Below are 144,179 nucleotides of genomic sequence, written 5' to 3' on the forward strand. Positions count from 1 at the left end.
TAATAGTAATGTATGCCCGTAGATATCATCATAATCCCAATATTACCGACAATTCTCAGGATGAAAAGTGGGAGGTGGGCTTCCCCCCTTCTGGAAAGAAACTGGTATTAGTACACAAAATGCTAATATATTCTACACACTGAGGTACCCTTTGGGTTAAATTGCAACACCGCGAGTTAACAATAGGAACTTTATTTATTAATTAACATGAAAAGAATTCGTATGTTAGTTTCACAATCATTAATTAACGCTGAAAAAAGGCCATATGTTAATAACAACTACTTACATTTCACTCGTGTTTGTATAATCAATTACATCGACACTGCTCAAAACTTTCTGGAAGTACACCGATCTGTGACAGACAACACTTTAATGACACTCAAAGGATGGCGGTGTACCTTTGATTCAATCTTTCCCGACTTTATGCATCTCTTACAGATATGGATGCGTAATAAAATAGTAAACATCAGCCGGAGTTCAAAATGAACATATCATAAGACTTTTGTTTTTAAATGAGACGTTGGTTACATAAACAACGAATTTTACTGAGATATCATCTACTTTGATAAGAGCTAAATCATATGATATCATGCGTCACGTGACCTTGACCTAATTACGCCTTTGCGCTACATACAAGCCAATGAATGAGAAATCAATACTCTTTACAGACAATATGAATAGATTACCTATGTTGTTCATAAATGTTTATTATGACTAGTCAACGATATTCTTTCACGTAGGTATTCTTAGAATCCTTTGTTACCGACCACGTTTTGCGGTATTGCGTTAACGCGAATATGTTATGGCCATAACCCGTTGCACACGAATGCTAGCATAATGCAGAATGCGATGATTGGCGGTTTTCTCAATTATCCTTACATCAGCATCTGGTAGTCACTTAAATATATAAAGAATTTTCGTACTTACATAGTCACTGTGCATATCAACCATCAATTCCTGTAAGCCGAAAAGAAATTCACTTATCCTTCGTAATAACGTCCATCGGCTTCATATTTTCATCAAATCGTCAAACATCAACTTTCGTGCTCAAATCTTTCTATTTAGATCAACTCGTACGTTCATGATTGAGCGGATATCCCTCGATTTCCATCATCATGTCCAATTTACTCGTCCATTATTTTTCCTTCTCCTTCCAGAAACCGTTTTCGTTCCGTCCTTTTCTTCCGGGTTTTCCAAACACTCCGATCCTGCCGTACTCTCTACCTCAGATCTTATGCACATTCATTCTTCCCAAGATGAATGCATAAATCCCAGATGATATCGTATTAATAGTACAATTTGCATAATGCCATTACTTAATTAAATTATAATTCACAGAAGTATTTTTATAACAAGCGACTAAAAAAAAAGTAAGAAAGAATACTATTTCTTTACAAAGTGTCAACCGAGGATATCTATTGAGTACCATTGGTATTACAAAAGAACTTCAAATGTATTACCGCCTACTGCTGCCATCTCACGTGCAAACAATAAATTAGGTAACTTGTTACGCTAAATAAGCAATTTGAGGTTGGCAGTCCTGAATCAAATATCTTACCAATACTCACTTGAGTATATAGCAAATTAATTCACAGCGGAATGTCGCTTATGACAGATTTGTCATAAATGGCGCCCAACAAGGGCTGAACCCATTACACTAACATCTCTTCTTGATATTCAACACCTTACAAACATCTCACTTCAAAGTACACACATAGACATTAGACATACTGCACAAGATTTACATAATAGCTAATTATGAATTATAATATACATTATTTACATGAATCTGATCTTGCTACAAGATAAAGTTGCATGCCTTCTACCAAAGAGTAAGAAGCCCAAGCTCGCGCTTGTCACCCTTTCCTGAAGTACCTCAATATAGATACTGACTCCTGAATACCCCCTGCAGTCATATGTTGACCTGCCGTGAGATTATGCCCACTTGACAAGACTGTCCGCCGCTGGCATAAACTCATGTGGCCGTCGCAATCACGAACCTTCCTTCGCCACTAACCCTTACCACTGAACTACATCTTTATTAGAATGATCAGTTTTGCATAAGTCTAAAAGATTAGGCTTAATATCTGTAATAATATCCAATCCCATAGCCATAACCTTCTGCAACCAATATCTTAATTTCTCCTCAGTGCAACTCCACACTTTACAATTTTCAATGGAATGATTTTCCAATATTTCTCCAGTTAAACAATCTACCAAATTTAACGTAGAATCATGGGTATTTTTTATACATAAGTACGGTCCTAAGTAAAGTTCACAATACTTTTTGATAATTTTGTCACTTAAGTTGCCAAGTTGATGGTTTTTAACAAAGACTAAATCCCCCATTTTAATAGCTGGTCTGTTGAATCTTCTCTCATTGATTTGATTCAGCTTATTTCGTCTTTTAGAAGAACTCGACCAACTTGCCATCAGCAATTTTGAATCCCAAGTGCCATTCCCAACATCGTTAAGTATAGAATGAAAGTCTACAAGTTTTCTACTCACATTCAGTCTCAGTTCAGCAGGAGTGAAACCTGTTTGTGACGATACTGAATTATTCAAAAGGAAGAGAGCTTGCTCAATCCTCTCAGGCCATTTCGCATGATTATCGAAACATAAGACCCTCATAAGCCTATTTAGTTCACTATGGTAACGTTCTACCATATTTGAGGAAGGATGATATGTTGGAGTATATGCAACCTTTACTCCCCGCTTCTCCATCGCCTCCTGAAACAACTTTGACCTAAATTGCGGTCCGTTATCCGTAAATACCTGCATAGGTATGCTAAGATGAACAAAATAAATTTTTATCAATTTCGCGATGACAGTTTGAGCATTACTATTTACAACTGGATAAGCTACTAAGTATCTGGATGCGGCATCCAAAACTGTGAACAAGAATCTTTCCTTTTTAGGCCCCGACGCGAACGGTCCTTGTAAGTCCAAAAACAAAGTATGGCCTGGTCTATCAATTATATGAGACCTTGAAACAAATTTTGACGGATGCTTATTGGGTTTCGTTCTTTCGCAAACATCACAGTCCCTGACAAAATCTTTGATGTCATTCTTCATGTTCTTCCAATGAAAACTTTTGAAAATCAGAGCGAGAGTTTTAGCTACGCCGAAATGTCCCGAGTTATCATGACAATGTATTAAGATCCTACCGATCAACTTTATTGGTACACAAATCCTCAATTTACTCGGATCATGAAAATCCTTGATATATAAAATTTCGTCCTCTACAACATAAGTTTGGCCCCAAGACCTTGAGCGAGACACACTGGACTGTACCTCTCCCAATACGTGACAGATAATTTCTTTCAGGTAGGGATCTTCCCTTTGCGCCGAAACCAATTCCTCCTTGGTTAAGTTTAAGCTACCTAAGGACTGAGCACCTGAACAATTAACGTTAAACTCTGAGAGGGTCACACCAGGAAAACTACGACTAAGAGTATCAGCCACAACGTTTTCTGATCCCTTACAGTACTGCACCACAAAAGAATATTCTTGTATCTGTATAAACCATCGGGTGAGTCTGGCGTTCCAGGTATGAGCGGTCTCGAGCCAGGTAAGTGCCTTGTGGTCAGTGATTACTATAAACTGCCTTCCTTTGAGAAAGGAGGAGAATTTTGATATCGTAAAGAGTATGGCCAAAACTTCTATCTCAGTCGAAGTATAAGATTTTTCGTACGATTTCAGCAACCTGCTTACAAACCCCAGGGGTCTGATATGTTCATCTACCATCTGATAGCAGAAACCGCCTATGCCCACCAAAGACGCATCGGTCTGAATGTAAATTTTTTTCTCGAAGTCCGGATAAAACAAAGTAACCTCCCTTTTGACTACCTCTTTTAAGTCTTTAAAAGCAACATCTGCTTCAACACTCCATTTCCACTTACTTTTCTGTTTGAGAAGTTCATAAAGGGGGTGAGCCAACATTGAATAGTTACGAATGTACTTGCTCAACCAATTGAAGCAACCCAGAACCCTCTGTAGTTGTTTTAGGTTCTCCGGCTTTGGTAATTGTTCTATGCTTACGACATAGGCTGGATCTTTATGATAGCCCTGAGTGGATATGACATGGCCAAGAAACTTTAACTCTTGCACCACAAATTTGCACTTTTCCACTTTCAATGTAAATCCTGCACGTTTCAATCTGGACAGCACTAACCTTACATGTTCAAGATGGGACTCAAAATCTTGGGATTTAATGATTATGTCATCGACATATACAACAGTGAAGTCGCTAAAGGATCCAAGAACACGGTTCATCACATCGACAAACACTGAAGTACCATTAACTGACCCAAATACCACTCTCTTGAACTGGTATAATATCCCATCCAACGAAAAGGCCGTAAATTTTCTACTGTCTGGATCGAGAGGAACCTGCCAATAGGCATTTCCCAAATCAAGGGATGTGAAGTATTTGCACCCCTGGAATGATGTCAGTAACTCATTAATCTTCAGCGGTGCAAGTTGCTTGAGTTTGACATGCTGATTGATCTTTTTTAGATCAACACATAACCTGATAGCACCATCGGGTTTTGGAACAACCAGCAAAGGTGAATGGTATTCTGAATCAGAAAGTTCTATTACGTTCCATTCAAGCATCTGATTCAGCTGTTCCTTTACCTTTGCACGATACGCATATGGAATGGGATAGTTTTTTCGTACAATGGGTTCGTTCGTGTCTAGCTCCATCCTATGCACATATTCCTTGCATAAACCCGGTACTTCGGTAAACATGTCTTGAAACTCTTGTAACATTGCAACTAATTGCGAAGAACGAGATTCGTCTAAAAATAAGGATCGTTTTATCTGGTCACCGAATTCAGAAAAACATTTGTTCGAGGAGCCTTGTGAACAAAAAACTTCTCCTATACTTAAATCTTGACTTGGATCGACCTGTTCTAGTGGAGTAAACCTCAGGAAAACCTTACCATTGGGTATATTATAAAAAAAAGCATTTAAATCAAAATTTAGCTCACCGTGAATTTTGTAGATAACATCTAAACCCAACAACAAAGGTACACTTAAACTCCTTACCACCACTAATTGAACAAATACGTCATGCCCACCTAAACTAATCATTAACTTAGTGATTCCATCTACTGCTTTTGATTTAGTTCCAGTATAATCAAACAGCCTGATGTGTGAAGCAGGCTCCAATCTTGGCCTAGAAATAATGGAAGACAATTCTTTCCACGCATCATAGGACAGCAAGCTCAGTTCAGCCCCACTATCACAAAGCGCGTTAAATTCCCTATCAAGAATTTTTACTTTTATCAGGGCAGAACCTTTATTATGAAAATCTACATTAATCGGTATTTTAGAACTAATCTGATCACAAAAATCTGAATCAGAATCACTATTGTACATATTTACAAATCGAATGGCAGGAATGGTTACTGTACTCCCGCCCCCTGCGCATGGACGAAAGTTCCCCTGACGTTTTCCGAACCTCTACTAACAACTGACTCCCGGGATTGCACACCCTCATGCTGGACCCCTGACTCCACTACGCGTTGAGCTTCACGATTAGGTTGACTCCTACCTAAATTCTGTAAGACCCCTACTTGTCTCAAATACTCCAGCGCTTGTAACATGCCATATCGGTTCCAGTGCACTTTATCTATTCTCCTATGAGAAGGATTGCCTAAGAAACTTTCAAACAGCTCCTCACGAATATTAGCATTATCTATCAGAAACAACGGACTCAGGTCATGTACCTTGACAATATCACCCTCCTTAAGAGAGCGAATGAACTCGTTAATTTCGTGCCATTTCCGCCAGACAATACTATCTTTGGATTTCATAACTTTCGGAATGGGTGGAAGACAAAGCAGTGTAATATCCTTAACTCTTTCCTTTAAAAGATCAACAATCTCCTTCAAATTTCTTTTAATTTCATCACCAGGCCTACATTTTAAAATATCATTTGTGCCTACCATGACCACAACAGAATCAGCCAATCTAGGAGCAGACCTTATACGTGCTTTTAATTGTTCTGAGGTTTGACCACTTACTGACAAACCGATTCGACGGTTACCGTCCTCATCAATACTGACTTGATGGTCACCAAACTTTTGTGCTAATCTGACAAACATGCTGTCACCAATGAACTGTTTGTCTTCCAACATGGGTCCAGACAAGTCAATCCCAGAACCCCTCGCACCCCTATTTACGGACGAGCTGGTATTTACAGGAGGATTACTTTTATGATCACCCACATCACCCCCTACGATGTGAGATCTGCTTCGTTTCCCTGCCACGAGTTCTCAGGAATGAAGGTGGTACTAGATCGAAACATTTTTGACTTTGGACTAGTCCGCCCATCTTTCCTGACCGCCAACGGTGACCTTTTCTGAATTTGAGATTCACACTTAAGAGAAGCATCAGCATCCTGAGAATTTATAGACACCTTATTTACCCCTACCTTGTTGCTCTTTGGCTTGGAGAAAGGATTCGGCTCCCTTTTCAAATTTACCTCTTTTAAGGATTCGAAATTCTCGATTGCATGGATCGCATCAGAGAATGAAGAAAGGTCAGCCATTACAAAGTGTTCTCTCAATTTGTACGGTAACAACGTACTGAGCTGAGCAATGATTTGTGTCTCCTCTGCATTAGGTTGGATTGATCTAAGTAATTTATAGTTCTTAGAGAAGAATTGCAAGACACTCTCCTCTGAAGAACGAACATAAGGGAATTCAAGATCTTAGCTAAGCAAGAGCTACGCCATCTCGAACTTTCATAATGGCCAATAAACTCCTCCTTAAAGTGCTTGTATGAAAGAAGGTCAGCCTTTCTTCCATTGTACCATACTTTAGCACTATCTAGCAATAATTTTGGGACATAATTAAGATACTCATTTTCGTCTAAATTATACAAACTCAAAAGTTCCTCGACCTTTTCTAAGAACTCGGTTGGAGTGACATCTGTGATAATACCATTGAATTTAGGAAACTTCAGTAAGTCTTGCGGTTTAACCTGAACTACATTCCTGGGTGACGAACGACGAACCTCTCGAACACCTGAATTATCCTGATCACCACCCTCTCCTAGGTCTACCTTATCCTTATGCTTCAAAGATTTTCTGTAGCGGGATTTCATGGATCTCCTTTTACTACTAGAAGAAGCCCCTTCCCCTATTTCCACGTTACTACCCGAAGAATCTCTACTTGTTGCCCCCCTCACTTGGTGAGAGCCAAGTTTGAACATGATATGGTTAACCTCAGCATCCGAATCCTCCGTCGAAGTTGCCTTATCAACCCCACGTTTTCGGGAGATCAAACCCCCTTTCAAAAGATGCCTTTCATTTTCCACTGTATCATGATTCGTCCCCAAAGAACGTCTATCTTCTAAACAAGTGATCATGTGATTGAATTTTCCCATCGACATATCTAATGATTTGAGGGTAGAAAGTATTTCTGTTGACACCATGTCACCACCCAGATTACTTTTCACCCCACACTGGGTTGCAGCTTCCTGAACAAGCAATTGAGATGAAGATTCAACCTTCTCAGACTTCACGCGATCTACTAGCCTTTCAACCTCTTCCCGCGTTCGCAGTGCCACCTGTACCATTTCCCCTTTACTATCCTGTACTCTATCTCTGAACTTCTCATCTATCTGACCCTTCAAGATCTCAAACTGTTCCATCTGCCCTACTTTCATTCGATCCAAAACTTCATGAACACCCTGTACCTCATCATCTAGTCTGCTAGATAATGCATCATATTTTTTCTCTACCGTCTCTGCCCTGGTCATACACTCCACGCGATACTGGGATACGCAACGCCGAAGTTCTTCAGTTTCAGATTTCAGCTTTGAAATATGATCCGCGGTGTCTCTTTGCATTTGTGCCAGGTCAGATCTGAGTAGCTCTGTAGTCTTTTCATGACTCGCTTGTAACTCAGACCTGAGCAATTCGTTTGATTTTTCAAAGTTCTCTTGAGTCTCTTTCTTGCTCTGCATAACTAGAGCAAAGAGGGCTTCAAGAGTTACTGGTTCCTTCTCAGTACCCATTTTACTAGTCAAAGAAAATTATATAAAAAATCAAAATTCAATTTTTTTTTTTTTTTTGTAAAGTTACAACTGTAGCCACTCAGCCACTGAGTCTCATAATCTTATATGAGACGTATTCGCCAGTGGAGGGGTCTTCCCTACATTCCACCGCGTGACAAGAACCACCAACTAATATTTCAACCTTGCCCGAAACTCCCAACTAAATTCCTAAACCATTCAATGTGTTCTCGTACGTCTCGCCAGTAGCGCTAGAAGCTATGACTGGAGGGCCACAAGTTAAACTTATGTTCGTATAATGAGATTCCAAATAAATTTAATAAACCTCCCACGGAAACCACCTTTCGTTGTCGAATAAACGCTCGCTATAGGTAATGTGGAGCCTAACTTCCACAATAAATCACAAAGTCTTTTATTTATTTATTAACAAACTATACCTTTCCTTTAGGTACACCCTGTACGTTACGTTAAGCCAAACCTGATTAAGTCTTCAAGTTGTTAGTTATCAAATTTCATAACACTATCCGACTTTCTCATTTAACTAAAATGTACCCCCTTTTTAGGCACACCCTATATGCTGAATTAGACCAAACTCAAATAATCCTTCTGATTATTCATACGAATCTCGTGCTTTGAAATTTCATTTCTCAAAGTGACAGGTTATACTAAACTGGCATGTCACCTGGGATCAAAACCACTGACAATTCCCGCGAGAGATGAAACTAGAACTTTACTTAAGGCCTATGCCACCATACAAAATTCCCTTGAAATTACCATGGAACTATCATTCCGATGATTGTAAATATAAATTCAAGCTAAAACCGGTTAACTTGATAATAGTAATGTATGCCCGTAGATATCATCATAATCCCAATATTACCGACAATTCTCAGGACGAAAAGTGGGAGGTGGGCTTCCCCCCTTCTGGAAAGAAACTGGTATTAGTACACAAAATGCTAATATATTCTACACACTGAGGTACCCTTTGGGTTAAATTGCAACACCGCGAGTTAACAATAGGAACTTTATTTATTAATTAACATGAAAAGAATTCGTATGTTAGTTTCACAATCATTAATTAACGCTGAAAAAAGGCCATATGTTAATAACAACTACTTACATTTCACTCGTGTTTGTATAATCAATTACATCGACACTGCTCAAAACTTTCTGGAAGTACACCGATCTGTGACAGACAACACTTTAATGACACTCAAAGGATGGCGGTGTACCTTTGATTCAATCTTTCCCGACTTTATGCATCTCTTACAGATATGGATGCGTAATAAAATAGTAAACATCAGCCGGAGTTCAAAATGAACATATCATAAGACTTTTGTTTTTAAATGAGACGTTGGTTACATAAACAACGAATTTTACTGAGATATCAACATCTACTTTGATAAGAGCTAAATCATATGATATCATGCGTCACGTGACCTTGACCTAATTACGCCTTTGCGCTACATACAAGCCAATGAATGAGAAATCAATACTCTTTACAGACAATATGAATAGATTACCTATGTTGTTCATAAATGTTTATTATGACTAGTCAACGATATTCTTTCACGTAGGTATTCTTAGAATCCTTTGTTACCGACCACGTTTTGCGGTATTGCGTTAACGCGAATATGTTATGGCCATAACCCGTTGCACACGAATGCTAGCATAATGCAGAATGCGATGATTGGCGGTTTTCTCAATTATCCTTACATCAGCATCTGGTAGTCACTTAAATATATAAAGAATTTTCGTACTTACATAGTCACTGTGCATATCAACCATCAATTCCTGTAAGCCGAAAAGAAATTCACTTATCCTTCGTAATAACGTCCATCGGCTTCATATTTTCATCAAATCGTCAAACATCAACTTTCGTGCTCAAATCTTTCTATTTAGATCAACTCGTACGTTCATGATTGAGCGGATATCCCTCGATTTCCATCATCATGTCCAATTTACTCGTCCATTATTTTTCCTTCTCCTTCCAGAAACCGTTTTCGTTCCGTCCTTTTCTTCCGGGTTTTCCAAACACTCCGATCCTGCCGTACTCTCTACCTCAGATCTTATGCACATTCATTCTTCCCAAGATGAATGCATAAATCCCAGATGATATCGTATTAATAGTACAATTTGCATAATGCCATTACTTAATTAAATTATAATTCACAGAAGTATTTTTATAACAAGCGACTAAAAAAAAAGTAAGAAAGAATACTATTTCTTTACAAAGTGTCAACCGAGGACATCTATTGAGTACCATTGGTATTACAAAAGAACTTCAAATGTATTACCGCCTACTGCTGCCATCTCACGTGCAAACAATAAATTAGGTAACTTGTTACGCTAAATAAGCAATTTGAGGTTGGCAGTCCTGAATCAAATATCTTACCAATACTCACTTGAGTATATAGCAAAATAATTCACAGCGGAATGTCGCTTATGACAGATTTGTCATAATATCTTGCCAAAGTATCTACTATATTATTCCCTTCTATTAAAGAATGTCCAGGTGTCCAAATAAAGTTGATATCATATCCCAATCTCGTTAATTTCAGTGTGAGTATTCTTATGTTAACAATGTACCATTCCGTATGACATGACCATGATGCAAACTGTAAAGAATTTAGCACAGAGGCTGAATCGGTTGCAATTAGAACTGAATTTAACTTCTTCTTTTGTACATAAAGCAATGCCTGTCGTATTGCAAAAGCTTCTGCAGTGTATATTGACAGATACGATGGCAAAGGAAAAATTTTGAATTCTGCAGAATTATCACAGTAAAATGCTGCTCCTGTTTTTCCAGACGTTGATTTTGAAGCATCTGTATATATGTGATATTCACATTGTAATTTTGAATGTATGTAGTCTTGATATATATTATTTGAAATTGTAGGGATTGTCTTCCTGAAAACTCTACTTGGGTAGGCAGGAAAATGAATCCTCATGGGAGATATCATATTAAAGTAGTCTGTCATGAAGCATGGTGCATTAGGTAAACGAATAATATTAGCTTGAAATTTATTAATGTCCTTATAAGCATAATATAGTATAGGTAATCTGGATTTATATTTTGCTGTACGTCTGTTGAGCATCAAAGAGTCTAACAATTGAAGTTTTGGTATGATCGGAGATGTCGTGTTGGCAATTTTCTTAAGTAAAAATTTGCTCGCAAGATATTTAACTCTAAGTTTGTATGGTGGATCTCCCACTTCTACGAAAGTTGCTTGTTTTGGAGTTCCTTTCCAAAGGCCATAAATCCTGGATAAACTGCTATATTGGATAGAAGATAGCGTGTTAAAAGCCCAACTTAGATTATCATTGTACATAAAGGAACCATACTCTAGTCTTGAGTTTAGCATCTGTTTATGGATCTGATGTAATAATTTAGGATCAGCACCCCACTTTTTCTTAACTGTCAACATTTTTATTATGTTAAACACTTGAGATCCCTTACATTGTGCCAGTTCTACTTGTGACTTCCATTTAAGTTTTTCATCTAATATAAGTCCCAAAAATTTATGACTTCTTTGTTGAGTAATAGTTTTTCCGTTTATATTTATTGATATGCATGAATGAGATCTCTTCTTATTAAAAACTACCACCGATGACTTATCTGGATTTACTTCAATTCCATTGATATCACACCATGATGATAATTCATCCAGAGATTTTTGAATTTTTTGAGCCCCTTCTTGAATATTGTTACTACTAGTGTATATAACAATGTCATCTGCATATTGTAATAGACGACTGTGTTGAAGAATTTTTGAGCCTAAATCTGCCGTGTACATATTAAATGGCATGGGACTCAGCACTGCGCCTTGTGGTAAACCTTTATGTGTATAACGTGCGGTGGATAACTGTCTTCCATATCGAATGTACAACTTACGTGCCAATAATAATCCAAGAATACTTTTTATAAAATTACGTGGAACGTTCATTTTCCCAATTTTTGTAACAGTATATTTGGAAGGACAGAATCATAGGCGCTACTTAGATCGAGAAAAACTACGATACAAAATTCTCGCCGTATGAAAGATAGCCATATATCTAAAATTAGTGTCGCTAATACATCTACTGTTCCAGTTCCTTTCCTAAATCCCATCTGATGTTTCGGTAATTTCTGATTATAATCGACCCACCATGTGAGTCTGTTCAGTATTAAATGTTCATATAATTTAGCAAGGCATGATGACATTGCAATAGGTCTATAGTTCGTATGTATTCCTGATTGTTTACCTGGTTTTAATATGGGTATTATCACCACTTCTTTCCACTGTGATGGAATTTCTCCACTATTCCATATTGAATTGTATGTATTTAGTAAAATTTCATATCCATTCAAAGGCCAGTGTTGAATACATTCGTATGTAATACCATCTAAACCCGGAGACGTTTTCTTTCGTTTAAGAACAACATATTCTAATTCATCCATAGTGAATAGCGATTCTAACGTGGATGTTTCTGGATATTTCATAGAGTTTAACAATCGACAAAGATTAGTTTCAACCGTATCTGGTGTCAACTTGCGGTGAAATTCTTTTATCCAGGCTGAATTGATATCTCCTCCAAAATAATGACAAGTATTATTATTGGACATACATCTTATTATTTTCCAAGTCACTGAAATAGAAGAATCTTTAGTTAATGTAGAGCAAAATGACTTCCAAAAGTATGATTTTGATTTCTTTAGGAACCTCTGAGTTTTTGCTGCAATTTCTTTATATCTAATAAAATGATTGATGGTAGGATTCTCCTTATAATTTATGTATGCTTTTTGTCGTTCGTTTACCCATTTCTGGCAATCCGTTGTCCACCACGGAGTCACTTTTCTTCTAGATCCAAAATTAGATACTGTTGCATTTATTTGTTCTTGTCGAATGAGAGACACCAATGTGTCATACGATACTTCTTGTTTCAACAATTCATTCTTTATTGCATTGTTTACATTTCCGGAGAATTTCTGCCATTCAACCCTTCTTGACTTATATTGACTATTGTTTTGTTCAGAGCGCATAGTAAACCACGTTATATTATTATTATGTTGAAAGGTTATCATAATTGGCATGTGATTACTGTTGTAACACTTCTCTAATACACTCCAATGGATTTTTGAAGCTATATCATTTGAGGTAATAGTTATGTCTGGAGCACTCGGCTGTTCATTAGGTCTTGAGATTATTGTAGGTGTTCCGTCGTTGAGTAATACAGCTGAGGAATCTTGCAAATAATTATACAAATCTTTACCTGATCGATCAGTTAGAGAACAGCCCCACATAGGGTGGTGTGCATTAATGTCCCCTGCCAGCACAAATGAAGTGTTTGGTGGAAGCTGCCCAACGATATTCTGCCACACTGTAACAGGGAGGTGCACTGTGGGAGGGCAGTAAATTGATACATAAGACGTATCAACAATCCGAACACCTGTAATCTGAATTTGACTGTTTATATTTTGAAACAAAATAATGTCATACTGTATACTTCTTTTAACACCTATAGCTGAACCACCGTATCCATCTAAACGATCATCTCTTATCCAATTGTAACCTTTAAACTTCAATGTTGAGTCAGTTTTCAACCACGTTTCTTGTATAAGAAGGACATCTGCAGAAAAATAAGATAAAATATGTTGTAAATTATGTCTATTAGGAATTAAACTTCGTATATTCCATTGTAATATTTTCAAGACTTTGTCTGGCATGCTGGTTGTTGAAATAAGTATTGCAAAATACTTGTAGCAATGCAAGTCCAGTCCTGGTTAACGTTCAATGTCGAAGTCCCTGCTAGGCTACATAATTGTTCTATAAATAATGAAAAATTATTTAGGAATTTTGTAGAATTTTGTTCTTGTGCCCGATTTGGCTAAATAGCTTGAGCCGCCTCTGCAAGAACAAATAAATTATTTTGTTGGCATGTTGTCGACAAATCTGGAGCATTGTCTTTTTGAGATCCTGACAAAGAATAATCAGGGCTTGTCAATCTCTTTTTATATTCATTTTGTCCAAATGGTTTCAATGTTTGAGAAGATTTCTGGCGTTTTCCTTGAGAAGACTCAGTCTCTTCCAAATATTTTCCAGCTTTCTTTGAACTGTACAATAGCCTTTTATTAGATACACTGTATTGATCTTGTATTATATTATTATGATATGAGGTGCTACTCGAATTGTTAGATATCGAAGCATATGTAAATGGCATTACTGTCTTTTCTATTTCCTGAACATGGCCAGTAGATATCTGTTCATATCCATACATATAATTAATTTTTGGGACTTTCTTCATAGCTTCGTTAAACGTAACATTCTGAACTGTCATAATTTTGATTATTTCCTTTTGGCGTTGTTTTTCAGGACAGTTTTTGTCAATTGCAGTGTGCTCCTGATTACAATGGAAACACTTGATCTTATTTGTGCAAGAGGACGATTCGTGATTCTCACCACAGCGTTTGCATTTTAGTTTACTTTTGCAATTAGCCCTGAAGTGCCCATAATAAAAACAATTAGTGCGCTGTTTAATCAAGGGAATGTACCTATCAATATCAAACTTTTTGTAAAACAGTGTGACATATTGTGGTAAGGATTGCGAGTCGAATGTTACAATTACCGTTCGAGTTGGAACAGCAACGCGAGTACCCTCCTCGTACTTATACTTCACAATGCGTTTTACCTTTATTACTTTGGCTGTTGATGAATTTATATTTTGCAAAATTTCATCTTCACTTATTGACTGATGTACATCTTTCATAATTCCCATTCTTCGTACTTGGTGTGATGGAACAAAACCTTCCCAATTATTCTGTAACAGTAATGGATTCGAAAAGAAATCATTTGCATAATTAGATGTCGTAAATGTAAGTCTAGCTAGATTTTTCCCAAGGCTATCTATCTCTTTCAAACCTCTAATATTTTCTTTGCTGACTATTTGGCCTAATTTTAAAATGTGAAGTTGACCAATATTTCCTTTGCCATTTCCACCTGAGGCATCCTGATGTTTAGATTTCACAAATATTTCATACGGACCTAAATGATTACTTCTGTACTTCAATACCTGTTGCTCATAAACTTTTTTGGAACTTGATTTACTAATTTGTTGGGTGTAATCTATATTATTACACTGAGAATTCAACTTATTAACTTCTTCTACAGAAGTTATGATTTCCACGTTGCTGGAAAGTTCCATGGCACTAATGTCCGTGTCCATGTTGGATACAGCTGGTTTTGTACCAGCAAATTTGGCTTTACGGCCTTTAGATTTTTTCATGAATTAATGTTCACATTGTCGCACATATATTTAGAACAACACTAATATTCAAACAGTAAACTATAAAGTCTCAAATTCTAACTTAGAACACAAAATTATCTTTGCAACAAATCACTTACACAATCACATCTGTAACCACAGACTCAATCTACAATATTTTAAATAAAAATAACTTTTCAAATGTTACTTAACACATTAGTATATTAACCAATTTCTACAGTCACTATAGTAACGAATAACATCAACATTGAATAGAGTAACACAACAGAATTTTCTTCATTCTTTTCAGATTATGCACAAAACTAAATAACAAAATATAATTGCAAAAAATGTCTTTGAATTAAAGAACTGTTGCAAAAGGAAATAAGCATTCATTTAATTGATGATACGAAAATACTGACATTCGTTTTACAACATATTTTGTAATGAATTTCTCATTACATCAGTTCCCTTTTTGATCAGGTTTTAAATTCAAATACTTCACATTTGGATAATATAATACAGGCAAGATTTCCCTTTCAGCAACAAACACCTATACTCTATCTTGGGAATCTCTGGAGCAATCCCGCGCATAACGGAAAAGAAGGTGAGAAATCGAGCAAAGCAGTACACGCTGATGCAAACAGCTGGTAACTACAGTCTCTTTTACCCGTCCACGTAATCCCGTTTCATGGCAAAATTTCATTGTTCGAGCCTCACTTGCACAGAGTCTTACTTTCGTTCGCTTGCTCCTTAGATTCCCGGGACAGAGTATAATATTCTGTGATTGGTTGTAATGGTCTCGAGCGTGAAAAGCCCACCGCAGATTGAACAAAGTTTTGATGTATAAAAGAAGTTTATTTCATGAAGGCTCATTGCCAGGTGAACAATGTAAAGTTCTCTCTCAATTTAAGCTGTTTCACCGAGAGTTTTGGGCTTTTTTAGTTCCTTGCATGTACTAGTCTTCCAAATTGAGATATCTTGAGTCAGGTTCTGTGTTACAATTAACAAGGTATACATCTTTATGCAGTTTGAAGAGTACACACGATGTAGTCTGATGGACATGTGCTGTTTTCCTGACATGTCAAGCTTTACTAAATGAATCCCTTGTACCCAAATCCCAAAATTCCTTCTTATTAGAAGGAATTTTGGTTTGCTCCAGAGTTTATATCTAGGCTCCTCCAGTAAGAACACCACCATGCATTTGAAGGCAGTCATTTCAAGGTGGAGCCTCCCAACATGATAACTCTTTCATCGTCTTCATATAGTTGTGGCTAGCCGGGAACCATCGATATTTTAATGCATGTATATGTGCGGTACGTATATTCAATATCAATATGCGAAAGTTATAACTGTAGTGTTTTCAGAAGAGTTACTGTTTTTTGAGTGACGTCAAACCCATGTCACATCATTGCGATTTATTTAGTCATTAAGAAACAAAAACAGCAGTGCTGTTACATCACGTGAATGGGTTGAAGTTTGGGTATCCACTCATTGCTATCAACTCATCTAGTTCATACCATGTCAGCAACAGGTGGTTTCTTTACTTGCAAGTTCTTAATTTATCAGATCTTGAAGGCTGAAAGGTACTTCGCTTAAGTAGCTCACTCACTATCTAGCATTTCTAAACCCGAAGGTTTATGGCTACAGCAACACAAGCCTTCCATCTGTCCCTATCCTGGGCAAAATCAATCCAATCTTTTCCATCCTTACTGATTTCCTTTAGGTCCATCTCAACGTTATCCCTCCATCCTCGTCGTGGTCTTTCTACAGGTCTGTTACCATTCGGTTTCCCAACAAGAATCCTGTAAACTCTTATTTCCTCTCCAATTCGTGCCACGTGAACTGCCCGCGTAAGTCTTCTTGATTTAATTATTCTAATAATACGTATCTGGACATGAATACAAATTATACAATTCTAAATTATGTAACCATCTCCACTCACCTGTCGCCTCATCCCTCTTAGGTCCAAATATTTTTCTAATTCTAAGGATTTGATGTTCAAATACTCTTCATTTATGTTCCTCTTTTAATGCAATGTTTCACATCCATAAAATACTACAGGCAAAATTGCTGTTTTTATTTTTTTTGTTAATTTTAACTTTGTTTCATATATATTATGTGAGACGATAGGAGTTTACGAAGAGAAATGTGTTTTGAACTTAAGGCCATCCAGAAATGTGTAGTTATTGGAAAATATCCCAATTGTTTTTACTCGTTATGGCATGGTTAGAATGGGATATTGTGATCCACTTTTGTCAACATGCGGATGTTAGAATAATAAAATTTCTGCATCATGAAAGAACCTCCAGCACTTATAGCCATAGGGTTGATATCTTTATAATTGCCTTTGTTGTCAACGATACTCTGCTTATTTCTGATGGAGGTGTACAGAGCGACAGAGGTCGTTGGATATGTCAATGGCTGACAAATTGTCAGTGACAATGTATGTAGACATTTGCTGGTGATAACTAGAGAGAAACCATCAAGTAAACAGTACACTGGACGTTACAAGTGTTGAATGGAAAATCTTGCCTCCACTACATTATTCTAATTTGAAGGATACAATTTTGAGATTGGCCAAAGAAGGGAAACGAACTTTTGAAAAATTCATAACGAAATATTTTCTAAATAATTTTCACTATTTTCGTATCATCAGTTACAATGAAAATCTGTTTTTGTTTCATTCATATTTTCAGAAATCAAATTGGGTTATATATATCTTGTATTTATCTTAAAAATGTTATTTGAGGTGAAATTAAAAATACAAAAAAATAGTATTTTAAGGGCTTAGTTCGTCTAAAGTCTTCTAACAAACATTTCGTAACGTTACCAAATATACAATACTATTGTATGGTTCGAGAATTATTAAGACTTTTAAGTCGGAGTTATTCACATAAAGTATGACACGGTCGTGCCAGGTTCAACTATAGCATATTAATATCCATAAGAATAGATTTATCTCAATACAAATTGAGAATGAGTAACATGAGACTGTATATCGGTATACACGTGATACCTCCCAGGGCACGGGAAAACATTAAGATTTGCAGTAAATTAACAAACTCAGGACTTACGTGTTAACATCTAGGTTCAGAATATATTTATCTTGATTATGCAATTAAGAACAACATTTTACATCATAACGAAATGCACTAAAAATCATAGTAACAGCAGCACAAAAATTATCACATGAACTTCCACTAATCTCGTAACTTCTATTCCAAGATTCATATCTATCAGGCGGGATGGTGTACTTCAGAAGACTGTTCATATGTCCGGGAAGGACATGTCAAGTATTATAGTGAGTCTTCCTACAATACCACTATTTTTTTTCAAAAATAGATTTATTGATATATTATGAAAGTTTACACTATTTGGAGCATTTCTGAAAAATCCTGAAGTTGAAAGGTGCCACCGTTCCCGAATTATATCAAATCAAAAATATCCAAGATGGCGGACTCTTTTCAAGATGGCGGCCATCAGCACGCAGATGGCGATTGGCTACTCGACTGAACATGTCGAGTATATAACAATTGATTCTACCACGTCTCATGCTTTTATTGAATAGTCAATTATGCCGGACTTAACCGCCAGACACACTTAAATTTATAGAAATTTAAAGATACACTTTTTTTTTGGTGCTGTCCTCCATTTGGAAACACATTTCGTGGCGCATCTTTCATTAAAATATATTAAAACTGATATCGTTTTAAAGCTACTAAATTAGGCTACAACTTTTATTCCAAACAATTTCTTGTCATTTAATTTGTTGAAGGGTTACAAGGCAAGAACTTCAGAAAGTACTAGAAGAAATTCACTTTTTGAAGATTATTGTTTGAATTACGGCAAAACCACCAACATTATCGAAACGGCATATTTTTTATAGCCTATCTAATAACAATTAAGACTAAAAAAAGAATTCCTGTCTATGACCATTGGTTAGGGAGATATATGTCAATAACTGAGAATCTGCGAAATTGATGTTTGGGGGAGCGCTGGGGGTAAGCACCGCGAGGAGGGGCGGGGACTTTTGGGATTTGCACTACTAGTAGTGTTCTAACAACTGATCAAATTCAGCTTTTACGGAATTAGCCCCGACATTGACCTTTTTTGTCCTTCATTGACTGGGCTAGGGCTGGCTCCGTATCCAAAAGTTCCGGATCTGGATCCGGATCCGAAAGTTCCGGATCCGAAAGTTCAGGATCCGAATATTCCGGATCCGGATCCGGGTCCGAAAGTTCCGGATCCGAGAGTTTCGTATCTCAATCCCATTATAATATTACCACACCATAAAAGGTATGATGATCTTCGATTAAAAAGAATTATTTCATTAGTTAGTCCTACAAGATTTTTTTTCAAGTGTTGTTCCTAAAATACTTTGCTACGCATCGGCTAACACACTCGTGCACAAAAATAATCTTACTTGTTTAACATAAAATATCAGAGGTGATTTTGTAAATGCAATTGAAACGAATATGTATTCATTCGAATGTATTGGAAATGGAAACAAACATAAATGTGAGACATTCCATTCCAGGATGAAACCTTTAACACATATAACAAGATAGAAATGTTATACAAAAATTATACAATTGTTCTACAGTTACAGTTTTACAAATTAAAATAAAACATTATAATATATGCAGTGTTATATAATTACAAAGTGTAAGACTAACAAGGGAGGTTATCTAAGTGTCCCCCTCCGATTTCCATGAAACTTGGCAGGTGTATAGTGGGGCCCAATGGAAGAAATACGTGTTCTTTTGTTTCAGCTAAAAACGGTTTTAGGAGGGCAAAACCCCATCAAATGTCAAGATGAGGACAAATTGAAGTGAGGATCTGACCCCTGTGTTCCCCTCCGATTTCCATGAAACTTGGCAGGTGTGTGTATAAACGGGCCCAAATGAAGAAATACGTGTTTTTTTGTTTCGACTAAAAACTGTTTTAGGGGGCTACCCCCTTCAAATGTCAAGATGAGGAGAAATTTAAGTGTGCATTTGACTCCTGTGTCCCTCTCCGAATTCCATGAAACTTGGCAGATATATAGAGGGGCCCAAAGGAAGAAATACGTGTTTTTTTTGTTTCGGCTAAAAATCTGTTCTAAGGGGCAACCCCCCCCCCTCAAATGTCAAGATGAGGACAAATTGAAGTGAGGATCTGACCCCTGTGTCCCTCCGATTTCCATAAAATTTGGCAGGTGTATATAGGGGGCCAAAGGAAGATATACGTGTTTGTTTGTTTCGGCTAAAAAACTGTTTTAGGGGGCAAAACCCGCCTCAAATGTCAAGATGAGGACAAATTCACTTGGAGCTCATCTGACCCCTGTGTCCCCCTCCGATTTCCATTAAATTTGGCAGGTGTATAGAATGGCCCTGTTTCTTCCTATGCCATATTTACGTGGTTTCGGGGTCAGATCCCCACTTCAATTTTTCCTCATCTCGACATTTGAGGGGGGTTGCCCCTAAAACAGTTTTTCAGCTGAAACACAAAAACACGTACTTCTTCCTTTGGGCCCCTCTATACACCTGCCAAGTTTCATGGAAATCGGAGGGGGAGACTTAGACCTCCCTTGGAAGTGTATTAATTAATTACAAATCGCGCACGCGCGCACACACACTATATATATATGTGTATGTATGTATATTATATATATATATATATATATATATATATATGTATATTAGCAGGTAACAGTATGTTATAAACACATTCTTACTTTCCAAAGAAGCGCATCTGGGATGGCAAAACGGATCCGGATCCGAAAGTTCTGGATTCGTATGCGAAAGTTCCGGATCCTAATCCGAAAACTTTTAGGATCCGGATCTGGCCATCCATAGGCTAAATACTCAGTAATGTTGTCGCCTTGAAATCAAGAGTTCGATACCCAATATAGGCACATTGCACAGTGGTTCTTATCACAATTTAAACTGTAGATTTAGTCTCGATTAGCTTATCTGTGCATAATGTCAACTAATCATAAATATTTCCACCTCTCAAGGAATATCGCGACGACAATGATGTTGAAAGATAAATTGGCGAAGTAGATCAAACCGAATGAAACAATCTTGCTTTTAGCCAAGTTTCTAGCCTAGGACATCTGGCATATGGATCTTTACCGTAACAACTCTGGTACGGACGTTAGCTAAGCACATGCACCGCAGTACTTACCGTTCTAATGAGATTTTATGATTAAGGGATAAGGTATAAGAGAACACTTCTTAGTCAAGACGAGGGCAAGTCAAATAAAAGTCTCACATTTTTATTTCAATTGATCTTTATTATTTAGATGTTTTGTTTTAACTTAGTACATCAACTCGTTGTAAAGAGATGGGGAGAGACCAGAAATGGATGTTAAAATTTATGGAATTGAAATCGGGAATAAATACTTTCGGGAAAGAATAATACATTTCTTTTGCGATTATGAAAGGAAACAAACAATTGAATTAACATCATGAGAAGAACAATGGAATATAAATATTTACGCGCAGAGGGGTGGGTCACTTTTCCATTTAATACTTTGTTTTTTCCCTAGAATTTTAAATTTCACGAGGCACTCAGAAGCTCTTCAGAAAAAGCAGACTTATTACAGTTAAAGCGTTTCTCACGGATAGTGAGAAACACCACTAAATTAAGGAAAACAAGACTTTTTCCAACAAGTTTTCTCAATATATATAATTATATTTATATATATGTACATATATGTAGCACCCATTTAACATTCGGACGAAACTTGAACTAGTTATCACAATACCATTTCAAGTAAACATCCTTTCTCTCTCTTTAAGTAAATATAGAACGTTTTTCTTGCTCATTTTTATCATGCATACATTATTTTTACATTTTTCAAAACTTTATACAGTACAGCATTTAGGATCTGAAAAGCATCAACAGATTAATATCAACAAAAATAGTTAGTTCTGTTGTTATAGCATTATTCAAAAGACTAAAGTATTTCTTGCCTATTGTCAGGTACTAACTATAAATAACTACCGGGTTTGGAATAAGTAGTTATGCGATTGTGGTTACAATCCACCACGCCAGTCATGCGAGACGGGAGCTCATTCGTTTATTCATTCCATCACGCCAGTGCGCCGGGTGACGGGACCAAAGCTCTGCTTTAGACGAAATCAGTTTCCTTGGCATTTTTCTTAACATTTATGGAATGAGCAAAATGCTGTGTAAAATGAAAAATCTTGTGCCTCTATTTCCTTAGCATTTTTAGTAGCATAACCAATCAGAAGCGACCTCTAGGTCACGATTGCAGTTGTAATGGCGACCGCGTGAGATGTAAACAATGTATCACTTCACATTTTTAAAAGCCGATAACTATTCAACCAAAAGGAATAAGGTTTCCTATTAAATGGTTTTATGTACAAATCAATGGCGCTGCTTAAATACATGCTTTATAGTGTTTACTGTACACGTATGGAAGAATATTTCAGTTGTTTTAATTGTAAACAACGTGAACTCAACATAGATGGTGTAACTCGACGTTCCTTTCGTGCTGTATATACCTATTATACATAGCAATTGCAAATGCTTACCAAAATTTTACATGAAATGCTTGTGTTGCGTGTAAAGTACTATCTGCTGTAAGATTTTTGGAAGCATTTACGTAGCATTTATGCTATCAAAAATGTTAAAGGAAATGCTTTCGTCAAAAGCGAGCCCAATTCATTCCACCAGGCCAGTAATGCGAAACTGGATTCAATCTTAACAGTCACAATTGGATCTTGCGCCCTGTGAAGATGGCGACTGGCCTCTTGTCAGTACATCGAGTACGCTGTATTCTGCAACAAATAATTATTATGTCGAAGTGAAACAGCGAATTCGAGATTCGGAACGGCAGGATCGTCGTTTGTGACGAGATGTAGGATAACCTGGACCGGAAGTTTGACGCTACAGGGACTATCCAGGATGCCAATATAGCAGGAAGGAAAGGGACAGTGTGTTTATCGAAGTCAACAATTTGCAAATTCAAGCTTGCATTGAGCAGAGGCGGATGAAGTTGATTACCGCATGAAGAACAGAGATTGACTTTACTGTGTTTCAATACCACATTAGCAATTTCATTTAATTACTTTTAGTGTCCATTAACCATTAACCTATGTCTATGCTTATTTACAAAATAAAGTTACTGGTTTCTTCTAACAATCGCGTAACTACTTATGTCACACCCGGTACATCACTGCTTTTAAAATATGTTTCTTAATTACTTAGAATCATTCACTCTTTCCTAGTTTATCTTATAATAACTATGTACTCTATATTTCCACATTAACTGTGGATCGCATGATTGCTTCCCAATGGAAAGTATAATAAGTGGTCTGTATATATATGATGTGTGTATATAAATATGTATAGTATATATTCTGTATATTAGGTACTGTACATAGTCTTTTGTATGATAGCGCTCAGATTTTTCTTCTAAATCCTGTGCGAATTAATTTGTAATGTATTAAGAAATAGGCATTTCTTCCATGTTCGGCCATTGTATTTTTTAATATTGGCGTAACTATTACAAACTAGGTCTACTTTAATAGTACTAAAAGGTGTATGGTGATATATGAAGTTTATTATGAAGTGCTACTTATGTTTAACAATTGCATTTCTTTACGAAATTGGATATTTTTATATATATGGAATGCTTCATGAATTCTTCTATTTTACGTTTCGATATATGTAATTGATAACTTATCGAACCAAATCTCTACTGGTGTATTGGGTTGAGAATTATATGCAAAATAAACTTTGTCAGTGTCGTAAAATTATTACATGTTTTACAGTCTTACAAGAATGTAATGAAAATAAGTTAAAACCTTTCTGTTCTTTCTTATGTAAGGTTCATGTAAACTGTTTTCAGTGCTTCTCATTTAATCATCAGTAATTTGTAAAGAGTTTTTAATAAGTTTTAGGATCAGAATGTACGTAACTTTAATGCCATGTCATCGAACTTACTCTCATCTTAAGTTAACTTTTATTGTAGAAATTTAAAGTATATATATTGTGTATTAATTTCTAGAACTGCAACCAACCTGTTATCTCACAATTTACAGAAACACACTCAGTGTTGTTAATAAACCAGATATGCATTTATGACAGCACATGTATAGTGAAAATATTGTTATTAGTTCTGCGTGCTCAAATTGCTAATTAGATTACAAATTGTTATTCAGTTTATGATATACATATAACCTTTCCGTATATCACATATATTGGATTACAAAAAAAATATAATCACTTACACATTTTTTCCATACATAGGATGACCCTTATCCGACAAGGGGAGAAATGTGTACCATACTTTACTTATATGAAGAATCAATTATGTTCTGTTTTTGTATGCACGTCTTGAATTGTTAGCGACATTATAAAATTAACCTTCATTGACTGATAAGAAATCAAAATATAGAGCTTAGAATTATGTATAATCATGGGCGTGGTCCGATATTTTTGCAAGACCCTTGTCATTAAGTTGAATTTCAGAGATTATAATAATATAAAAATAATTGTATTCAATGTATTCTACTATTATTTCCTATAATGTTCCTGGGGGAGATTCCCTCTCGTTCCACCAGATGAGTAATAATCCAGAAGAACTGTTTTTTTTCTAAATTTGGTCATATAAGTTTACGTTGTGTGTCCTCTGTCCTAAATATCTCATTTTGGAATGCAAATCATGAATATATTTAATTTAGATCATTAAAACTGGAAGTTCTGACTTGGTGCCTGCATTTTAACTCGAGTCTCGATCTAATTCACGTTTTACTTTGCTGTATGAATACTAACTCACTGAACTTTATTTCTATTATCAATTCTAAATAAAATAATACAAATGTTGTGTATTGCTTTACACTTAGTCGCTGCCCAACTTCAGGCGCTTGTGGTACCGTCGGACCATCTTTCGCAAACCCTCGTCAAAAACATCGTCGTTGTCAGTTTTTGACTTCATCAATGACCTCTTTCTTGGGTTCGAAGTGGTGGATAGCCAACTCGTTCTTCATCTATCTGAATATATGGCAATAGCTTGATGCCAAGTCTAGACTGTAAAGGGGGTGGCCAAATTGAACTACTCGAGCAAATCCTTGGTGCCAACACACATCTCACGTTTTGGTTTAACGTTATCGTCGATCCTCTCCCCTTCGTCGTTCACATCGATGCTCCCATCCCTGAATTCTCTGCACCAATGCCTTCCAGGATGGCTACTAGCGACGTTTTTCATCATACATGTGACGCAATCGACGGTAATATTCGGTGGCTTATCCATCAGAGTGCAAGTGGGTTCTACTAACTGTAAAACAGTCTAAGCCTAATTTGCGTAACCTGGCTGGGACATTTATACAAAAAAGAAAGCGAAAGGAAAAGGAAGAGACGAGAGCAGCTAAAGATTTAGATAGAAGGAATTGTGGGAAAGAAAACAGAAAAAGAGAGAAAAAGAAGTAACAACAAGAGGAGAGAAAAGATAATAAATGAATCATAAATAAAAATAGAATAAAGGAGAGAATAGAAGAAAATAACGGAAGTTAGAAAGAAAGAGAGAGAGAAAGAAAAGTGAATCAGAGGGGAAAAAAGGAGAAATTCGTGACAGAAAGAATGGGAATAAAAAAGATAAAGAGAAATGTGCAGGGAGTAGATTTACCTTTTATCTCCTTTTTGTACAAGTTAATATTTTATTTTAATTAATAAGGGCACTGATGTTGTATATACTGTATGTTGCTTATCTTAGCAAATTTGCATGTTTCATTAAACCATTTCTTATACTTTTACATTTACCTCTACCCCAAATCTCTCTCTCTCAGTAATTTCAGTTTTCGTTCCAAATTGCTTTTAATTAAAATAAATTAATAAATAAAATAAAATAAATAAATAAATAAAGATACAACTTTACACATTTTATGTATGATTTAGCCTATGATGGATAACTCTTACTGATGATATTGGAATTTTATTTAATTTATTTTGTTTACAAAGCAATACAATATATTTATTGAACTTTTATGATAGTGATAAGAGATCAAGTTTCATAAGAAAGGCAAATATTCAAGTCGAGAGACTACATAACGAATTGATAAAATACGTAACAAATGTTACTTTTGAAATTAACAATTGAGTTGTTATTTAATTGCACTCAGTGTAGCTATATTTAAATGGAAATTTATGGTACTTTCACAGCGATGTAAAAACTTGCTTAGCATTGTGTTAATCGATTGCAAGTTTTGTACAAATTGAACGTATGTGTCATCTATTGTAATATTTACTGAACATTTAGAATCTTTCCTGTTAATTATGTCGATTTTTTTATGTGGAAATTACGTGTGAAGGTTTCGAACTTGCGGTCCATGGAACAACATAAGTCTTGTTTGTTCCATATCTTAGAATGCATGCAAGTCACTAAAATTATGTGACAGATTATGGTGACGGCATCAAGGGAGGAGAGGAGGGGCTAGGTGGCCACCAACTATTCCGGCGTCGCCCCTGAGGTTAATGCATTTCCTTTTATTCCTAAAATATTCAATAAATATTAAAGCTTGTCATTAAAAGCTGTTACTAGTTATATATTTTACCTCAGAGAATTGCCTGTCATTACAATTGTAAAGCACTTTCATCCTCCGTAGCGAGGTGGTTAGGATACTAAACCAGGGTTCCTAGGTTCGAATCCTGGGCAAGGTGTTGCACGTGTTTGTCCCATCATCTATTTAATCAATTCGTCTCTATTATTAATATATTCTGTTATATCAATTAGTTTATATTGCACATTTGAGAAAAAATATTATTCTTGAATAACATTGTGTGGATCATCAAGTCCAGTATTTGAAATTTTAACTATATAAAGAATTACGTATGCTTTAATACATAAATATTAAATTTATGACATAATAGCTGTAATAGCTAAAAGAGCTGATTTTACTGCTTAGCTGCGATATGCTCAAAGTTTACTAGTTATTCCCTCAAATATTGCTAGTTATAAAAAAATGATAACTTGTAAAATAATTAAACTGAATTTCATAAGTATTTCAGTACAGTAAACTTGATTTTTAAATCTTAATTAATTTCAGAGTAGTTAGAAACCGAACAGTTCGATTTTGTTGACATGTTCCGGGTTCGAATCCCGAGTTCGGAACTTGCAATTCCGCGCGTCGATTCATTTCCCGCCTAAAATAGTTACGCAAAATTTGTATTTAGTTTACTTCAGTCAGAAAGGCGCTTGATCTATTTGCAGCCTATTTCTTTGGATAAAACGTTAAGTTAGTAGTAAGTTCTTATCCCATTCTTCATCTATTTGTTTTAAGTAACATCAAAGTTCTGTTCACATTATTTAGTTCAAGTTTCTGACTTGCATTTACATGAATTGATATTGAATTGAAAATATTGAGATTGGATTTTGTTTCACAGAACTGTTTGATAGAGGCGTTGTATATTTTAAAAATTATCAAATTTATGTAGCTTTTCTCACAGTTTTGGTTATCTCGACAAATAGGATGAATGATGATGAAATGACAAGTAACACTCATTCGTTACAGGCTGGGAGTGGAATGTAGAGAACCTTCGATCGCGAATTCGTGAGTCGACCACTGACTCTATCAGAGTTAAGAGTATCAACATACGCATCGAAATACATGTGTCATTTGGACTCCACTTCTAAATTCACTCCGACAACGCTTTCATCTGTGTATTCCTTACACAGAGAAAAGTTCAAGCAAAAATGTGCATAAAGCTCAAGCAACAGTCTGAATGCATCAGATATTGAATACACATGAAAATGCATCTGTTTTTTATAAATAGTATTGATATTATGTTAGTCCGCTCATTAAAATGTTTAGAATATGTTATAAATTTACGTCCAAGAGAACAAAGTTGTTTAGAATTCTTATCCTGATATTAGAATAATATTTCATTTTTGCAATGTATTAAATAAAGTTATATATTCATAACGTACGTATTAAATGTTAATAATTTTTAACTTGCTGTTTCAGTTAACGTTTCCCTAGATAGAGCAACAAGATAAAATAACATAAATAAGAATAATAGAAAAATTCATAGAAAGTAAACTGATCATGCGAACTAAGGGTGAAATGAAAAACAAATGTAACAAAATGCATTAAATTCAGGTACAAAAAATCATTTCTTGATTCATTCTAATGTTTCATTTTCTCTTGATGCATTAAACATTTCAGAAATTGAACGATGAAAGGAGACATCAATCAACCTACACTTATGGTTATATCAAACGTTGTATTTTAAATGCATAAATTGTATTTCATGCATTTGATTTTCTTCGTGCCGTTCTGGGCCATTTTTGTCGGACCCCCATGTAAAGCATTCGCTCATCTCCTTTTCTAATTAACTATATATTTGCATAATAGCAATTATTAAAATCAAAGAACCAAAATTTCAGTACAATCGTCGAGGTATTAAGATGTTACTAAAGTCACACAAACGTGTAGATTCAAATTCTATGACAGAAACATACCACTAATATAGATTTCATGAGGAAGAAATTTTGGGATGTAAAAAAACTGATTTATTTACAACACTGTAATATACTAATAATACTTTTAAGACTGAAAGTATTAAAGTAAATAAGGAGAAATAGAACGTTTGCTTCATGTTTAAAATACTGCGTAGAGAGGCCCTGTAAGGGTACTCTTTGTTAAAAGCGTAGTGTATTTGTGCTTTTTGTTTAGTATGTAGGATTGTGTTGTGGAATGTTGCCTCAAGAACCTCAAGAAAAACAGAAACCATTCCTATAGAAGCTACAAAGTAATACATTTTGAAGTGATGTATACGTCTACTGTAGATTTTAGCAATCGTTAAAATTTTCATAAAGGTTCAAGTCCTTGTTCAGGCAAAAATGTTCTTTAGTACATCCTTAATTAGTGGGAAAACACGTTGGTTGCTTTATTCTTTAAAAATATTGTAAATTTTAGCATTTTTGATTCAAGATCAGTACTAGCTGTTACTTGAATAATGACGAATTTGTTCATGAAGATTGCGGTTCTGGTATTACAAAAGCAAATTTTGTAGAATATTTATTGTGTGATTAAAAAGCTTTCATGTATAACAAATTGATATTAACTAGAATTTTATAATTGCAGTTGCATTCCATTATGTCTAATGTTACAGTATTATTTGGTGTACATCTATTATTTTTTCAAAAATGTTATTCTAAATATTAGGTGTGTTTTACTTCAATTTTGTTACGCCAATAATATTTTAAATTTCCAACATTATATATATATATATATATGTATAAATTACTGAAAGGTTGAAAAAAATACTACAACGTAAGGTATGTACTTATCTACCCTGTTTTGTATTTTTGTTACTTGTGTACATTCTACATTGAAGAAAGAAACAGAGTATTTAGTAATAAATTCATGACACGCCAGATGCAAAAATTCCTTTCTGACATATGGCAGCTTATCTTTATGTGGTGCGTTATGCGGCTTGTATTGTGATGCATATAGAAAAAAATAAATTTCGAACCCTAAAAAAAATGTTTTTTTCAACTTTCACTCCTGTTATAACATTTCATCTTCTCTTTCCAGCATGACATTACGTAACAAGTAGTACCTCTTCACATAACAAAAACTTTTTAAAACTAACGTATATATAACACTGTACATGGACGACAGAATTTCTCGGTTTACACTCAGTACAGTTTCTGCGATATTTAAACTCTACATTTTTTTTTGGTGTCATTTCTTGATCTCTGTTTTAGAATGCGCTCATCTTTATGTCTGTGAGCGAATACATAATGTGTTCATTTATTCATCGCCCATTCACTCGAAATATGAAGGATGGTGACTGGAACATAAGATTTTTTATCCGAAAATAGTACCAAAATGTTTTTTCTTTATGTAAAATAACCACAGTTATGAACAGATAAACGAGAACAAATAGTTGTCAGTTCTGCAAATGTGTGATGTTTTATGTTTCTTGAACAACCCTACCGTCAAGTGTGACGTCTTATATACAGAAGTAGATGATCATGACGCTACTCAACCTATTCGTTGCTCCATTCTCTCATGTATCACTCATCCTGAAGCGTCTTTTTCACTTAAATGCAGTGTAAGTTTTCACAAAATTTGATTAGAACTTGTATTCACTGAATCACCCTGTACACATACACACGCACATTGTGCTTACACGGTTTTTAGTATTCCCTTCCCTTGGTCGTTGCAGAAACTATTTAACTGTACCTGGCGGCCGCAATGCTTACCTCACTTTGTGACAAGTCCTTTTCTACGAAAAATAGCTTTATTTCTAGGAAACTGCCAGCACAAGGAAGGAGAAAGAGATCTCGAAGATACACAGGGTGACCCTAAAGGCACTTTACAACTTTGATGTCATACATCACAACTTGTAATTGACATAAAGAAATATACCATGTCCCATTTGATTTACCGACGACCTCTGGTGGCGCCTACAACATCTAATCGAAATTCCAAATCTGTCCATACCCTCTCTAGCTGTCAACTTTGGCAATGGCAGCTCTTATTGTGGCCTTCAAATCATCAAGATCAATGACAGGAGTGCTGAACACTCTGTCATTGACATAGCCCCACAAAAGGAAGTCCAGAGGTGTAATATCAGGGGATCTAGAAGGCCAGACAATTGGACCATCTCTTCCAATCCAACATGCTGGAAATGTCCTGTCCAGGACATCTTTCGCGTCTGAGACCCAGTGTGGTGGTGGGTCATATCATTCAATACCAGAAAAAAAACTTTAGGCGTTCGTGAATCACCTACAACAAAGTGTATTAATCTATGTCAATTACAAGTTGTGCTGTGTGACATCAAAGTTATAAAGTACCTTTGAGGCCACGGTGTATATTTTGGACAAAGTGTTGTCGTTTTGGTTTTTGATTCCCGTAAGAAAGCCAGATGCACTATTCGGAAGCATGTTGAAGTCCCGTCACATTCAACAATTGGATAACAATGACATGTATCACAAAGATGCCGGGAGAGAAGGTGATCTTTGATATGGACACAGGAAGATAGCTGTTCAGTCCCCGTCGCTGGCGCCAGACGCACCGGAGGGAGATCGTATAGTGGGCGGGGTGGAGGGGGAAGATGCTGCAAAGAGACAGGCCGCCAGCCACTGCTGTAGTCAGATTTGAGTCTGTCGGGCTATATGTTTGAGTTCTTGAAGTTCGTGGATCTCGTTATTGTTACCGTTGGAGCCCGGTTTGTCAATGATCAGGGCACAATTGCTGTTGGTATCAGAGTCCGTGCCGTCGTTTAGGTGGTTCAGCTTCGCGTGGTGGAGCGGCGTGTTCTGGAGGCTGTCTGGGACCATCGTGGTCACGGAGGGTTTCGCGTGGTGGTCCGCGTGCGGCGTAGGGGGAGAGTTCATCCCTCCCAGTCCAAGAGCCTGGGCAAGCTCCGGGAACGGCTGCCCCGTCTCTCCCTGTAGCACTTTGATCTTCTGAATCATCTCCCGGATCTCGTACCGGAGGATCCCGAGGAAACACAACTTGAGGAAGGCTATGACGCAGTAACCGATCACCAGGAGAACGTCCGCGTTCTGGCGCAACCAGTGTAAGAGTTTCTCTTCGCACCCCGTAGCGTACGTCTCGCTGCTCGGCCAGAAGCAGGTACCTGAATGAAACACCTTCACGCTGGAGTCGGCGTGGTGACCAGTCTTGGAGTCAGGTTCGATGATGTGACTCAAGGATTCGTTCACCTGCGGGGAACTCCTCGGAGCCGCGATCTTGAACGTTTTCCTCGACGGCTTGCAGCAGGACTCGGGAACCACCAACCCCGGCAACGTCACCCCTTGCAGAGCCTTCAACTGCATATCGTACCAGTCCGTGGTGTTGAAGTCGGCCGGACCTTCCACACCGCAACACAGACTGTCACTTTGCAGCGAATCCCAGAGATCCGTGAACGCACTGTCTATCCCGTACTCCCCCACCAACCTCTGTTTGAGGCTGGGCCTCAGTTCGGAACAGATTCTGTCGAACCTGAAGATCCACACCAACCCTATTATTGCATCGCCACAGAGAAGTCCCAACAGGAGGAGCCAGTAGATATTGAGAAGTCGTTCGTTTAGTCTCAGTGCCCCCACGCACCCGATCACCTGCAGTATGCTGCTCTGCGTTGCCAGGGCGAGGTAAGCGTATATGAACGTCGGGTGGTAGAGCTTTATGCCCGGGATGAGGCTCCTCCTATTGTCGCTGAGCACATGTCCCGCCACGCACATGAATCCAATGACGCTGACGAGAAGCACAACATTGCAGGTGTAGATCCACAGGCGATAGTAGCGCATTGCCTTTATAAGGAGCATCACAGCAATGGCGTTGCAGGGAAAAGGCGGAAATATGGACAGATTTTTCAAGCAACAGAAAAGGAAGTATGGCTTCTTGTTCTAGGAAGCTCTTAGCTTTGTTGAACCGGCGACATGCTGTTCAACATGGAAGATACGCACTTATGCTCTCTGCACTCACGTGATAGAGGATGAGTAGAAGTAGAACACAAAGAAACCTTTAGGGTCATCGTCGTCGCTCATTGTCGTCACCAGTCCTTCCCAGAATTCCGTTGAATTCCACGACAAAAGGCACGAACGAAGTTCACAAAGTCCACGAGGGGGATAGGACCACTATCACATCGATCGAACACGAGAGGCCGCCTCGGAACTAACACACTTTGTCGGTAAGCGATATTGTAACGGTGTTGTTTGGCGCGTTGTTTTGGATACTCACGTCCACTTTGGTTGGAAGCGAGGTCTTTGTGGGTGGAAGCTGGCAATGACGCTAAGGTCTTCTGGTCCCCTGCCAAAAGGCTCGTCGGCGGCTGCCAAAGACTCTCCTCTTATCTAACAGCCGCTGAAACGGGGGGAGCGTGGAAGGTCAGGATGTGAGGTATATGAATATGCCATTCCTTAGCACCTGATTGCTTCTGTTTCTCTCGTTCGCCGCCAGAGGATGCCTCCGTCTGCTGCAGTTCTCTTATTGGTTTTTGCTGCTTCGCGTCACTTCCGTTCTCTGCCAAGGTAAATCTGCAACGAAAGAAAAGTAAAACTCACTGTAGATGTCTCTCTGGTCGTGCAAAAACAACATAGTGGATTAATATTGAACATGTATTTCTGCTACGCGAAATCTAATTTCACCAGCAAGTTTTTAATACATTCATTAAAAGTTATCAGGAAAACATGAGATTCAACAGACTAAACTAAGTTATTTTTTATAATTCTCTGAATGTTAGTGATAATGGTTCTACATTTGCGTACAATATTAGTTGGACATTAACAATAGTCTAGTTCTATAAATTAACGTAGAGAGAATCTTTCCTCTCGGTTTCAAGTGAACATTCATTTTGCCGGTAATCGAACTTGCGATAGACTCACTAGCGTACGCAGAGGGGCGCACCCTCCGAAATTTTGAGAAAATCAACATTTTCAACTAAAATTAGCGAAAAATTCCCCAAAAAACGAGAGTTGTAAACGCCTTGAAATAACCCGCAATTGCTATTTTAGAGAGTGAAAAGTTCTAAAGATATGAAAAATTTTATTGTCCATTCCGCCCCCTAAAAATCAGATATGTACTATCCAAAGTTCCAGCCCCTCCCAAAGAAAATCCTGCGTACGCCAGTGGAGAGACTCATGATTTTACTACATATCTGGTGTGTGCGGTGTGGAGCAGGTGGTCAGGGCACTAAATCACAAGTGTGTCGTAGGTTTCATTACCGGCAAAAATAAATTTGTTCCCCTGAAGATAATAGAAGAGGTGCTCCCTCGAAATGTAGTGTTAGAATATGTATAGTTGAAAGCACTAGACAATGGATAATGTCCAATTAATAGTTCTTGGTAAGTTTTTTTTTTTCCATTTTGGGATATCGGCTAAAGCGAAACGGTCACAGAAAATAGACAGTGATACTAAACTATCACATTTCTAGACAACTGCAAAAGTAAACCACGTGAAGATTAACTTGAATTGAATTCCCTAGAAGAAATTCTAAACAAATGTAATTTTTCAAAATTCGGAATATCGTGGTGAATTTTCCCAAAAGAGAGAGGAATTTTTCGAAATCGGTTTTGTTGGCACAGTTCAAAGGTCCATATTAATCCTTTGCCTGTGTTGACTGACATATACCTGAGCTATCCTAGTGTTGATAACTTCATGGAAAATAGGCTTTGCTGGAAGGTTTAAATAAACTCTCTTCCCTTATTTTCACCAAACGGGTCGCCAAGTATCTGGGCTTACTTAGTATTTATCTCCTTTCGGAGAATGAGTCCCTCTGTAGTTCAAATTCACAGTCCATATTGGTATGTTAACCGCCGGACAACATACCAAATGGCATAGAGACAGGAACGCCTTATAAAAACATAATGTAACAAACGTGTACTACGCCCCGACCATTACTTACAATGGTGACAACTGGTCACACATGGCAGCTTTAAGAACGGTAAGATTTCTGAATGAACTCAGAGTACAGCGCATTTTATTGGATTCACCAAGGTCCCATAATAAAGCAGTAACAGGATAGCTAATGTATTTAACATTCCTCAAGAGGATCGTACGGCGCGTGACTTATTTGTTTGAGCGTGCGTCGTATGGAATATTCGCATCCGGGCGTTGTGCGTTGTAAAGCTTTGACCCTAGAGATATATATTTTTAAACCCTTAAAAGCACTTTCGCCCCTGGAACTAATTTGTCAATTTGGGAACCTGCAGGCACCTATTCATTTTGAGAAATTGTAACCGAAAATACGTTAACGTTATAGGAATTACAGATACATTATATATTAAAATATTTCTGCTATAAGTGAGATTAAGATAATATTATGAGTGTTGGGAAAGTTACCATTTAAAAGTAACTCAGTTACATATACATTAGTTACATTAGTTGGTTCAAAAAAGTAACTGATTTACAGTTGCAGGTAGGTTTTTAAAAACGTAACTCAGCTGCAGATATGGGCAGATAACTGATGGAATTTCCTTGAAAAACACCCAATTGTAAATGAATAAATATATGAAGACTAACATGCGTTTGATTTATGTTGCTGGTACATAATGTAAGTCTTCGTATATTTATGTTACTACAAGAAAGAAATGATGAAACAAGGACTCAGATTGCTTCAATGAACATTCATGTTATTTTACACTCTCTATAGTTATGCACATATATCTACACGTTAAACACTATATCTTATTAAACTTTCACTTATAAATTAACAAATTTTATTGCAAATGTAAATACATTAACATATAATATTCAATTATTAAAGGAAAAACAAAGATCAGATACGCTAATACAAAACAAATAATTATGGCATTTTTCATTTCTCATTAATTAAACCACAAATATATGAGCACATATTTTAAAATATGTTTTAACTTTCCATTGAGCCTTGTACCTGTGTACGGCCTGAACAGTGGATGCTACATTCAAAATCCAAACACTTTATATTGAAATCCTATTTCTATTTTTCGCTATAAGTACTAATAATGGGCTTAATTATGGGACCCGACTTTCTATTCATCCTATACCTATTTCTAAGAACCGTGAATGTAAATATCAGCGTCATGTACATTAACAATATTGTATTTATATTGTATTTCATTTCTGTTAGACTTTTACTTTTGAGATACATGTTATCATGCATTACCTAACCTACTCTAACCTAACCTAAATCTAACATAACTCCGGATCCCGTTGGCACCCCAGTTATAAATTTTGTATAGTTATTGAATATTCAATAATATGAAACTGCAAAGTCCTCGACTTGGACACCATTCGTCACAAAGTTAGTCCGCTACATAAGACTCTTAGTAACTCATCAGGGCATGCTGGGTCACAAGTATAACAACACCAGTATCTGAAATTATACACTGTTGTAGGTTCACAACATACATATGCATTTTTCTATTATATAAGGTTACAAACCGCATACACATAGATACTCCGTTTCTTCAGGCTAACCTCTTAAAGCAGGAAAATATGAAAATATAAATTCTCATAACATTTCATAAAACTAACAATTAAGAACTTTCAAACTAACGTTGTGCAATTCATTCACATGTCGCGAAAGTCTAATTACATAATTAGTTCCTTACTTTCAACGTATCGGCAAGAAGAGAACTCGAAAACTGAAAACTTTTCTTTAATGCTCACCGTTACCAAGTTCTTGTTGATTCCTCCCCTTCTTTTGTTTCTCCGACGCAACCCGTCGTTAGCTGAAAATATTCAAGCGGGTTTATACACTTCCTCTGCGAGATGGAAAAGTGACGTCAACAAGAACAGATTATGACGTATTTCAGAACATATGCACAAGTTTCAACAACAACATTACCAGTTTAACTATAGTTGTCTGTGATAATCTGAACATTATTTGAAGTAACAAACATTTTAAAAATCTTAACATTTTACAAATATAGAACCTTAAACACTCAGGTTCGTTACAACACAGAGTTTTTATTAATAACTGTTTTTTGAGAAAGTGGCTACCAAACTTTCGTTTATGTCAACTTCAAACAATATTGCCCTTGACATGGGCATGTACGATGCCGTGTGAAGGAACTCTTCAAGACCTTTACAAGGGCATCTGAAAAAGTTATATAGGTGGCCTAATTTCCGAAAATTGCAATTCAGAATTAACAAGATAGTGCAAAAATATGGCCGAAAATGCACATTTTGCATCTCTGTAATTGATGATATGGATCTGCAGTTTGCTAAGGTTCATATCTCAGGGGGTCCTATCAGAATACGAAATATTAAATGAATCAAAATACAATGAGATTGAAAAGTACCTTCATTGTTTGATTTCATGGAACGGCCCATAGAGAAGCCTTTTGTAGATCTTGAAATTTCCACTTGGAGAAACAACTTGTAAGAGAAAACAATGTGGGTGATGATCGTGCTACTTCGGTGAAATTTTGTGATTGTTGCTTAAAGCATTGTCTATGCAACTGCTTCAATTATGTACGTTATATATGACATTACGTTCTATGTCACATTCAAGCATTTTATATTCTAAGTGGAATACATTAGTGCACAAATTTCATGGTACTGCTGGGGTGTAAGGGGTGACCTTCCACGTAGGCGCCCAAAAGTCAACCTCACTTCCACGTAGTGCACCCTGGACTAAAGACTAACGAGGCTCTGGCGACTGGCACTATGGCCAGTATAATTTTGTGTGTGTTGTCCTGTTTGTTGTCCTTGTGTGTGCTGAGTGTCCGTTTACGGCCTCAGCTTTTAACAGAAGTCAGAACATTTTAACATTTTTAGTTATGCAACGCTAGAGTTGTTATTTGTAATGATAAGGGGCTGGCCCCCGTATAATGTGACGGGAGCAAAATAGCCTAAGTGCTGACGCTCCCAAAATTTTAAATTCAAAATCAAAAAATCATTCATGGTACTGCTGTACATCTAATTCAAAATGTCGTTTAAGGTAGGTGAGCTTCTAGGGCAATTTACAAATCTCCAATGAAAGACAAATTTATGAAATTTTAAGAAATAAGGCTTATAACTAATTAACAACATGTACCATATAAATATTTTGTAAATTTTCTTGTAACTTTAAAAAGAAAATTACTGAGCTGTTACATCTGTTCCCAAGGTGGCCCATAGGTACCAAAGGTACCACTGCTTATACTTTCGTAGAAAATGTTGCTTGTCCTCAAGAAAACATTTTTGTTCATGCTTATTCATTTCTTTATGGTTTATTATACGAACTCGACTCTGGACTACGTTTTTCAACAAAAATAGGTATCTTTCCTTTGACACAAAAAAAAACATTATTACAATGTAACTATGTGATCAAAACGAGCTTTCAAAATATGTTTAAAATCGTATTAACATTCGTTAATTTCAAGGACGTACACACATACATTTCTTATTTACCTTAAAATATCAACGACAACTAATCTGCTCGATCCCTGACACAATAACTTACATAAAATGGCTGCTGACAGCCCGATATAGTTAGTTTTCTGTATAGTCCACCACAGGTGTACTGGGTACATTGATTTAGTGCAATTTGTTAACTTTGTTAAATAATAATATGATTTTCGAGAAGTGGGCCACCTTGGGAACTATGGCCGGTTGGTTACCTTTGGCTCACTTACCTTATTATCAATCCATAGCAAATAGTGCTCGAATGATGTGGGTACCTGGGGGAAACCCTGGGGGTAAAGGCGTTCAGGGGCGTGATGCTGATCACATCACCCCCACTCACGATCACCCCCTATACGCCTTCATGGCGTAATGCTAAGCACAAGGGAGCACTTTACCTTTTTTCTTTTACCTTTATAGCAAATGGTGCAAAAGAAAATTAATTGGTTGCAAGGATAGTTCAAAACAGGCTTCATTCCTTTATTATATGATTGCGTTTAAAATTTGCAGCAATTTTGTTTCACGGCTTCCGGCACTTTTGGCCTTTGCAGACAGTTGCGATAAATTTGATAACTCGGCCAAAAGTGATAGAAAGCTGGGGTAAAAAACATTGTTTTCAGTACATTTCAAGCTATACGTTTTTCTACCAGCTTTAATGCAAATGACTGACTATTTGTGGAATGTGCCTTCATGGAACGATGTTATGTGCCAGAGAAAACTTTGCCTCATAATATTCACATATGATTTTTTTTTACTGTTACATGAAACAAATGATGTGACAAAAAGCCAAGGAGCAAGCGAATTGTAAATATATCACTTACAAAGGATGAAGACAAAATAAAATCATGCATTGGTGAAGGAATACATTTTTGTCTTCCATCATGCCGGGGAGATATTTAGCTTATTAATACATCAATCGACGACAAAGTAAACAAACAGCGGGTTATTAAAAATCAAGATCAAAGGAGTTTCTTTCCTGCTTCTCCGTGAAGGAAGAAAAGAGAAATCTTCGTGCAACTTCATTACTTTACCTGGCATTTCCTATCTGAATCGCAAGGATTGCCTTTAGCATTGTATCCGCTCCCCCTCCCTATCCTTTTCATTTTTCGGACAGGGAAATTAGATTTTCAACCTTTCGCAGGGGAAGAAGGTTTTCCAGAACCATGTTTGCTCAGCTGCTCACTTTGATTCGACGTTCTATTTTCAGGGAACAGCTTGCATATTACTTCTTCAGGCCATTGTTCAAAGGGAATAAAAAGGAAGGAAAAGTTTGTCTTAAAAACTGCTAACAGGGACAACGGTTTCAAAAGACCTAGAACTGAAGTTCAACCTGACAAAGTGACTATTTAGCAATTAATTTATTTCTGGAGAAGGCTCTCCTTTGTAGACAAGAAGGGTTGGGGAGGTAATGTGATTTTGCCATCACCATTAAGCAAGTTTGTTAACAAAAACCTGAAAGCAAGGGCGAGGTGGTGGGCTACATGGAAATGCATGCAAAGAACTTCCTCGATCCGTTGTAATACATCAATGTGCAAACGAAATTATATTCTTCAGGTCTCGCAGGCTACTCCATGTTTCAACAGCTATTCAGAGAATGTTCTCTTGATTTTATATGGACTTAAGTGTGCATATGGACTCACTTATAAAATATAAGTACTTATAAAATAGCCGTGTAATGTCCTTGCACCGTGCGTCCATTTCCTTGCGAGGCCGAGAGATCGGGAGAAGTGTGGCGGGCGGCACTAGCGGAGATGCCGACATTTTCGACCAGTAACGTCCCGCTTAAGTTTACCCTCGAAAGCGTTTTGCTTCACTCGGAATCGTTTGGAGGTTTCGAATGTGCAACACTGTATCAAGATTACGTTGCAGACTAAACCGTTAAAAGTCAATGGTTTTCGTGAGCATTGTTTGCAATCTGAAAGCTCCGAGCTTGAGTTGTTATTTCCTTCGCGACTACAGCTGCCCTGGACAGAGCTGCGAATGGAGTGAGGAACATACCTTGTAAGCCTACTCAAAGAAAAGTAGATTATGTTCCATGCTGTCTATACCGTATACTATGTACGGTCCTGGAGATAATTTTAGAAATATCAAAAATATTAAGTAACGACATACTAAAACTGAACTGTGATATTATTTTTTTAAAAAATACGTGCTATTGTAAGTGAACAGCAACATTTCCGAAACTTAAAAAAAAAATGTTTAAAAAAACTTTTTTAAACGCCCATATACTGCAAGAAGTTTTGAAAATGATAGAAGCATAACTACGAATAAGCAACAACTGTTGGTCTGCACACAAACGCAAAATACAAAATTCAACAAAGAAACCAAAGCGTTCAGAAATACCGAATCTTACGTCACAATTTGAAATTTGTTTTTGACATCGAAAGTTTGAGTTCCTGTTTTGTTGTCAGTTTTATACACAGATAGGCAAATCGGGGAATATACCTTCTATTTAAAGTGGGGTCCGAACGACCATCTGCTTCAACCGGTTATTAAAATTGGGACCTCTTGATTGCAAGGGTGCATCGAAAATATCCCATTCTTTATCTAGCTGTTCTCACCTAATTCTATTTGGTTCATTTTACATCGTTTATCTTCTTCATGGTCTAATCGAGACGATGAGAGGATGAACGATAAGCAGGACAAACACAATAACACTTACATGTTTTGACCGGGGTTCGAAGCTGGAACCCCTAACTTGACGCTGCCCACTCCGCCACGGAGCCTCCTGTTATTTAGTTATCTTATCGTTAAATGAAAGTGAACGGTTCACAAGAAAAGGAATACTCTCCCTTAAACACGCATGAAGGGGTTTAACATGCTGTGAGGTTGGCCACGCTGGAGGCGATGGCAATCGGCCTGCAACTACCCGCTGCCCATACACTGGGATAGGGTAAAAGGTATTCGTGTAAAATGATACAGAGGCCTCCAATGCCCTCTTGAAGTGGTAGGAGCCGAGTACTCCACTGCGGTGCATCGCACTGAAAGGTTATCATCTCGTGCATGGGGAGACAGCAGAAAATGCTCACCAAGTAATTTCATTTGTGATTATATTATACAACTACTATTAACGACACCCCTACACTTACGATGTAAATTAAGAAATATGTGGTGTTTGCTCAACTTGCCATCTAGGGAGCAGCCGTTGCTGCTTCTCGTCCAGTTCTATCACGAGTCCTTTTACATTCTTGTGAATGAGAACGTCATAAAGCTGCAAAACTTCATTGTGGAGTGCATTTCTATCAATTGAACTCTTGGTTTGAAACATGGGCCACATTAAATGAAAATGTCAAAATCTGTGAACCGATCTCTTCTCACTACCCGGTAGTATGCTCTTTCCATTCATATGAGTTCAGTTGTGTTTGTTGCATGCACGCCTAACTCTGTCTGTAATTCATTCAGCCCAGAACTTGCTTTCAAAAATTTCAGATGTGAAGACCACCCAAAATGAGTATTGGAGTTTAAATATTCTTTCTCAGCAGGTCACGAACCATTTGATATTTATAACCGTATCAATTGATGGAGGCACTCTCAAAGTTTTCTTTCCTTTTTTCCCTCGAATTCCATCAAAGTCCGTCAATTACCATTGACCAACACACTCCTCTAAAAGCCTTCTTTGCATAGTGATCATCAGGCGTTGAAGCTCGAAGCAGCATATGCCATATGGCTTCATTCTTAGTTGCTTTGGTTTGCGTAGTTCCCTCTGATTTTCTGAGACTCCGTTGGAAAGCCTCTCTAACGTGATCCGCTTGCGCTTTTATTTTTTCACTATGCAGGCACCCTGTCTCCTGAAACTGTGCACATCACCAGCGAATGGATGTATCGTTGGGCAACGACAACTGACGGACTATAATGAAACTCAAGCACAAAAAACGTCTTATCAGAGCCGTGACCCTCTATCTTGTAAAATCTGCTTCCTAGCGACCAAACGCATAACTACAGGACACGGCTTATTATGAAAGAAAACTTTGAGTGTCTCCATCAATTGATGCGGTTATAAATGCCAAATGTTTCATGACCTGCTCAGAGGAAAAAATGAAATCCCGACAATAATTTTGTATAACCCTGTATAACATTCTCAAATTGGGACTATGAAATACTTCCGAGATTGATATTCTGATCTAAAAATATTACCAAATTGTTTGTCTCGTCCATACCTTTCTTTTGATTGTATGACTATATTTGGCAAACTTTGTGATTTGAACTTTTGGGTCATAATATGACCTTAAAATGATCTGCAAGGTCATTTCTGTCTGATATATGACTAATTGATTTAGCATCGATGCCAAAAATTAACATTAAATGCGGGTAAAAGTTACAATTTTGATCTTTATCTGGTCTACTATAAAATTCTGCCTGGATTTCCATGCGTCGTGGGAAATTTACCTTCAATGTGTGTAACAGAATATTTAGTTCTTTGACCACTTTTGCCACATGAATCTGGATCACAAATATTTAATTCTACATGGAATAATCTTACGAAAACTACATTGTCTTCGGTGTTAATAGCTTTCTTGACATATTCTTTCGGATTCATTTTAATTATTATTTGTATATATATTCGATGTTCCATATCGAGACTATAATTAAGTTTGCATGTAGATTCCACCAGGTGGCACTGCATATTCTTTCTTCCATTTCTACTTCCTTGCAGTTTCTCGTTCTGTGCTCGCTTAAATGTCATTGGTGCTAATATATGATATTATCAACATGTATAATACTGATATAATTTAACGTTACGAACGTGTATATAAGTAGGCTTAATTAATGTAATTTAACGGACTGTCGAAACGTTTCAATTTTAATAAAACTATATATATAGCCTACTTATTGTTGACTACCATGAAATAAGGAAACTAACAAATGAGCGTAGAATTGTCGAATTTTGCCGGCTGTTGGTGTGTTCAGTTCAATTTTGTATATATGGTCACCCTAGTCAGGATGCTGCGTCGGTGGCGTTACTGCAGTGATAAACTTTAAAGTAGAATAAGCTTGTTCTTTTTGGCTCTGGTCACCCTAGTCAGGAGGCTGCGTCCGTGGCGTTCCTGCAGTGAGAAACTCGAAAGTAGAATAAGCTTGTTCTTATTGGCTACATCAGAATTGCAAAAAACAAATCACAAATGTGACTTGTCTGCAAAGAAGGGATATAAAATTTTACAACCTAAAATAATTAAAATTTACAGATAATTGTGATCCGATATTTTATTTTGTCACAAAGGTTTATTTTATATGGATGAAACATCTCAAATATACTATACTGATAATATACTGTTTAATTCTAATGTATTGTTATATTTCTTCCCTCACTTTTCGTAAATAAAAAAAAAATATATAGGAATTCTCAAAAAGACTTACCATATGTGATTCACATATGTATTTACATATTCCATATGCATTTATCAAAAAACGCTTAAAATATTATATTTTGCAAAATGCATAACTATCCGTGCCTAAGTTATTATGTTTCAAGATAAATACAACTTGAAAGCTACCGAAACAAAACTTTGCAAAATATGTTGAAATCCATCGAGTTACAAGGGTCACCATTTTCTGTCTCTTTATAGAACGGTTTTAATCTTTCATAAAACAGAATACTTAACTATTCATTTTATATGTAGCGATAATTGAAATTAAATTACATTAAGTGTGAAAAATAGCTTGTATACGATTTGAAATCAAATTCAGTAGCTTTCGGGCTTTAAACATATTAAATTGTAATCACTCATGAAAAAGCAAGGAAGGCCTATGATAAATGTACGAATAGAGGTTTCTAATTGAGTATCAATTTTCGCTCTACATGCAACGCTGGCAGTTGCCTGTGGGGTGAATCAGGTTTGACTGGCTGATGAGCGGCGAATTGTGTTCGAAAGTCGGCCATTTATTGAGTTCTGGAGGGGAAATTGGATCGAAGTAATTAGATTTTCCACAAGGTTGGAGTATGTTGTTTGTTGAATGGATAGTAATCAAACAAATGACATGCTTCTCTGTGTGTGTTTCGCGGGTTGTTAGTTGAATCCTTATTTTCAGAGAAAGATTTTGTCCCCAGGGTTTATGATCGTGATAAAGTTCATATCGTGAACAATGCATGTTACCCTGGTGCTTTGTGCGCATTCTGAAACATTATGAAAATTGTGTTCTTGTGTGTGTCTGCGTGTATTTCGCATTTACAGCAAATGTTATTTTCATTTGATTTTCGGGCATAGTTTTCGAAATAGCGCCGTTAATTTTTATGGAATTTCAACTGTGATGTATCCATACTCGTATATTTTACGGACATGCAGTGTTATTCGAAACATTCTGTTATCTTTCTCAAGTTTTAACGCAGACTTTGTCCTACTGTTTGTGAACTGTTGTTGTTCTGTCATCCACGCCCAAATTGGTTTGATTTGATTTGAGTTTTGTTATTTAGCGTCGCTTTCCTTCCACTTTTCGCTAATCGCGACGATGAGGTGAGTTATATCATGATAAAATTCATAAAGGGACACTCACACTCACCCAGAACTTCTGAGGTCGTAGCGCGCTGTCCTAACCATTTCGCCACAGAGGTCGGCATCGTCACCTGGTCGTATGTGCTCAAAAAGTAAGCATGTGCTCCATTTTGGTATGAATAAAAATCTTCCCCCACGTAGTTTCCTACCCAGCAACATTTAGTCTGACGCGAGGCGTATATACGAGGGTTGACCGACAATTTTTTTTCCTTATCCGGAGACTGTGGGTGAAACTTTGTATGTATCACCATCAATCTTCCCTATGAAAGCACCATAAACCACATATCCATCAGTTTGTTTTTCTTTGTTTTTCACGTAATTCAATAGAGGCAAGTGCAAGCTGTTAACGTAAATCTTCTTATTCTGTGCAGCGCATTGAAGGTTGATAGAAATAATTCTCCTTAGAGGTCAGGGTTTCGGTGTGTGCCTAAACAACCAACAAATACATTTCAAGCTTATGAAATTCTTTTATCATCAATAGCATAAATGAGAATTTTCTTTCTTAATAGGATTGATTACTTATAATTTCGCCACTATATACAGAAATATAAATTTTGTAAAAAGTTTACAGTATCATATTACTCAAATTCTAAAATATTAACATCAATAAACCGCTATCATTATTTTACTTACATTTTACTTTATTTTTAATTGGGACGTGGAAGTTCGAACCGCATCAATAACCATAAATCTACAGGGTGGCTCAAAAAGTCACTTAACACCCCCGGTACAAGGCCACTGCAGCGTGCAACGTGGAAATGGTGATGTGATGACCAATCGTTGCCAGGCCAAGGGGGAACCACATTGACCTCACCCGCACGGTCGGCGGCCATCTTGATGTCCGCCATCTTGAATTCAACTTCAGAATTTTAAATGGGAAGGGGGTGATATGATATATCAAATCAGGCCAAAATTTCACGAGAAATGCAATGGTGAAGGTTTTTTTTATGTATCTTTAACCAGTAAAAAGTTATGACTGAATTCTTGTACCAATTTGCTCATTTTCGAAGTGTTAGAAAAATGCCTTAAAATTTGTTTAGCGCATCGGTAACGCATCGAGATTAAAGTGATGTCTAGGGAGAGAAGTTCGCATGTCATTGCACAAGATTTTAATCGGATGAAGAGCTGCACATTATGAATGGTTGTCGCGAACAATTTACAGTGTGACGCTTCCATTGAATTAAAAGTCCTTCACAGTGACAAGGCTAATGTTTATGTTCAAAACAAGTTCATAAACAGAATATTCGATGCTTTTTATCTGATAACCCATTTTCGACAAATCATAGCTGAGTGGTTAGTGCTGGTAAGTTAATGGTGTGGTGTGCTGTGTGGAACACGATTGGTTAGTCAATTTTTCATCAACGGGACCTTAAATGCTTAGGGCTACTTGGATTTGTTAAATAAACAGTTTTTTGATCCTTGCTTATGGAAGAAGGCACCTTTACAGAGTTTTTTTTTCAATAGGGAGGAACACCAGAACATTATGGGAACGTTGTGAAGCAGTTTCTGTCCAAAGTTAGAAGAACTGAAGAACTAACCTTGGATCCTGGAGTATTTTTCTCGTAGCATCAAATCTCTCTAAAATGTCATTCCAGAAGACGGCTAACAATGCGATTTCCAGGGATGACATCTACCGTGAGAGCCCATTCGCTTCACTTCTTACAATACCCTTCTCTTCTTTGTCATTGCCTATTTCGACAAGAGCTTCCTTAAATTTAAGATTTTTTTTGGTGGAGACCCATCACAGCTTCCATTTGGTGGGGGCCCCGGAGCAATTGCCCCAGTTGTCCATAGGTTAATCCGGCCCTGTGTATAGGGTAAAAGAAGGGATGTTCGCCATGCTTGGATATTCGCCGTACTTGTGGTTTTTGTAATCGTATATAGAAACTATAGGTTGGAAACACTCACTGATGCCTGTAAAAATTAAGTAACATGTGCCTTGTTTCCACTAAAAACTAGTGTGGTGAGCGAACTAGCAAGCAAGCAGTACAGTTTGGAATGCGCAGTTGCGTCTACACACAAGACAAAGAAAGGTGTCGAATTTCACGTTGGAAATTTCGTGGCAGATAACAATTATTTTTCTTCCATTTAATTATTGATATCGTAACCTCAAACCTTAAGAATGTCGTGAAAAGGTTTGCTTTGGAAAGCGTGCATGTACAAGTAAACATAAGTTGTTTTCTTTCTACTATGCATTTGCTGGTAAATTCGCCAGAGTAACAGAAAATGTGTCGAATTTCCCATCTTACAGGCGATCTTTCACACACAACTTGTTCACAATGCATATGAACATTTAGGCCTATGTTTCTTAAACATGTTTGTATTGTATCCTTTTAAGCAGTTTCGTATTGTCATTTGTAGGTCTTTTACACTTTGTTGTCTCAGTTATTGGCAACAACTTGGTATTTCATACACTTAACTGACGATAAAATGAAAAATAAGTTATATGGCGAATTTCCCAGCATGTGGCGGGAATTTTGCAACTTTTTCTCATTTTTAGTATTTTTAATATTACGTCATAAGGATAAGTAACACAGTATTTATGTTATATTCCTCATAATCCACAATGACTACTTTTTGTATCGTATAAATTTTGTTCTCCCCCAATTCGTTTAGAAGGAAAAAAATGAAAAGCACTTTGGTGGCGAACTTTTTTTTTCGTAAATTACAATTTTCTCGTGTTTTTCGTAAATTGCAACAGATGGCAGTACCGTACATACACAGGTTTTGACTGTAGCAGGTATTCGTAAACTGTAGTACATGTTTCTTTTGTTATAGTTATAAGCCGGACACCCTGTATATCTCGGGCACAGATGTGATGCTGGGTTCAGAATTTTTTCTGTATGGCATGTTGCGTTTGTAAAATGATTTTAAAAAATGTTACCAAAAATTATTTGCAACTTACGATTGATTGTTATTCCATCTGAATATTACTACAAAATACTTGTGAGAAATTGGTAGGTTGTAACAATGCTAAATTTGTTTCAACTTCATCGTTAAGTTTTCTTGTCTTATTTTTTTTTCATTTTCGTGTACCCGCTATTCTTCTTAAGTTAACGGTAGGAGGATTGAGAGCCTTGCGGTGTCTGTGGACGCTGAAAATAAATCGGAGACACGGAATATAGGTTCTGAAGGACCAGAGATTTCCGCGAGAACTGACAGGGAAGAAATCTTCCTCGGATGTTCCTGGACCACTTCCAGACCGATGTCATTCTCACATAGCGGGCAACTCCCTTGGTCAAGGTCACGTGTTTTGACGCTTTCTGACGTTGCTTACTTCCACCGCGGAATGCTTTTATGCCTTCAGTTTTAGAATGAAGGTGCTAAGCAGTGTTTCCAGCTGTGTGTTAAAATGGCTGAACCGCTGTCACAAGAAATCAACCAACTGCAGCTTAGGCAGGTTTTTAAGCAAACAAGTTCTGCCATTTTCGTTAACCGTTGTGCTTGTTGGCGGAGCCGTTTCCATTGGTTTAACCGCAAAAAGTAAACAATCTAGCCTTGAGAAACACGATAAGCAATGCATCCATAGGTGCCATTGCAGACAGGCCAAATTCTTTCACTCGAAATCGGACATTTGGAAATTGTGAAAATGATAGTTTCAGTTTTAGAATGGAAGAGTTCAGCAGTGTTGCTAACTGTATGCTAAGGTTACTAAATCGCTCAAAACAATTAGAGACCTGACCGATTAATGTATTGATGTAATAAGCAAGGGCGCCCGCAAGCGGGGCCCAGGTGGGGCATTTTCTCCCCTGACATACCTGGAAACGTTACAGCAATTAACTGTCATTCCCTAACAAAATAACAAGAGAAATTTATTTCCAGGGACATTAGATTGATTTACTGATTGATTGAGTTGATCTTTCAAGTCCACTTTATGCACAGTAAGGCTAATCGGGACTGACAGTTTATAGTGGGATCCGAACCACTATATGCCTCCTCCGGGCATGGAACTAGAGATATTAGAATCATGTTGACTTTAACTAGGTGTGTGTCGGATGAAAAATGGTTAGCGTGGGATTGAGAAGGGGAATTATATATTCCCACTATATATATATGGGGTGGGGTGTATGCGTAATGTATGTATGTATAATGTATACAGGGTGTGCCAGTTGTGATAGCCCAAACTGAAACGGTGAAAGTACACGATAGTAGAAGCAAAAAATCTCAGGAAACATGGGGTCTGAAACGAACCGTTTGCGAGATAATTGAGAATGTATGATTACGATCCGCCACTGACTTGATTGCTTGTACAGCCAACGGCAAAGATACAGGTAGGCAAATTGTCCACAGCTATTTTCATTACTTTTTTATTCTACATCCTTCGTTTCTTTAAGCAATGAAAATTATGTTGCTTCGAAGCAGGCATTGCCCTCTGCTTATTAACGTCATTATTTCAATCCATTATCATCACATTTTGTAATACTGACCGAATGAAAATGGTGATGGTCAATTAGCCTACTGTTTCTTTTGCGGTTGGGTGTATACATCACACGCTTGTCTTCTTGCGCACTCCGGGGTTTCTTTGTTTAAAACTGAACACTGCCGAAAGGGGGCGTTGTAAACAAACATTACGGTCTTTACAGGATGGAAGGCATAACAGGCACGTAACTTGTTTGTGACCCCATGTTTCTTGAGACTTTTGTGCTTCTGCAATCGTGTAATTTTCCCCGTTTCAGTTTCGCTATCACTTTTCATACACCCTGTATAGCGAGCCTACCAACTAGGTAGAGCGTGAGCAAATGATAAGTGCTGCGTTAAGATGACGTCAGCTGCTCGCTTTGATTGGAGGATTCGGGAGTTGTGACTCACCCCCAAGCTGCGAATGCATAACCACGAGACGTATTACGGAAATGATCTCACTTACCAAGAGTGTAGAGAGTGAGCAGGAGGATGAGATGACGTCAGCAGCTCGCTTGCTGATTGGTTGTTTCGGGACTTGTGACTCGCTTCCAAGCTGCAAGTGTACAACAGCCAGAGATGTTAGGGAAATTATGTCACTCTAATGTTCAATGATGGGTGACTTTGAATCAACAATGATTCTTGTTCATGCCGTCTCTAGGATACAATGACAAGCGGTAGATGTAGTTCTGCGTTCTATTCCTTCTGCGTCTCTTTTCTAAAGTGGATCCCCGTAGCTTCCGGTGCGTTGGCAGCCCTGCTGTCCTTCTACGTGTACATCTTCCGACTGTACTTGGTGGTAGTTTTGTCCACGTCGGAGAAAGTCGTGTATCTGACTATCTACCTTTTTCTGTTCTCGATGCTCCTGTGGTCCTTCTGGCAGACCGTCTTCACAGGTATTGGGACGGTCCCCGACCGCTTCAAGATGCCAAGAGAGAAGCTGCAGAAGATGGAACGGGCGAAGGACAAAGAAGAGTACAGCAGCATCTTGTATAGGTTTGCAGAAACTTTGCCGATCACCGGCGTTGTCCGGTTCTGCGGGTTGTGTCGCCATGTGAAACCGGACAGGGCTCATCACTGTAGCGTGTGCGGAGAGTGTGTATTGAGGCAGGATCACCATTGTCCGTCGGTTAACAACTGCATCGGGTTCACCAACCATAAGTTCCTCATCCTGCTCTTGTGGTATGCGCTTCTGTATTGCCTTTTCCTCACTTCCTGCGCCCTTAAAGAGCTCGTCAGCTACTGGAGGAACGAAATAGAGCTTGAGGGTGCGTTGGAGATCCTAAGTATGTTCCTCACCTGTACTTTCTTTGCCATAGTCTTCATGTCCCTCTTATGCTACCATTGTTCTCTGGTCGCTACCAACAAAACCACGGTTGAAACCATCAGAGCTCCAATGTTGCCAGACGGACAGTGCGGTGACGTGTTTAATCTAGGGGCGTACAAGAACTTCTTAGAGATCTTTGGAGACAGGAAAGTCTTGTGGGTGTTTCCTGTTTTCTCCAGCAGAGGAGACGGAGTGACCTTCCCGAAACGAGGCAGAGGCGACGAGAAGGAGCGTCTACTGGGGTGAGAAGACAAACTGTATCAGCAGCTGAATTTACGCTGGACCTCCAAAGTTCAACAGGACACTTGAACAAACGCCTGGTCACACTCGAGTGTCTGCAATCAACCAGAATAATTTCCGTGAACGACTGTAAGACTCAAAGCCAAGAGTCGCTTAGACTTTTCTATTTGCTTTGTAATTTATTTTTTTAATATTCATTAGCATTGAATGCATTTGTATTGATACACTTTTTACCGTCGCCTTGACTTGATGAAACAGATCAAGACGTCCCATTAGTCCTGTAAGACATACAGTACAAATCTACAAGGAATATCCATTGGATATCCACATTGTCCAGATCATACACATAGATAAGATGCCAATGGGATATCCGAAAACGAATGTCCAAAAATGATCCACAGAATGTCCAAAATATTTCCTTCCTGTATATCCTATGTATGTCCTCTGGACGGACATGTGGATATCCAGGGTATATTCTTTGGATGTCTGCAGGATATTCCTGGATATCCATAACTTCTGCACGAATATTCAGATATCCATACGACGTGTCCTGGATATGTGTGTGCTGTATGGGAATATGATTGATTGATGTCCAAGTGTTGACTAGGGCCGTAAGTAGGGCGGGGCAAAGGGGTGCTCTAGACACAGACGTAAAGGGAGCTCCGAGGGAGTAAAATTTAAAAAAAATGATAAAGAAGTTTTGAATTTGATTTCATATTAAAATTATGGGTGCGTCAGCACTAAGGCTATTTTGCACCCGTCACACTATGCGGGGTCCAGCCCTTTATCATAACAAAAATAAAATCGTATCTGAAAACTAAAATATCCTTACCTTGGTTAAAAGCTGAGGCTGTAAAGAGGCACTCAGCACATATAGCGACAAAACACAAGACAGCACACAGAATTATACTGGCCATAAGGCCAGTCGCCAGAGCCTCGTTCGTCAAATGCAGTTCAGGGTGTACTAGGTGAAAGTGAGGTTGACTTTTGGGCCCTTACGCCCTTAAGGTCGCTCCTTGCACCCCTGATAAAGAAGTAAACGTTTTGGCGACCTATTGCCAGTTTGCCAGGAAACATATCTAATGCTTGGTCGCTTCCCTCCTGTTTCTGTAGTTTAGACGCTTTGTTCATTCGTTATGTTTTTTTTGGTATTTGGAGCATTCCACAGAAAGTGGTCTACTCCGTGTAAATAACAAAATGAATGAATCTGGAAATTGTTATTGTTCCTAATTGCATTATGGTTGAAATGTTTTTGAATGCATATAATTTGCATATTCCACCAGCAAGAAATATTACTATCTGTAGCCTATATGCTTCACAGACAAATGAAGTCAAACTTTGCTACATTTTTAAAGCGTCACATACATAACCCATTTTCGTTGATGCTTTTCACACATTCAGGCTTTAAGGTTTTTTCATTTTCCAGCAGACAATACAAAGTACTTCATTATGGTATAAAATCAGTTCATTATGAATGTTTTATTCCAGTCGCATGTCTAGAGCTTTACATTTTATGTGTGAATGTCACACATGTAACACTGGCATACCCGCTTAGTGTAGCTTCTCTGACATTTTTAGTTTATCGCTACGATAAAGATGAGTGGTGATATGATGAAATTGATGAATAGACACTCGTAAAGAAAACAGAAGTCCATGATAGTGTGATTGTGATGTGATATGAAACAAGGTACCGGATAATGACTAACGTAACAGTACATGATTAATCGTGAACAAATCGTAACGATGGTGATTAATCGTGGGGAGATGAATTGAGGGACATTTGCAAACACATATGGACGTCACAACCCAAACCTCTGCTGAGGATTTTAATGGCTTCAGAGGTGCCAGAATCTCGTTAGCCAACAAAAATGAAGGTTCGACGTTCCTTGAAGGCATCTCAGGACTCTCTAGAATCCTAGGGCAATATCTTAGAAAACACCCTCTTCGTATAGGAAGTTGAAAGTACAGCAAGGAAGACTTTTACTCCCCTAGTAGTAGGTCTACCGAAACATAATATCACCGAATTCAGTATTATGTTGGGTGGGTTAGAAACACTGATCTCTCACGTGCTCTCAATTTATTCCTGTACTCTTGTGTTTCACATACCTCAGGAAAGCAGATCGTATAAACAAACGTAAAAATCGCCGTCGGTGATGACTATCCACCATGCGAGTGTCAAAAGAAAAATGGCATCATGCCATAGGACCCTTGGCACATTTTGAACTAAGCTGCAGATAGACATTCTGCGATACGCACCATGCTCCAGTAACACACTGTCTTCCATGTATTACTAATTTCATAAAATTAAGGATAAGTAGTAATATCCACAAGCGCCTAACAGTCCATACCGTTGAGCTATTGGAATTTGTTTCTAACGGTTGCCAGATCAATAATGCATCTTTATAGTAAGATTGGAGACTTCATCACTCTGTGTGTACTTGTGCAAAGTTATAGGGTGGCAGGAATCAAGGGTAGAACTCCTGGTGCTATTTTCTTAAGAAACGAATTGCCTCGCTCGGTCCACGCGATCACCCACCCCCTCCATCTCTGCCGATGTGCGCTGCCTTACTCCAAAGATATCGGGGACAGAGTGTAGGTAAATTCCGGGACCAACGTAAACCAATCATGCTACATAAACGATACTGTGAGGAGATTTTATTCCTCTGAGACGACTCACAGCGCTCTACGACGCAAGGGGTCCCGGGTTCGAGTCCCGCCCTAGACATCGATGTCTGTGAATGTTCATTCATCAATTTCAGCATGTCATCACTCATCCCCATCTTCGCAAATTAGTTAAAAGTGGCGTAAAATCAATCAAATCAATCAATCTGAGACGACGGTTCATTTGAGTTACGATAATGTGACGGGTGCAAAAAGCCGAAGTACTGACGCCCCCCAATTTTATTCAATCAATCAATTGCTACAGTCCTGCATGCAACAGATTCACTTCTGACGCGAAACCCATCATGCATCCCGACACCAATCTGGCATCAGATAGAATCTACGCTGTTCCTTAGAAATGCCCAACTTGGCAGCTCTCTCGCATAGGACGCGCCTCTTCCATCTCTCAGACGATACATGCAGATTAAATTTAGGGATCACCCGAGGCCAAGGACGCTGACCGACGCCGAGAGGACGATAATTATAGAATTTTCCTCACTCGGAAGAGAAGAACGATGCAGGGGAAAATGTCTACAAGTTTTCAAATAAACAGATTGCGTTCAAATTTTTTCCTGCACTCTTAGGGAAACAACTAAACTTTGCCAAGTAAGTAAGACGCTCGTAAACTTGATCTCTTAAAAACCACATATTTGCAAAATTAAAAGGTCAATATATTACTGTATATTTTGTCACGTTTTGTAATATATTTCATTAAACTAACCTAAGTTTACATCGTAAACTTTAGATGGCAGTTTAGTGTGTATAAAAAAGTAAATAGAAAGTTTGTTAATAATTCAGAAATTATAATTCTTTCAAATTATGATTTTTTCTCTTGTGTGTGTATGTAGGCGAAAAATTACATAGTCTTAACAATAGGGAGTAGGGATGGACGATATTGGAAATTTGATATCGCGATATATGATCATGAAAATATCGTTACAGACGATACGATATTTTTTCCGTATCATGATATCGACGATATATTGTCTCCACGATATATATCGCCAAATATCGTGACGATATATCACCGACACGATATATATTGCAAAAATATCGTGACGATATATCACCGACACGGTATATATCGCCAAAATATCGAGACGATATATCGTCTAGTTGATATCGCCTGGACGATATTTTACACTAGTAAGGAGTATAGTAGATTAGAGTAGAGTATAGTAGAGAGAGTTCCAAAAGTCGCGGAACCCAAATTTTGATCGCTTATAAAATGAAAACTGATAGATATATTTGTACAGTGGGATCCATGAGTATTACCGTGCAAATTGTCCATCACCATGTTCGTGCACTTTATTTAACCCAGTAAGAGCTTCAAAAATTAAAAGAAAACTCAAAACAACCTGTTGACAACTTCTGCAACAACGTACATAAAAATCAATCACTTAAAAACACATAGGATGTACGAAAAGAAACTATTGAATATAGTCAAGGACAATTTGCACGGTAATACTCATGGATTCCACTGTACCGGGTTTTCTTAATGGCAAAGCATCATAATAAGATTATCCATAAGGAAATTCCTTGAGTTAATCAGACGAGAATCGTTTATTTTTTATTCCAGAATGCCACTTTTGGATGAGAAACATGTAAGAAGTTGTTGAAGGTTCATAATTTGACGTCCGATAACGTAACTAATGACATGTTCATTTGTCATTTGAGACTAATATTGTTCAGGTGCAACATTTGAGTGGCTTGGGATGTTTAATTGTGATCCTTCGGCATTTGAACCTGCCTCCCCGTTATTTCGCAAACCGCTGCGACGTGTGTGCATGTAGGGGGCTATTCTTATCGACTTTCTTTATTCCAGAATGTCAGTGACGGCTATAAAGGGGGCCGTGGGAGGTAGTTGCCCCCACTTTTTGTCACTTTTGCTCCCACACTCTGCTAAACCTTATGTATCAAGGAAACCAAACCGTCCTTGGACCCTTCCCCAGTTATGGCACCTTTTGGTACCCAATCGCCGCCACTGCAGAATGTTTATGGGAATGGACAGGACTATATCAGTTCTTATTTTTCTCCCTGACAATATTTCCAAATAACGATAACACAAGCCGCGGTAGCTCAGTCGTTATGGGGCTGGCCGATGGCGTAGTGTTTCCGCCTTGTAATCAAGGGGTCCCGGGTTGAATACCCGGTGGGGGTACATAGTGGTTCGAATCCCACTTTAAACTGTAGGTCCACTCCCGATTAGCCTTACTTAAAAAATCAAAATCAAATCAAATCAAAATGGATGATGATTGCCGTCGGCCTCCGTGGCGGTGTGATTATCTCAGCTCTCTACGACACCAGAGGTCTCGGGTTCGAATCCTGTTTAGCGGTATTCCTTTTTAAGAAAATCGTTAGGTTTTCTGACTATCATGCCAGAGACTCGGGTTCGTTCCCCTACGGGAGAGAACCGGGATGTTTTTCACCTGTACAAGTGGCTCCGGCGCCCACCCAGCGCCGTATAAAGTGTGCTCCTGGAGGAAACTCTGGGGGTAAAGGCTGCCTGGGGCTTGGTGCTTATCACATCACCCCCATCTTCAGCCGAGATCAAGAAAGTGTGGGGCTCTAAGTCCACAAGGGAGCACACTTTTTATAACACAATGTAGAGTCTGCTTAAATAGGAACTTCTCTTCATAAATATGTCTATTGCAAACGATTTATTTAGGTTTCGTATATTTCACGCGAAATATAAACTCCGCCGGAATCACTGGTGCATTTTCTGACCGCGGGACAATCCGTTGTACCTCCTGACCGTTGATGAACGGTCGGCTTGCTGCGGGCTCAATGAAGCGCTGTCCCTGCCAAACACAAATCGTAAATCAGACTATAAACTCGCTACAGTCATATCTGCTGAGGTCTGCCGCGGTTAGGGGAAGCTCGCCGCAGTATCTAGAGCCTGTAACTGCATCAGGTGAATTTCCGTTGACCCAGCGGAGCACCCGTTTATGGTCGCTGCGCTGTCGTTCTGCGTCACGACCTTGTCGAACAGGGTCAAGCGCTTGTTGTCATTCATTTGCGACATTGTCTGTTCTGCGGCAGAAGCTCATTAGCCTAATAAGCTGTGGTAAGGTGATTTGCATTCTGCCCTCAAATTTGCAGATTGAGCCATTACTAATGCTTGTTTTTGCAAAATTGGCGTTTCAAGGTCACACTTTATCCTTTTCCTATTTTCTCCTTCTGCCAACACACTGATGCTCCCAGCAAGGAAATTTCCAACAAAATTGGGAAATTTGGAGCAAAAAGCTGCGAGAAAATAAAGACTCAATTGAAAATTAGATTGTGTCAGCACTTTGGCTATTGGCACCCATCGCATTATACGTGGTCTATCTCGCCTTTTATATATTTTTTATAGTGTTTAGAGTTAGTTGTATTCAGTATGACTGCGCACAGAATATGATCCTGCCCCTCCCACCTCACCACTAATTTCTCTCCGACTCCAATTTTACTACGTCTTTGAGGCACCATATTACTAGCAGACAAAATGAACTGTGTGTCACAAAGTTTGAAAACCTTTAAAACAATGAGATGGTCCATTTTATGCAGAGATAGGGTAACAAGGATAGGGAAGAGTGAAATAATAAACAGAGAAGATGAAAGAGGCATAATGAGGATGAGAGAGAAAGGAAAATTGGGGAATGAGAGAGAAAGAAAAGTTGAGAAAGAAGGAAGAAGAAAATTGGAGAGAGAATAATGAAGAAAAATAAAAAGATGTAATGAGGATATGAAAGAAAGGAAAGTTGAGAAAGAAGAAAGAGGAAAATTGGGAGAGAATAGTGAAGAAAAAAATAAATTGATAGGGACGTAATGAGAATGAAAGGAAAGGAAAGTTGAAAAAGAAGAAAAGAAGAATAGGAGAGAAGATAGTGAAGACAGAAATGAAAAGGGGGAAGAGAGTAAGTAAACGGTGAATAGGGGATATGAAAGAAATGAGAATTAGAAAGAAAGGAAAGTTAAAGAAGGAATGAAATTAAAATAATAAAGGTACGAATAAGAGAGAAGATGAAACTTTTGAGGAAAGTATATTTTATATGATCGAGTAGAAGGAACGAAAGTTCCTTGACCCAAGAGATAAGGAGGTGAGATTCCCCACCCCCCACCCTCCCTCATCTCGACGTACCTCCAGACATACATGTTATGAAAGGCTATGCAAGAGCAAGAGTTCTCTTTAATAGAGAAGTTTTCCCTCCATGAAAAAAAAATCACTTACGCTCACCTCGGGGAGGAATTTTTCAGTGCCTCTCCACTCGACTCTCCCTGCTCTTCAAGGAGACCGGATCTACATGACATTAATTAGTGTCGAGTCCCGGTTTTTCCCTTCCGATTCATTTCGCCTGGAGGATTACGTCTAATTTCCAGGGAAAATACATTTTCAGAGGAAAACTTGAAAGTCAGTGTGGCAAGAATTTAATATTGCTGAGCCAGCGAAATCTTTAAAAAAATACATTTCTGTCAAACTGCAATGTGCTCTAGCATATTTATATATACATTCTTCCGGATATATAATTGTTATAATATGTTACTTTTAGTTACTTCTTTCTTTAGTATTTGTATTGACCGAGAAGGTTTAGTGTCAGTTCCTCACCGACTTTAGTGGCGGAGTGGTTACCACAGCACGTTACGACTCGGGGGTGCAGGGTTCGAATCCTGGCCTGTGCGTGGGTGAGTGTAGCTTCTTCAATTTCATCACATCATCGCTCATCCTCATCTTCACGATTAGTTAGTTATAAGTGGCAGAAAAACGAAGTAAAATAAACCAATTAAATCAACCAGTTTACTCACAGTGATAAAATATAAAACATAACGAAACATTAATTCCGTGGCCGGTGCTTGAACATTCAAGTGAGAATGAACGAATCTATTCGTGAGAGTATCAACAATTATTTAGATAAAATGTGGATCTTTAACTCTCTAAAACGTGATATAAGAAGAGGGATGGAGATTAGGTAGAGGAAAGGGGAAAATAATGCACAAGGAAAATTGGGGAAGCAAATAATAGTGAACCAGCACACATACAAACATACAGACGGGTATTTAATTTGAATTTATTCGTTTCACGTCAATTGTCTGCCACTTTGGGCTATCACGACGATGACGATGAGTGATCATTAGACGAAATTCATGAAAGGTCACGCAAAAACTTATATGGACGACACAACACAGTCCCTATGATTATACTGGGGTCAGGAACCAGAGCTTCGTCACTCTGCATCTCAGTGTATACTACGTGGGAGAGAGGTTGATATTTGAGTACCTTGCACCAGAGAAAGAGAGGGGCGGGGGCAGGGGAAGTGTTCGGGGACGGAGAAAAGAAATGAAAAGAAAGAGCTTAAATTATTAAAGTTGGAAAGAAGAAATAAAGAAATACAGATAGAGTAAATCAATGCAGACAGAGGAAATGAAAAGAGAAAAAGACAGACAGATAGAGAGAGAGAGAGAGAGAGAGAGAGAGAGAAGGAGAGAGAGGGAGGGCGGGAAGTTCAAGAACACTGAGGAAATGAAAAGAAGTTAATGAAGACAGAAAAAATGAAAAGATTGAGAGGGAAATGGGGAAGTGATATATATATATAGTGAAAAGTGTGAGAGAAAGAGAAGACAGGGACAGAGGAAATAAAAAAGAGAGAGAAATTAAGGGAGACAGAAGAAATGAAAAGAAAGAAGTTAATGAAAAGAGAGGGAAATAAAGAGAGAGAGAGAGATATGGGGGACAGACAGAGAGATAGTAGTTAAAAGAGGCAGAGGGAAAAAATATATAAATTAAGGGAGAGAGAGAAAATGAAAACAGATAAATTAAATAAAAGAGAGAGAGAGAAATATAAGGAGAAAGAAAAGGAGAATAACAGAAGAGCCAGAATAGAGAGAAAGGAAAGGAACAAGACACGCCTGTTGCGCTTATTTTAAAACTGGGGACTGCTGGAAAAGGAGGTTTTTGCTGTTTTCACATGGGATAAAAGGAATTTCCCAGCCCTTATAACGTATTCCAATAGGTGAAACATGCAAAACGACCAAGGTTCATTATGCTCCTACATACTGAAGTTCCGTTTATTCCTTCCTCCTCCTAACAGGAGCACAACGCACAAAAAGCGCAAGGGAGAAGGGCCTGGATCAAAACATCCACCCTTGCTGCAGGGCGAATAACCACTGTGTCCTCAGGGGCGGGAATCGACGCTCGAACACAAAAGCTCATCCTTTACCCCCATATTCTTTTCATGTTTACACGAATGTATTTACAACTTAATTCCCATTCTCAGTTCATTCGTGCATCTGTTGCAAATAATACAATAATAGTGTTTTCTGTGTTTTCAGACTTTTTCTGGGCAGTTTGAAATACGAGGGGTATTCAAAAAGTAAGTTCGGGTGGACTATAAGAACAAGAATATATTTACGAACCATTTGCACAGTTATTTGACGTGCATATCCTACACTACTTTTTGGCTTAGTCACAACTATTCTTGAGACACGTTTCACAGCGGGATATCAGTTGTTCCATCTTTCCATCGTAGAATGATGTCCTCCGCGATGCAAACCACGTGATCTTGTTGTCGTTGTGGAAACGCCGGCCAGCAAGGAAGGATTTCAGGTGTAAGAGGGGGCCTCCCCGATGGCTCAGTGATAGCATCGTCGCCTTGTAGTCAAGGGGTCCCGGGTTCGATACCCGGTGGAGACACATAGTGGTTCGGATCCCACTTTAAACTGTAGGTCCAGTCCCAATTAGCCTTGCTGTGCATAAAGTGGACTTAAAACACCAATTCAACCAACCAACCAACTCAGGTGTAAGAACAATTGCAAATCACTTAGCGCTAAGTCTGGGTTGTAGGGGACATGATAGAATTCGTAGAAGAGTGGATAAAACTTTATTCATTGATTAATTTGCTTTATTTTACTTCGCTTTTTGTGCCACTTCTGGCTAATCGCGAAGATGAGGATGAGTGATTACATGATGGAATTGATGAAGGGACACTCACAAAGAACACTCATGGCCAGGCCTGGATTCGTGGCGCCCCTGGCGTCGTACCGCGCTGTGCTAACCACTATGCCACAGAGATCGGCGGTTCACGTCCTGCATTTGCATGAAGCGACTGCGTAAATACCATGGATAAACTTAATTAGTTATGGCCGCGAGATCTTTTGAATTTTGCACTGCCCATATCGCCTTTGTCACTTGATGGCGTGAACGTATTGTACAGATATATCTCTAATCGTAGTCTTCGGTCCAGCAAATCGTCCACATTAAACCAAAGCTTCATTGACGTCATTGGATCTTCCGTTACATCATTTCGTCATGATGTAAGCTCTCTGGAATCAGCAGATGGACGCAGTCGTTTACAGTAAGTTTACAACCGAGCAGCTTAAAGAACTTAAACCAACATCTCGAACTTTCCTCTTACTATGTCCTGTAGTAATACACAGCAGTTAAGGACCTTGTTTGGTTTATGTTCAGCATGAGATTAACACAATGTCTACATTTCTGTACGAATTCACTAAAATATGAATTACCATGAAAGTCAGTCAATTTCTTGCATTGCTATTCTTGTTCAAGAAGTGATCACACAAAAAAGAAGCATTTCAATTAAAAGGAATAAAGTACAAAAGGAATTATGGCCGAATCGTGTCATGCGACTCGTCCTTGGATATGTGGTCAGCGCGCCGAGCCCGAATAAAGTTATTTATTTGGTTTTCTGGACCGTCTGTCGCTACTTCTTTAATTCCTCTTCAATCGGCTTCATGATGCTACCACATTCTCACAAAGATGTCTCTCAAAAGGTTGAGGGCCTCCCCTACGGCGTAGTCGTAACATCATAGCCTTGTAATCAAGATGTCCCGGCTTGGATACCTGGTGGAGACACTTTAAATTTTAGGCCCAGTTCCGATTAGCATAACTTTGCATAAAGTGGACTTAAAATTTTTAAAAAATACATCAATTTGTAACGCAATATTTCCAAATCTCTTGAGATCACAATGGAAAAATAACTGTTAGTTCATTTAGCCCGTAAAGTCTAGATTCTGGCTATCCCAATATTGATATTGATTGATTTTGAAATTATAAGCACTTCAGCACATAGGCTTTATATGCCCATCATGCAATGCGGGGATGTGCCCCTTAACTAGAGCCAAATGGGGGACATACCTCTTACAAGAAAATAAAACGTCCAAAAAACTTCCGTATTCAATCTCTGAAACTAATTAATTCATTCAATGCTTAATATGATCTTAAACTATACGGTCTCTGAGGATTAAAATATTCTTACCTAAAAGCTGAGGATGTAAATGGGCACACAGGACAAACAAAGGACAACATTGCCCTTCGGAGGATTTTACTGACCCTAAATCCACACGCCAGAGCTTCATGTAGTACGTGGTAGTGAGTTTGACATTTCGGTACCTTACCAGAAGGTCGTCCCTTACACCCCTAAATATTGTTTTCATCCAACCCATTCATTTGGGAGGCTAAGTTGACAGACGCTGTGAAGTCTAGGACAAGAAGAATGTTCAGTGGTTGAGCACATATCAATATCTTTTATTGTGACGCATATGACAAGGAATCATTTTAATTTCAATTACTTACATTATAACATGAGAACTAGGGTGTCCCAAAAGTAACGCAGGATTTAAATTCACAAAATGACCCTTTATTTATACATGAATTGGCAAATTTGTAACACACTTTGAAAGAGTAAACACTCCAATTTAGTATGGAAAATAATATCCGGGAAATGTCCTCCACGTCTCATATTACACTCGCGGAATCTTTCGACAAAATTTGCAATCACATTTTCGCAAACTTGTGACTCAATTGTTGCGATAACATGTCAGATTTCTTCTTTAAGTTCGTGAATGGTTGGTATATGTCTGACGTAAACCTTGGACTTGACAAATCCCCAGAGATAGAAGTCACACGGTGTAAGATCACATGACCTTGGTGGCCAATTGTGATCACTGTTGAGCGAATCAGCCGCCCATGAAATTTTTACTGTAACAACTCAATGGTTTCGCGTGCCGCATGACACGTGGCGCCATCCTGCTGGAAGAACATCTCATCAACATCAAAGCCAAAGTCCATGGCTTCCACCTGAGGCCACAAAAATGCTGTCATCATTTCACGATGACGTACACCATTGACAGTTACTGCACTTCCGGACTCATTTTCGAAGAAGTGCGGCCCAATAATTCCACCACACCAAAGTGCACACCACACAGACACTCGTTGGGAATAAATCGGCTTTTCTTCAATAACACGATGGTTTTCCGTGCCCCAAATGCGACAGTTCTGCTTGTTTACATACCCATCCAGATGAAAATGCACCTCGTCACTGAAGATGATTTTCTTAGCAAAATCACCATCCACTTGCAGATTGTCCAGAACCCAATCGACGAATGCCCGTCGCTGCACGTGGTCTTGCGCCTTAAGCTGTTGAGTCATCTGAATATTGTATGGGTGCATACGCAGGTCTTTCGCCATAATCCGCTGCATGGTGCTCCTGGAAATGTCTAACTCAAGAGACGTGCGACACTCAGCGACACTAGCGCTCACAGCGGCAATGTTATCAGCCGAGCGTCCGTTATGAGGACGGCCACTTCTTTTGTCGTCCATCACCGAACCTATTTGTTCAAACTTTTGAACCACTTTTTTCACAGTCGTTCAGTTTGGCGCGTTTTCCCGCCCAAACATACCACGTAATTTCAGCACAATTTCAGCACAACGCTCTTCGTATTTGTAATATGTTTTCACGATAGTTATGCACTCCTGCATCGTGTATTTTTCCACGACTAACTCACTACTAACCGGAATGTGCCTACTACAACATGTGCTTCAGACAGCGTTGCCAACCCAATAGAAAAAAATGGTGCGCAATTTAAATCCTCCGTTACTTTTGGGACACGCTTTATTTTGAGAGAAAGTGAATTGTCCAGTATTACCCGATATATTTTCTGATGCTCTCATTGTTTTCTTTGCAAAATGTTCGATTCAATATTTTTCTTTTACAAGTTGCATTGTTATATCTTCAAAATTGTATTGCACAAGTGAATAGCGCAAATAATAATTTTCAGACTTAATTTTTCCTTTATTTGAATTGACTTGTGTTAACAACGTCGCTTTTCTTCTACTTTCGGCCAATCGCGACGATGAGAATGAGTTATGATAAAATTGATAGAAATTTACAAAGAACATCCATACCCAGACCGGGATTCGAACCCTGGACCTCTGACGTCATAGCGCTCTGCGTTATCCGCTCCGTTACGGAGGTATGCACATAGGTCGATCGGAGATGCCGAAATAAGTCTGGGTTGATTTTGAATATCACCTTGATGAATATAGGGTTACATGAAAAGCACACGGCGAGTCAACCTATAACCATAATTATCATTTGAATGACTCGGGTGTAAAACATGGTAAGTGACATTTTGGTAATTTTTGAGTTACAAAGTAAAATGTGCCATGCTTCAATTTTTGAGTGAAATTGCCATGTCATATAATTTGCATTGAACTCAGTGAAGCCTTGTGAAATGGGTAAACACAACACGAAAACAATTTATGTACAGTATAGCTTTTAATATTTTTTTCTTCTTAATAAACTCAGAAATGACCAAAATGTCACTTATCGTGTTTTACACCCGAACCCTTCATTTACTAAAGCTTGACGCCCACTGAGAAGCAGGAGAAACGCAACAGAAGCGTTTCCTGCAGACATCTAGTACGTAAATTCTCTATTCGATTCCGTGTGTTTCTCTGCAGTAGGCGTTACACCATTTAATTTCAATAGAAGCAGAGGCAACAGAAGTTTTGTTGCTTTCTGTTGCCGCGTTTCTTGGCGTCTCAGTGGGCGTTAAGATTTAGTAAATTCTCTGTAATGTAAGCCTTCATTTGAGCCGTATTTTCATTTAAATAATTATGAACGTTCAATATAAGAAACGTTTAGATTTGTGGACTTCATTTCGAATAACTCTGCAAATACACCGTAATCACAGCGCTCTTTCTTTATCATCATCATGTTTCTTCTTTTCTTTTTGGTAATATCGCTTTACTTAAATATCTAACTATTTATCTAATGGAATACTTTTCTTTACTTCTAGGTAAGTCCTGTCGAGGTTTCTAATATTCTTGTGGGATAGCTTGCATTCCAGGTATGTTTCATGTCATTCTTCATGAATTAGCTATTTGGATGCAGAATTTCATAATGGGACGGCCATAGGTTCTTATGGCAATTATTGTTTTGGTATTGTAATGTGTGTGAAATTTGCTAAATTTGTGAATTTCCAAGTTAAAACCATAACTATAAGGTGAGTGATTGATGTTGAAGTCTTCATATTAGTCTATTTTATAATTTTTGGAGTACAAATAATATGAAAACACCTAAAATTTATCACTTCTTATATGAAAAATGAACGAGGGGAAGTCATTAAATAACAGGAATATTATTCTAAAGTTCATGGAGATTTATGCACAACGAACATTTGTATTTAGGGACTGGAAATGGTTCCTTAGCAACACGCCACAAAGATGCCGTGACGATCAAACAGGATACGCCTGCGCAGTAACTCGTACAACATGGCTCCCTACTGCTGACTTGCACCGTAGAAGAGCAACGAAGTGTTATTCGCTTTTTGTTGCCCGAGGGAGTGAAACCTTCTGAAATCTACAGCACAATAAAGGTTCAGTACGGAGACAATTGTTTAAATCTGTAGAGAGTGTACTAAATTAACGGATTCGCTGGTCGATCTGCTGTTTCACTTCCTCAGCTGCCACGCAAACTGGCCTCCCACTCTGGTGTTCATCAGTGATATTTTGCAACGTCCTCCGGCTGAAACCGTAGGCAACGTAGACACGCACCTTAGCTCGGCGAGCGCGTTGCGGAGGACGACATCATTTCAAAATGTGCATAAATCTACCCATAATGCTAACTGTCTCTTCAGCGGAGAGATGAGACTGCATAGTTCACAGGGATCGGGTGTTAAAGAGCTTCTCCACAGATTAGAGATGAAATGGGACCAATAACCTTTACCTCAACAGAACAACAGGTGATGAAAGTTTATATGCCAGTTTATTTTCTTAACAAAATAATATATATATATACACACGTTTAAAAACAAACTTCCCAGGGTTAACAATAATAATAATAAGTACCTGGTGAAGCTTACTAAAGTTATACACGTACACAAGTAGGGAAAACAGATTTCTTACTTCAAGGCGGTTGCTTACTATTGGGAGGGAGTAAGCCGAAACTAAATTTTAAAACGGCCATTCATCTCTTCACCAGAAGGTGGAGTTTAACTTTTCTTTGGTGCTTGGACTCTCGCTTTCGCGGAGAGCACCTTCTCTCGCCCGAAAGCGGAGTGGGGGTTCCTCTATGGTGCTGGGACTCTCACATAAGCGGAGGGCACCTTCTCTCGCCCGAAAGCGGAGTTGATCTTCTCCTTGGTGCTAGGACTCTCGCATAAGCGGAGGGCACCTTCTCCTTGGTGCTAGGACTCTCGCATAAGCGGAGGGCACCTTCTCTCATCCCAAGATGGAGCGGAACTTCCTTCTCGGTGCTCGGACTCTCGCGTTAGCGGAGGGCACCTTCTCTCGCCCGCAGGCGGAGTCGAACTCCCTTGCCAGCCAGGCCTACGCCTTTATATAAGGTTGGCGATGCTAGCGTAAGCGAGTGGAAAATTATTCAACTACATATATTAACATTAAATAGTTACAAAAAATGTTTATACATAGAGGTGGATCCGTCTTTACTTATGACGATCCGAGTTTGTTACAATCTTGAACTAACAATAAACAGTTACAAAAGTTGATCATAGAAGCTAACAAACTTAGAGGTGGATCCGTCTTCACTTGTGACGATCCGGGGTCGTTACAATAACCCCTCCTCTGGGGAAAAAGAAAAAAAATAAATCTTTTGAGTTTAAATAGGTTAAATGTTTTGCTAAGAGATTTCTTTTTTTTCTTTAAAGAACTCTGATACTAAATTAATTACTCATACATGAGAACATACTCTTCAAAGAATACAAATAATATTATTAACCCTTCTTAAATTAAAAGTCCATTTCGTTTGAGAAATCTCACAAACGGAAACCTCCTGGGCACTCGGATATGAAGTCTTCGAAGCGTAGCTATATACCAAGGATAAGGCCTAGGTGAGTCACCCAAAATAGCTGTAAATTGAGGAACCAATAAAGAATCCTTACTGTTCCAGTCCAAAATTCTACTACTGTTCTTACAGCCAGCTTCCAGACGAACCACTGGGTTATGTAGGGGAGAAGAAACTATCACGTTTGTTGAACTCTTGGAGCCACTGATGGAAGTTTGGTCTTCGCCGGATACAGTTTTCACTGGCGAGGTTTCCATTACATCCCAGGCATTGGCCTCATTGTTCATTTCCTGGATGGCAGTCTCCAGTTTGCGGTTTTCAGCTTCCAGCCTCCTCACGCGGTCAATCCAAAGATGTATCTGGGACGATTCAGGTACTTCAGGTTTGCTTGAAGGGACAACACTTTGCGGTTCTTCACAAGAGCACACATTTATTGGTTTCGGTGAGACTAAAGCAGTAGGTTTCACCATTGGGAGAGGCAGCGTAGCATCAGGCTTCACAAACACCGGGACAGAAGTAGTAGGTGCTAACTGGTTCTTGTCCACACTAGATTTTGTCGACACACTTTTCCTTGAGGACACCTTGCACAAATCCAAAATTCCGGGATGACTTGGGGAATATGGTAGAGAGCTGTATCCCCGCTGCAGATCATCGGCCGCCATGCACTTTATCAAAGCACTTTTCCATTGACGAGCTGGTCTCTTCCTCCTTCTGAGTTCTTCGGGATCCTGCAGAGGTGGTGGTATTAGTTTAACGCGCCTTTGCATCCTTGGCACAGGCTCACATAGAATATTCAACTTCGGGTTGGTTAAGGTTAACCCCTCCTTCAGTCTCTTTTCATCCGGGAACACTTTACGATTGCAATCCATTGTGACGAAATCTCAGAAATACTTTTAACGCGTGGTTGACACGTTCAGTTCTTATCCTCGACTGAGCTTTCATACATTGAACTAATTCTTAAATAAAGACAGAGCACAGCTGTGTGACGCTAACGCCACCAAGTTCAACAATTGACAATCTCTTATGATTCGAAAAGAACATATTCATATAAACCTCAACATGTATTAATCCTTCACAATTTGTTAGCCTTACACATCTCAAGTTAAAGCTTTTAACATTTATAAAACTCTCTTTTTCCATTGTTGCAAACATATATAAAAGAACGTAATTTCTTCGGCAGATTGAGCATAAGTTACTCATTACACATAAACGGCTTCCTGCAAGCTACTTAAGCCTTTATACTCGGGATTTTTATACCCTCTTCATCTTCGGAGACACTCGCTCTGGCACGCCTCTCTGGCCTTACTGCACTCGAAGGAATTTGGTACTCTGACCTCTATATACAAACTTAAGTCTTACCAAAAGACATTCATTTTTGCAATCTCACTGCCCACGAGCCTTTCATCGGGATCTTCAACAGTTCTATCATAAGCTACAACATCAAATCCTTGGAGTCTTATCTTCTGTTCCTCATTATCATAATAGGGTCAAAATAGATTTCTCAATACATATTGCTGATCAAATCACAGTCCTTTGGGAATTACATATATTCTTCAGATCTTCCATTTTATCACCACTGTCTTATGCTTCAGTCTCTATATATTTTTTTCTTCTGGATCCCGCTTTACAAGTGCCAATATTTATGCATCTGGCTAACATTCAGGTGCCAAAATTTAAGCAAAAGTACTCACTTGCTCAAGCCTGTTCAACTATTGGCCCCTACTTTATTATTTATGCAGTAGTCTCAACGTTTTATGTACTACATTCACAACAAATCAGTCTCATTCACCTGTCGGGCGCCAATAATCTATGGAATGGTGCTCACACTACTTTCACTTTCACTGGACAGTCCTTTTAAGGTCCACAGCACACGGTTCTGTCGGCTTCAATTAATTTCACATTTCTGTCGGGCTCCAATTAATTTCACATTTCTGTCGGGTTCAATTAATTTCTCTGTCGGGCTTTTGAACTATCGGGCCCCACGTTGTAAGCGCCATTTATTTATGCAACGTCCTCCGGCTGAAACCGTAGGCAACGTAGACACGCACCTTAGCTCGGCGAGCGCGTTGCGGAGGACGACATCATTTCAAAATGTGCATAAATCTACCCATAATGCTAACTGTCTCTTCAGCGGAGAGATGAGACTGCATAGTTCACAGGGATCGGGTGTTAAAGAGCTTCTCCACAGATTAGAGATGAAATGGGACCAATAACCTTTACCTCAACAGAACAACAGGTGATGAAAGTTTATATGCCAGTTTATTTTCTTAACAAAATAATATATATATATACACACGTTTAAAAACAAACTTCCCAGGGTTAACAATAATAATAATAAGTACCTGGTGAAGCTTACTAAAGTTATACACGTACACAAGTAGGGAAAACAGATTTCTTACTTCAAGGCGGTTGCTTACTATTGGGAGGGAGTAAGCCGAAACTAAATTTTAAAACGGCCATTCATCTCTTCACCAGAAGGTGGAGTTTAACTTTTCTTTGGTGCTTGGACTCTCGCTTTCGCGGAGAGCACCTTCTCTCGCCCGAAAGCGGAGTGGGGGTTCCTCTATGGTGCTGGGACTCTCACATAAGCGGAGGGCACCTTCTCTCGCCCGAAAGCGGAGTTGATCTTCTCCTTGGTGCTAGGACTCTCGCATAAGCGGAGGGCACCTTCTCCTTGGTGCTAGGACTCTCGCATAAGCGGAGGGCACCTTCTCTCATCCCAAGATGGAGCGGAACTTCCTTCTCGGTGCTCGGACTCTCGCGTTAGCGGAGGGCACCTTCTCTCGCCCGCAGGCGGAGTCGAACTCCCTTGCCAGCCAGGCCTACGCCTTTATATAAGGTTGGCGATGCTAGCGTAAGCGAGCGGAAAATTATTCAACTACATATATTAACATTAAATAGTTACAAAAAATGTTTATACATAGAGGTGGATCCGTCTTTACTTATGACGATCCGAGTTTGTTACAATCTTGAACTAACAATAAACAGTTACAAAAGTTGATCATAGAAGCTAACAAACTTAGAGGTGGATCCGTCTTCACTTGTGACGATCCGGGGTCGTTACAATTTCATCTTCCGTCTTTAAATCTTTCCACTCGTTCATACACTTTTCCCACCAGCAGGAGAAAGCCTCTCGGACATTCAGCGGCAAACGGTTGAAAACATTCGCGCTCTGGAAGCAATGAAATGTATGAATCAAAGATTGGTTCGGAACTATTGCCAAGATACAGTATATACGTATATATACGTATATATATATATATATATATTTCAAATTATAGCCGGGTCATCTCCGATTCAGAGTATACGCTGCTGCAGTAAACTAAACTATTGCCTTAAGAACATTATCTTTAACATTGATCATTCATTCTTATAACATTTCCTTCACGGGGTGTAAGGGGTACCTTCCACGTAGGTGCCCAAAAGTCAACCTCACTTTCACGTAGTGCACCCTGGACTAAAGACTAACGAGGCTCTGGCGACTGGCCCCATGGCCAGTATAATTTTGTGTGTGTTGTCCTGTTTTATGTCCTTGTGTGTGCTGAGTGCGCGTTTACAGCCTCAGCTTTTAACAGAAGTCAGAACATTTTAAGGTTTTAAAGTTTTAAAGTTTTTAGTTATGCAACGTTTGAGTTGTAATTTGTAATGGTAAGGGGCTGGACCCCGTATAATGTGACGGGAGCAAATTAGCCTAAGTGCTGACGCTCCCAAAATTTTAAATTCAAATTCAAATTCAAACATTTCCTTCACGTAATTTACAAAGAGGCCGACTAAACAAGAAACTAATGCGCTTGTTAAATTTGATCATCTTCAGTTAATATGTTGTTCTAGCGGTTGAATACATCGCCGAAATATTGAAGAAAACACTAAATGCTCAGAGCGCGATCAATCTTTCAGTTGATTGCACAGTAGATTACAGTCACATATTACGGCGTGGCACTAGTTATCACGAAGCAATGACCGATATTGTATCTGGCCCAAGGGGTAAGTCTGTTGATTACACGCGTTTTGCAGCGCCATCTGTTGACATTATTGAATATTAGGGCCGTAACAAGCTAAAGGTTTTTTCCACTCTTACGGCGGCCGGTCCTTCTTCTGACAAGGGAAGTGGGTAGCGGGGATGACGCCGCAGACCAACCATGTCACGGTATTCAGTGACGTATAAAATCACAGTTCGATATTTGTCATTTTTGTATAATTAATCATATTATGACTTGTGTAAAGTGTGAGATTTCGTTTTTGTCATTTGAATATTTCCAATGAGTATTTGTGGTAAATTTGAAATTCGAGCAAGACATCGGGAGTTGGGGGACAGGTTTTCTGAGTCACAGCACAAATCGTCAACACGGCGAAGTACATGAAATTTGAGCAATCGAAGCGGTGTGTTACGAATGAAGATGGATTTAATTTCGTCGAGATCAACAGATTATCCACTACGTGAAGGCGAGTTCGCTTTCATCAGAGATTCACGGCGGACCACGGATTCCAAGATAGACGCCAGGCAGGCGAGAACTTAATCCGCTGCACCGACCTGAAGACATGCCCTTTGACCGCATTTAGACACAATAGAGCCGGGTTGTTGCACTCCGCTCGAACCGAAGCCAGCCAAGTTTAACGTCTTTCCAACTGACATTTTTGAATCTCGTATAAATCTGCGGGACTTCGAGTTCTCCACACAGTTTGACAGGATTTTTGCAGCGAGAGCTCTGAAGTAATTCGCGTGTGCTTGTTTCGGTGATATCATTCGCGGTGATTTGGTTTTATGAAACGAGGACAATCCAGAACCATGGCCGGCTAAGACTATAGAGTGAAGGGGGACGTCGGTTTTCCCCGAATCCCGCAGCAACGACGCTCCACTACCATCTGGTGAGAAGCTAAAGCCGACGCCAACGCCGACACCACCGACGCACCATGCCGCGAAGCCAACCAATGCCGATGCTAAACTCCATCCACCACGACGCTACCGCCGAACCTCCAGCGCCCATATGGTAACGACGGAGAGACATCTGACGCCGAGAGGGAGGATTCCAGATCGGCTGCGCTTGATAGATGCCCGATGCCCGAGGGAGAGAGAGAGAGAGAGAGAGAGGACTTCAGACCGACGCTTGGTAGATGCCCGATGCCCGAGAGAGAGAGAGAGAGAGAGAGGACTCCAAACCGACGCTTGATAGATGCCCGACGCCCGAGATGGGAAGGATTCCAGACCGACGCTTGAGAAGCTACAGCCGGCGTTCGGGATGAGAACATAAAGCCGACGCTTGAGAGAAGGAGGGATACGCGACGTCCAGTGAAAGTGAAAATGCCAGATATCGTCGCCACCAGCCTTGATCGCGGTCGACCCCCGAAGGAACATTTTTGCCGCAAAGGAACCTAGTGCGAATTCCCGTATCCAGGAAAGATGGACGATCCAACGGTGTAGCAGAGTCTGGGTAGAGTATTCTTCACCACGTTCATGTTCGTGTACGAATGTATTGCTTCGTGTCAACGCCATACCATAAAGGCCAAAATAATATTGATTCGCAACGTGACTTAGGAATTCCGAACCTAACTTTCGTGTCTTGTATTTTGAGTAATGGATATATAAAATGTCGTTTCATGTTTATATTTTTAATATTTTGATTGTCTGCATTTAAAGATAAACGCTCCTTTTTATTACGTTAACTTTTCATGTAACTTCTCAAAGTGTGCTCCCTTTTAGTGTAACTAACCGCCCAGTCGTTTCAATTAGCATATCGAAGGTCGACTGATTAGTATTTTATTTGTTGAAAGCGTATGTTAAATTGCAAGGTCGTGCGAGTCTATTATTGTTTATTGTATAGTGATTTTGTAATTTTTGCTCGTGCCGATGATTAATTTGTGTATTCCGGCAGCTGGAGCCGATTCAGTTTTGCATCACTATGTAGAGGTGTAATTGTTCTCAAGGGACGAGAGAGGCTTGTGTGTATTATCCCCGTCGGAGAAACTTTGTAAATGTCATACTTGCGGCTTTGATGCGTATGTTCATTAGAACGAAAGGTTCAACTACGCCGACCTAATTTTTCTGATAATTGTTCTTCCGAGGGCTGGCGCATATTTATTGAAATGAGCACGCGAGCGAGCAGACTAACGACCTAAATTCAATTTAATGATTAAACCAAAAAAGGAAATGGTACGTTGATTAAACCCGTGACTTGTATGTGTATTTCCATGTTGACATTTTCCAGGAGTGAGAATGAATGGGAGAATGAGAGAATGAATCAGGGGGACCTGTAAGACGTTTGTTATCCCAATATTTCTTTGATTAAAATATATTTATATTTTACTGTTTGTCCGAGTTATCATTTGATGCTTTCAGGTACAATGCTATTTGCTGTGTTCTTGTTTCAGTGCCGTCATATGTCAGGTAGATTTTAAGGTGTAATATTTCAAGGTATTTTATCCCCACCTCGCACTAGAACGACAACAATGACCGTCTCAGAACCCGAACTAAAAATCTTTATCGTTTGCAATCGCTCGAACGGCACCCCTACCTATTGTGACATTTTGTCCCGTGCCGGGAATGAAAGATATGTCACCGGGGACCGGGAAAGGCATTCACGCCTGATAGTGCGTTGTAACAACCAGACAACAGCAGTGGCGCCCAGAGACACGACGCGGTGGGAAAAAGTACTACGTGAACCTCGTTCTACTGGCTGCTCCGTTTCTTATCTCGCTGGATTGGTCGCTTCCCCTCTCCCCACATCCCTTTCCAGCTTATAGGGCGCCCGCCGTGAGACTGGAAAAGAGCTATAGCAACGTTGATTGCCATTTGAGCACATACATCATGTCATGGCGGGATATAATATAACATTTTTTCGTAAGGATTCCTTACAATGCTGAAATGCACGCTACGCCCCTGGTAGTACCCAAGGCTGTAACATTTCTTGAACCCCTCACCGTGATTTTACAAGTCCGGTTCTCCAACTCCACCGCACACCCACCTGCCGCAACCCCGCAAAATGTTACACTACTTTTTGCCTCATTTAACACAGACGTACTGTTCCTATTTTCTAAGGTGAGGGGGACATCTTTATTTGAATTTTACTCTGGGATTTGACTTCTTTATAATTCGCCGGCTCCCGTGCCGGAGTGGTTAGCATATCGCACTACAACGCCAGGGATCCCAGGTTCGAATCCTGGCCTGGGCATGGATGTTTGTGAGTGTTCATTCATCAATTTCATCATATCATCCCCATCTTCGGAAATTAGTAAAAGTTGGCACAAAAGCGAAGTAAAATAAAACAAATCAATCAATCATCTTTGACTTTCTTAATTTGCAGTATGGTTCTTTGTGTACCACTGTTAATGTTGTTCCGTTGAATTCTATGTGATTCATTCCATGCAATTATAGGTTCAATCTCCACCACCGGCAAATTTTTGAATGGAGAGGAGGTGCACTCTCGAAACGTACGCTCTGTCCCCGGATCTCTGTAGCAAGCGAACGAAAACAAGTCTGCACAAGTAGTGACGCGAGACGGCTCCACCAATGAACACGTGAGAGAGAATGAGATTCCTTTTAGGGGGGGAGCAATTGCAGCTACCAGCCTTCGCAGCAGCGTGTACTGCTTGGCCCTGCCCACTCGATTTCCACACCTTCTCTGTCGTTACGCGCTGCCTTGCTCCAGAGATAGCCATGTAGGACGGAGTATAGTGTTGGAATTGCAATAAGTAGCAGAAACAATACACAATGCATGATGTCCAATTATCATTGCACGCTAAGTAAAATTCCCCCTTAACTTTCAAATATTTGTCTTCAGCGAGATATGTAAAAGTTTAAAACGAAATAGAACAATTAGTTGCAGTAGCAGCGATTGGATGCCAAAACGGAGGGGGGGGGAGTCAGTTTACATTCTCTTGGTAAACAATGCTTAGCATTCAGGCGTTATAGTGCAGCGGCAAAGTGTGGGTCAACTGCCCCTCGCCCCCCCCCCCTAATCGTTGCCACTGACTAGTTGTGTTTTACGTTCAATTAAAGATACGAAATGTGAAAAATAATGAAAAACTTTTTGCCAAATACTTACTTAAATCATTAACCGAGTAGAAGTATATCCTCAACGATGCAATAATAATAATAATAATAATAATAATAATAATAATAATTTGAATTCGAAAATAAAATAATTCTTGCGGCGCTCCTGTGTGGTTGAATTGAACAAACGTAATTATAGCCTGAACTTCACCGTGTACGTACGGTCACCGGCAATAAAATTGGGACACCTAGATCCTGAAGTACTAGATTCCCTGCAAGGCGTTATGTGTGTTGACTAACTCTAAGGCGGATAAAATTAATTTATCACCGTAGAATTAGGCAACACACTAAAAAAAAAAGCGAGCATTTCAGGATGAAGGTGTCCCATTTCTATTGCTGGTGACTGTACATGAATTCTTAAAATAACTATAAATCAAGGAAAATACAGTTCATTCTTTTCCTTCATGGCTTGTCCCCATTCTCTTTGTCCGTGCCGCATCTCTTCAATTACATTATGGTTTTGCTGCACTGTGGATTTCCTTTGTGTTGTTATCCTCCCTTGACCCTTTGGTATGTTGACAAAAGAAGATCGCGAAGCGAGTAATTTCTCGTGTCCAGGCTTGTTCTGCAGAACCAAGGATCTAGGGCGAACAATGAGGAAAGACCAGACGAAATCGCTCCAAAAAGAACAATGAAAGCTGCTCTTCTGTCCAGTCATGTTTGGGAGACAAGAATTATCGTGATTCAGTGTCCTCCTTGTGGCTTTTGGTGGATTCGCCGGTCGAGTTTATCGTTTGATGTTTTTGGATTTTCTCTTGGTTTCATGACCCCGTACTAATTGCGTGCCACTCAGACCGTGGAAAGAATTCATGTGGCCTCAGTGGCTTAGAGCGGTTTTTTGCGCCGCCTTCCTCTGTTTCTCAGTCTCCTGAAATGTGATCTAGACAGAGATTCGAAAATATGGGCGGAGTTTGGAGATTGCAATTGTCCGCCATCTTGAAACGCTTTGACCGAATACGCTCGAATGCATACCACAACACTTCTTCGACGGAGCTACTGGATAAATTAATTTTAACCGAAAATATTAATTTTCTGCAGTAATGGCCATATATAAGGGGATGGTTTAACGGGTCAAAATCGCCCACCCTCTGCATTGGTTTAGTAAACATTTTGCATTATTGCATTAATTGCATCAACATTTGATCAAACCACCTTAATAACTTGTTATGTCTCTGGACCGTCTATAAACTATATTATATTATTCATTTCAATAGTTTTATTCAGTGGCGACGACTGGGGGGGGGCGAAGAGGGCAGTTGCCCCCAGTTTTCCCCACTTTTGCCCACGCACTATGCTAAATCTTATCTACGAAGGGATAAGATTCATTGATTTCAAAAAAGCATATGATTCGGTCAAAAGAGAGAAATTATATAATATATTAGTAGAGTTTGGAATACCTAAGAAGCTTGTTAGTATGATAAAAATATGCACCAGTGAAACAGAAAGTAAAATTCGTGTGGGTATTAATATGTCTGACAAATTTACAATTCATGATGGGTTAAAACAAGGAGATGCATTATCTCCATTGCTCTTTAATTTTGCCTTAAAATATGCTGTTAGGAAGGTTAAAGAAACTAAAGAAGGACTAAAATTAAATGATGTGACTCAGTTGTTAGCATATGCAGATGATGTAGACTTACTGGGGGATGATGTGAATACAATTAAGAATAATGCTAAAATATTTTTCAAAACTGCTAAAAAGATAGGTTTGGAAGTTAACAAAGAGAAAACTAAATATATGCTTACAGGCCGAAACCAAGTGTTAGGTAATAATTAAAATCTAATTATTGATAACAACTCGTTTGAACCAGTTTCCAAATTCAAATACTTAGGAGTAATATTAACAAATGAAAATTATATTAAAGAGGAAACAAAAAGTAGGCTTAATTCAGGAAATGCATGTTACTTCTCTCTTCATAAACTTTTGTGTTCTCGTTTAATATCTAAGAAACTAAAAGTTAAAATATACAAAACAGTAATTTTGCCTGTAGTATTATATGGATGTGAAACTCGGTCCCTTACATTGAAAGAGGAACATAAATTGAGAGTATTTGAAAATAAAATCCTTAGGAAAATCTTTGGACCTAAAAGGGATGAGGAGACGGGTGAGTGGAGAAGGTTACGTAATTTAGAACTACATAATTTGTATTCATGTCCAGATATTATTAGAATAATTAAATCAAGAAGACTTAGGTGGGCAGGCCATGTGGCACGAATGGGAGAGGAAAGAGGAGTTTACAGGATTCTTGTTGGGAGAGACCTGTGGGAAGGCCAAGGCGAAGATGGAGGGACAACGTTGAGATGGACCTAAGGGAAATTGGTAGGGATGGAAAAGAGTATATAGAACTTGCTCAAGATAGGGACAGATGGAAGGCCTGTGTTGCTGCAGCCATGAACCTTCGGGTTTAAGAAGGCTAGGGAGTTAGTTAGTTAGTTAGTTAGAAGGGAAATGTACAGTCTTTGTCCCCCCAGTTTTGGGATCCAATCGCCGCCACAGGTTTTATTTTATCTTCAGAATAACTATCAGTATTCATTATGTTAAAAATGAACTGCAAAATGGAATGGTATATTTTTTAATAATAATAAATACGCACAGATATATTTTCATACATAAGGTAAAGGTACTCCTTTGCGTGTGCACACATGCCATGAATGCATATGGGGAGATGTGGAGGTATAGAGCTCGACATATTCTTGATCTCGGCCATAGTTTGGACGATGTGATCAGCATCACACCGGGCCTCCTTAACTCCCCAGGGTTGTTCTCAGGTACCCATTTACGAGGCCGGGTGGGTCTCAGAGACGTGCAGAAACAGGGAAATGACTGAAAAAAATTCCTGGTCCAGATAACCTGCTCCGAGGTTCGAACCCGTGTCTTGATATATAATATGAAAAAATTGAAAACATAAATCGAAATGCACATAATGAAATATTTTTTATATAATTAGTGCACGCCCATATGTCCGGTGAGATGTTGAACATAGTCTATTCATACGAAACTGTTTAATATAATTATTAACCAGTATACAAATAGTGAATAACATCCATAATCAATATTTACTATTTATATTACAGAAATGTAAATTTCACTATCGGACTACTGACTATAAATACGGCCAATGGTGAAAATCCGCCACTGCAACCAGAATTACTTCCAAACCACGTATTGTTGAAATTTTTGTTTACTATCTATGAAATATAGTCTGGACAAAGACGTGCATATTTTGATGCTCTATTTAACCGTTCAAAGAATTTCAGGATATAATCTTTAATTTATTGCGTTCCTCGAAGTCAAAATTATTTGGCATTTAACTCCGTCCTAAATTACATATAATTTTGAAGTTTTATAGCAAATATACGGCCCAACAAATGTCTAAATCTGTTTTCAGTTTAGTTACTTATACTCCAAAATATTCTACGAAGAATACTGATAAAATATGTACAGAGCATTCCCTGACATTCGCTACGAGACTCTGCGGCAAGCGGTCCGGCATCAGCGCTTGTCTTTCCCTGTGAACGGGTCCGCGACAGTCGCTAGAGTCGGCTATTAACATTACAGTTTTCATATTGCGTACTAACCTTGACTACAGAAGGTGTTGAAAATGATGTCCCTCTGCTGCAACACATTCCTGGTATCTCCCAAGGAAATTGTCATTTACACGTGCAAGTTCGTCTACTGTAATTCTCCCGATTTCTCGTACAATACTCTCTTTTAACTCACGTATGGTGTGCGGATTGTCTTTGTATTTTTTTAGATTTCCCCTTTTTTCTTTCCACTTTTATTCAGAACTGACCCTGTTACTCTAAACTTTTTTACGAGGTTTAATATAGTGGTCCTATGTGGAACGGGAACACCAAGAAATTTCGTTGCAAAACGTCGTTGCACTTCTCCACAATTCCTCTTTCCGAAGTAACACTCGACAAGATAAATCCTTTGTTGTAATGTAAACGTTTGTGGTGCCATATTAAGCTACAATCTTCAACACACGGACACGACACAACACAACTTCCGAGGGAGGATTATACTGGCGTCAGTCTGCAACGTCAACAGAAAGGGAAAGAGAGCGAAGGCAGGGAGAGCGAAAAAACAGACTGTAGTGTGCGACTGTCGCGGACCCCGTTCACCGGGAAAGACAAGCGCTGACGCCGGACCGCTTGCCGCAGTGTCTCGTAGCGAATGTCAGGGAATGCTCTGTATAAAGTATGTCGAACACTCGTAACATGAGAAATTGGTTATTCTGTCCGTCATCTTAAAAAGCGTCATCCGATTTGGCTGAAATGAAGTACTGTCCCAATCCTTCGAGGAACGTAACTAAGGAAAGAATTTTATCTAAATGACTCTGAATTTACCACAGCTATCATGGATTTATAATGGGGATGGTAATGATTTTTTTAAAAAAGGATATCCTTCTTTTGCTATACTATATAGGGTGAGTTATAAATATGGCTACACGTTTGACGTAAATGTTACTGGACAATGTAGAGGGAAATGGTGAATGGTATATTAAACTTGAAACTTCATTGTATCATTTCAGATAAGAGTCACGGTTCGGTACCCGGTGGAGGTACATGGCACAGTGGTTCGGATTACACTTTAAACTGTAGATCCAGTCCCGATTAGCCTTACTGTGCATAAAGTAGACTTAAAACACCAACTCAAACGTTTTGCGTGTATGACATGGACAAATCCCGAACTTCCTTCAGTGCCAGTCTGTCTGGAGTTTGTTTACGTAAAAAAACTGATTTTTCCTAGTCGAACCACACGGAAATGTAGCCCCAAGATATTCCCACTTTGAGGTACTTTCCCACCGAGTTTATCTAGCAGGAGACCGAGCGTTTGCACACACAGAGGAACCAGAAAACGAGAATTTCATGATTTCGTTCGATTTCCACTTCTCTCCCACCATATCCGTTTCCTATCTCTTTAGCTCCCAAGCTTTCGCCCAGTTAAGCGTTTGTTGACTCGAACGGACTTCAATTCCAACCGCCACCGCCCGCGGCGCTAGTGCTGCGATGGTGGATAAAGGAACGGTCGCTTATCAGAGCGTGGATTCTTCTGCTGACGGTAGATAGTTTATCTCGGGATCCCGGGAAACGGCTGCGGAATGGAAGGAGCCAAGAATCGACGATTACAGAACTGTTTCGTCAGTGTTTACGTTTCAGCAGCCGTTGTTTTTTTTGTTCTGCCCACTGGTTCCTGCGGATTCCATACTTTTTCCTGCTTGTGCAATCTGTATGTCAACATTGTCTGCAGTGATCAGGATCAGGCCGGCCAGTTACCTTTGCCTTCTGCAGAAGTGGCCTGTGCAACTTAGCAGAGTTGCCAACAGGTGACGACACTTCCTCCAAACATAAAATAAACTACTTTGTTCATTATATTTCACTCGAACACAGGCTGGAATTTTCTCATGTGGAAGCCCGGGGCAAACATCATCACGAGACCCTTTGACAATAATGTATAATTCCAGTTATAACTTTCAGGGTAAATTATGTCAGATATTTAGTACTTTTTAAATATGTTTACCTCATTTCAAATCATTGGCGTGTGCACACCCTCTGATAAGGAGGAATGCGGCAAAAAGGTTTGATAAAAGTTCAGTTGCGGAAACAAAATCTACATTCCATATCTCTGTTTCACAAACTCTGTAGTAAAGCGTAGAAAACAGGGCTGTATCTAGGGTACATCCAGAGCCCCAGAAAATCCCTCCTGTGTACAGAGTTCACCAAAAGTCTTAGGACAACAATTTATACTAGACAACCCAACTTACACAAGGCTTGGTGGGTTGCGTCTACAGTTAGGGTCAATTCCAGGGTTGCCACATGCACGTATGAAATACGCGAAAGGAATAAAATCCAAGAATTATGTATTTAAAAATATATATTAAAAATCAGCATTACATCGCAAATGGCAAAATATTTTGTAAGAGAACGAAGTTCCTCTGCTTTATGAAAATCGATTTTCTACTATTTCATCGATGATGAGTCCACACCAAGGAAAATAATAGAGGATAGGAAAGGAAAGGGAAGGCGAAAGAAGAAGAGGAAAAGTAGAGGAGGGAACATGAGAGAGAATAGAAGAGGAGAGGAGAAGTAATGAGATGAGGAAAAAATATGACAGGGAGAAACGAGGAAAAGGGAGTAAAGAGAAGAAGAGCAGACGAGAAGAGGGGAGTGGAGAGTAGAGTAAAAGAGAGAAAAAGAGAAGAACAGAGATGCGAGGAGAAGAGTGTAGTGGGAGTCGGAAATCGAAGACAGGAAAGGAGGTAAGAGGAGTGGAGAAAGTCTGCCATTAATACTTTTGATGCGGAAATGGAGCCTATATTTACTGACGAAATAAACAACAGCCGAATCTAAACAAACTCCACGGTTCTTCTTAAATTAAAAGTTTGACAAAACACATGGTTGTACATTGAATGCACGTATATTTACAAATATTCAATACGAAGCTATTGGTGCAACATTAGATTGAATAAGTGCAGTGTTACGATAAGATCCTGTCTTACAATGTTAGTCTTCATTGAGTTGCTACAAAAGTTTCAAACACCTCAACTACGTCACTGATACATCTAATCACATAAGAAATAACGCTCTCAAGTTGCTTGGAATTTCGAACGCCTTGAAAATGCCTCACCTTTATTTTCATAAGAATAATATTGTTTATTAACTGCGATAAAATCTCTCTGCACTGAATATATTGGGAGGAGAACTGTCCATCTCGCCTCCCCCCCCCCTCCGTGTCTATGTTTCAAATATCTGTTCTTCATTTTTTCATTTGGGCCCTTTCCAAAGCAATTTTTCCCAATGGAAGCTGAAGGAGGATCAAGCACTACTATTCAGAAGTTGAAATTTGTTGGATAGATGAACCTACCAAATAATACCCAAACAAATAAATTCGATCTGTTCACCTTATTGGGCGTGAGGGACAAACACCGATTTAAAGTGACCTAGTTTTTGTTTTTAAACTAGAAGACAAAATTTCAAGCCCTAGCAAATATTTATTGTTCCTCACCGTGGCCGTATGGTCTAAGGCACCAGGCTTTGTGTTCAGGATACGGGACGCGCGCTGGTTCGAGTCTCCTGAGGGAAGCGTAACAACTTTTCTCCTGAGATTTCCGTCTGCATTTGGGATCAGGGGTCACCCATCATCGTGAGGAAAACGAGGTGCTACGAACGAATAGCGTAACCCGGTCATGGAAACCTACAACAACGACTTGGGGTTCGCCGTGCTGACCACACGTCACCCCGTAACTGACTGGATGATCGCCCACCTCTGGTGGGAGTGAGGCCGGCAGTCGGTAGGTAGACCTTGGCTCTCAAGAGTTGTTGCGCCACGAGTTATTATTTAGCAAATACTAAGAGTGTTTCAAAAGTCGCGCAACCCAAATTTTGAAATTTTACACGAAACGTTATTCCTCTCGGTTGAATAGTTATCGGCTTTTAAAAATGTGAAGTGATACATTGTTAATGTTTACATCTCACGCGGCCGCCATTACAACTTCCCTCGTATGGGAACAAAAGTCTATCGACAAGTACGCTGATAAGTATCGTGTGAGGCGAAAACTAGCAAATTGGTAGCCAGTCCAGCGCCAACTAGAGCATACGTACCTACTGAAAATCCAGTTCCGTGTGATGCGAGCTTAAGTATTGTACATACAAGTAGTATAGTTTATACTATAGTTAGGACGAGAAAGTATGAGGTGTTTTGACTCAATAGAAATACTTAAAACTAAGGCAAAATGTCTATAAAATTTCATTGCTACTGTGTAAAACCTACGATTTTTGTAAAAAAAAGCTTCCGAGAAAGTATGACCCCCCCAAATTGATGTGACAAAACCTAAATTTGCCAAAATTATTGTTTATAAATTTGTTAAAAATAAGCTTTTTTTCAATATTGTTTTCACCTCACTTAAAACTAGGCTAAGATGCTTTTATGAGCCACACCCACACCCACCCACACACACACCCACCCACATATTTATACCTACACATATTTACCTACCACATATATATTCCTATCTACATATATACCTATATCTACACATATTTATTTCTGGTTTATTTCTAATTATTTCTAGTTTAAGTTTAGAATATTAATATGTTAACTCGAATATTTTAATTCGGGAGCAGGCAGGCTCAACTTGTTTATCTAATACTAAGAAAATATAATATGCAAAACTCTTCTAGAATTGCTCTGTGACTCTCTCATTTCTTACATCATAAACATATGATTTTTCACCTATAAGAATAACACTACATATGGTGTCATCAGGAAGTGTATCATGGAATTCACAAATAATTTTAATGTTTGTCCTGTCATTAACCACAATCTGTTTTCTTTTTGAGGTGTTGATGACAAACATGGGTCTCTGTGCTTTGAATTCATCTGGTGAGTAATACATATCAGTATTCCCAATTGTGACCCTTTTGTAAGCTGAAAATGTCTCATATAATTTGAGGAAATCATCCTTGGACATGTTTAAATTATAACTTTCTCTAGGGAACACTTCATTTCTGCCATTTTTAAGATATATGTTTTTGATGTTGCAGTTATCAAATTTACTTGAATTTTTTTCTTGATTATTGTGTCTTCCAGTCTGAAACAGTACCACCACAAAATCTGGCATATCATATTGTATACTGGAGAATGAATTTGTAGCATCAAATTCATAATAGGTACCAGTGGCGGGCTTCTGTACACATTGATATGTATAAAATTGTAAAGGAACCTGTGGATTTTTTAGAATATCTGCTTTGTATTTAAGAGCATAACTAGCTTCATATTCAACAACTGGAATTCTTAGCTCCATAGTCTGAATAAGACATTTACCCTCATCAGGTAAGGTATTAGGCAACGCTGCCCCAGTAGAATTTAATGTACTATACCTCATCAAAGCATTATTATCATTGGCAGATCTTCTAAATGTAATTCTTAAACCACCCTTCCACATAATATCTTTGTAATCTGAGAAGAATCCTGGCAACAGGCGCATGGGGAACAGTACTGTGTGACTCTTAGATATTATTTTATCACCAGCCTCAAATCCACCTATTTTGTAGTATGAGGCCTCGGTCTTGGATAATTTTAGTGTGGCCAATGCTGTGGAAGTAATACCAGGGTAATCTACTCTGTTTATAACAACACCATGCTTTCTAATCTCAATTTCAGAGAACAAATGTGGCACAAAATTGTCTACCAATCTTATATTTGAGTTAGCCGGATAATCTGTACCATCGAGTTTTACAACATCAAATTTAATATATAGGTCTGCTCTGTGAGGGTGTATAAATCCATCTCCTACATCAAGGTCAACCTCAATCTCTGTGTTGGCTTGATTTAAATTTGCAAAGGTCCTCCGGTTTGGAGGGAATGATTGTAACTCATAACTCTCAATATTTTCCATTTTATTTATTTATTTATTTATTTATTTTTATTTAAATATTAATTTCTATGATAGCGGTTGTTGTGGCTCCAGCAAAGTCAACTAATTCTTCTTTTTCATTAGTGACCATCAATTCAATATAATCTATTCTATTATGGCACACAGGAAAATATAATGTTGGTGATGGAGTATAGATAATCGGTTCCATAAATTCAGAGTTAGGTTTAAATGTTGCAATAATGCCAGTTTGTTTGTGAGTGCCAATACCATTTGATTTGGTGATCATACCCTCGGCCACATTACAGTGAATATTTAGAGTTTCTATGGCTAAGAATTTAGGTATATTAATAGCAGTGTGTTTAATGGCTGGTTCAAGTTTTGTGTTGTTCTCGAATCCTAATAACTCTCCTATAGTACCCAGATCTACTTTTTCTGTAGCAGACACAATTTCTACTCTGTGAGTGACAGAATTTTGAGTTAACAATATACCTCTGGGTAACTGAGCATTTAAAGTAGACAAATTATACTGCCCTGGAGTGATGATAATTTTTTGGTCACCAACTGCAATTTTGTTGTTGTGGTGTGTAATATTAGGTATCAAGTACATGCCATAGAATGCTCTGAGAGCTATTGTTTTGGGATACACTATATCATCATGTAATCTGAGCTTCAATATTGAATTTTGGCTGCTGAGATGGAATACCCCCATGATGTTTTAAATACCACAGGGCTTTTTGAAAATTTTCAATCGATGTTTTATTTATTTGAGACATATATCTAAGAACAGATAAACACAGATGTCCACAACTAACATCTTTGAAATTTTGAATACGGGTATTATTATAATAAAGATTAGTTGATTTTAGATATTTTACTAAATTCTCAGGTGGAACACCTCCAAATGAATCAAACACAAATGCCTCATTGTTTAAATATTTAAGATAACAAATCCAGTGAGTGCCCTGATTTTTGAACTTATCCAAATTAACTATGCCACACTCTTTTTTGAGTGGTTGTTCTGGTAAAGAATCGGACATGTATACTCCTCTAAAATTTTTGATGCCCAGTGGTTTGATTAAAGTTTCAATATCTTGGTTGGTAAGCGGCTCTTGTTTTTTTTTAACTTATTCATAACTTTCTTAACACTTTTGCCTTGTTTATCTATGGCCAGATTATGGCGCTTTTGTTCATCTAATTCTGCCTTATTCTTCTTGGCATCTATTACTGTTTTTGCTATGGCAGCCGATCCCCCAGCCAAGCTCCCCACGGCCCCCAATGCTGCTAAAATAGCTGGGATACTAAATATGAATCCACCTATATGTGATTTTTTTCTAGATTGCTGTAATTTTTTTAATTGTGGGGTACTAAGTAATAATTTCATACCATGTCCCTTGGCAAGACAAGAACTTTTCTTTTTGCGCTGTTTTTTGGTTAGAAGACTATCAATAGTTTTAAGATTTTTAAGACCTGCATAAGGTATCTGATACATAACACCTTTGGCCTTCATTTTTTGGGTTTATTATATACATATTTTGGGATTAACTACCTCAATTAAATTGTATCTAATTTACTTAATATATTACAACCCCCACTCCAGTTTTTGTTTAGTGTTCATAGCTATGGTAGTCCCCAATGCTGCTGTTCTCTCACCCAAAGAAGCATTTTTGCTTACAAATCTACCAAATGCAACTTCTTCTAATTTTTTGTCTGCCACATGTCTCTTGTCAAGGTCGGTATGTGTATTGTATGCTATGTCATGGTCTTTACAAGCAGCATCTAGGGGATTAACACCAGGGTCACCTCTGTTTAGTCGATGGTCTAGTTTGGTACCGGGACCACAATACTGATAGCCTGGTATGTGTAGCTCAAATGGCAACTTGTTTATGATGTCATTAACTAGCCCCCGACCCTCGGAGATATTCCAAAATTTAGGTGGTAGAGTATTAATAATTTTTATAAGATATCCAATGCCCTATAAAACTATAAAATTAGACAATTTGGTGCTTATCATGTCCATAATTCCAACCTTTTCATTGTAAAAATTGTGATTACCGGCATTTTCTTCCCCAGCTATCACCAGCAACCTATCTACAAGTTTCCTGACATCGTCAACCCAGACAAATTCTTTAGGCAGAGTGTTGTACTGTTTGATCCCACTACCTGTCTTGATCTGAGACCATATGGGTTTGATTAAATTGTTGTATTTTGCTCCACTGCTAGACTTGACTCTTTTTTGTGTGGGATCATTGTTCTGGTATAGTGCATCTGATTTTATTAATATTTCTTTGTAATGCTCATAATCTTGATCTGTATAGTTGCCAGGTCTCTTCCGAGTCATCAATTCCCATAATCCAGGTGTTCCAGGATACTTAACAAAACCACCTTTTTCTCCAAGATGAGATTCTGAATATACAATCAGATCATCTCCCATAAATGTTACTCTAAAATTGCCAATTCTATGTATGATGCTACCATCAACCTCTGTGTCAGAATATAAACCAAATACCTCATCTTTGTTGTCTTTAGGTGTGGTTAAATATTTTTGAGCAAGAAGACCCAATTCAATAGGATCCTGACTAGCTTCAATTCTTCGAGGAGCAATAGGACTAGGAGTATGAATACTAGAAAGTAGGGTGATTGGATAATCTAATATGTTCCTAGCAGCTACAGGTACAAGTTCTGTGATTAAATTTTGATTTTGTTCTGTAACAGTTTTAATATTTTTACCTAATTCACTAATAGCATCAATAATCGGTTGTTCTGTGCGCTTGTGTTGTTCATAGATACCTCGGTTCTCTACTTTCCATCCTTTAAATCTTTTTACAAGATAGTCTCTTAATTTAAGATCATCAATAATTGGTCGTTTCATGGTTATTTTTATATGTTTCAATGTCTAGAAAATTGTTTATTTTATTTCTATATTTACCATTATTAGGTTTCCTTGTCATATCAATTGTTACAAATCCATAGTTGTCCTGGTTCCAACACCTACTGCAAAACTTAGAAAAATTATTGTAGCTCAAGTCGCCACCTACATATTCATCATGTATGTGTTTGAGGTTGGTATGGTCTTGATGAAATACACATATAAAATTGCTGTTGTCTCTTATCAATTGTTTTGGTATTTTAGAAAAAGTCTGTGCCAGGTAGAAACAACCTATGTTTTTGTGTCGGCCCTGTGTAAAGAAATTTCTAACCTTGTTTTGGTTTTCTAATATAATATCATCAAATACAACAACAGAATTATCGAGACATTCATGAAGTGGTTTAACATCTGATTCAAAAGTGGCTATATCCAGTCCATCATATATCTTCATCAACTGCTGGTATTTTAATTGTTCTAAACTCTTAGAAAAGACATACAAGTGCCTGTTTTTCCAGTCTAACCAGTTGGGTGCCAATAAAAAATTATCAATCATTAGTGTAGTTTTACCACAGGCCGATGGCCCAACAATAAGACATCTAATATTATCAGGCAACAGATTGCCATTTCTCTTAGTCTGCTGTTCAGGATCTCGTAGTCTTTTTATAACATCCCAGGTGTTTATATTATCACTTTGTCTGCTTCGATCCAATTGTGTTCTGGAAGTCCTAGCCATTTGACCAGTATTTTATTGCCTTTTTTGCGAATGACCTTTTCTATAAGATATGTGTCAGGCTGTTTAGTTTTGTTAAGTTCTTCTTCATAAAACCTGCCTTTGAGAATTTCACCTCGGTGATCTTTTATTATATATGTATTACGAGCCCCAGGTTTAACTTGAACCACTGTAAATAATTCAGTACTCCAATTTCTTGTAAAACCTCTTTTAAATAAGTACTTATATTTGCTAATTCTTACTTGATCACCAATTTTGTATTTAGGTTTTTTTGTTGTTGGTTGGTATCTAGGATAGTAAACAGTACTGATCAATTTCTGCTCATCAGATGAAGTTACCTCAGAGGGTCTCATGTTAATTGTAGTGTGAACTGAATTATTATATTTATCTAGAAGTTCTGGTAGGATAGTAAGCCATTTATAATTACCTTGAAGGGTAAATTGTTTATACATATGATTTTTTAGAGTTCTGTTGAATCTTTCCACAATAGAGGCCTTGAGATCACTGTAACTCGAGTAATGTTTTATTGACCGGCTTTTAATAAATTGTTGGAACACCGAATTATAGAATTCTTTGCCATTATCTGTTTGCAAATAGCGCGGTGATCTTCCACTCTCATTAATAATTGTCCTGAAGGCTTCTGTAACACATTTTCCAGTCTTAGATTTGAGCGGCAATGCCCAGGCAAATTTTGAAAATGTATCTATGACAGTAAGTATATACTTGTATCCCTTGTTGACCTTGTCTAAGTTTTTCAACTGTCCACTTGCTATTTCCACCAAGTCACACTGCCATAAATCATCTATGCCTTTTGTAACCACTGGCAGTCGCTTATAGTTACGTCTAGCTGGTTTGTGTAATTCATCAACAATAATTTGTCTAGACATGGTATGTAAATAAGAATATTGCAACTATAGGGTGTTCAGCAGCAGACACTACAGGATTTTCTAAATATAATTTGTCTCCTATTTGTATTTTAAATTCCAGAGATCCATCATCTTCGGCATAAGATGTTTCTAATGTATTGTGATCTGTAAAATCTTCTAACTCTATTTTAGTGATTTTTGGTTTGTTCTCAGCATTAGTTATTGATAAGGTAGGGTAGTGATGTGCCTGTGGTTGTAGCCAATATTTAATTTTGATTGGTCTAAGTTTGCCTCCAACAAAAAACTGGTAATAAAATTGTGCAGGGGATAGTTTATACAGTCTCCCACCTGGTGTAAATGGTGAATCATATTCATTATTAGGGATACTGTTTAATTCAAGAATTACTGTATGCTTAGGATTCTCGATTAGGCCAGTTATTTCTCTTTCTGCTGTAAGCAATCTACTTGTTACAGATTCAAGATGCTCGTTGATAGTCCTAACAATTTCATCGTGGCCTGGTTTTATTCTTATGTCTACAGCAAGTTTTTTGTATTGTTGCACAATTTCTTGAAGCTGGTTGGCAAAAACAGACAGAGTATTTGTTTGGTTGGATTCCATGGTCCCTAGTTGTTGCTTGATGTTTGCTACAATTTGCTGTAAATTTTCAACAATTGCCAATTTAGAATTTTGGGCAGTAAGATCATGGACTTGTCTTCTAATATCCTCAAATAAAGCATGCAGTTCATTAACATGTTGATTAGTTGGAAGAGTGGCCACTGTATGAGTAAGTTGTTTGATCTCTGTCTGGATATTCTTGATATCTTCTGATTTTAGTATGCGATTTATTGATCTTTTAATATTTTTAAGTTCCTGAGATGTAGGTAAATTAGATACAGTATTCTGCAAAGATTCAAGTGCTAATTTCACACTATTTAATTCACTAGCGTCAGCCACATTACGCATAGCATCTTGGAGCAAGGTTATGTCTGCCTGAGTAGGGGTCGATTGTTGTAAAATTTCAAGTTTTGTTTGGATATCATCGATCAAGTGATGAAAATGAGATAGCTTAGATTCAGTGTTGAGGTTTTCGAGTTTGGTGATCTGTTACTGAACACTAACAAGAGTGTCTACAATACCAGGCAAACGAGATTCTAGAGTTTCTTGTACATTTGTCAGATCACTTTGTACTGCTGCTATGGTACCCTCAAGGTGAGTTATGGTACTCTGAATTTTTCCAAAATCTTCATATGTTTCAAGTTGCAGCTTGATATTGGCAACACTGCGACTTATAGCACTTAGAGCATCAGAAGATGGTAAGTTGTTCATAAAATTTTCAAGTGTTTCAATTTTTTCTTTAACCTCGGATATGGCATTGTTCAAGGGGTCCAGATTAGGTATTTGTAGTGATTGAATTTGTTCTTTTAGAGTGGAAATTACTAGATCAAAATCTTCTTGTGATTTTATGCTTTTGACAATTGTTTGGAGTTGTGCCTGGACACTACCAATTTGCTCTTCTAGTTGCTTTTTTAATTGTACAGAGTTGGTATTCTGAGTTTTTAATTTGGTTTGAAGAGTCGCTACAGCCTCCTCTAAATTTTGAAAATTATCCAATGTTGCCAAATCAGTATATTTTTGAAGCAGCAATTTGAGTTCAGAATCAATTTTAAGAAGAGGGTCCATGCATTGTGATTGTAAATTTGTAATTTCTAGTTGAAGACTGGCATTGAGTGTGCTTTGTAAAACTTGTAAATCACTTCTTAATTTTTTCACTCTGACATCAAGCATCAGAATCTCATCACTGTGATCTTCATGTCTTGTATGGCCAAATATATCATTAGGCATTTTTATTTTTATTTTATTTTAGGGGTTATTTATTATTGAATATCTAATTCTTAATTCTATAAAAAAAGGTATAAGTTTGTCATAATATCCCGGGACCTCAATATATAAACAATCACCGGCAGAGATGGTATATACAGTACCAGAAATCATGTTTGAGTGCTTAATTCTATAAATATTTCTCCCTACTGAAATTTTGACATCACCCTCGGGAGTTGTAATAAATTGTAATTGACCACCTATAGGTAATTGGTAATGGTTTAAATTATTGTTAAATATGTATAATGTTTTACCTGTTTTATCATCAACATCTGTAAGTATGCTATTGAGATGAATAATTAGCAAACCAGTTAGTTTAGATATTATATCAGGAGAGGGTGCTGGTGTCGGCAGGTCCATAATAGTTTTTTTTTTAAAATCCAAATAAATTCATTGGCATGTTTTATTTATTTCAAATCATGCTCTGTAATTGGGCATTGATTACCACTTCTCAAGTCACAATAACCCCATGGTAGAGTATGTATACCACATGATAAAATACATCTCTTATCGTCATGTGGGTCCAGAGCCACTTTTCTTACAATATTTGTGGTCAACAAATGATCCACACTCTGGATTCTACATTCGGATGTTCTAATTAACCTATCTGATTTAAGACAATCTTCATAATCTTTAAATTCAAGCTCTTTATCTACAATTACTCTACCAACGCCCTTGGCTTTTTTAGTAACACCACCACTACATGTTTTAAAACTATACATCTTGGCCCTTAACCCAGCAAATCCTACAATAACATCGCCAAGTGTCTCATCTTTTAACTTGCCAGGCACCTTTTTGTTGTGGGGGTGAATTTTTGAATGTTCACTGGTATCAAAATATTTAATTAATTCAGGATGTGATATATCTTTATAAACATCTTCTGTTTGAATATCAAGAATAAAACTATCTGTATCCATATACATTAATTTTATACGATCACCATAAAAAGGTTTCAACACATCATAAAAACGTTTTAACATATGTAATTTTGCCAATTCTAATATCACTGCCCCTACATAAATAGGTTTATCAAACTTAATTTTTGTTTTCTTCATATTAAAAAGTGCCATATTCTCATCATAAATTCTTCTATAATTAAAATTCGGCTTTGCCACTAATTTTTTGCTCCGGCTGGGGTCGGTAACTAATTTAACATCACTATGCTTTCTAACATTTTCTATTGTTTTGCCATATACTGAATTTACCATTAATTTAAACAAAGTTTTATCAAATTGGCTTACTGCAGATGCTCGAAGCTCGGTGTTCGTATCAATATATGGTTTTAACCATCTTGAGTGCCTGAACCTCAAAACTTTCCCAACCTTAATTACTTTAACACCATGACGCATCAAAAACTGAAGGTTTTTGTAATATATTACATAATCCTGTTTTGATTCCAAAGTCATCATCAATTTCTTTTGTTTAGAATTAGGTGAACACTTAACCTCAGGAATTGGGGGCAGATCAGAAAACTTATTGTGTAAATTTTCAGGAATTATCATATCAACTTCTAAGAATAGACCATAGTGACTGTCATCAAAATCCTGAAGATCCCCAATACTAAAATTTTCAACCCACTCAAGTCCTGCATATGGCAATTTATCCATCATAGCGTGACCATACAAATTATTGGCATCCACATAAAGTATATAATTTGATGGCAATTCTGGATCATAATTAGAAATATATTTGTTATTAGCCCTGGCATATCTCTGAGAGCATTGCACCATCCCTCCTCTTATACACTGTTCCATAAATAGATACATATCTTGATCTTGGATTAAATTTAATTCCATTTTAGTTTTAGAAAACATTGCAGACCATGCTAGACCTGGGGCACTATAAAAATAAATTGGATCTAGTTTATAATTTTTCATGGAAGATTTTCTAAATGCCTGAAGTATATCGGCTGAAAGAGTGACATCAAGTTTTAAATATGCATTATGATAATCACCAAATGTCTGGCATTTTAAGTTGGTCCACATCAACTTGGCATGGTGATAATCTTCATCAGTAATTTCGGATGCCCTGAGTTTACTATAAAATGCTTTTTGTGGTGGCAGAGAACACTCATCAAATTTAGAAAAATCAGTAACATAATCATATGGGTATACACCTTTTCGCCTAATTAATTTCAGGTCCTGATTTGGAAACATATCACAAGTAATTTTAAATTGATCATCAGATAATTGACTGGCCAGAGTAGCCAAGCTAGCCGACAGAATTCTATATGAATCAAGAAATCTTAAGTGAATGGAAACACTATTAACTTTAATTATCTTGCTAATTGATATATATTTCTCATCATTTTCTGCTAAAATATTTAAATTCTGCTTGTCAAACCCCTCGTACCTGATCAAGTGATGAAAATCATAATTAGATGCACCATGGCAAAATATCGAGACAAATTTTGGTCTCTGGATCTTAATATTACAATTATTACACAGTGCCATTAAAAATTTACCACTTGTATGGGAATGGTGTTTCACCTTGATATTTGTATTTGAAAATTTAAAATCACATACCGGGCATTTTTCTGCATTAATGAAATTTTCAATTTGTTCTTCTGTTAAAGGCAACATAGGTCTTGATTTTAATAAAATATTAGATGCTATGTCATGGCACTCATTTTCTATTCTATGTGCAAATTCTTTGATAGCATTTGGTCCCATGTATAAATATTCTTTACTAACCACACCATCCTGTATAACAAAATAATAAAAACTAGAAGGTTCGTGTAACTGGTATGATGTACTTGAAGATTCATCAGGATCTGGATTGCAGAATGCAAGAGGTTTGAGGTTTGATTCAAAATCACAGACTATATATGCTGGGTGTTCCAATAAGGCTTCAATTTTTTTGAATTTTGCATTTTCATTTGGATTAGGCATCACCATATGAACAGGTTTATGATTTCCACAATATTTTAAATGTTCAACTAACTTGTTTTTAGCAATTTCTACATTATTTTTACGAACCCCATTTACTATTTTTTGACCATCAAATACAGTTAAACATCTTCGGCACAACTTAAATATTGTATTAGATTTATTTACTTGTTTTCTTACTAAAGTTTCAAGATTATGTATTAAAGTGTAATGGTATGTACCATCCCCCTCAATTAAAAGCAAATCAATCGGAACAGCAAAATTATCATCAACTGTACTAATTCTGAGAGGTTCTATCAGGCAATTGCCACGACCATTAGAACAAATAAATACATTAATAGATAATGGTTTACCATTAATATCTCTGGCCTTTTTTTCAAATTTATCAATATTCTGAACATACATTGGATATTCTAAGCCCTCCATTGCATCATTAAAATCATTTTCATATTGTTTATAATAAGTTATTCTCTCAGGATGATCTAAAACTGGATACAGAGCAGCTAAAATACACCACAGAAAGCATTTCTCATCATTATTTTTTATGTTAACCACGGCTCTTTTGTTTTTAATATTAGCAGGTAATGGCAAATATTTAGAAACTTGTAGTGGGTTAAATTTAGAAATATTAATATATAACTTGAGTGGACTTCCACATAAACTCCATCCGGATTCTTTTGCTGCAAATTCAGAATGTTTAATAATTAATTGATCTATCAAACTGTTTATTATTTTATCTAAATTTCTATTTGAATATATAACTACAGTTTCTGTTATGTGGGGGTGTGTAAATTTTGTTCCATTTGCTTTCTTATATTGTGTAAATAATTTAAAAGATAATTTATAAGAGTTATTTTGTTTATTTAGAATATCCTGCACATCAGGATTTATATTGTTCAAAAAATTCTTAATATCACATTTTGGGTCTGATATAAAACGGTAATCACTTAGTTGACCATTAAAACTACTATGAATAGGTGCATAGCGTGCCTGCTTTGGTGGTTTATAATTAATAGGGGTTTCAAGTTTTCTTTTTAGACCAGATGAAGATGTAGATGGTTGTGATAAAGTAGAAAACTGTGCAGAACAATTATTTTTATGTTTATATAAGAAATATTCCAGACTATATTTTCTATGACATTTAGGGCAAATTTTTGTGGGAGTTCTCCATTTGTCGGGATTACAATTTCTTTGATGCTTAGCCCAATTAGGGCTAGAAATATTCTTATTGCATTGTTTACAATATTTTTGATTTGGCATTTTTGTTATTAGTTATAAGATTTCTTGGGGTTTAAATTAAATCTCTATATTTAATATATAATATGAATTGGGTTCAGCAGTGTACTTTATATAATTATTGTATATATTTAATATGTTAATATTATTAATTTTTATCCTCGGTTTATTATATCAAATTTCTCGGGTTTCAAATCAAAATTTTATACTTAATAAAACTAAGACAAATTGTAATGCCAATATAGCTTACATGCACGAAGGTAGAATAAGTATGGATCGACAGAAAAGCAGCGACCTACTGAAACACTAACCTTCCTCAATTGCATGCACAAACATGCACGTCGGTGGCAGTGACCCAATAGCGTGTGTTATATATTGATTTTGTAAAACACACGGAAACAGATTGCAACAGATGCAGGTTAAACTCTAAATATAAACTAATTACAACTAGATGTAACAAATATCAGACTTTTTTATACAAAATATAAAATTCTTGTTCAGTATACTAGAAATATGTTTAATATAAATAATAAAAAAATTCACTATATCAAACCAAACAGAACTATAATATGAGGAGCACTGGAACAACACGTCTGTACTCTTCAACTATTCTCACAATATTAACTATTATAGTTAGATCCAGCTTTTTATAGATGTAGCTAAACTTGGTCTGAGAAGAAAAAAAAAACGGGAAATTCCCGAGGAATTTGTTTTTACGGGAATTTCCCGAGAAATTTGTTTTTACGGGAAATTCTGAGGAGTCATACTTTTTACGGGAAATTCCCGTGAGCTTTTTACAGAAAATCTTGAGTTAGACACTATAATCAAAAAACTTATAAGAGCATCTTAACTTAGTTTTAAGTGTAGTCAAAATAATATCGAGAAAAGCCATATTTTTAACAAATTTATAAACAATAATTTTGGCAAATTCAGGTTTTGTCACATCAATTTGGGGGGGTCATACTTTCTCGGAAGCTTTTTTTTTACAAAAATCGTAGGTTTTACACAGTAGCAATGAAATTTTATAGACATTTTGCCTTAGTTTTAAGTATTTCTATTCAGTCAAAACACCTCATACTTTCTCGTCCTAACTATAGTATAAACTATACTACTCATACATTTACGTGAAAAATCATAAATCGTAATTTTGTACCGAAATTCGACTCTCGAGAGAATCCTAGGCTGCCCCTGGCTACCCTGAATTTTCTTCGCTGACGCTTCGTCGTGAATGCCGTGAGCATGGCGTATTCATTGGAGAAGCGCGTGTACATTGTTGAAGAGTATTTTGCTACTCATTCTTACACTCATGTCCAAGAAGTTTTTCAAGATAAATACCCTGCTTCTGCTGTACCTCACAAAGCAACTGCTTGACGACTATTTTCAGAAACCGGAAGTGTATGTGACAAAACACGAGGTGCTTGCCTATCGGTTTTAAATCCTGCCGCAGGGGGGATGGCGAGGGGGATGTGTGTAAGCGCCTGGAACAATATCCAACCAAAAGCCTGGGGAAACTTGCATCCCATTCGGACTTGTCACTTCCCTGTGCCCATAGGGCTGTGAAGAAAGCTACCCTAAAACCATATTGCGTTCGCGCTGTTCAAGAAGTGCGACACCTTGATAAGGATAATCGCTTGAAGTACTGCAGGTTGTTTCGATCTCTCATCGAAGAAAATGGCATCATTAATTAATTTCGTGTTTATCACTGTTAAAGCTTGGTTCCATTTGAATGGTTACGTAAACAGTCAAAACAGCAGAATATGGTATTCTGAAAAGCCTCATGAGTTTCACAAGTAGTGTTGCTCACGGGACGGGACATGTCCCGTCTCGTCTCGAAAACGAGACGAGACACGAGACGGGACAAGCCTTTTGAAATTCGAGACGGGACGAGACGGAATGCCTTTCTCGTCTCGTTTTCGAGACGAGACACGAGACGGGACGGGACGGCTTTTGAAAAGTCTCGTCTCGTCTCGAATGTCTCGAAAAAATAAAAGCAAAATTTTTAATCAGTTGCAAATACTTGTTTGCTTGGAATAAAGTATTTCAATTAGAAACGTTGATAAGCGTGTATTAAGTTAAAATAAGAAGACTATTCTAGAGAGAGGCATGAATGAATACCTAAACTTATTTCCTATACTCTTTCGAAACACAGCGTTACTCCCCATTTTTTTTAAAAAATAACTTTATGTTACGATAGTACTCCAGTTACTAATACAATTATGAATAACATCAAGTAAAAGGGCAGGTAGAAAAGGTGGAAGGAGGGGCCAAAAGATCGTGAAATGTCTGCGTCCGAGGTTTATCTTGTAAAAATAGTCTCAGCTCTATAGGTTGGAAAGATAAACGGACCGACGGATATGGCTTATTTTTATTATTTAATTTTTACATCAAAGGGTGTACAGAAGTGACTGTTATTAGGAAGTAGGAAAAGCATTGTAGCAAACATGGCAGTACAAATTGGTGAGGAGTTGTTGGGAAAGTTATTAGGGAGTCCAAGATATAAGCAAGACTAAGAGTAGGAGATAATTAGGGACAAATAATCTTGCATTATCCCACTCCGAACAGCTGAGAGCTAAAGAGGAGGAGAAAATACGGGAAATATGGAAAGAAGTAATTTGGTGATTTTAGTGTTTACAGGGAACCACGACAAGATTTTACCACATGATTATTTGCACGGATTGCGAAATTATTAGAATGTTATGGAAATTTCGGATATGTCTTTGTTGAGAAAATTCTCAGGCATTCTGCAGGTGGTTGGATTCGATTTTTTTCGTCCGTTTGAAGATTATTTCCAATGTTTTTTTTATTTCTTTATTTCTTATTTAAGGAGAATACTATTCCTTGGATTGTAATAACGAAATACTGAGGCTGATATACGTAGAATAGATTTCAAATGAAGGAAGTGCACTAAGTTCTGTATAATCGTCGTAGAAGGAAACTTTGCTCTATGAGGGGACTCCCCGATGGTACAGTGGTAACATCGTCGCCTTGTAATCAAGGGGTCCCGGGTTCGATACCCGGTGAAGGCACATTCTGATTTGAACCCCACTTTAAATTGTGGGTCCAGTCCCGATTAGCCTTTCTGTAAATCAGATGAAGGAATGTTGTAGCTGTTCTTTTTATTCTGTAAATTTAGCCTTCAAGTTTATGAGCAAAGTACATGTAGTATCTACTGTCTACATTTTCACTCGTTATTAAACACATTTCACAAAGTAGTTTTATCGAACTTCAGAGGAAAGCTGACAGCAATGTCAGGGTGGCGGGAGCTTGTTTACGACCAGGGTGTATTCCGAGACTATTTTTCGCCGTTCCCCACTGACAAAGGTTTCACTTTGAACAATGGACACCTTTGCTTCAGGGGGCAAACACCAAGCATAGGGCGAGGTTGACCTGCAGTAGCGGCTACGTGCCATAAATCCAGGCCTAAAGTAGGAATGAAAGTTTATGCAAGGGAGGGGCAATAAAAATTCTGTAATTTGGTTTGCTTGCTGACAGGAAGTTTTGCAGGAAGAGCTGAAAAGGAAAACGGCAGACTTTAAATGAAAGAGGGACAGTGAACACAAGTTCTTTGTATTATTCGCCGACACACAAGCTTCCATTTCGAAGGTGAGGCTATCAGCAGCGAAGTTATTAGAGGGTTGGAAGCAGTGACGACGCCAGAGGGGCAGAGGGGCGCCCCATGTCAGACACTTTGCCCCACCCGGGCCCCCCAACTGAAGTTAATTAAATATCGAATAATAAGAGAGTTCATTTATAAGAGTACGACGATTTTCACCTTTTCAAAGTGGTGTATTCTGCATGATATCACTTTCCTGCTTATAATACCAACCTGATTAACAAATATTAATTTGTTTCGTCCAAGATTCGAGCGCCGACCTGGGCATAGGTGATTTCTCATTCATTTATGTCCTGTAATACCTAAGTTTTAACCAGTCTTAAGAACTGGGAAAAAGTGTGGATGATTTTAAAACATCACGAATATTTTCAGGACCACAAGACATCATCTGTAGTAGTACGGGCAAATTATTCTAATCATGGTCGTTAGTGACAACGCTAATTATTAAAAGACATTCAAAGTTGATTCAAGATTTGGTTGGTTTGTTGATTTGGCGTTTGAAGTCCACTTTATGCACAGTAAGGCTAATCGGGACTGGACTTATAGTTTAAAGTGCCTCCACTGGGTATCGAACCCAGGACGAAAGGTGATCGGAGAAAAACCGACACTACATGTCAGTTGTTGTGGATTCATCGCGGTTTCTTACTATTCAGGGACTTGAATTTCGAGATGATGAGTCTGAGGAAACCTTAACAAAGGGAATTTCTTAAATACTCTTGAAGCTAATGAGGGGATATTATTTGGAAATGTATTGAACGTGAACCTTAAAATGCAAATTACACTTAAAATTCGATTCAAAACATATCGCGGGCAGGTAAAAGAACGCTTATTAGGATTTGCCACTCTTCAATCATTAGATGCAGGTTCGCTCTTTCTCGTACATATCAAAATCGAAGAACTTCTTCCCATGAACTCCATAGGTGCCTGTAATTGGGTAGCACAGACATACATTGGAGTGGTAGAGTAAGAGTAAGTATTGCCAGGGTCAGAATATTTCTTGAATTATGAGATAACTGTAACCTTTGTCTGATTTTTTATCCTGTGATAACATTTCCCTGAAAGGTGAAACACAAATTTTGCCCAAAACTCTTCAGCGTTACGAAGATTTTTGTCCTTAAAATCTTTGAAAAGGCTTGCTCGAAACAGGATGCTGGATGCAAACTGCCTCATTTGGCTGTTCTTGCCATTGAGAAGAAATGTCAAGTCCTGAACGTACCAAAGGTGCGCAATGAGTTCTCCAAAGCACATAGAGCAGAATTCTCCTACAGGAGAATTGCACTTCACTAAGTGCCTCACATTGTTTCTAATACTTAAGAAGATTCATTTCTTCCAACGTCACGTTTATTTTGCAAGAAAATTAAACTCTTAGAAGCATTATTTTCATCATTTATATTATTATCTTATAACTTAAATATTTATATCAGTAGTTTCATCTCAAGAAAGACGATGAATTATAAAATTATGAATTTCTTTCAATACTGAAATAGGCCACTAGAGACAACGCAACTTACCAATAAAAAAGAATTAATGTCTTTATTAAAACGAATCATGTGGAGATAAACTCGTAATCAAGAAGTAAATTTAGGCAGTAAACGTCCACTCTAAATAAAAGACACACACAAAACACCATACATGAATATAATAATAATTATAATAATAATAATTATTATTATTATAATTATTATTATATAAGTATATATATGTGTAGTGTTTTCGGGCGTTTTAATGTGACTGCCCCCTTACAATATTTTTTTGCCAGCCTTACTCCCCCCAGGTCAAATTTCCCTGGCGCCGTCACTGGTTGGAAGTAAATTTATTAGGACGAGGAAAGTAACATTAGCTGTTGACAGTGTTGCACCAAAGGACGTGATATGTGCTACTGTTTGTATAAATTATAGGAAATTTAAGCAAAAATTTATAATTGTTGAGACTTGAGAGTTGTTTCCTTCATTTGATCGTAGGAAGAGGTTTTCTGAGACAGACTGGGATTATTTTACACATACATGGGAAAGGGTGGTTGTTTAAAGATAGAGACGTATTTTGCACATTTTTTAAAAGTTCAGATAAAACGAGAATTTAGCCTTACTGTTATGAAAAGAAATAACGCAAAACGGGGAAATAATAACTTCACATTTTTCGCACCTGTTGGGATGCAGCACAAGAGTATTGCAGAAAGTCTATGAACGAGGATGAAGAAGGATATGTGAAATGTGACTCACCTGCGGGTGAATTAGTTTAATCTAATATTCTTAAGGCCTCCCCCATGGCGCAGTGGTAGCGTCGTTGCCTTGTAATCAAGGGGTCCCGGGTTCGATACCCGGTGGAGGCACAAGTGGTTCGGATCCCACTTTAAACCGTAGGTCCAGTCCCGATTAGCCATACTGTGCATAAAGTGGACTTAAAACACCAACTCTAATATTCTTAAGGTTGATATTGTTTTGTTTTTTTTGTTTTTTTTTAAGTCCACTTGATTCGCAAATAGGCTAAATCACGAACCGACCTACAGTTTAAAGTGCGATCCGATCCACTTTGTGCCTCCATTGAGTATCGACGCGAGGACCCTTCATTACAAGACCTCGACGTTATTACTACGCCATCCGGGAGGCACCCAATTTACACAAATATGTTGATTCCAATAACACGTTATATGCATAATCTGATAATGATGCACTTTGGGTCCATCTAAACATATTTTTTTCAACTATAGCATGTCTAAAAGAATCATTGAAGTTGGGATTTTTATAACTTCAGGAGGCACGGCTCTGTAAACGTGCGATATAAAATTAATGTAGGTTTGCCTTCCATACGTGGTGGTTTTGTCACGTTTCTTCGCTTCGTAAAACATACACTTTTGCAGGAAAGGCTTCTTGCATCCTCCTGGGGCCTTGCTCTAGCTAAACAAAAAATATATTTGTTTAGCATAATCGAGGGTTACATATTCCTGCCGAACGTACTAGAAAACAAGGATTCTATTGGGATCATACTGCTTTGAATGACAGTAGCAATGAAGTTTTATGTACGCTACTACTTATAATAATGAGCATAAAATATTAATCAGGAACTTTATTTTTCGTCAACTGGATGTAACATCTTTTTTTGTTATTCAGCAAATATTCAATTCATCACCTTTTTTGACATTAATTTTCTTGCCAGGACAGCTGTTTTCATGCAGATTTTGACGATCTTAACTACACGTAAACTAGATATTAGCTAATATTCGTGCTGTTATATTACTATTCTTCTACCATCTTTGTAACATGTCATGCAATAACAATAATAGAATTGATTAATTTACATATTCAAGTGAATAGACCTATGAATTATATTAATGCTTTAATTTAAACATTTGCTTAATTGTTGTCGTTAATGTTATTATTATCATTTTTTCTGAAACACTTGTCTCAGACACCCTCCCCCGACATATATTTCTAGATGCGTGCCTGCCGAAGGATAAATTAGATCAAGCGGTGGTGGTACCGGACTTAGAGACTAAAGGGAAAACAAAGAAGTATGTGCGTCATAAGCTGAGCATGAGAAACAGCACAATATCACAAAGAAACACTTTTTGAAACTTATGTCATAGAAGATGTTTAACAATATTAAGAACAATAAATGCTTTCTATTTGTAATATACTAAATATTGAAATTTTAAATAGTCTTTTGTGTTCGTACTACACATTTAAAAACTTTTTTGTTACTCCCCAGCGCTAAGCTTAGATATTAAAGAAAAAATGTACATTTTCATAGTGCACGGAAGATCGACATTCAGAAAGAAAGAAGGTCTATTGGAAAACATTTCAAGACTTCCAAAAGGTATAGCAGTAATGAAAAAGAGCACTCACTTATACCGTGTTTGTTACAACCTGTCCGGCTTCCCGCGGTAGCTGATCGCTGGCTTTTCTAGCATAAACCAAGCGGTGTTGCTGTTGAAGACCGCCTGAACTCCGTGCTGGGGAAAGCCAAAGCCAGGCAGCAAATTAAAATACGCAACGTGGCAACAACGTCTACGTAAGCTCCTCTCTTCTGGCTTCCATTCGCTCCTCGCTGCCCAGCAGACGACTTTTTTCTCGTTTCTCATTGGAACCGAAACTGTCGAGCGATCGCTAGCGCGGGAAACGGGACAGGTTCTAACAAACTCGGTATAAATGTACGATGGATAGACAGTTGTATGAAGCGAGAAAAACCACAAGGTAGATTTCATAAGATACCTAGCAATCAGTAACCAACAAACTGCATTTTTAATATTAATGTCCTCATGATTAACGAACCTTATTTATTCTCACCATGCAATGGATTAAATATTTGGAGCTTTATCCCACTTTCCGGAAAAATATTTCGTGTTTCTGCTACTTTTGACTTTCGTTGGCATGATATCCCGGATCACTTTTACGAGACGAGACGGGACAAAACGAGACGGGACGAGACGAGACGAGACAGAACCCTTCGAGACGGGACACGAGACGGGACAAACGAATATTTTCGAGACGAGACACGAGACGAGACAGCATTTTCACGAGACGGGACGGGACAGACCAAAGTCTCGTCTCGTCTCGTGGGCAACACTATTCACAAGGTACCGCTCCATCCACAAAAACTTGGAGAATGGTGTACCGTATCCCGACGACGTATTGTGGGTCCCATTATCTTTGACCTAACAGTGGATGGTGTTGTATAGCAAGATATCACCACTCAGTTTATTTCCCTGCTTCAAGAGGTTGAACGCGATTGCTGGTTAATTGCCATACATCCAACGAAACTATAGCATTTTTGCACGAGTTTCTTCACGAAAGAGAAAAATTGTGGCCCCCAAGATCACCAGATGTCCAGATTTATCCTCTCTAGATTTCTATCTTTGGGGTTACCTCAAAGTAGTAGTATACAGGACACATCCAACAACCCTGCAATAATTAAAGACCAACATTGAAACGGAAAATTTTGAACATTAAGGGGATGAGGGACAATTTCGCACCTGTTGATTTCAATATCGTTCGAATAGGCAATGCTACTGAGGAAAAATGCTGGTGTTCAATAGAGTATGAATTTCTCCACATGTTGCAAGTGAAAGTGTTTTTTTGAAGTTGATAATTAAGCTAGATACGACGTTTGAAAAACATGATGAATAAGAATTTTCAGAAACCCATGTATTCCTTATGGGTAATCAACTTCAACTTAAAGTTACGGCTAATCAAATGGAAGTCTCGACATTTCCGCCTGTCAATTACTACTTCAGTCTGTCCTTTTTCCGTTGATATATTTTTCTATGCCATCGGAAGTTTGATATTCCCAAGAGAACAAATAAAATAATACTTCCACAAGAGCAATGTATTTCTCCTTGCCTCCTACGGTCATCCTGGCAGTGTTGCCAAACCTGATGCACATAAAAGAGCTACATTTCACTGTAAACGGAGTAAAAACTTTCAAGTAGCTAGATTTACGAAACTGGATAAAGTGCCTCCTGGGGTAATTTTAGGTGTCAAATGCGTGTGGGTGAGGGAGCGCTGTTATTACCGTTAGCTTTAAAGGGATGGCAGGCAATTTATTCTTAGTTTTCACCGTCTAGATCCGGCGGCATCACCCATCTCAATAATCCACCGATGGTTGTATGAAATCTAAAAAAAAAAATATTCCCGGATAACAATATTACGTCCTCTTCACACCAGCCAAAGCGCTATAAACAAAAGTAGCTGGTGATGTAAGAGGGGGTGGGTCGACGCAGCCAATATAACAATATCACGTCACGTGCAAACTGTATAATTATGACAGAAGTTGTCTATATAAGCCTGAGCCAGTGATGGCATCATAGTAGGCAGGTGGCGGGTGTCATAGTTCACAGCCAAACAAGTGCACGAAGAGAGCCAGATCTGGCTCCAAAAGAGCGAAGCTGGCAACAGTGATCGACAGCTGCCAAAGAGAGAAGGACCTAGGGGAAATTGTCCCTCTCCCCCTTAAGGAGGAAACACTTCACCGTCTTTCAGCCAACGACGCTTTGAGCATCTGTAAAAGTGACACGTTTGCTATTGTTGTCAGAATGTTTCTCTTTTCTGACTTGACAGCAATCAACAATATCAAACACCAACAAATGATCCCACAAATTGTTAAGAGTTGGTATTAGCAGTTGAAGATCAATTCCGGGATGTTTTCAGCAAATTAACAATGTTTATAAAATATTGTAATTGCTTTTATTTGAATAAATCATAACAAATGTATTAACCCAGTGATAGCCTACATGATTAATTTAGTGATTTAATCGGAACACTTAATGTCCAAATTGTGAAAATAATAATAATAAAAAAGTAGACACCCGCACTTATGACTCGCCCTTACAATTTCGTAACAAGCTCTAGTCAGCTGTGTTGGAATGGCAGGGTTGCCAGGTGCGTAGAAATTTACACTTAAAAGTCAAATAAAGTAAAAGTAAAGTAAAGTATTCCCCTGTGCATAGCACCACGCCATGAAGGCGTATAGGGGGTGTGGGGGTAACGCCCCACACTTTCTTGATCCGGTCGTGAATGGGGGTGATGTGATCAGCATCACGCCCCTGACCGCCTTTACCCCCCAGGGTTTCCCCCAGGTACCCATGTTATTCGACGCTGGGTAGGCGCCGGGGCCGCTTCCACCGTTAGAAAAGTTCCCGGATTTGAACCGGCCGGGATCGAACCCGGGACCTTGAGCATGGTAGTCAGACGCGTTACCGACTGAGCCACCGAGGCCACACTTAAAAGTCAAATTTAAGTACAAAATTATAATTTTGATTTTTCATGCAAATGTAGGGCCAATATTTAAGCACATATTGCGTGCGTCTGTTGACAAAATTTCGACCTGCTAGATTTGCCAGCTAGAGAGAGATGTCCCAAATATGGCACTTTTTCACTCAACTCATAAAATCGCGACAGTCATAAATCAATTGAATGCTGCACATGATCATTATTGGTTTAAAATAACAGACTGACATGGCATCAGTCATCAGACGTCTAATTGTGACTCTCCGATAATTTCTTGTATAGTTTTTTTTACTCAAAAGTGCATTTCTGGAAAAAAATTATTGCTGCCTTCCGCCAGTTATCAATTTATTTAATTTTCTGTATGGAATAAATTGATAATGTTAAGCATTGAAAAATATCTCAAAGGATGAGGCTTTATAATGCAGGAAGCCCGATGTAAATATGTTTTACAGTTTTCGTGATATAAATTTTCAAAGTTTGTGTTGCGCGACTTTTGAAACATTCAGGCGACATAAACTATTTAGACCGAGATATGTCATGGAAGTAAAATAATCTAACGTAAAAAGTCGATTAATTACTGATCTTTGGAAAACTACAAGTATGAAGTGTGAAGAAATCCATCTTCTCGATAGGTTCATCGATTCTCTTCAAGTAGCTCCTCAATTGTCCACACATGATTGGATCAAGCACTGAATTTTGGGACTCGACCCAGGGACCGCTGGCTCCAAAGGTGAAAGTGTTAACTAGCCATTTGACTACGTGAGAGCCACTGGTTGAATATTGCGTGGGTGCTTTTCCGAGTCAGATCGCATATGCTTCACTAATGATGATGAACGATTATATGAAGTGTACATAAAAGCGCACACACGAACACCCCAGAAGTGCAAAACAAACATTCCCGCCATAAATCACGAAGGACGAGCATTCTCCAACTCAGAGGGCGTGAAAGTTGAGGATAATGCTCCGTGTTTAGTGTGGAGTCTATTTAACATGTTATTTTTTTGAACCTGAGTTCAATCTAAACCTTGTAAGATTAATGTAGTGATGAGAAATCTATACTGCGAAGTTGACGTCATATTTTTCAAGTTAATTTTCCTGGCCATGATGTAGCAACATTAGGAATCAAATGTGATTTACATAAAAGGAAAACGCAATAAGAATTTCAGTAAGAGTGCCTTAGTGAAATCAGAACGCAGGACTTCTGCATGCTTACCACGTTATCCTGAACACCACACTACAGAGATCGGTGCCAATAAAATAGCATAAAACAGCATTCTCTCTCTCTCTCACACACACACACACACGCGCACATGAACACGCGCTCACACACCCCATCACACACACACACACACACTATTTCATTCTAAGCTAGTTTCATTCTTGAAATCATGAATTCAAAATACAACGTAAAGAAGCCAAAATAGGGAACGGAACTTGAATCGTATTATTTTAAAGGGTGTACGTCATGACGATGTCATGCAATAACGAATTAAATATGAGTTTCACATTGCACACATTTTCGTAAAATATCAGATTTTGATATCCAATGAGACAGATAAACAAGTTTATTGTGTCTACTTTGGCCAGTAAAAATGTTTTTTCCTACAAATTAATACATACAATTTACTGAGGCGTCGTCCAATATACAAATGCCTTTAATTACATAAGTACAGAGTGCGTGTAGTTTATAAGTAACAAAATATTGTCAAATAAAGAAAAAGGATCACAAATTATCGGGAATAGATAAGCAAAATAAAGTCTTTTCAAACTGACACTAGATACTAACTAACCTTTCTCAGCCGTTGCAGCAAGGGGCACCCGGAAGATCTTTAACTGCACTGGCGACACCTAGTGACACTAGAAGCAAGTTACGGCACTCGCACTGCCCTCAATGACATTCTCACTCACTGATCACTTGTGTGCGCTGCCTAACGTGGACGTTGTTGTACCGGGGAGCAACGGCATGTGTCCGGCTAGGAACTCCCACAAAACATCCAGCGCGTCTATTTTTACCAGACTCTTGTGATCTACTGCGCTATTCCTCTCTTCTTAAACTGCACGTGGTTGTTGTGCGGAAGTAGTCCTTCCAGAAGCAGCCGCGCGGTAATATTTTCTGAGCTGCGATAAATAATCTCTCCTCTCAACCAGGCTATCGCTTACTAGCTGCTGAACTATTCTTCATCCATTGTAAGAACCAAGTTAACGTAGATTGAACCGTGTGACTATTGAGAAACTGTTCCTTTTCTGTGTGTTAGTTCTGATCAGTTACACATCTTGGGCCCCCCCTGCAAAATATTACCAAAGGTCCCCCTACATGCCCTAAATGTGCCTTCATGGCACGGTGTTATATGCACAGGGAACTTTATCTTTATCTAAAGGCTTACTTGTCTCCGCCCCTCCCCCCCGCACTGCGGGGTCTTGCGGCTTGTAGATCTGGCACTGGTTCTGATATTATTTTGTCCAGTAATATTTTGATCGTAGCCGCACAGCTCGTAGCATAACGCGCTGGCACTTGCGTATAGCTGCAACAGACATGAAATGTGACATTATTAACTGCTTCAATAAGACTTGTGACTTTATTTGATACTCTTTTCGTTGAACAAATGTTACCAGACTGATATATATGATCGCTTCACGTAATATGTCTGGGTAACGTAACACCCGTCGAAATTATACCACCTATATGTTAAAAAAGACTATTAAATCTCAATATGTTCTGCTTTAAAATAGTTTAGCGCTCGCACACAGATGGCAGCAGTCACGTTTTGATATAGTGTGGAAATCGCTTACCGAGGCATCATAGTCTTGTGATCTCTTTGCTTTGAAACGCATCGTTGAAAAAGTGCAGCGTGCATTAGCGGCAGTAGAGAAGGGGAGGAGCTAAGCATTGAGCGCTGCTGCAAACGGCCAGTAGATGCATTCGCGTTTTCCACTACCTGCACTCACTTCAACTCTCACGTGTTCATTGGCCGAGCCCTCTCGAGTCACTACTTGCGCAGAGACTTGTTTTCGCACTCTTGTTCCATAACAGAGTGCAGCTACTGAGATCTACAGACAAAGAAATTTATTTTTTTAGGTTAGTAATGGGAATCTCCTTCGGGTAAGTGCAAAATTTACATGTCTTCCAGTCACATTGGTTTGAGTTGAGTTGGTGTTTCAAGTCCACTTTGTGTACATTAAGGCTAATCAGGACTGGACCTACAGTTTAAAGTTGGATCCGAACCACTATGTGCCTCCACCGGGAATCGAACCCGGAACCCCTTGCTTGCAAGGCGATAACGCTACCGCTGCGCCATCGGAGAGGCCACTTCTTCCATTCACATAACCATCATCACCTTGGATCATGATATGTTTCCTATTGATATACATTTGTTATTCCCGGTTGCGGAAATAATGTCTAAACGAAAATTAGGTTCTCCGGCATTTCGCTGTGTTTGCTCTCACTCTGGTGAGTATGTATACAGGGTGAACATAAAGTCCCAGCCCATTTTGCAGAAATAATTAATGCATGGTTTTTATATTTCAGGTGAATGATACTCCGAGGAGATGCTAACAACAGAAGAACGAATTGTGATTGTAACGGCACGTTTGCGTGGTCAGACATTCGAGGAGGTCAGGGAGACGTTTCGTAGAAAATGTGGACGAGAGGCTCCAACACGAAGTAATATAAGAAAACTGGTGAACAAATTTATGCGCACCGGATCTGTACTCGATGAGCAACGTACAGGTCGACCATTGATGTCGGGTGATACAGTAGCACGTATCCGTGAAGCCATTGAGCGTAGTCCCACTGCATCAACTCGTCGCCTCAGTCGAGAACTGGTGATACCTCAATCATCGGTGTGGAAAGTGTTGCACTACACCTTAAAAAAGAAAGCGTACCACGTCCAGGTTGTCCACAAACTGGAACCGGAGGATTACGCTGTATGGAAAGACGTGTGCTACGAACTTTGCGCGGCTGCAGCACAGGATAGATTAATGGAGAACATCCTTTTCAGTGATGAGGCGACATTCCACACCTGTGGAACTGTGAACCGTCATAACAAACGTATCTGGGCTTCTGAACACCCGAATGCTACTATCGAATGGGAATGGAATACACCCAAGGTGAACGTATGGCTTGGTTTCACGAAACAAAAACTCTATGGGCCATTCATATTTGCAGAAAACACCATCACAGCAGACACCTATCTCGAAATGTTGCAACTGTTCCTCCAGCCACAGCTACAGGATGATGGGATTCTTGATTCCGTGATCTTCCAACAAGACGGCGCACCACCGCACTTCGCCTTGACTGTGCGGGAATACCTCAACAACATGTTTCCAGACAGATGGATAGGAAGAGGATCCACACGTGTTTGGCCATCGCGGTCCCCCGACCTTACACCATTGGATTTTTTTGCATGGGGTTTTATCAAGGAACAGGTCTACAAGAGTAAGGTTGCAAATGTGGCAGTCCTCAAACAACGCATAAGGCACGCATGCGAACTCATCACCGGGGCGATGTTGGACACAGTGTTTCGAGCAACACTGACCCGTTGGGAAACGTGTTTTGAAATTGATGGACATCACGTTGAACAGCACTGATATGCTGTATGCTAATGTTGTAATATCACATTCATGAATACATTATTTCTGCAAAATGGGCTGGGACTTTATGTTCACCCTGTATAATCAGTAGGACAGGTACCTATACCCATACCGATACTCTTACCGAATCCCATCGATACCGATGATTGAAAATAGTAACAATTAAATATTGTTCAAAATATTGATTAATATACCGGGTGATCCGTTTGAGATGTCAGAAAAGTAAACCGTTGTGTAGAATAGGTTAATGTACGTATCACTGAGCAGTTTGTTGTAATAAATGCAAAAAGGATGTAAGTTTCGAGTGAATGGAGATTTACAGACTTCAGCCGCGTGGCGCTAGCGTTCATGGTAGATAAAGATAGTGGTCACGCCACAAGAGCGTACAATGTATCGTATGGGATGTGAAATTTTTGAGTATTATATGCACACTAGTACAGCCACATGGCTGAAGTCTGTAAACCTGCACTCACTCAAAACTTACATCCTTTCTGCATATATTACAACAAACTGCTCAGGGATATATTAACCTATTGTACACAGTGGTTTACTTTTCTGACATCTCAAACGGATCACCCGGTAAAATTAGTGAGTAAATATTCCGCTCCAATTAAAAGCACCAAATAAGCAGAGTTTTGCTGTAAAATATTCAAAAATTATATCAGAATAAAAAAAATACCTGTTATGTAATCACGAACTACAGTTTGGGGCCTCTCCGATGGTGAAGTGGTAACGTCGTCGCCTTGTAATCAAGGGGTCCCGGGTTCGATACACGATGCACATAGTGGTTCGGATCCCACTTTAAGCTGTAGGTCCAATCCAGATTAGCCTTTTTGTGCATAAAGTAGACTTACACTCTAAGGAAAAAAAAATAATATTGGTCCTTAATCAAAGGAAACTTCGAATTTTGCATAACTTCCAGGTCAATTGAACTTCGCGAAAGCGCGCGCGTTATTTTGCGGCCGGACAAAATGCTGGCTATGAATCAGCCAGTATTGGTAAACCGATACATTGGCTTCGGGATCAGCACACCTCTAACAATCACCTTTGTTTCTTTGAATTAAATCCCAGCATTCAATGTTCAACACCTCATAGGTCGGGGCGTTGACATTTCGTGTCTTCATTTCATCTCGATCGCAGCATCCCTGAGAACTGTTGAGTAAAGGAACCGCTGATGGGCGTGAGAAATTGGAAACGGAGGCGAGAAATTCAGATCAGATGAAACTCTCAAACAAGCCAAGATACTTTCTTGAAATTTAATTACAGAAAATTCTCAGAGAATCAGGGGAACGTGTCGGCACTGAAACAGTGAACTCGCATCAGAGTCAGGTGTCAGGTTCTCTTGTTTCCTTCTTGGCACCCGGGGGTGGGGGGATATTTTGTCAGTTGCTGGTGTCTCACGCAGAAGCTCGAAGCCATGTCTTTGGTACCTTGGATCGATTTCTTGTTTCTTCCGGGACAGAAGCTCTTCCTCTTCAACAAGATAGCATTCTTTTTTCTTCTTGTTTTGTTTTGACAAAAGTCATGAGTTCCACAACGTCATATTTGCTACAAAACTTCCATTCTTCGAAGAAATTACTCGGAGGAAATTGTAATATGGGGCTACCGTTTCGCCGGAATCTCGACAGTAGATATGAACAAACTGGAAGTATATTCAAAGAATTCGTTTTAACCCTAGCTTAACCGAGGAAGGGGCTTCGGGGGGCGGGGGGGGGGGGGAGTTCTGCTGCTGAGAAGAACTCTTGTTTTTCGATTTTCAACTGTGAACATTTTCGTAAACAAATGAGAATAAATTACATTGTACACTGTACGGTTGACAATGTTTCATGTTAAGATTTTGTTCGTAAAATCATGAAGGTAGTATACTCGTATATACATGAAAGTAGAGCCCAACACGTATATTTCTGCCGTGCGATGCGCGACACACTCAAGAAGCAGTGTTGCTAATGGAACAGATAGAAAAATCGCTGCAGTGCGCCGATGCACAGCTGTTACGTACAACATGAAAATTAGAGAATTCAGGTCTATCTAACGTTGAGTTTTAAACGTCATGCATTATACCAGGACTAGGATTAATATGTACTAACAAGTGGCTTTGTATGTAGCTACATACATGTGGACTAAAAATTCGCCAAATATGGACTAACACATACTAAAATTACCAAAAATGCTGCAAAGAGGACTTCTTCATAGTGATTCCTTATTTCAGAGATTTCAAACAAAATAAAGACTTTATTATTTTCAATTGCATTAATGCACTGGTGGCGTTCTAACTGTTCACTCCCAAAATCCGTCTATACTGGTACGGAACTGCAACGACAGATAATACACTGCTTTGAGAACTAAATATGCGAACGTGTTAAACCGCGACAATTGGACCACAGCACTCCTCCTCAACCAGTATTATTGCCTATCTGTGATCGGCGACAGTCGGTTGCCTTTGTTGTACATTTACAAACGATGCCGGCTTCCACAACAATAAGAAGTACATATACTGCGATAAGCTACGCGTCTTTTTCTTTTGCTATGAACTTGTCACCAATCAAAGCATTGCAATTTTAACACAGAAAACAATATGCATCGCATTAAGCAGCAAAAATGACAGCCTCCTCTATGCAATTTCTACAAGAGCACGTGCCGCAGCCAAGAGTTGAAATGCTCGTGGAGCCACATAATTTATTTCTTTTGAACAATTCCAAAATTATAAAATATGAACAATTAGTGAATTTCCCGAGCTTGGCTATGCAAGGTTTTTCATTTCAACTTTGCCAGAACTGGAGGCATTATGGAATTTAACGTTCATTAACAAACACGCACTTTCACATACACACACGCAATACACGCACACAACGTCAAACGCAATACACGCACACAACGTCAAACCAGTCAAATACTTAGTATGAAATAAAAATATGGTGCTTCGAATCCAACAAAACTCACCGTCACTTTAACTGCCTTTCTCCTTCCGTGACAGAAACAGTGCTTCATTATTACAGTTGGCAACACTAGTTACTAGCTAGCCAATGAACATGCACTGCATAAAAGAAGCAACCACTTCGTCATGCTATATTGCCACATTACCGTCCCTGTCGAACGGTGTGAACCGCAAGCTGGAGCGCTATTCAATTGTTTTCAATGATGTTTGCGCGAGTGTGTCAAGGAATGGAATGACAATATGGCAACAATGGCGAAGGTTGGCGAGCAGCGTAGAACACGTGATGCTAAGAGAGAGGGAGACGAAACGAAAATTGGTATGTGCGCAACGGCAAAGATATGTGTGATGCACTCTGGTTGCGTTTGCTGCCCGGTAGGACCCTGATTGTCTCCCTGGAATGGATTGTATCACCATAGAGCTGAGTTCACAGCGATCTTCTTAAGGTGTAAAGAAAATGAAGGCACTTACTAAAACTATAACGTTATATTAATAATAAATATGTACACATAACACGTAATTACACTGTCCTGCACTCCTGCCTCAGTAAACTGTTTATATGAAATTGGAAGCCGGTGTTACAATAACACGTCACTAGTTCTTCACTGAATGATATCAGCACTGTAATATTCCTGTGAAACTGAACTACATATCACTGCACTTCACTGATATGCTGAATGAAACGTAACCACGTTAGGCTTACGTTTTTGATGAATATCCGCAACGCGGTGACTTTCGGCTGTTGCCGGAGTGACTTCTGCACGAACACTGGCGGAAGTAAGCTACCGCGCAAAGATGGCGGCAACTAGGCACCGCACCCGATATGAACTGACCAAAGGGAGTGCAGGTTTCTTAAAGCACTGGATATACACAAAATAAGCAATTGGTTATATAGAAACAAATGCATAGCAAAATGAGTAAGAGAAAAGTTCTGTTATTTGCGAATACAAGAATATATAAAAAGATATATCGTGGTTAGTTTCTAGAGATAATTCTCCAACACACTCTAAGGCAAGGTTCTCCGTGCATACAGCACCGTGCAATGAAGACACATTTAGAGGACGAGTGTGTAGTGCCCCACAATTGATGCACGCGTCACTTCAGATCCAAGAAATGTAATATAAGCTTAGTTCAGCGCTCTCGTGTAAAATAAATACTTCTCCTATATTAAGAAATTAGAATGTAGAAATGCTCATGAATGTCGTCGCAGAGCAAGCTGTCCTTTTTCCCACAATTGACGCATGCGTTCACGAGACGCCTCTGTCGGATACTATAGTGATTACGCTGTCACCTTCTAGTCAAACAGTATCGGATTCTATGTGTGATGAGTACAATCAATATGATGATTCGGATTATTTCAAATTGTAATTCGAGTCCCGATTAGCCCATTTGTAAGTAAAATTGAACTTAATCTTGGCGCAGTTCTCTTGCTCTATTCTATTGCTATCCACTATTTCTATTTTATTCGACCTCTATTAATCTAGGGAGACAGGATAGACGCGTGGAATAATGAAAATAGAGGTTTGTAATTAAATAATTGACGAAACGATCGGTTCATGTTAAGAAGACGTGACACTGCTTCAATACGACTCATTTCATATTGTTTCTGTTGAATAAATGTTAACATACTAAAATATGTGATCGCTTATGTTTCATCCAATCCGTCGCTCCACGTAATATGCCTAGGTAACTTAACACTCTTCGAAGTCGAAATTAAACCGCCCATTTTTTAAAAGAGACTATCAAATCTCAATGATACGTTCAGCTTTAAAATACAAGTTTAGCGCTCGCACACAGATGGCAGCAGTCACGTTTTGGTATAATGTGGAAATCGCTTACCGAGGCATCTTAGTCTTGTAATCTCTTTGCTTTGAAACTCATCGTTGAAATTAGTACCCTGCGGTGTGCATTAATGAACGACCTAGGTCGTTCCCAATTCATTTTCTTGCCCCGTTACAAGTTTGGACAGGTTCGGTAATGGAGGAATTGGAAGAGCAGATTGGACTTTAGTAGACCTCTTCTCCTCTTCTTTAGCATGTTCTTGAAATCTCATCTGTGTTCGCAGCATCTTGCCAAGTCCTCTGCAACATTTTAATTTTCGCTACGACTAATTCTTCTTTTACCATTTCTCCTTTTCTCAATGTTGCTACCTTCTGAAGGTAAATTCCACTAAAACAAAATCCTCATTTTCATCTGCTTTTCCCTTGAGCACAAACATTTCCCTCTCAGACTTGTTTTCACCTTCATCATAAGACATTTGATTCCAATTGTAACTTTATTGTAAGATTGCAATTATGTGGTAGATTGATTGATTTAAAATTGTTGGGTGCGTCGCACTTTAGACCATTTTGCACTTTCAGTACATATGGGTAAAAACACTTGATAAAGTTTAATAATGCAAGTTATAAAAGGACTTGCATGGACAAACACAACACTTTAAAAGAGGTAAGAAGAGTTTAAAACCTACCTCAAAAACAGTGGAAGAGACCTGCTCTTCTCAATAATCTAAAACCATTGGCTAAAACAGTGTCATAGTCACTCAATATGGATTAAAAATCGTTAGGGAGGATTAAAACCTGTCTGAGGTAATTAAAACCGGTTCATTCGAGAAGAATGTGTCGAACACTTAAAACAATGCCACAGCGGAGGGTCCAGTCCTTGCAGGAAATGACGATGCGTTAGACGGCTATGGCCGATTCGGAGACACTTCTTCTCGGCGCGAGGAACGTGACGCCGAACGCCAAGCACAAGTGAGGGCTTGCTAGTTCGATGCTTGTTCCCCCTTGTCTCATCCCACTCCGCTTGGTTAAGAATGAAACAACAAAAAAACATTCTGAAAGTCCCTAGCTGGCAGAAAGTGGACGAGAACGTCGCCGTCTGTATGAGCAGACTTGGCGGCAGCATCGGCTGCTTCGTTCCCCTTGATGGCCACGTGACTAGGGATAATTATGTGCTAGAAATCTGGGAAGAAAGTATGGATAACTGCAGGAATGAAATATTGGCTCGCCTTTGCATGATGCAGTTAAGACAACAAAGGGTATTATAGCGTGTTCAATCGAACATACAATTACAGCACGCATCTATACGATTAAGACCGCCGTGGATTGGTTAGCTTAATGCGAAATGATCAGTGACTTTAGGATTGAACCCCGGGTAAGGCAAGAACATTGATTTTCTAACATCATGTATTTAATCTGTTATTCGTTCATTCTCGTCGTTGCGTTTAATCAAACGGACAGGAAAGTGACATAAAGTAGCCGAAATAGAAGAGAAATTATTGAGACTGTGAGTGTAAAAATTTACTTTGTCGAGGAAATTATACTTTACCGTGGGAAATTTCGATTCAATAAGCAATTTCGTCGGATAGACGAAAAATTACCATCTCTAAGGTAGACAGAGGGATCTTTCCAATCATATAGACGAGTCGAGAAATTTCACCACTTTCGGATTTAGGAGGAGGCGGGAGCTGCCGTTCCTGGCCTCCTCTAGAAGAGTAAGGACCACAACATTGAGAAGATATTTTAAACGTGGTAAGGATATGAAAAAAAAATATTCTGGTCTAACAGTTAGAACTATGACTCCCTCCCTCCCTCCCCCTCTCTTTCTGTATGTGTGTGTGTGTGTGTGTGTGTGTGTGTGTTGACACGGACCCCCCCACATATACATATATATATATATCCTATACAAGCGTGTGATGGTGTGTGTGTGTGTGTGTGTGTGTGTGTTTGTGTATTCTTCCGCACTCTGCACTGAAGTTCCTGGGTTCGAGTCTTGGCCTGCACATGGGTCTTATTTGTGACGGTCCCTTCGTCAACCTCTTCAAGGCATCACCCATCCCCATTGTAGCGATTAGCCAAACGTGGCAGAAAAACGACACTAAATAACAAAATGAAATAGGGGGATCCTCACAACATTATTTCCTCCTAATCTTTACACACCACGTACGTATGTATGAATATATTGTCCTTTGACGACGAAATTTCACTGAAATTACCACGAGCATAGAAAATGCCCCTCCACAGCGGGGAAATTTCCCTTCGTGTTGCAACACTGCCTTATTTCGTGACAGCTTAGCCCTTCCTTTCCAAGGGGGCGGCTCTCATCGAGAGAACATAAAGTGGTGTTAGTCGTCGAAGAGATTTGCAGCCCCCATTCTTGGGGTTGGAATGGGGAACGATGACGTCAAGAGACCACAACGGCATGTCTTGGGCCTCCAAGAGATTTGCCATTAACATGCAAATGAATGAGATACCCTTCTCCCTGAACGTCCCCTGGGAATCTGTGCAGACGATAGGACAGTGAGAGGTGTCCCACGGGAGTTGTATTAATAATGTTTATTCTGAACACAAGATAACATCGCAATGTTCATTACGATGCCAGTCTAAAGAAGCTGGTTCATGTTCCCTCAGGATTTGTGGTCGTCGACTTAATGGAAAGCGACGTACGGACTTCATTGTGAGTGCCGTATTGAAGTGCTTCGTTAAAGTGGTCCAGGGGACTGAGTGTTCGCTCCTGATGAACGCACTACATAGTACTCTAATGGGTTACGTGTGGAGGGACTTATCCTTGTTACTCTGCAAATAGCATTTGTTTAGAAAGCCTGGTCACGGGACAGTAACCTCAACTTGTTACGATGACGGAAGTTTCGGTAAATGACCTTTCGCATGCGTTTTATGTGGGACCAGATTAGTACAGTGGGATCCATGAGTATTGCCGTGCAAATTGTCCGTGACTATTTTCATTATTTTTTTATCCTACGGGTTTTTAAGCGACGGATTTTTATGCATGCTGGTGCAGAAGCTTTCAACAGCTTGTTTTGAGTTTTCTTATAATTCTTGAAGCTCTTATTGGGCCAAATAAAGTGCACGAACATGGTGATGGACAATTTGCACGGTAATACTCATGGATCCCACTGTACCAGCTGATTCCACGAAGTGTGCAACGACCAAAATCATGTCGTAGCAAAATATTTATTATTTCTTTATTTAATTTATGTACAAGTTCATTCTCGGAGGCTGAATCTGCCTCCTTCTTCAGGGTAGCGTGTAGTCTGTTAGATCATATAAATGGTCTAAATAACAGTGGTTAAAAGTCCAAAAACTAGAATGAATAAATCACCACTAATTGGCTACAAAGAAGAATGTACAAACTCGTTTGACTCAATGTTATCCAGCCATTGTATAACACGGGCCTGTATGATCAAAGCAGATTTCTAGTATTATCACACGTTTAGGTATGATAATTTTCTGTGCGCGGTTGGCAACTTCACAAAATTAAGCGGGTTGGTAACGATGCGAAAGATACGACATTACGGTAACAAGAGGAAAATAAATGACATTAGAAAGTAAGTATAAGTTTGTACTTTTCAAGACTTATTGGTGAGTAATCTGCTGAAAATGGCAGCTGGAATTTACATGAAGGATTCGACTTTGCAAGGCTTGTGCATTGTAAAATACTCTAAACGTGTTAACCGAGTGCTAACTAGTCAATTACGGTTAAAAAAGTGTTAATTATCGTAACTGAGATTATTAATTAAACCCAGTAAGTCCTTGGTGTAAAAGTGTTTTCATGCTCCTAGCCGGAGACGTAACAAGTGGTACAGTCACTGACACTTATGGGTTGAAACAATCCCATTGATTCTCAATGGAATCTTTACAGAAGTGTCCGTGACTGTACTGCATAGTTAAAAATAACTGCAAAGTGGAAGTTTGTTATAAGTCCATTTTATGCACAGAAGGACTAATCAGGACTGGACCTACAGTTCAGTGAGGAGATCCGGACCACTGTGCAATTTGCCTCCATCCGGTAACAGAGCCTCCCTGATGGCATGGTGGTAACGTCGTTTCCTTGTTATCAAAGTGTTCCGCTTACTCCGTGGCGGAGTGGTTAGCACAGCGCGCTACGACGCCAGGGGTCCCGTGATCGGATCCCGGCCTGAGCATGGGTGTTTGTGAGTGTCCATTTATTAATTTCATAGAATCATCACTCATCTTCGCAATTAGCCCAAAGTGGCACGAAAGCGAACTGAAATAAACCAAAACACAAATCACAAAATCAAAGGGTTCCGGGTTCGACGCTCGGTGGAGGAACCTAATTGTTAGAATCCCGCTTTAAACTCGAGGTTCAGTCCCGATTATCCTTCTGTGCATAAAGTGATATCAAACAAACAAACTCCACCGAGTATCGAAGCCGAAACTTCTTGATTACAAGACAATAGCGTTGCCATTACGTCATCTGGAAGGCCCTACCTGAGGGTATTCACGCAAACAGATACTGAAACGTGCACAACTAAATACATAAAATAGCATCTTATTGTTCACTACGTATGTGCTTCAGTACGATTTTCGGTCGAACGGGTTCAGTAGTCGACTTTCGAACTGGCCACCTAAGTTCCGGGGATGATTTTTTTTCTTTTGTTAGTGTCCCTTAATCAACGCCATCATCACTCACTCTCATCGTTGCGATTAGCTAAAAAGATGGCAGAAAAACAATGCTAAATAATTAATATTCATTCCTTGTTTTCTGCCCAGTGAATCTTCCTTGCAACCTCCATTCTGTTAGATCTTCAGCCTTTCGCATTGTAGCAGCATAGGATCCGTTTCTTTTGATGTCGTCAATCATTTGGTATATCCTTCTTCCCCCGATTTTCTTTCCCTGGACCATTCCTTCAATAGCATTCCTTAGGATACAGTTTCTTTTCATCCAGTGACCCAATCAATTTATTTCCCTCTTCTGATTATCTCAATAAATAGAAATTACATATACCTTCATCCACTCATTGTTCTCTGTCTCCGTGTTTCCACTACAATCTCCGAGCTTTCCTATCTTCGCATTCTCTTCTTAGTTTAGTATCATCTATCATCTGATATCTTCTTCTTCCCCAATTCTTTTCCCGTTAACAATTCCGTCCAGTACGTCTTCGAACGTACTGTATGTGTTTCGATATAATAACAATTTATCATGTATTCAGGGTTTAGCATCTGCATATTGCAACACTTGTTTTACTACCAAGTGATAGTTCATGGATGCAATTTACACCCACAGTGCAGTAAATTTATCGTTACTACTCTGTGAACATCAGAACGGAGTTTCCTCGAAGGCGTAGGGGTAACACTGTCCTCTTGTAACCAAGGAGTCCTGGGTTCGATCCCGGTGGAGGTACATAAAGGTTAGGTCTGTAACTGTAATTCCCGATTAGCCTATCTGTGCATTAGATGAACTTAAAAGTTGGCAAATTTTGACATCAGAACTCTCTGCTGTTAATCACGTTAGGACAGCAGAGAAGAAAGACAGCGAGAAATGTCCTAAATTGAGTCTAAAATATGACGTTATGTAAAATCCCCTCCTACTCAATGCTAGTAGCTGTTTAGCAAATGCGCAGACGGCCACAATGTTTCTCTCTGCGCATTCAGCTGCGCGAAAGACCACAATACACCTAACTGCGCATTCTTGTACCTTGGCATAGTATAAGTCAGTTTACTATCTTCAAAGTTGAACGTGCAAATGTTTGCCACAAGCTTGCACTGCGCGCTAAGCTCTCAAGTCTGCCTTAAATGTTTAGTAGGAAAGACAAGACTCGTAAAAAGGACTCCAGGAAAATAGTGAGAGGATTAACCCGATAGAACGCGCGGTCTCCGCTAGGATGCGCTGTGAGTAAAAATTATCCACAAGCAAAATTGCTTCCTAAGTCCTTCATTGATTAAACTAATTTTATTAAGTTTCAACCTTTTTATTGCATTACGCAAATTGATAAAGACGAGGGAAACTACGGCAAATCGAGTGCTCTCTGCCATAACGTAAGGATGTGCACTGCGTACGCAGAGGCGCAACCACGATTTTTTGTCTGGGGGTGGGCGCAAGTACCAGGATGAACGTACCAATAATAATAATAATAATGTTAATAATAATAATGTTACTATAACATTATTATTATTATTATTATTGCTGTTATTGATTTGCTTTATTTTACTTCGCTTCTTGTGCCACTTTCGGCTAATTTGCGAAGATGAGGATGAGTGATGAATGGATACTCGCAAACATCCATGCCCAAACCGGGATTCGAACCCAGGACCAACATCATTATTACTATTAGTAGTGGTAGTATCAAAGACATTATTATCGTCGTAAATTACGCAAAAAGGGGGTCTGTGCTAAAGCATCTGTGTTCGAACAAACTATCTGAATTATTTTCTTAACACGTTCAATTTCACATTAATAACGGAAAACAAGCACATAAACTTTTTTTGAAAGGCAGAAAGTGCTTGATAAATGCATTCCAAGTATAATTCTTTTTTACATTAACATAACTTTCATGCACGTGTATGTTTCACATTATGCAACGTGGAGCGACGTGGACCCTAAATTGTGTACGTATTCTTTAAAGTTCCTCTAATAAATAAAAATTATATATTATATACAGCATATATTATTTAAATACATTACACAATCAATTCATCCATCTCTCAATAAAGCAACATCAACAATTACATAAATTGCCTCTCAAATGTGCATGCTCCCTTTCCTCAAAACCATTGTTCTTAAAAGAAAATCAATTAAGACAAGTCTTGTTTCTCTGTGTGGTGATTTACAATGCAGTACAGGGAACAGACAGAAATTGCGAGCAAAGCGAGCAAGAAAATTTTTTGATCAAATTTTTTTGCAGGCTGAAATCAATATTAATTGAATAGGGCGCAAATAATTCCAAGGAACGCCATGGCATTTTGTACCTCCCCGGTGGTGTAGTAAGATCGTCGCCTTGTAATCAAGGGGTCGCGGGTTCGATACCCGGTGGAGGCACATAGTGGTTCGGAACCCACTTTAAGCTATAGGCCCAGTCTCAATTAGCCTTTTGTGCATAAATTAGACTTTAAAAACTCAATCAATAAATTTTACAATTCTTTTTCACTTAGATCGTTCGGCGCCCAGGGCCGTCTCCCGACATCCCCTAGCTACGTTTCTGAAGTTGATAATAAAAGGAGGCATTGGGAGCGAAGCGAGGAAGAAAATTTTACGGAAAGTATTTTTATTTGCATAAAATTTGAAGTTCTGGGCGGTAATTGCTCCTGCAGGTACACTTGGACGTCAATGTTTGCCCACCCTTGCCCCCCTGGAACTCATTTCCGACTAAGGTTGGGGGAGGGCAATGCCCCCCTGCTCCCACTGTGGTTGCGCCTCTGTGCGTACGTAAATATTTCCAAGGAGCAAAATTGCTTCATAATTGTTTTAAAGGCATTTAAATTAGCAAACCTTCATTGATTAACCTAACTTTGAAGATTTTAATTGTATCACGCAATTAATAAAAATAAAGGGGGAAAGAACATGTTGAAACACCAAACAGAAACTTTTGAGCGCTTGTATGGGTGAAATTCACCCAGGCAGTGTTTCTACGTCCCTGCCACCGGAACTAAGAAAGTCTGACAGCTGATTTAAGGTCCCGACGGTCGGAAGGGTTCCGCAAATTAAATGACGAAATGTCGTGAGTAAAACCTATCACACGCAAATGAACTCCGTGTCAGGCATAATCGTATTCAAAGTCAAACCAAAATTAATATGTCCAAAACCTTCTTTAAAAGTTGAGTTTTTATAGGAGTAGTTAGCACGCACAAAAATAAAACACAGAGGATTAAGGTTGGTTTATATTTGGCCAGTAGATGGCACGAATAGCACGACTCACATTTTTCCTGGCGGGTGTCTACGTCTATTTTACTCGGTTACAGAAAAGTAGGCAATTAGAATGAATTCTTTTGTGTACATTGACGTAGATGTAATGGCTAAAGAGATTTTCAACGGTTGTATGATCATTTCTTAATGATTAAACGAAATTAAGGAACTTTTATCTTCTACATTGCTCATAAGCCCTGAGATAAAAATTAGTAGATACATTGCATCTTTAACCTCTTATCCTATGTAACACTATTTCGAAAGTCAGATCTCAATAACCCGAAACCACTTTCCATACATTTCAAAACCTTTGCGTCTCCAATTCTTTGAGTACTGTTCACCCATCTGGAACACGGCTGTTCATTCTCATATCTCCAAGACCGAATGTTCTCAGCTTCTTCCTCTCCATCGTTCGATAGAATACACTCAACCTTTATACCCTTTTCCAACTTATCTCTGGAGCAAGTGAACGAAAAGAAGTCTCTGCGCAAGTAGTGACGCAAGACGGCTCCACCAATGAACAGGTGAGAGGGAACGGGATTTCATAGAGAGAGAGAGAGGGAAAAGCGACTGTAGTGACCAGCGTTCGCAACAGCGTGTACTGCTTCGCTCTACTCACTCGATTTCACCCCTTCTTTGCCGCTATGCGCGGCCTTGCTCCAGATATACCCGAGACAGGTTATATGCAGTGTATAAGCGATACGTCAGCTTGCAGTGCCGCTTCAAGATGTAAAAGAAAGACACACAAATTAATGTTTTTTTCTCCTTGTGTTTGTAATGCCCGTTGGATAGATGGCAGCACAATTATATTAATCTTATCGGAGCAAAAATCTCCATGTTGAGCACACCAATAGACAAAACTTTGCTTAGTTATAAATCCAGTTTTTTATTTTGTATTGGCCGTTTAGGCATGTCGAGGCTTTCTTTTTTTCAGCCAACGTAAGATTTCTTCAATCATACAATGCTGCATAGGGAAGAGTGCAACTGCAACCTTAATTGAAATATATTTTTTAGTGTACTCATTGCCCTATTACTGAAAATAATTGGAAATATCGATTACAATCCAAATATACAGCGGAACAGTCTGCTTCAAAAGCAAACATTGCACCACAGACGAACTCCGATCATATTGTGGTCAGCTTCAACTTGAAGGATCACTTTTTCTGGATGTTCAAAAGGCCTTCGACAAAGTATAGACCCAGGCCTCATTTATAAACGTCACAGTCTGCACTTTACGGATCCATACGTTCAATTCTTGTATTTCTTTACTTCAACTAAACGAAATCAATCACCACCACGGTTTCATGCTTACACTAGCACCACTACTTTCTTCTTTGTATTAGAGGTGTACAGGCTAAGCCAGGAGGGAGGGGGGCACACAACTTCACACGTGGGTAACGATCTTGCTGGGTATTACATTAAATAATGCCACTAATTCTTTCATAGAGATATCCTTATACAGAGCATACTGCATTGAAGAAGCTAGAACTTATGTTTTTATATAATATTTTTTCTAATTTTCCGAATTATTGCAATATTATTTTACAATATGTGAAGGGAAGAGCTCAAGACTTTGCCAAATTAAATAAGTATTTAGTTAAATTGCCTGTTGGGTTTACGACCATTATGTCTATGGTCTTCACTGTGATTGATTGGGTTAGTTTATTTTCCTTGGCTTTTCTGCCACTCAGTGGCGGCGATTAGGGAGGGGGGCGAGGGGGGCAGTTGCCTCCCCACTTTTCGTCACTTTTGCCCTCGCACTCTGCTAAACCTTATCTACAAATTGTCCCTCCAGTTTTGACACCTTGCCATCCGGTTTTGGAACCCAATCGCCGCCACTGCGCCACTATTAGTTAATCGCGAAGATGAGGATGTATAGTGATAAGATGATATGAATGAAGAAATAATCAAAGACCTACAACGAGGACACAACGCGAGCCCCGTATTACACTAGCGGTGAATTAAGACGCCAGAGCCTCGCTAGTCTGCAAAATACAGTCCAGGGTGTACCGCGTGGAAGGGAGGTTGACATATGGGTGTCTATGTCACTCCGTACACCCCTAGATTGTACTGTATCAAGGAAGTTGACATATTTAAACTATCTTCAAAGCGGCACAAAATATTATTGACTGATTGATTGATTTGGTGTTTAAGTCCACTTTGTGCACAGTAAGGCTAATTGGGATTGGACCTACAGTTTAAAGTGGGATCCGAACCAATATGTGTTCAATACCCGAAACGTACTACCAACAACAACAAACAACAATAATAGTAATAATAACAATAATTACATTATTATTATTATCATTACTAGTGGTAGTGTAGTAATAGTATCAAAAACGTTATTATCGTCATAAATTACGCAAAGAGGGGACAGAAGTCGGTGTTAAAGCATTTGTTTGAAACAAACGATATGAAACATTTTTTCAACACCGTCAATTTCACATTAGCTAATAATGGAAAACAAGCACCCAAACTGTATTTTTGAATGGCAGAAAATGAAAGATAAATGCATTCCGAAGATTATAATTTTTGTGCATATAACAGTATAACTTTCATGTACAACATATGTTTTACACATATTCGACATTAAATAAGAAAATACATATGCAACATGCTAACATCAATCGTGTACGTATTGAAAGTTTATTCAATACATATATACAACACATATTATTTAAATACATTACATTACAGAAAACAATCACATTTAGAGCGAAGCGAGCAAAAAAAATTTACATCCAACTTTGCAATTTGAAACAATATTGATTTAATAGGACACAAATAATTTCACTGGAAGCCATGGCATACTCTCTTTTTTGAACTTTTTTCATTTAGATCGCTCGGCATCCATGGCCGACTCCCGCTACCCTCTATTTAAGGCTGTGAACTTGACGAAACCAAGAAAAGTAGGCTTTGCAAGCGAAGCGAGCAAGAAAATTTTACGAAATGGATTTTTATGTGCATAAAATTTGAAATCGAAGGGTGACACGCACCTACACTGGTCTTCTAGGGCCTAGGTCTGGTTACTAAGTTACCCTGGATCGGACTTCTCAGTTAACGTATGAGGGTAACTACATTGCAGGCCCTGACTTGGTCACTGGTGTCGGATTTTATACGTTTCTCTTAAGTTAAGAATGAAAGGGTGGAACTTTCTTTCAATAAAGTCTGGTTTATTTCCGTATATGCACAGTATACAATAACACTTATCCATTGGCAATCTTGGATTTAAGTTAACTGATGCAGATTTGATGGTAAATCTGAAACGGATAACCCTTCCAAGATTATTCACGATTGCTTTTGGTATCGCAAGTAGTATACGAGAAACTAACCCAAGCAAATTGCAGCGTCCACAAAGGACCGGGTAGCCCATATATACAGAAATTGGGTTCCTTTTAATACTAAATGGTTGTTTACAAAATGCCAAGGAAACTTGGTCGATATTTACACGTATCTATGGATTTACATAATTACATCATGCAGTTTAGATATTTACAATATTTACATAAAATAGTCAAAGTTGTAAATAACATACCTTTCTAATATATTTTTTCAATGCCAAAAACGTTTACATAATTATTAATTTTGTTGTTTTTAAGGAATGCAGACTAATTCTCGAACATTCTAATCTTGTGCAAGTCACAGATAATTTATCCACTCACAGATGTTGAACTCCCTATTTTCAAATGGAAACATGTCTAGATTCGAATGGGGCGACACAAGGGGCAATTCTCCTCTTAGCCGTAAATGTTTGCCCCCCTAGATTTGACTTCCGTCGAAGGTGGGGGAGCAACCCCCCCCCCCCCTGGTTGCGCCACTTGTACAAGGGATGGCCCTTTCTGAAGATACTGAAGTGTCAACCTCTCTTTCACATAGTATACCCTGGACTGTGTTTTGCGGAGTAACGAATTTCTGGCGTCTGGAAATGGATAAGAAAACGCTTACCGCCTACTGTCTCGGGAATCTGTGGAGCAAGGCCGCGCATAACCAAAGAGAAGGGGAGAAAGCGAGTGGGCGGAGCAAAGCAGTGTGCGAGGCTACAAACGGCTGGTAGTTGCAACCTCTTTCTCCCTCCATGCACTCACTTCCCCTATAACTTGTTGTTTTCGTTCTCTTGCTCCAGAGAATCCATTTACAGAGAGTAGTGAAGCGACTAACTCGACCTCAGGATGACATTTCAGAGTCAAACAGTTCTGTCTTTGGCGAACCACATCTAGACCACCACGTCTAGTGCTTTGCTATCATCTTCCAACTCCGTATTTAAAGCACCCGAAAATTCACTCCAGTTGACCGAAGCAGGACGTCATCCCAATTAATGCAGCCCCCTCAATTGTAGGATGCAAGGGAAATCCCGAAACTCTTTACAAGAGGCATTCCGCGCAACATCAGTATACTGCAGAAGTGAATATTAAATGGCTTAGTGAGATAGGTGTATCGAATTATTTTTATTCGTTGCTACTGGTTTGTAGGCCACGGTCATCCAGAGTTGTTGCGGTATGGAGTTAAGTTTATTAGCGTTAATAAACATCATAGCCGTCTTAGATATTAAAATGCCTCCAAGCGCTTTTTATATTCCTCCCTTTCTATCTTCTTCAAGTCACGAAGAAATGGTAGCAGGACAATTGCGATGACGGACAATTGCTTAACACAGAAGTGAAAGGGCGGGTGGACAATTGCGATGACATTTTAAATCTTCAATCAAATTGAAGGATGACTTAACACCCCGTACAATATCTCTTAGAAGAGAATCATGTGAGATATTGATATTTTCGGCTGGGAATTTGGTTCAATCAAATTTTTGAACATGGGCTAGAGCCAACAGACACCTTTTGAAGTGACCCGTTTCCTCATATGTGCGAATACAGTTTCCAACTCTCTCGTCGATTTTAATGTCCATCCGCATGTACTTGATGTTGGTGTCTTCGGCTTGTCTCATGGCGCAGGCCAAAACGTCATGAATTTCTGGATGCGGTCTTCCAAGACACCTATTGGATTTGTTGTTCCAACCTTCTACAGCATTTTTGGTTCTGTGGCGCCTTTGTTTAGGTTAGGTTAGGTCCTCATTGTCGCAATTGTCCTGCCATTAATTTGTAAAATCACCTTCACCGTCAAAATCATCGCAATTGTTCGTGATTTTGGTTTCATCGCAATTGTTCGCCATCGCAATTGTCCGCCATCGCAAATGTCCGCCATCGCAAATGTCCGCCATCGCAAATGTCCGCCATCGCAATTGTCCGCCATCGCAATTGTCCTAAATTTTAAACAAAATACTTTGCATCATCTTCTAAGCCCACAATCCTTGCGATAAAGGCAGATAAATAGCAAAAGACGGAAAAATACCCAAAAATTCAGTACTACAAAAATTATTGCACTTGAAAGCATATGTTGCAACCCGCATTCCCAGAATGTATCAAGTACTCAATCAAAAGTTAAGAGTTGTTGTTTAAAGTCCACTTCATGCACAGATAGGCTAATCAGGACTGGACCTATAGTTTAAACTGGGATGCGAACCACTGTGTGTCTCCACAGAGACCCCTTGATTACGAGGCGACTATGTTACCACTGCGCCATCGGGAAGGTTCCCAAAAGTTACGAGAGAGTGCCAATTTTTACATCATGTTTATGAATATATGTGGTATGTAATAACCAAAAGTATGCACCTAATATAGGCTTGAGCATCTCGCCTGCATTTGCGGAGGCCAGAGAGCGCTCCGTGTGGTGAGAACTTTCCGCACTGCACACTGCACCTCAAAGCTTGTAAGCAGCAGAGACGCTTGCGTTTTCTAGCATTGTACATTGCTAGAAAAGGTGTTTCGTGAAGCGGTACGTCGGCGGAAGTTTTGTGTGGACGTGCAGGGTGGTCATTTGGAATAAGGCTCAGTGCAACCTGTGATGGATTATGTGTAACTCGGAGATTGGGTTTACATAGATTATATGTTACTAAGTGTTAGGGTTTCCATTCTTATTATTGGTTTGATTCTAATATCTGTTTTTCACAGAAATGGATCGATACTTTATAATCACCCTGTACTGTATATATACTTATCCTACTTTCTTTTCCTTTCTTTCTTCATTCCTCTTCCTTCTTTTCTCCTCCTTCGCTCTTGCTCTTTCCACTCTTTCTAACACCTTCTTCCATTCTTTGTTTATCTTCAGTCAACATGTATTTGGTACAGAGTCTGAAGAAGACCTTGCTAGAAGGTTGAAACGCAACCTTTAGTTTATGTTTTAAAATAAAATAAATTTCTGCCTTGGTCAGCATAGGGTTTTTGGTAATCGCGAAGATGGGGATGAGTGGTGATATGATGAAATTGATGAAGGGATAATCAAAAAGAAAACCCATGCTCGGGCTGGGATTCGAACACTGGCGTCTTAACCACTCCACCACGAAGCCCAGCACAATACGACGAAAGTGCGTAAATACTTCAGCAAAGAATTTTAACTAAGGTAACAAAAAAAAAAACAACACCGCTGCACATTACAACATGTCGTGAAGGCGTATGAGGGGAGGGACGTGAAGGCTAGCTCTTTCTTCAGAAAATAGACAGAAGTAAAGAAAGAAAGAAACAGAGGAAGAATGCCCCACACATTCACAATAAATGCAATTTTGGAAGTGATGTGGTCAGCACCACGCTCCGCATCACCCCCAGAGAAAATTCCTGGATAAATTCCTAATTTGAAATCATCCACCCTGGGAATCGAACCAGGTTCTCCTGCGAGGAAGTCAGACGCCCAATCAACTGATCCATCGCGGCTCTAAAACACCATGAACGTATACAGCGCATAAATGTATCTCTGGATTTCATTAGTACTACTATAATTTTTGTAATAGGTTAGGTTTCGTTCGGTTGTCCTCGTCATTGCCTTGTAATCAAGGGGTCCCGGGTTCGATACCCGGTGGAGGCACAAGTGGTTCGGATTCCACTTTAAACTGTAGGTCCAGTCCCGATTAGCCTTACTGTGCATAAAGTGGACTTAAATCAGCAACTCAAACTCAATTGTTCGGTTGTCCTCTTCTCGTATTGTTTTAGTGACGCCGTTTACCGAAGGGAGGAGCTTGTGCTTAACCTGTGTGTGAAGCTGTAGGAAAGAACATGTAGAAAATCCGAAGAAGTCGGTGGTGGAGGGGGGGGTTGAACATTGGTGATGGATAAATACTTTGTAAATAACTTACATACCATGGTGATATGCGCTGCACTCCAACCAAACAGTCCCTTAGAATTCGAAATCATTCATTGATATTTTGAGGAAGAATAGATCTTCTTCAGTACATCCTTGTTTTCAAAATTACATTTTGCAAACTTTTACTCGTGTGATTAAAGTTCAACTTATTAATCAATATAGTTTGTACTGAAGGAGCGTTGTTGTCACTTGCCCACAAACCATTGGTGTCATTGAAATGTGAAATCATTTCTACTCAACAATCTCTAGATGATTTTTCCAGCATTCATTTTCCTAATATTTCTGGCGTTATGGACTGCTTAACATACATATCCTCATCGTGCAGTCATTGTTAAAAAAGGAACATTTTGACGTCACGTTTTACGTTCGGAGAAAATCGGGACAAACACTAATAAAGGGACTTTCCACGCTAATACAGGACGCCTGGTTACCTTACATTGGATGCGTTGGAACACAAACATGCTCAACTTGTGGCAACCTCTCTGTACGTAATTTGCTATAGATAAATTATGACAACAAATGTCGCCTATGAATCTGTTAAATATCTGCATGGGGTTAGGAACGTTGAGATTTTTAAAGTCATATCATATTAACTCAAGGTTCATCCATTTCGTACCTAAGAGAAATTTTGAGGTATTGACACTAGATTCAGACACGACAATGTCATTCAGAAGATATACATTTTTAATCTTATTGGTTAGTGCTCTGAAATGATTGAATTCTGCCGAAAGTGATGCATTGACCACATACTGAACATTTAAACAGAACATAACTCTCACTTCCCATCTGAAATATTCCCGAAGGTGAAATTAAGTATAAATTAAAAAGGAACTTCAAATTGCTGGAACTTTCCTCCATCTACGTTGACTGATCGGGACATTGAAAATCCATTTCGGCTTCGACCACGTCACACCTTTTTTTCATTTTTTTTTTTAATTAGGCCGCGCGGGCTGTTTCAGACATAACGCTTTTCCGCTACGATGGTGCACTTCCGCCAGACCAGAATTTACAGCAACTTGCAGGGTCATGGCTATTGTTGTCACAGCTGCTGACACAGCGAGCTTTTATGGCCAATGAAAGGGTTAGCTGCCTTATCCTTGCGAGATAATTCTCTGTTGACTGGCAATCCTGAGAACATGTTTTCCTCGTTGTCTTTTTTTTTTACTTTTGCGCTTGAATTTGTTTCTAAGTCCACTTTTTGCAGAGATATAGACAGACTACAGTTTAAATTGGGATCCGATGAACCTCCAATGGATATCGACCCCGGGACCCTTGATGACAAGTCAGCACTCTCTTTTAAAATATAAAATGGACACGTATTCAATACTCTATGCAACAGGAAGTTGTCCTCAAATTGTACCATGAAAACAGTTTCTTTGTAGGCTTACGAGGCTACGCTGACTTGAACCGCAACCACGACACTGAATATAATGACTCGGGTTATCAATCACGTGATTTCTGGACAGTAGGGGCAGCAAAATACAGCGTGTCCCAAAATCATTATCGGGTTTTCAAGTAGTTGGTATCGTATTAATCTCCTCTAAATAGAGAATTATATCGAACCAGAATTCATAATCTCAATCACCGGCCGTTGCTCTCTCAGGCATTCAATGAATGTCATGTCAGTTATTAACAAATCTTCCTGGATTATTGGAGTTAAGGTGCTGATCAACAGGTATTGGAGGGCAATGACCAGGCGACCGGAAGGAGCATAGGGAGCAACGGGTGGTGTGGGGTCTTTTGTCTTGAGTCTTGGAACGAGTAGGAACTGGAGAGATTGGGCGATCGAATACGGATTGATTCGGAGAGCTGTCAGCAAGGAACTTCATCAGTGATAGACAGGTATTATCCCGTTCCAACCATGTTGATCTAGACTTGAAGGTATAAAATTCAAGTGATTGTGTTTTGCCATTTCTAAGTGTGAAGTTAGTACCTCCTGCTTGTTACCATCGAGCTTACCATGAGTAGCGAGTGCTCAAACAATGAGGATGAATGATTGAGCGAGTTACATCACCCACCAGAATGGTTAAGGTTCTTGGTTCGATCCCACGTTCATGCCTGAACGATACGGTATATTGCAATAGACGAAGGTGAATCTTTATGTCGTACATGTACAGTCAACAGCAAAGATAATGGTAGCCAAATTGTCCACCGCTATTTTCACTACTCTTTTATTCTACATCCTGTGTTGTTTTAAGGAATGAAACTATGTTGGTTCGAAGCAGACATTGTTCTCTGCTTATTGACGTCTTTATTTCAATTCATTGTCATCACATTGTGAAATTCAGACCGAATGAAAATGACAATTCGTCTACTGTTTCTTTCGCCGTTGGGTGTACGATAAGAAAGGCTGTGGAAATTTGCAACCATGAGCGCTTATCATTTTTTTCCCATCAGTCACAGCGGCGTAGGTGTATTACAAGATGGCGATTCCCGTGCAGAAGTCCTTTTGTGTCATTGAATTTACAAGGTGTGGTTCTGATGTTTCAGTTCAGCGAGCTTTTCGACTAAGATTTGGAAGTGATTCTCCTTCCTATAACAACATCCGTCGATGTTTTAATATGTTTCAAACAACTGAACGTGTCTACAAAGGGAAGAGTTCTGGACGTCCAAGTGTGTTGAACGGAAGCGTCCAGAAGCATTGGACTATCGGATCCGCATGCATGTGTGCAGTCACGAAAGGTGCTCACATTGAAAAGTTATAAGTCGTCCTGGAGTGGCATCTATCTTAATTCCTATTGATGGTATGGCTCATGAGTGTAAAACATCTGCGGATGTAGTTAGAAATCGAATATCTATATTAATCGGAAATACTGTCCAGTTATCTACATCTAATAATCGGAATGGGTTTGTTATTATTTTATTTGTTGGGATTATATATGAGTCAAATTCTGCCTTTATAAAATCAGAGTATTCGTAGCTTCAGTATCATTGATGCCCAATAGTTTTTAGGGTTAGTGAGGGTTGATTGATTTCATCTAATAAATATAGTAGTCGTAATGATGGGAGTGCAATAAAAACTATGTAAACTTGTCGAGTTGTTGTCGAGCTTTGTCCTTGTCCCCCACATATAAGGGAAATTAAACGACTATGAAACCCCGATAATCATTTTTGGACACGCTGTATGTTCATGAGGGGAGGGGACGTAAAGTGACGACTGAGAGACATGAAAATTGTGTTGTAAGAAATGATTTATCCACATGTGTACGGGGAACCGCGATGGGTCAGTGACCTCCCTGGGAGAGATGAGGTCCCGGCTTCGAATCCTGGGTAATTCATGGATGTTTGTCCTGTTGAGAATGAAGAAAGGAAATTATTGAAAACAAGAAAAGATATGAACAGAATTTTAAAGAAAAAAGGTCAGTATAGCGTCAGACTGCCACGCGGGAGACCCGGGTTCTTTTCCAGGGGTGAATTTCCTGGGAATTTTCCTGGAATGTCTCTGCATAGAGAAATGTTTAACAATAAAATAAAATAAACGAAAAATGCAGGCTCGATCAAGACAGAAAAGCACGTTTCTGGCATACCACCGCGAGCAATATACTATCAGCTACAACAGCGAAAGAAAAAGAAATGCCAAGCCATGTAGCCTAGTTTTGTACGCGTGAGATCCGGGATGAAGTCCTACAGTATGGGACAAATCAACCTAGCAGGGACGATTCACAAGTCAAAACATGTACTTCCCGTTAAGCTGGTTATATATTCTGATATAATTATCCATCGGCAACAAAACGTAAGAGAAAAATGGAACCCAAGAGCGAATCTACTTCCGTAGCGGAGAAATTAAACACGGTTATCGATCGTTCACTTTGTTACGATTCTTTTTCTGCTGATTTTCTCAGATTCTGCGCTGTGTATGATTTTGTTCTTCATGTACCAGGTGGTCATAATTAAATTTCCCCTACTAGGAGCCCTCCTGAGCATCGGATTACGGTGATTCTTGCTATAGAGGCAACGAAGACCATGGGGAACGAACGCCGATGAAAAAACACGTTCAAATTTTCACCACCAGGTGGAAAGTGGCGTTTAGAATTACATTTCCCGTACTCTGAGGTCTCTGGAGCCCATTCGAAAAAACAGATTGCGGCTAAACTTAGTATAGAGGCTATGGAAACAGTGAAGAAGCAAATGCTGAAGAAACAATAGTTCAAATTTTCACCACCAGGTGGAAATGTGCCGCTCAAATAACAACTAGAAGTCAGACATAGAACTTCTAGTTTATATCAGTACAGCAGTATTCAGTATTCGCGCCGTCAGCGTGAATGGCCCTTTTGAATCGTAAGACAGCGTGATCAGCGGTTGCATGAAGCGTTTCCCGGGATGTTGAACTACTTTTTTTTAGAAATCGTTCGCTTTCATTGTGGCCTCTATAGCATGTATATTAAGTTCAGCCACAATACGTTACTTCGAACGGGCTCCAGATGGCTCTGAGTAGCAGAACTTTAATTCTATGCGCCACATTCCCACCTGTTGCGAAAACGAGGATTAATACGTAAAACACTGTTGCAGTTTCTACAGTGGATGAATAAATATATAAAAAGAAAACAAAACTTATCGAAAGAGGAATTGGTACTATTATCGTATGAGGGAAACACCTACGAATCATATATTTCGGACTTCTTTACATTGCTAACGTGTTATTTTCGAATGCGGAACATTTCTTAAGGTGAAATAATGCATTTCTAACTAAGATAATGTCTCTTTCTTCTATTTACGAGTACTTACTGTTACTTGTTGTTTTGAATCTGTAACACATTATGGCCGTGATAGCGTACTGGTTTAGGGGGCGTTCTGAGAGTGTTTTGTCGATTTATGCAGTGTTGCAACCTCGTTCACCGGAAAATATCTACTTTCGTGCCCGGATTTGAAATTATGCTAATACGTCGCATTTACGTGTAGAACTTGTAAAATAACCTTGCGATTTACCACGTTCATTGTCCATACACAGCAATTCGGAACCATCTTTCTTTCGCAATTCGTTAATGCTCTTCCTTTACGCACAACAATCTTGCAACCTTGAATATTGACGTCAGACGAGGAATGCCTACGTGGTTAGGTTAGGCCTGTTAGGTTAGGTTCCATTAGCATAAATACAAAGAAAAATTAATATTTTCGCTAAGAGACGCGTTACCTTGTATTGCCTAACATGAAAAAGCTCTCTCCTGTGACGTCAGAACACAATGTTGCTACAGTGTTGTGCGATAAGTGACACCCATTCGGTGAAAATGGCTTGTTCCGTGGAGCTGCTGTTCTTATGGTAGGGTTACGTTACGTTAAGAAAACATAGTATATTTCGTTTTTTTATCGATTTCCATACTTGACCGCCAATTATTACATGCAGATTCGTGATTAGGAGGTCTCAATTAGTGAGTAGGCGAAATTTCATAGCAATTGGAGAGTGGTCCGGTATTGTAAACGCGTTCCAAAAAAAATTAAAAATACTCGACACGTAGTTCTAGTGAAAACACGGCGAGGCTGAAACACTGGCTACGGGGTTGCATCATCATAACACATGGAACATTGCACTCTCAAGCAGAAAGCAAATGGCGGGAGCAGAAACAGCGTGTCGGACAGAGATTTTCGCAGAAAACAACAGGCATTCAGATTAAAATGGATCAAATCTACATCCAGGAACTCCCACAACGCTAAAGAAAATGATTTCCGTAAGTACTTTCTCCTGTAAATTTGAAGGAATCCGTTTCCCTCATACGATAATATTACCGAGGAATTCAAATCAGGAAATACATGGAGGAAGTTACAAATGCAGTTACAGGAAACGAAATAATAAGAGATTGGTCATTAATAAGGATACTCGCTATCCATTACCGGGCAAATAATGTCTTCAAGAGCCTTTGAACATCGTTTAGCGTAGCCCAGAAGAAAAGTTCATTCTGAAGCGTGTAATTAAGGACGTTTGATTGAGGGGGAAAGCAAAATTAAACCTCACTTAGAGAATAAAGTAATAGATGGGCCGCTTTTTTACCTTTTAAGAGCCTGGGAAAGAACTTTTGCTGCGCTGACGTTAATGGAAATGAAGAGACATAACGAAGGGTGCTCCATAAAACATGCTAAAAGCTGTATTGATTTCAAGGGCTTGGGATGAGCTGAAGGGCTGTTGACGGACAAAGACTTCGAGTGGCCTGCGTGCGACAGCCCTACTCTTTACTGTTGCCGGAATACAGGAAGCATGGCCACTACAGAAGGATTTGCTTTCTAAAAATTCTTTTGGGACGAAAAAATAGCTGCAACAGATTGCCCCGTGGTACTGATTACTCACATGCCTCTTTGCTTCAGGGCTTTAGTTTGCTACACGACACAAGTTTGTAACGTTACCTCTGTGTGTTACAGGATATTAGCACTTGTGAGAAATAGGGCTCTTGGCTACATTGTAAATAAGTACTGGAGAAATGGCATCTAAGACTTGTCAGTTTCTACACCATCCAACTACACTCTGTTTCGGGAATCTGTGGAGCATGGTCGCTCATAACGGTAGAGATGGGGAGAAAGCGAGTTGGCGGAGCAGTAGGCGCTGCTGCAAACGACTCGTAGCTGCAGCTGCGAGTTTTCCCTGCAATCACTCACTCACACTCACACTCGTTCACTAAAAAAAACAATGTTGTGATAGAGAATGTGGCTTATCATATTCTTGCCGCGAGACTTTCAACTGGTTTGTTATATGAGGACAAGAACATGACAAGCCAGAAAATCGTTTGAATTATTTTAGATAATAATTACATTTATGTAAAGTGAGCCAGAGAAGAGATAAAATATTATGAAGCCTGACGAACATTAAATTAGTAATAAAAATTATGAAATTTATCGAAAGTTAAAAATTGCAGTACTGGACAATTTACCACATGTGGCTTGTAATATTGTTGCACCAAGCTCTTCAATTAGAAAGAAATACGAGGGAGACTGTAAGAAAGAAATAAAATAAATCAAAAAGCAAACATTTGAGGTTGATATCGAATCCATCCATACCAATTTTGTGCACCCGGATTCAACTAAACGGAGAGTATAGCGGGGTAAGAGTGCGCACTTGGTTTCTCATTCTAAATATCTAAGCTACCAAACCAGTCAGAATCTTAAAATTTACACCCAGCAAACCTCAAACATTCTTCTTTCGGTTTGCCTAGGTCTCAGATTAACATATTTAATATATTTGTTTGGATATATATTTTTGTAACCGTTGGCGTAGACAAACTTGTGGGGTACAGTTCACAGGCGGTGGGGCAAAACTGCGCATGTAGGAAGACATTTAAAAATAATATTAGACTGCAAAATCGGTTGAAAATTTGTACTGAAATTATTTCTAATAGTAACTAATTTAATATTAAGTTGCAATGTATGTGGAATATCAAATTCTTAAAAACCGAGGGCTTCCTGATGGCGCCATAGTAGCGTCGACGTCTTGTAATCAAGGGGTACGGTGTTCGATACCCCGGTTGAGGCACATAGTGTTTCGGATCCCACTTTAAGACTGAAGACCCAGTCCCGATTAGCCTTAATGCGCATAAAGTGGACTTAAAACACCCACTCAATCTTAATAGGCGAAGTGGTTATGATTTCTCAGAAATCTTCCTTTTCGGGAGGGGGATAAATTCGTCAGGGAAGACTGATTTTGATGCTCTAGTTCTAGTTGATGAATCAGGCACAGAATCCTGAGTTTTGCCCACATGCAGATGCGGACAGTTTGCCCAGTTCTTTACGCCAACTTATGCCCCACTGTGGTATACGAACTTTTACCTCACAACTTTTTCGTTATCAGCAGGTGCCGTCATTTACGGAAAATAATTTGAAACATGTAATGCATTAAGGCACACACCACACAAAACATGTGGTCAATGATATACTGAAGTTCATTTCTTGTTATGAATCCCAGTTTGGAAAGAAGTTACATTAGGAAGATGATATAAATGAACCTTACCTTATAGTTTCAACTTTCCTTGTTCCAGATGCCTGTAACTACATACGATCACATTTTAAAAAAGGGGGGAACCCCCCAAAAATACCTTCCTCCGCGCGCATACATTCCGAACGTCAATTATTATTATTATTATTTATTACCTCAATAGGGTTACAATTAAGCAATACAACATTTCGTTTAGAACAATATTAATACAAATAATGACTTGATACCGAATTCCCCCGTTCATCCTTGTTGTTCATCCTTTATTTGTTATTTCCCATTTTTTTACATGACCGTATGATTTAATAAATACCATACCAGAAAAAGGACCATTGATTATTCCAAGACCAGAATAATCATTGGTTTTCATATAATAGTGTTAATAGGGTTAAAATGTTTTTTGTGTTAGATCTACAATTATTGATATTTTGATCTTAAAGTTAGAGAGAATAGGTTAGTGATCGGAATGTTAACACTAGAGTAAAGTGTATGAAATGGGATAAAACAGTTATTAGGTTAGGAATATAAAGTTGACAAAGTTACTAATTGGGAGTGGTAGGAACTTTACAAACCCTCTATTTGTTGTTAATTTTTATCTGTTAAAAGTTCTTCATCACCATGAATTAGTAAAGGTCTAGTATGAAGTGTGGAGATTAATAAATTCAAGACGATAATATGATGATCACATTCCGCAATGACACCTTGTTGCAAGACAACTTCCAATGGAACACGAATATTACCACTGCGAACTTTTACCCGCCGCGCACTCTTACCCCATACCTCTATAATATGATTCAAATAGGGAACAACATTTATGCATATTAGTATTAAAGTACATGAATTACACCTAATTAATTACCAGCGCAGTGAAATGTCTTCTTAGAGTCAAGTACATTAAAGATACCCGAATAAAAGTTTCATATTAAATATGAAGTTTGTGAACTCCACTTTTCGTAATTGTCCCTTATTTATTTTTCTCTTACGCCTTTTCTTATTATTTTTATTTTCTCTTCTCTATGGACATTTTTCCTCGTTAGTGTCAGAATCCCCCAGAAACGATAAAAAAGTATCAGAAGAAACAAACAAGCATCAAGAGGAATCCGAAACTTCAGAGTGTCTGAAAGAAAAAAAAGGGCAAGGCGTAGTGGGGGGAGGGGGAGGAATAAATCTCCTCCTAAGTGCAGCTTTCTGGTTGTTAAAATATAAACCGGCAAATCTGCAGTTGAAGCGAAGAACAGAGGGAATTGGAAGAGAAAAAAAGATAAAAAGCAAATGGATCCTTTTAGACTAGGAAATACCATTTCACTCACAAGATTTTTTTTATTCTTTTTGTCCTGTTCGGTTCAGAAATTTGTATAATTGGGACGGCGTGGTGGGTCTCCATAAAGCTATTGTGTTTCGTTCTCGTATGGTTTCACAGTCTCGTTCGAACAAATGCGAAATGAGTTTTCGCTTATTTCACTTCCCGTTTATCCTCGCTATTGCTCACGTCACTCTTCTTCCATTTCGTTTCGCACTCATCCTTCTTTTCAGTTGCTTTCATGGCCCCCCTTTTAGTTCTAAGCGTTTTCTTTATAGCATTTTTGCAGCAGTTATGCTAACCTCAAAATTTCTCTCTCTGCTGTGAAAAATGTGGCAAATTGCAGATGCGTTGGGAATTTTTTACCGGCTGGGTCGACACTCTTTTGCATAGCACAGACGCACGGGTGGTTTTGTGCGATGTAAATCCTGATAAATTTCTTGATTTAATTTGGCTTTTGTTATTTAGGGTCGCTTTTCTGCCACTTTTGGCTAATCGCGACGATGAGGATGAATGAAGATAAGATGAAATTGATGTAGGAACGCTCACAAAGAACACCCATGCTCAGGACGGTATTCGAACTGTGGACCCATGATGTGCTAACAACTCACCACATACGTCGGCATGATTCCTTTCTTATTTCTCATTTCCAAGGCGATAGCATGTTCTTATGACTAACGTCTTTAATATGTGCTGTGCGCATTAGCGTACGCAGAATTTTTATTTTGATTGATTGATTTGCTTTATTTTACTTCGCGTTTGTACCACTTTCGGCTAATTTGCGAAGATGGGTGATAGATAATTCATGAAGAGACACTCACAAACATCCATGCCCACGCCGGGATTCGACCCCGGGACCCCTGCCACCAATACGCGATATGCTAACCATTCAGCCACGGGGGGCGGCAAGTTTTATTTTTAGGTGACTGAAAATATAAAAGTAGATATATTACATACATTCTAGGGAGACGGAATACATAATACAATATTTCGTAATACAAATTTTTAGTCTTAGTTTTAATAGTTGTTCAAGACAAAAAATTTATCACGGATCATTTTAAAGAGGGTTTGCATTTATCATTTTGTTTTTCCTGAGCTTTTTGAAAATTTTGATTTTTTCACAAATTTGGAAGGGCTGTAGCCATATCAGTTCCCCCTCTGCGTACGCCAGTGCTCTCCGATATATATCTCTAGATATGTGCCTGGTGTCAATTTATTCAGCCAAATGCATTTTTGTGGAAAGTACTTTCATCAAGTAATTCCTCCTACGTCATCGGCTGAGCGTGTCAAACAAAATTCTGTAATCTAAGCTGGATATAGCTATTTTATTCTGTTCACATTTAAAATTATTTTCACCGTTCGCCACTTACGAGAGTGACTTGAGGTTATAGGAAAGCTACACAAGGAGGGAAGTACAAAATTATTAAATTGAATTGACCAAAATAAAAACGTTTGAAAGGAAACCACAAGAATTCGCGGAAACATTCGTGTTGAAGCAAAACTTCGAGGTAATTCGCAAACACCTTTTTCATTCAAAAGTCCCTTAACACACCCTATAAAATGTAAAGAAGTTAGGCTGGGAACAATTTTTCAAAATAGAGACAGGTTTGGCCTAGTGGGAACCATATTGGTGTGTTCCAAGCGGACGTTCGCCATATTGGTGACCGCCATATTGAATTCAACTTAAAATTTTTAAATGGGAAGGGAGTAATGTGACATATCAAATCAGGCTAAAGTTTTACGAGAATGCAATGGTAAAGATTCTTTTCAACCTATCTTTAAGTAGTAAGAAGTTATGACTGGAATTTCTTTCTTCCACTTTCTAATTAACTTTATCATGAACTTTTGTAACAAGCCTTTACATTTTATAGAGGGTGTTAAGGGACTTTGGAATCACCCCTGTACATAGTATTTAGAAAAGTAAAGTGGCGGCTTGTAACCACACATTCGCAATTATCTCGAAAATGGCTCATTTGCAGACCCATGTTTACTGAGACTTTTTGCTTCTATTAAAGTGTACTTTCAACTGTGTCAGGTTGCTCTTTTACTTCTGATACACCCTGTATAATAATCATACTTTTAGGTCCAAGGATGACCATTACATACATAATTTTCGATCCTTCTATCACCGTCGCAATAAAACATAAGTCGTAGGAAGCAGACCATTTACGCCAATATAAACATAATAACACATTAATACATATCCATCTTGTTCTCAACTTCCATATTATTATTCTTTTGTGTCGAACATAGCAGTAGTAATTAACATGGGACCTCTGTTGTTTCGGTCCTTCATAACATGACGTTACATTTTGCACTGGCATAATATTCAGTAATTTATCTCAGAAAAAACACATTCTTTAATTTGAAAGGAAAAATCAGTAATTTCGACAAATTTACAAAAACAAAAGCTACGATACTAAGTTATATGTTCATTATCTGATAAATTATAATACTTATGTATTCTATAAATAAAGCTACAATACTACTATTTAATTTTCTTCCATAGATGTCCCATCTAGCATTATCTATTTATAGCACACACTTCACATTTTCTTATATTCTTTCAGCAAATAGTAATTTAATGTTCTGTACAATAAAGCAATGTATGAATTATTTAAAATGAAAATCCTTTGCAAAAACAAAATGTTAATATTTCAGTTTTGCTATGATGTAACAATAAACAATTTCTTTTTGTTTTTTACACACAGTAAATGTTCGTTTCATAAACGAATCAAGTCCATACAGTAGCACATTTATAGTCTTTCATTTCACTGTTTCATGTGAGTATATCTTCGGCAGAAATGGAGAGTCTCGTGAGTGTAAACAGACAAATTTTGATAAATTAGAGTTTTACAACAGTTTAGCAACTGGCATCAATTTATATATGTCCTTCTATTCCTTCCGTATTTATTGTTACTGATTTTGTAAATTATCACAGTGTATTATATTTTATTTTACTTAAGGTCCTACATCGTTCTTTTACGTCAAGCGTAATCATACTTTAAATATTTATTTTATTCTACATTAGCGCCATCTGTTATAATCTTTAGTAACTATTTTATTACAGCTCTAGCCAATATTTATATTTTCCTTCTAACGTGCAAATCTTCCCTCATCCTCAGCTGCGGCGCCAGGATTAATCATCCGGGGGTGCTAAGGAGGTGCGGAATAAAATTTAGGGGGTGCGATGTTGAAAACAAAGAAAACATGAATACCAATCAACTTTTAGTCTGCGTCTGATTTATGTAATATGCCAATTAAAGTGGAGAATACTAGTGACTTGGGGCCTTCCCGATGGTGCAGTAGTCGCGTCGTCGCCTTGTAATCAAGGGGTTCCGGGTTCGATACCCGGTGGAGGCACATAGTGGTTCGGATCCCACTTTAATCTGTAGGCCTAGTCCCGATTAGCCTTACTGGGCATAAAGTAAACTTAAAACAACAACTCAATACTAGTGGCTTGCTTCAATTTTTGCTTGATTTTAGCAGAACGACATATTTGGATATTTGAAAGTTACCAGTTCGTCAAGGAAGGCTGATGGCACACATGGACGTCCAAAGGATTTTTCCTGGGGAGGGGAGAAACGAGACATACCCCCCTAATAGTGTTGCCCCACCAAAGAAATACGCCTGCTGTTTGAAGTGATCATGTTCCCGCAAAACTCTGATAATAATTAACATAACTGTGACTGAAATGAAATATGGGTGTGAAATATGTATTTTTATGTTAACATCCATTTTGCAGAGGAGGCCGTGCCCCCTCCCTTCTGGATGGAATTATAACATACCGGTATATATAATATTATGTCGTACACTCCAAGAAAGTAGTCACAGAGAGTAAACATTGGGACACCTGGTTCATGTTTACTGAACCATGGACTGAAATAAATAAAAAAAATCCTTGCCTTTAAAAACCCACTTTTCGAATCTTTGCAATAGAGGGACTAGTGTTCGCAGGATTTTTTTCGAAGTAGGCTGGAATTGTAAGAGTGGATATCACATAGGTCATTCCGGCATAGGTGTAGTATGTCTCCACATTGGAAGACGAAGAAAGACAAAAAGTGTAGTATGTCTCCACATTTGAATAGGTAGGAAGTTCTTTATTTTTTAAGTTAGGTTAGGTTAGGTTAGGTACAAACAATGACCACATAATAACACTATTCACGTTTCTGTTATTATTTGGTCATTGTTTGTACCTAAACTAACCTAAAACATAAAGGACTTCCATTTGTAGATAAGGGACAAAAGTGGCGAAAAGTAGGGGGGGGGCTCGCTCCCTTAATAGCAGCCACTGATTGTTGCTTGAAAGTCTCGAGACTTATTTATTTCCCCCCACCCAATCTTGATAGATTTAGTTCGTAGCATGTTACTGTGGGATTAACTCTTTGTGCATGCAACTGCCACCTAGCGGCAATTGTCGGAAGTATTTACAGCAAGGCGATTGAGAGAACCAATCACTCGGCTTCGAAGCAAAGAAATATTATGAGTGATGCACATTGTGCTTCAGTGTCCTGCAACTGTGAAAATTTACCGAATTATTCAGTACACGTAAAGAGTTTAGTGCGTTTCAGTGTTCGTGTTGTCACGACAGGCTTGGAGTCGCGAGAAAAGAAGAGAGTGTGTATGTGCAGATTGATTTTGTTTTGTTTACTTACAAATTGTGGTTGGTTTGATCGAGTTGATTCAATTGTGTATTCACAGTTGCAGGACCACAAACAGATAACAGGACATTAGTCTTCCAGAACACTTTAATCTGAAGGGTTCGAAGTTTGTAAAGAAATAATCAGGAATTTTATTATTTAAAGTTGGCAAGCCTAGTGGTTAAGTACAGAGTACCATGACGCCAAGGATCCCGGGTTCGAAATATGGCCTGGGCATGGTGAGTGTACCTTAGCCAAAAGTGACAGAAAAGCGAACCAAATCAATCAATCAATCAATCAACCTAAGTCTATGGAACAATCGAACGAAAACGAGCCCTCTCTGCAAATATTCGAGAGGGTTGCACCAATGAACGAGCGAGAGGGAATAGGATTGCATGAGGGGGCAACGCAACTGCAGCTACGAGCAGTTTGCAGCAGCGCGCACTGCTTTGTTCCGCCCAGTGTCTCTCCCCTTTATGCATGGCGCTGCTGCACAGACTCCTCCGTACGGATTGCCAACTTAACTCTCCCATCGGCGTCCCACCGGTTCTCGTGAGGATCAAGGGTCATGCACCTTTCTTACCTATTGACTTGTGAGGCAGGAAGCTAGATTGGCCCGGATCCTGACTTGAGTTGAGTTTATTTTTTTAAAGCTCACTTTATGCACACATAGGCTATACTGTATCCCTGTAATCTCTGGAGCAAGGCCGCGGATAACGCTAGAGAAGTGGAGAAAGCGAGTGAAGCAGTATAAGCTGCTGCAAAGGGTGGTAGCTGCAGTCGCTTTTCTCTCTCCACTCAATCCCGCTTCCTCGCGCTTGTTCATTGGTCGAGCCCTCTCGAGTGTCGGTTTTCGTTCGCTTGCTCCACAGATTCCTGGGACAGAGTATAATTTGGAACAGTGGTGGCGATTTGGAGGGGCGAGGGGGGCGGTTTCCCCCCACTTTTCGCCACATTTGACCCTTCACTATACTAAACCTTATCTAAAAAGGGAAATATACTGTCTTTGCCCCCCCCGTCTTGGCACCTTGCCCCAAGTTCTGGAACCCAATCGCCACCACTGATTGGGAATGATTGATTGATTGAATTCTTGTTTTAAGTCCACTTTATACGCAGAAGGCTAATCGGGACTGGACCTACAGTTTAAAGTGTAATCCGAACCACTGTGTATCGAACCCGGAGCATCATCATTACAGGGCGCCGAATAGCTACGCCATCGGGGAGGTCCCTAATTTGGAATGAAAATGCAGTTTAAACTGGGATCCGAACTACTGTTAGCTTCCACCGAGGATCGAACCCGGGAGTCCTTAATTACAAGGCGACGTTACCACTATGCCATCGAGAAGGCCCAAGGTCCTGGCAGGCCATGCCTCACTATGTGAAACCATACTTCTCTACCAAACACCCTCTGGCGCTGTCATCGAATGTCAATTCT

The 144,179-nt window shown here is 38.7% G+C and overlaps 1 protein-coding gene, 1 non-coding gene and 1 pseudogene across 2 annotated transcripts; 1 reads left to right on the plus strand and 2 right to left on the minus strand.

The window, feature by feature from the left end:
• Nucleotides 1-21,567: 21,567 nt before the first annotated feature.
• On the minus strand, nt 21,568-106,370 carry LOC145993925 (uncharacterized). The gene is made up of 2 exons (XM_083129873.1): nt 106,322-106,370; nt 21,568-33,277 (listed from the first exon to the last, which is right to left on the minus strand). Exon 2 carries the CDS (start codon nt 32,564-32,566, stop codon nt 31,388-31,390), a length of 1,179 nt encoding a protein of 392 aa, XP_082985999.1. The 5' UTR covers nt 32,567-33,277; nt 106,322-106,370; the 3' UTR covers nt 21,568-31,387.
• Nucleotides 49,675-50,700, plus strand: LOC145994364 (palmitoyltransferase ZDHHC20 pseudogene; annotated as a pseudogene).
• A 1,391-nt stretch (nt 106,371-107,761) lies between the features above and the next one.
• Nucleotides 107,762-107,836, minus strand: TRNAA-UGC (transfer RNA alanine (anticodon UGC)). The gene has a single exon. It is a non-coding gene; the product is annotated as a tRNA-Ala (tRNA).
• Between the last annotated feature and the right edge of the window lie 36,343 nt (nt 107,837-144,179).

The sequence above is a fragment of the Lepisma saccharinum genome, chromosome 10, assembly GCF_977018435.1.
Source record: "Lepisma saccharinum chromosome 10, izLepSacc3.1, whole genome shotgun sequence".
Classification (NCBI taxonomy): Eukaryota; Metazoa; Arthropoda; class Insecta; order Zygentoma; family Lepismatidae; genus Lepisma; species Lepisma saccharinum.

Coding starts and splice junctions, on each gene's coding strand:
- LOC145993925 (XM_083129873.1), bottom strand. CDS start 32,566: ATGCTCCTTATAAAGGCAATGCGCTACTATCGCCTGTGGATCTACACC.